The 144,179-nt window shown below is 34.6% G+C and overlaps 7 protein-coding genes and 1 pseudogene across 7 annotated transcripts in view; all 8 read right to left on the reverse strand.

Moving 5' to 3' along the window:
* Nucleotides 1–25,440: 25,440 nt before the first annotated feature.
* Nucleotides 25,441–35,772, reverse strand: LOC114741023 (putative disease resistance protein At4g11170). Its single transcript, XM_028929285.1, has 8 exons — nucleotides 35,285–35,772; nucleotides 33,096–34,206; nucleotides 32,725–32,997; nucleotides 31,991–32,641; nucleotides 31,793–31,885; nucleotides 31,153–31,702; nucleotides 27,653–28,187; nucleotides 25,441–25,483 (listed from the first exon to the last, which is right to left on the reverse strand). The coding sequence occupies exons 1-8, from the start codon at nucleotides 35,770–35,772 to the stop codon at nucleotides 25,441–25,443; spliced, it is 3,744 nt and encodes a 1,247-aa protein (XP_028785118.1).
* Nucleotides 35,773–35,813: 41 nt separating this feature from the next.
* Nucleotides 35,814–47,957, reverse strand: LOC114741025 (putative disease resistance protein At3g14460). Its single transcript, XM_028929286.1, has 6 exons — nucleotides 46,884–47,957; nucleotides 46,166–46,232; nucleotides 45,932–45,979; nucleotides 45,540–45,642; nucleotides 35,988–36,094; nucleotides 35,814–35,881 (listed from the first exon to the last, which is right to left on the reverse strand). The coding sequence occupies exons 1-6, from the start codon at nucleotides 47,955–47,957 to the stop codon at nucleotides 35,814–35,816; spliced, it is 1,467 nt and encodes a 488-aa protein (XP_028785119.1).
* Nucleotides 47,958–52,767: 4,810 nt separating this feature from the next.
* LOC114741026 (putative disease resistance RPP13-like protein 1) lies at nucleotides 52,768–54,943 on the reverse strand. Its single transcript, XM_028929287.1, has 2 exons — nucleotides 54,035–54,943; nucleotides 52,768–52,959 (listed from the first exon to the last, which is right to left on the reverse strand). The coding sequence occupies exons 1-2, from the start codon at nucleotides 54,941–54,943 to the stop codon at nucleotides 52,768–52,770; spliced, it is 1,101 nt and encodes a 366-aa protein (XP_028785120.1).
* Nucleotides 54,944–66,836: 11,893 nt separating this feature from the next.
* LOC114741027 (TMV resistance protein N-like) lies at nucleotides 66,837–73,661 on the reverse strand. Its single transcript, XM_028929288.1, has 8 exons — nucleotides 73,174–73,661; nucleotides 71,720–72,830; nucleotides 71,349–71,621; nucleotides 70,417–71,265; nucleotides 69,748–70,327; nucleotides 67,827–68,319; nucleotides 67,337–67,460; nucleotides 66,837–66,989 (listed from the first exon to the last, which is right to left on the reverse strand). Exons 1-8 carry the CDS (start codon nucleotides 73,659–73,661, stop codon nucleotides 66,837–66,839), a joined length of 4,071 nt encoding a protein of 1,356 aa, XP_028785121.1.
* Nucleotides 73,662–117,784: 44,123 nt separating this feature from the next.
* On the reverse strand, nucleotides 117,785–119,059 carry LOC114741028 (putative disease resistance protein At3g14460). Its single transcript, XM_028929289.1, has one exon. The coding sequence runs from the start codon at nucleotides 119,057–119,059 to the stop codon at nucleotides 117,785–117,787; it is 1,275 nt and encodes a 424-aa protein (XP_028785122.1).
* Nucleotides 119,060–119,158: 99 nt separating this feature from the next.
* Nucleotides 119,159–121,200, reverse strand: LOC114741029 (putative disease resistance RPP13-like protein 1). The gene is made up of 2 exons (XM_028929290.1): nucleotides 120,678–121,200; nucleotides 119,159–120,552 (listed from the first exon to the last, which is right to left on the reverse strand). Exons 1-2 carry the CDS (start codon nucleotides 121,198–121,200, stop codon nucleotides 119,159–119,161), a joined length of 1,917 nt encoding a protein of 638 aa, XP_028785123.1.
* A 21,219-nt stretch (nucleotides 121,201–142,419) lies between these two features.
* Nucleotides 142,420–142,531, reverse strand: LOC114741032 (uncharacterized; annotated as a pseudogene).
* Nucleotides 142,532–144,147: 1,616 nt separating this feature from the next.
* The window catches only part of LOC114741030 (TMV resistance protein N-like), a 6,350-nt gene continuing 6,318 nt past the window's right edge, over nucleotides 144,148–144,179 (reverse strand). The window contains exon 7 of the mRNA XM_028929291.1: nucleotides 144,148–144,154. Coding sequence (XP_028785124.1) covers nucleotides 144,148–144,154 — 7 coding nt within the window. The remainder of the gene's footprint in view (nucleotides 144,155–144,179) is intronic.

Genomic DNA, 144,179 nt, shown 5'->3' on the forward strand with positions numbered 1-144,179 from the left:
TATTAACTTGACTAATTTTTTAATATATACATAGCAGTAGTACTTTGTGTGGAAATTAATTATCTAAGCATGCAAATATCAGAAAGGTTTTGTGATGAACTCATATTTTAATATCCATCCTATCTCTCCTTCATCTTCTCTTCTTTCTCCAACTCTCTGCTTCTTGTCTCCACCGTGTTCCTTCCATTTTCTTCCTTCCACATTCAAAGTACATTTTCTTCTTCTTTTTTGGTACTTTAGCCCCATCCTTTTCCTTGTTTTTTCCTTATTATATCTTTCTTCTTCTACACTTTAGACTTTTAACGCTAAGACACGAATCCCGCTTTGATGAAGAGACTCGTAGAGATGACCGATAAAATTCAAGCGAGTATGTTCCGTTTAAAAGCTAAGAAACACATCATAACTCCATCTCTTCGCCATGATACAGCAGTCTCGCAAGTTTGTGAAGACCGAAATGAAAGTTCAACTTGTAGGGTTTGTATTAATGTAACTGTCCGTTAGTCTTGTGTAGTTTCCAACAGCAGGCTTCCACGAACGTTCGTCGCATTTTCATTTGATGGCCTGGCCCTCTGTAACGCGTATATATAAAAACAAAGTGCACAATAGTCAAAAGTAAACCCAAAAAGAAGGGGGTGGGACAAAGGTAAATCACATCATCAGATAAGATCGACAATGAAATTTTCATTTTTGTTTTCGTAAAACAGTCCCCGTTGATGGGTTCAACGGACCAGTAGAACTCGCCCCGTCTGGCAAACTCCTTTCCAGCAACGGGGAACGGGACTCAAATTGGCATCAGGGAGAACCCCGTCAAGGGAAGGAGGGGGAATTTGGTGATATGGAAACAAGAAGAAGAGAAAACAGAAATAAGCTGTGAATCATATCAGAACTCATCTTTTAATTTCCATTCTATCTCACCCTCTTCTCTCCTTTCTCCAACTCTGCTTCCTGTCTCCGCCGTGGTCTTCCATTTTTTTTCTTTCCACATTCAAAGTACATTTTCTTCTTCCTTTTTGGCATTCTAGGCCCATCCTTTTCCCTTGTTTTTTCTCCCCTTATCATATCTTCTTCTACGCTTTGCGCTTTTAACGCTAGCATCACCTTCTTTCACATGTAGCCACCCCCTCTTCCTCCATTTTCAGCTTTGGTTTTTGGACCATCGGAATTTATCAAGACCATGTTGACCATTTTTTACCAATTGAATTACATTCTCAGTTTTGCAGTCAACCAAAACGGATTGGTCACCGATTTGCTAGTTCATAAAAAATCACCTGTCCAAGTAGCCAATCCAATCTTGTTTCTATCACATTGCTATTCATGAATAAGTTTCCATTGAGTTAAAATTTACGTGGGTGTTCTTGAGGTACGTAGACCAACGCTAACGAGTAAAGCTACAAATATAGACACTCGCACACGACTTAAACATAATTATACGCATACATATGTGCACATGTTGCAGTATCATTTATTAACAATAGAGTATATTTGTCCGCTTGTATTAACACAAGTCATTTACACACACGTTCATGTGAACTTTTATGTGAACTGTCCCCAAAAAATAAACCACCATTCATACGTAAACTTGGGCAAAAACGTCAACTTTCCATGAACATTCCGAAGCACGCATGGCATAGATTAGAAGACAGATCACCTAAGTAATATATTGCATCAAAATGAATGAAAAGTTACATGCTCAACATGTTAGCAAAAGAATGCGCCGTGAGTATGAACGAGAATTGAAAAAAGTTTAGAACCAGGAGCATCTTTAATGCACAAATATCACAGCATCAAAATTTCCTGAACACAACATACCCCATTAGAAGAGAAAACAAACAATTAGACATGAGGATATATTTATATAAAATTAAGCACCGAGTTGCCTGAGATATCCAAAACTGATTGTTACCAGCAGATGAATCAGTTGATAACTGCAAATTCAATCCCTATTTGTCTTTCTTTTTCTTGGGCATGTCGGCTGATTCTTCTTGCTCAGCATGCTTAGCATGCTTTTTCCTCTTTTTCTTCTTTTCTCCCATATCCGCATCATTGTCTCCATTCAACTCACCATTCTCACTAGATTCCTTCCTTTTCTTCTTCTTTTCCTTTCCCTCGACTCCATTATCATGATCCTGAACTGCATCTGCATCCTCTTCATCCTTCTCCTTCCCTTTTTTCTTTTCTTTCTTCTTACTAGCAGAAGGCTCCTGGGTTCCATCTTCAATTTTCATTGGCTCCTGCTTAGTGTTCACATCTGCTCAACCAAGAGTAGAGTCGGCAGCAGGATTATATGTCTGCAAAATACAGTAGAGTCAGAACTTAATGAAAATAGAGCAGAACATTACACAAACATCAAATGAATAAGGTTATCAGACCTTAGCTGGTGTCAGCAATGCTCCGGCTCCCTTTTTCCTATCCTTGTCATATGCTTCAATCTTGGGCTTGCCTGTAGCAGAGCCAGTAAATCGACCTAATTCTTTGCCTTCAAGATTCCTCAGCCGTGCTTCAAGCTGTTAGAATATGCATGTCAGATAAGCCTTGAAGAGATACGAACAGAGGGAAAACTAACCAATCTTTTAACATCCTTTTCGGCCCATTTATTCCATTCCCAGTCCATATGTCTTTTTGGCCGACTCCCGAAAAAAAAAAAGGCCCTCCATCATGATTTGAAGGATATGAGTTATATAAGAGCCACAAAAAAAAAAAAAAAAAAAGAAGGGGCTATGAGAAGAATATAAAGTCTTATTTTTACAATGTATTACCAAAATTGTTAATATCATTACATGACTAGTTAAACGTGTTATCAAAGTTGTAAAAATGTCGCTTTCTGAATTTTTCAAAAAATCTGTTATTAAATGTTATATCGAACTTGTTAGTAGAGTTACGAAACTTGTTAATGGCAATATTGAAGTTGTAAAAATGCTACTTTTTGAATTTTCTAGATAACTTGTTGTTAACTGTTATACTTAACTTGTTAATTACGTTATAAAACTTGTTAACTTTTTTATTGAGATTGTACAAATTTTCAAAAAAAGTAATTACTAAAATTGTAAAAATGCAAATTTTTTTTGAATTTTTCAGAAAATCTATTATTAAATGCGATACCGTAGTTGTTAATAGAGTTACAGAACTTGTTAATGGAATTACTAAAGTCATAAAAATACTACTTTTTGAATTTTCTAAAAAACCTATTATTAATTGCTATACTGAACTTATTGATAGCGTTACAAAACTTGTTAATCGTTTTATTGAATTTGTAAAAATTTTCAAAAAAAATTGTTGCTAGTGGCAGTGGTTGTCAGATCTCTGGTGACGGGCCAGCTAGTGGGTGCATTTGATTTTTAAAAAAACAATAAAGAAAATAAAGCACAACATGGTCATTTCAGCAAATTTACAAATATCAAATTGGTCACTTATGAGTAAATTGGAATTTTACAAATTCAAATAGTTATTTTGACATTTTCAAGTTTAAGTATCATTTTTGTGTTATTTTTCCTAAATTATTCATATTATACTTGCTCCATAATTTACGAATATTAAGAAAATTAATTAAATTAATTATGTGTAATAAATAGATGTTGTATTTACTAAAATGCTCTCATTAATTATATGCATTAAAATAAAAACCTTTTAACATCTATAACTATCATGGGGACTACTTTAAATAAATAAATAAATATAAAAAATAAATTGAGATCTTATATTTAAATCAAAATGAATTTCTAAGTAGTTTTTATATCTAGGTTATTTTGTTTTTGAAAAAAGTATTAAAAACAAACACTGAGACACGTGTCGTGCCATGGAGAGAGACACGCGAAAGGCACTACGCTGCAGTATCGTCGCTTACTGTACCTTTCCATATGTTATTCCCTCCCGTTGCATCTTCGCGTGTACGGCCTTGAAGCTCGTGCACTCTCTCACTCACTGAGCTCTTGCAAACGTTACCACAGCAAATGACAATGGCAACCTTCACCTGTGACAAAAACGGAAACGGAAACGGCACCGCCGCCACAGAAGACGGCAGTGGAAACAGAAACTACTGCATTACTGATTTCGTTGACCAGGGGAGCGTGGAGAGCTCTAGGTACTTCCATGCTCGCCGGACGGAGTGTGAAATGCTTCAAGATCGTGGTTATGATGTGGCCGGCTCGGAACTCACTGCTCTCTCAATGATTTTCGTCGTGTTTTCGGTCAACAACCAAACGTTGATAGCCTCCGTATCTACGTCTCTCTCCGTTCTAATCCATAGGGCTAGAGCCGAAAAAACAGAACCCGTCACACCGCCCGTTTAGACTCAAAAATTACGAGGAACGGACTTAAAAATTTTCCTCTCAAGTAAAAAACAGGCCCTAAAAGACTAGCCATATAGGCCTGAGAGTTTAAACGGGTTGGTCCTGCAGGGTCAAGGGCCGGCCCGTTTAAACCATTTTACATTCTTGTTTTGTTTTTTTTAAATTTTGTTATATAATTATAATATCATTAATTTTTTACATTGTTAATGATATTTTAAATATTTATTTATTATTATCATTTTAAAATTAAATTTTATAGGATGGTTTGATTTATTTAGTTTTAGACAATAATTTATCCAATTAAATTTTTTAAAAAATGGGTTAATTTGGACTTTAATAATGATTTGATCTATATTATATGTATTGATATTTTTTAAATGTGTATACTTGATAAGATAGTATTTTTATACTTATATAACTTGTGATTCTATAAATATTTCTCAAACTAAAGTAAAATAATAACTAAACTGTAAAATTTAAAAGTAAAATTCTTATAAAGGAGAAAAACATGATGTTTTTGTTATGAAAAAAAAACATAATTATAAAAAAGAATAATTGATTATAGTAATGATGAAGTTTCAAAAGATTAATAAAAATGTTTGTTTATTACACATTTACACTATAGATAAAACTTTCAGATTTTGTTATTTTGTTAATAAATATTTTAAATGTTCTTTGATGTTTTATATATAATAATATTTTATATTTATGACTTAATTTTATTCATATTTATGTTTTTATTAATAATTTATTGATTTATTTTTATTTTTGTTTATAAAAATGTAAGAAATGTGAAAAATAGTATTTTTCTTTTCTTAAACTGACCGAAGACCCGCGGGTCAACCTTAAGCCTGTTGGCTTAAGAGCCGAGCTTAGCAAATTAGGGTATTTTTAAAATTTTAGCCTTGTAAGACCAGTCCTTTTAAGCCCGCCAGTCCTGTCGAGCCAATCTATATTCCTACCTCTGTATTGGGCAAGGTCTGTACTCAAATGAATAACATATTAACATTAAAATATTAACATTTCTTTGTTTCGATTACTAAAGAAAAGGATGTGGCTTTATTTTTTCCTCATGAAGAAATGCATGCATCTCTCTTTTTCTGAACTTCGAGGGGGGATCAACAACTGATGAAACTCCCTAATTACATTTTGCTTGTATAAAATAAATGGGAGTTTAGAAAAATTTTAACTGGAAATGATAGGAAAAAAATGATATTTTGATAGCCTTATTATTGTTTCAGATTTGCAATTTTTTAGGGGCAAATTGGGAAAATACAGAACCAACTTCAGAATAGCAAAATGTGAAGCTTTTAAAGAAAGTCTGAAAGCAATTGTACCAGCCAGCTATACACAAATTCAACTTGCATTGAGGGACACGTGGGTAGTTCTTCTTTGACCAAGAATTGAAGTTAAAGAATCAAGTGGGGGCCGAATGGAAATTGGACGCAAGTTAAAGAATGAAGTGGGGACCGAATGATCTAGGAATAGAATATACATATTATTAAAGAAAGGGGGGACGCATGAGGGGAATATGCATTTTTTCACTTTGCACCTTTTTCTCTCTCTCGACTTCGGATTCTCTCGCCTTCTCCGCTGCACCTCCCGTTCGCATCAGTTCAGCAATGGCAAAGCAAATCCAAAGATCTACCCAAGCCACACCTGCGGCCATGAGGAGCTGAATCTTCTTCTTCTTTTGGAGATTCAATCGAAGCCTGAGTCATGGAGCTTGAAAGGGAGTTTGCTCAGATTATTTTTCTAGAGTTGGAAACTCTTGTCTCTGTTCAGAATTTGTGATTCCCACTCTTATTAGCTGAGTTTGTGCATTTTTTATGATTGTTTAATCAGGATTTCGAATTTGCTATGTATTTAGGTGTCTAATGCTCTTTGTTTCAAAGTAGATTCAGTGGTGATTTTTGATTTGTTCAAATCGGATTCGTGACTGAGTTGATTAAAATTTAATGGATGCTGTTTAGTATTCATCTAGGAGCTCTGAATGCATTTCATCTTCTTAATCTTTGAAGGCATATTCAGATTTTTCTTCTACTCTAAACAAACTAAATCTTGATAGGCAGGGAAGGCTAGGTGACTCTCCGAAGGAATTCTTCCAATTTGTTGATTTCAATTCTGTTCTTTTGATACTCTGCTTCTAATCATTTTCCTTCTTATTCTACTCTTTAAAAGAATTTCCGAATCAACAATTTGCATAGGATAATTTTTCTTCAACTTAATTTGTTGAACACTCTGTTAACTGATTTTCAAGGAATCTTAGCTCCTCAAGAGATCGACCTAGGACTTGCACAATTACTACATATTTTCTGCAAACTAGAAATTTTGATAAGCTCCTATGACAGAGTCTATCAACAACTCTGTTCCGAAATGGCGTTTTGTTATTGTCTTCTCAACCTCAAATCACACTTCATCGTCTTTCTTTTTCTGGGGTACCACAATGCCAGTTATACATTGAAGAAGACGAAGAGTCTGAAAAGAAATCTTCCTTTAAGAAGTTAATGGGAATTGTATATAATAATTTATTTTGTTAAAAGTGATAGTCGAGGACCTGATGACCAGGTACATTTTGTTTCCATATATTGAACGAAGGGAATTTGCAAATGAATCAAAGTAATCGCATATTTCGATTTTATTTCGTGTGTATATATTTTAATGTCCGAAAATGGTCTTTTCAATCGCTTGTCTGTTTTATTTCCATCTGTTAAATGAAAGGAATTTGCAAATGAATCAAAGTAATCGCATATTTCTGTTTTATTTTGTGTGTATATATCTACTAGCCGAAAAAGGTATTTTCAATCGCTCGTCTGTTTTTGCTCTGTATGTATTTTCCGAAGCAGGGGGACGCATGATCTCGTCTTCATGGAAGAGGTGGAAGGCATAACCTTGGATTTATTCATAGATTATAATAAATCGTTGCTAATCTGTCTTGGGATTTGAGTCATATTACTAAAATCGTACAAAAAAGGGACATTGCTGTCCTCTCGTGTCGATTAAATTCTGGGAACAATTACGCACAGGTTCTGAAGGTCCCACAGAAGAGAGTTTATTCATCCAAGGTCCTACAAAATGTAAAAATTATTGACAGGTCCCAAAAGACCTCAGAGTAATATATTCTACTTGTAAAATGACATTACTGCCCTTCACATTCCAAATTCATATTTGCTCTGTCATTGTGATTTATAACCTCAGCAGCGACTATTAACAACCCAATGAGAGGGTGTTAGCAACCTAAGCAGTATCCATTAACAACTTACTTTATAGAATTATATAACCTCCACATAAGAGTAAATTATAATCAAATAGTATAATACAATAACTTTAACACTAAAATGGGAAGCTTTTTTATATCATTAAGAATTTTAACTAAACCCAATAGGATTATAGCAAAATTTTAATGTGAAGATCCATTGACAACCTAAAATTGCTTCTTTTTGTTATCCTGAGTTTTTAATATAGTGATTACAGCAAAACCTTTCGCATCTTCGAAGAAACCTAACATTTCGCCATATTTAAACGAGTTGCCTGCAATTTGCAGAGTTTTTTTATTTTTGTTGTAATTTATATTCTTTAACCTTAAATATATTTCTTTCTTTTGTACTTAGTGATGGAAAAATATTTACAGCAGGATATAGAATCAGCTTCGACATTGCTGTGAAAGTTGGGATTCAAGTAAATTTGTGCTGGAAATTCAAACTGAAAATGTACCATGACGGATCTAGGGGAGCATGCCGGGTTGCCTGCCCCCTATGCTACAGATTTTTGTAAATTTTGTTCTTTTTTTCTGGAAAAAATTATAGAAACAAAAGAGTTATCCTTTGGATCCATTACTGAAAATGTAGCAAGAACGGTAATTTGTTCGTTTAACATATCGAAAGAGAGAAATGTCCCTTACAGGTTATGCTGCTGTATATTTAACCTTTAACTGTCCTGCATTTGAGCTGTTGTCCTGAAATATTTTCAATATGTATTATACACATTTATGGTGAATCGCACATTTTAAAAAGAGATACTTATTAGATGATTGTACTTGTTTTGAGGGATAAAGAAAACTTTGCCATGCCTCATTATTTGTACTATGCATTTTTCCAGCATTATAAAATACCTTTGCGGATGAACTTCTTTGGATAGAAATTCCGAAGCTAATGTTAGTGACAGAAAAATTCCGTCGCTAATCCGTCGGAAAAATTAGTGACGGAATTTCCATCACAATTCCGTCAGAAATTAGCGACAGAATTTGTTTCCATCGTAAATTCCGTCACTAATCAACTGTTTATATATATATATATATATAGTGATGCTTTTAAGATTCTCCTTGTTATCAATGTACTTTGGCTTAATACCTTTTGTGCAGGTGCTGGTTATCTTTCTAGGAACTACTAATGTCAAAGTTGAAACTATTCGTCTTCTGTATGGCAAGATTGTGGATCAAGAAAGATTAATTGAATCGGCTCATACTGATACTGCAAAGCAAAATAACCACATATGCAAGGTCATTTGGGGTTGAGATTTTTAAAGCAAGTCACAATTCGAAATTATGCTAACCAGTTATCTTGGAGGGCGTTGTAATATTCAAATGTTGTCAAGGTTTATGTGAATTCTAATTTAATGGTGAATCTCAATGTTGGTTTCGAGGTGAGAGAGGCAAGGAGATTCTCTTTGTCCATTTTGTGCATTTCAGTAATGAACGTTTTGAGTTGGATGCTTTGCTTTCTAACGTTGTGTCATGACCCAAGAGCCAATAAATGGGCTGGAGAATATCAGTAATGGGCCGAGTAGGAGACGCAGCCAAAGAGTTAGGAAAGCCTCATGGAAGTTAAGAGAATAAATAGCATGGAGTGAGGGGAGTGAGGACAAGGAATATGACGTGACTTCTTTCTTTCTGTATCTGTGATTTCCTTTTTCTCTGTCTGGACCACACTGTGGTATTTTCTGTTATCCTCTGCTATTCTCTGACCATTCGGTTATACGTATCTTTCGGTTATCATTGTAATCCCAGAGTAACCTCTGGCCCTTTTGATTGCAATAGAGTTATTCATCTTATACAGTAAATTGTTGGTTTGTTAGCATTTGAAAGTGTGATCATAACAATTTGGTGCTCTCATTGAGAGACGACGATGGCGGAGGCTACCAGATTCAAGGACATGCAAGCTGAGTTCAAGGCGGTGTGCGAACAGATGAAACACCATGAATCAAAGATCACAGAGACGATCCAGAGTTTGAGCGACATCGTTAAGCAGCACGAGCTGAAGATAGATAAGCAAGAGACCAATAGTACGAGCAGGTTGAATCGAATCGAGGCAGCCATTGAAGCGATGGTTCAATCCCCGGATACACGGTTTGAAAAGATCGATAAGTTGGAGGCTGCTTTCACCGGAATGAGTAAGGAACTAGAGCTCCAGCAACGCAATACTGAGCGTATTAATCAACTGATGACGTCAGGTGGGTCAACGGTAGAGACGAATTCATTTGCAGGAGGGTCACACGGACAGCCATATCATTCTAGACAAATGAAGATTGATTTTCCAAAATTTGATGGGACTGATCCACAGAACTGGATATTTCGAGCAGAACAGTACTTTACGTACTATGAAATATCAGAACCACACCGTCTGGTTTTGGCAGCTATCAACATGGAGGGAGACGTCATTCCCTGGTTCCAGTTACTCCAAAAGACAAAGGTGATTTACAACTGGGCTTCATTAACTCGAGCCCTGGAAGCAGAGTTTGGGCCATCACTGATGGAGCAGCCTAGATCAAAGCTCTTCAAGCTCATGCAGACTAATTCGGTGGAGGAGTACTGCAGACAATTCATGGCTTTAGCGAATCGAACCGAGGGAGTATCTGATGATGCATTGCTGGACTGCTTCACGGGAGGACTCAAGCCCGAAACCAGGAGGGAGGTGATAGCAAGACGACCTCCAAATCTGCAGAAAGCCATTGAGATTGCGAAACTATTCGACAACCCTGAGACGACGATCGGAGCGAAGACGAGAAATGCACTAAGCCCCCAGGGGGTCAGCACCAAGACAGTGGGGCCGACGTCGAGTGGGTTTAATACAAGAAACTCTGTCCCGCCTCTGCTGCCTACGCCGACAACCAAACCACTCGGTCCTATAAAGAAGATGACCCCTGCGGAGATGATGATTCGGAGAGAAAAGGGGTTGTGCTATACGTGTGATATGAAGTTTACACCCGGGCATAGGTGCCCCAACAAGCAGTATATGATCATTGACTGCGACGAAGAAGAGGGGCACGGAGAGGGATCAGATGCATCTTTTGGAGAAAGTGGGGGAGAGGGTCAGGAGGAACCCGTCTCTATCCATCATTTATCGCTCCAAGCGTACCATGGGTCACCTGGGAAAGCCACAATCAGATTTGAGGGAAGGTTGAGGGGAGAGAGCGTGCAGATCCTTCTGGACGGGGGGAGCTCGGACAGTTTCATCCATCCCCGAATTGCGAGTCACTTGAAGCTGCCTATAGAGCCTGTCCGACATGTACGGGTGATGATAGGAGATGGAAACTCAATGAAGGGGAAAGGTATTGTGAAGAAGGTGGTGGTGTCGATACAAGGACACCAGCTCGAGTTTCCTGCTTTTGTGCTACCAATTGCAGGATCTGATATTGTGATCGGGGCTTCGTGGCTAGCAACGTTGGGGCCTCACATAGCCAACTATGCTATAGGAGACTCTTATATCAAGTTTTATAATAATGAAGACTTCATAACCTTGCGTGGCACCAACCGAAGAGTAACATATCGAGCAGAATACCATCAACTTCAGAGGATGGTTGATACCGATGCTGTGCTAGAGTGCTATTTGCTGCAAATGGAAGCTAATACGCTGGCAGGCAGGGTAAATGTTACGGAAGAGACTTTGTTACCCGACGATATGCAGCACCTTGTGAATAAGTATGAGGGGGTGTTTCATAAGCCACATGGACTACCACCTCCCAGGGGACAGGATCACCGAATAGTTTTGGCGGAAGGAACCAGCGCAGTGAAGGTAAGACCATACAGATACCCTTATAGTCAAAAGGCTGAAATAGAAAAAATGGTGAATGAATTATTAGACGAAGGATATATCCAGCCAAGCACCAGTCCGTTCTCTGCTCCGGTTATATTGGTTAAAAAGAAAGATGGTACCTGGCGTTTTTGCGTAGACTACCGCGCTCTGAATGCAGTCACTATTAAAGACTCATTTCCCATGCCGACGGTGGACGAGTTGCTTGATGAGTTAGGCGGATCAGTGTTTTATACTAAGTTGGACCTACGTTCAGGATACCATCAAGTGCTCATGTGTCCAGAGGATAGGGAGAAAACTGCTTTTAGGACCCATCAAGGATTGTACGAATGGGTTGTAATGCCATTTGGGTTGTCAAATGCCCCTGCCACATTTCAGAGCCTTATGAATTCAGTCTTTCGGCCTTTCCTACGAAAATTTGTTCTGATTTTTTTTGATGATATCTTGATTTACAGTCCATCATGGCAGCAACACTTGGAACATGTAGAACGGGTTCTGGAGACGATGGTGCTCCACCGGCTATTTGCGAAGATGTCTAAGTGCACTTTTGGGCAGACTCGAGTGGAGTATTTGGGACATATCATCACTGCCTCAGGGGTTGAAATGGACCCACAGAAGATAACTGCAATAACACGGTGGCCGATTCCTCAGGATGTGGGGCAGCTGAGAGGGTTCCTCGGTTTGACTGGATACTATAGGCGTTTTGTCAAGCAATACGCTAACATAGCATGCCCTTTGACCAAGCTTTTACAGAAAGATGGGTTTAAATGGAGTGAGGAGGCTCAGCAAGCATTCGAGCGATTACAAACAGCTTTGGTACAGGCTCCATTACTAGCATTACCGGATTTTTCAAAGCCCTTCATACTGGAAACTGATGCCTCTGGGAGGGGAATAGGTGCTGTGTTAAGTCAAGACGGACACCCGATTGCGTATTTCTCGAAGCAGATGTCACCAAGGATGCAGGCGCAATCTGCTTATGTCAGAGAATTATTCGCGGTTACTCAAGCCGTAGCCAAGTTTAGACACTACCTGATCGGTCATCATTCGTGATACGGACAGATCAGGAAAGCTTAAAACATTTGAAGGGGCAAGTGATACAAACTCCAGAGCAAGAAACTTATTTACCGAAGCTTATGGGCTATGATTTTTCAATTGAATATAAACCGGGGAAGACAAATCAGGCAGCAGATGCTCTGTCTCGAATTGCACATATGGCTTTGATTCAAATTCAGTCCTCATTGATGAAAGAAATTCGACAAGCAGCTCGTACCTCACGCCATATCCAAGACGAGATAGTGAAGTGTGAACAACACCCTGAAACAATGATCGGGTATTCGGTGAAAGATGGTTTATTACTGTGGAAGGGACGACTGGTCATACCTCATGAGTGTGCCGAACTGATTCACCGTCTCCTACTCGAATTTCATTCTTCGGTGATAGGAGGACATGCGGGTGCATTTCGAACTTTTCAAAGGCTAGCTAGGCTGTTTCATTGGTCTAACATGAGAAGGGACGTAAAGCGCTTCGTAAGACAGTGTTTAGTGTGTCAGCAAGCCAAACATGTACAAACTCATCCTGCTGGGTTACTGGCTCCATTACCCATTCCCAAGGCTGTATGGGAAGATATTGCTATGGATTTTATTGTGGCTTTACCGGTCATTAGGGGCTATTCTACCATCTATGTGGTTGTTGACAGGTTAACCAAATATGCACATTTTATTCCCTTAAAAACATCATTTACAAGTCAACATGTGGCTGATGCTTTTATTCAGAATGTGGTTCGGTTACATGGTTTCCCTCGAACCATTGTTTCAGATAGAGACCGTGTTTTTATTAGCTCTTTCTGGAGGCAGCTGTTCAAATTACAGGGAACGGAATTGCGCATGACATCAGCGTATCACCCGCAAACGGATGGGCAGTCCGAAATCCTAAATAAATGTGTAGAGATGTACTTGCGATGTTTCGTATTTGAGTGCCCACGTCTGTGGCTAGACTATCTTCCCTGGGCGGAGTATTCATATAATACTTCTTATCACACTGCTATCGGCATGACCCCCTTCAAGGCACTTTATGGACGAGATCCTCCTCACCTGTTGGCCGCGGCGCTCTCCGATGAGCTACCCACAGATCTGTATCAATTGCTTCAGTTACGAGACGGTATATTAGCCACACTGCAGCGAAACTTGCAGAAAGCTCAGGCTCAAATGAAGAAGTTTGCGGATAGAAAGAGAACTGACGTCCACTTTGACGTAGGTGACCTGGTATTTGTAAAATTACAACCGTATCGACAGCACTCCCTGGCCCTTAGGAAACACCAAAAGTTGTCCCTCAAATATTTCGGTCCCTTTGTGGTTGAACAGAAGATTGGCTCTGTCGCTTACAAATTGCGTCTCCCGGAATCGGCAAAGATACACCCTGTTTTTCACGTTTCACTACTCAAGAAATGTGAGAATGATGTCGCGACACCGTGTGTTCCTCTGCCCCTTCTCACCGAATTAGAAGGACCAATTTTACAGCCCATCGACATTGTAGAGAGCCGGAACGTGCAACGGGGAGGTGCATGGATTCAACAGATCTTAGTGCAGTGGCAAGGAGGTGACTCACCGACCTGGGAAGATCTGACCGAGTTCCAACGGTCATATCCTACATTCGACCTTGGGGACAAGGTCGCGGTCTCAGAGGGAGGCAATGTCATGACCCAAGAGCCAATAAATGGGCTGGAGAATATCAGTAATGGGCCGAGTAGGAGACGCAGCCAAAGAGTTAGGAAAGCCTCATGGAAGTTAAGAGAATAAATAGCATGGAGTGAGGGGAGTGAGGACAAGGAATATGACGTGACTTCTTTCTTTCTGTATCTGTGATTTCCTTTTTCTCTGTCTGGACCACACTGTGGTATTTTCTGTTATCCTCTGCTATTCTCTGACCATTCGGTTATACGTATCTTTCGGTTATCATTGTAATCCCAGAGTAACCTCTGGCCCTTTTGATTGCAATAGAGTTATTCATCTTATACAGTAAATTGTTGGTTTGTTAGCATTTGAAAGTGTGATCATAACACGTTGCAAGAGTGTGAAAATTTCATGCATGAAGATGAACTTGACTTTGACAAGTATGGCTACTGGCTGGAATAAATTTAAATAGATTTCCAAAGTCTTAATGTGATGTGCTATTTTGGCTACATATAGGTTTTCCCCTCGCTTTCATTTACTTAGATATTTTTTTTGAGGACAATTAGTAAACTACTTTCTGAGATCCAATGTGCAGATCCGACAAAAAATTTTGCCCCATTCATTTCTTCCAGCAATGAGTGATCACTGCAATAAGCATTTTGGTATTTTTGGAGAAAATTGAAGTATCCTCCTCAGTCTTGGAGAATTCTCCACTTGGTTGCACTTCAATGCTCGTCTGATTTTCTCAAAGGAATTTTCATTTCTCATATACATGGATTGAACAGCATTCATGCACTTAGTTAACATCCTAGGCCTTCTGTTTTATTATTCTGCTTTTGTTTTTGGTTTTTGCCTCGAACATTGTTTATCCTGATTCTAATATTTATATTCTTTTAAACAAATGATATTTTTTTATAGAGCCATGACTTGCCGGCAAATATCTCAAAGCATATATTACAACCAAAGTATTAGGTGTTGACTACAGATGGGAAGGATAGATTGCTTGAGAAGTACAAAATGGAAGTGAAGCAGGTATTATTTATATCTACCTGTGTGTGTTTTAATTAAATTGCCCGCTAGGAAGCACAAATGCGCCCTTGCTATTCGCTTGCCATCTCATAAGTTTTGTTGCTAATTTGTGATGAAAATTTTTGTCAAAAATTAGCAATGGATTAGTGATCGAAAATTTCTGTCGATAGTTAGCGACGATAAATTTTCTCGTTTATCCGTGACTAATTAGTGACAGAATTGAAATTCCATAGCTAATTCGTTTTCGTCGCTAATCCGTTGCTAATTCCGTCACTAAATTTCATCGCTAAAAGTTTTTTTTTTTTGTAGTGAATCTCCCATAGCTTCAAGAATCAAATAATATGTCTCTGAATCTTCACTTTATATATGTGTGTGTGAAATATTATATGACTGTGGAATCTATAATTTTCATTGAATTAATCATTAATGTGAAAATAGTGAGAAAGTTATTTCTAAAATTATGATTTGGTTTCTATTTAAATATTCCTTTTTATCCGATCTAACTTTTTCAAAAATGAAATTAATAACAAGTTACTTTTCTAATCTGGTTATTATAAGTTCAATTAAAAGTGAATGGGGCAAGTAGCAAGTGATATAACATCACTGAATATACGAAGGAACACACAAGACGGCGCACACATGAAAACAAACGGCATCGATGATAGTAAAGAGAGAGACGGACAGCAATTCTTGCACAATCAATGTCTGATGGCGGACGTAGTGAATTCTCCAAGTCCATTTCCGTACCACTCGTTGCGCACTCGTGGTGGGAATCTATTTCGAAGGCTCGCTCTCGCATCAATGCCGTCAACTCCATCCTGCTTCCTTCTTCGTTTGATTCTCTCATGACCTTCGCTGATTGTGACTGTGCCCTGCCCTTCCTCCCCTCCCCTCCCCTCCCCTCCCCTGATGCCTACTCCGCCATCGCTTCCGGATAAAGGTCATCAACATGCTCATCTATCTTCCAAATTGTAGACTTCAAGATGAAGGCCATCGAGCCTTGAGAATAAAATTCAGTTAACTTTGAATCATCAGAGGATAAATCAAATTCATATGGAATGGTCGTTTAAAATCAAAACCAACAATTTGCTTAGTTGTGGCAACCTCAACAACCCTTAGCTCTGTATTTTACACTTTCAAAAAATTTTGAGAATGCATAGAAGTTCTCTGTAATATTGCTTCTTCTTTTTTTCTTTTTTCTTGGTGAAATATTCTATTGAATGTTGTTGCCACATGAAAAGTTCTAATTTCTAAACGACTATTTCACATATAAACGTGTCATAATCTGTGACATACACTCGCCAAGTAGGTCCTTGCGTCCCATTTGGTGCTATAAAAGTCGAAGCAAATTAAACAGCAATTTACAAGCTTTGAATTTAGAGATTTTTCATGTGTGCCACTCAATCCTTGCATCGATCCAGTCAACAAGAAAGGCTTATTCTGGCACGAAACTTCTTGTTGGATGTAAGTATCAAGAATTGCATGAAGCTCAGATCTACTGGCTCACCATGCTTGTATAAGGTTGAACTTTGGGATTTTTGCTACAAAAGCCTTTCTTATAGCTTTAACAGGAACTCCAGCTTTCCTGCATCTTCAGAAAAAATATAATATGGTTGGAACAATGGCACTACTTCGCTTATTCTGGCACATCAACATGCTGAACTGTATATGCTTCAAAATTAAATACATCAAGATAAAAGCCATCCATGATGGGGGTGCACATACATTAACAGAATTGAGAATTTAATTTGTATGTTTGGCATCAAAAGATCCGATTTTCCCCTGCTGAGCCGAGACTATGGCAACAAATTATGCAGGCATAATGAATATGAATGAATCCAAAAGTGTAACCAGTTTAGTTCCATACTTCCAAGCAATCCTATTGAGAATAACTCCATAGTCATGTATTAGTTATCCGTTTCTCTTTGCAATGTTGTAGGACATTTCTCAATCTTAAAGGTGAATATATGATACAGAAGGAGAAGTAGACGCAGGACAGAGTAAGCTTCAGGTGTTTAATGCCTTTTATGGGGGAAAAAATCAGAAGGTTTTTGCCAATTTTTCCCGAGGGAAGAAACCTTAGGCTAAAAGAAGAGAAAATTTTGAAGGCAGTTGATCACTCACTTGATTCTCATCACATAAAAAGTGACCTCAAATGGAACGAATGCCCTGTGTTCTCACTTCAATAAAACCAACCAAAGTCTGCGACAGGAAGGGCATCATAAACTGTGGGCCTCAAACCAGCAAAACCTTGAGGTCGATTAGTTTATCAATTCATACATTTTCAAAAGCACGTGCAAGGGCATTGAAGAAAATAAGCATTGATTATAATTAATATGTCCAGAAAAATACTTCCACTTCCAACAGAAAAAAGTGCGTAAGAGGCAGAGAGGAAGTTTTTCTGTGGTGATGGATCATGATTCAATTTTCAAGCATGAATCAAAGTCTTCAATGAGGCAGAAAAAAGGGTTCTGATCTTGCCAAAACATGTAGCAGCATCTACTATCATATATTTACAATTAGTCATAAAGATCTGTATCGCATTTTCAATTATGTGATCCAAGGCGGCATGCCAAGTTGGACGCCCCCTTGGATGCCATCTAAAATCACACCATTCCGCGTTTTCTATATTCTAAAAAGTGAAAAGAAATACATACGGCATATAGCTTTTTGACATTTACGATCAAATTTTCTATATTCCTCTCGTTTTCAAGAGGCAAAGGAGAACCTCACTGATGCATCCATATAAAGATAACCATTGAACTGAAAGCAATATCACAGCGGGTGTGGGGATTTGATTTAGCATTTCTGCTCAAGGAGCAAAACAAAATGCTTATGCTCAATGAGATAGCATCATAATTAAACAAGAAAACAAAAAATGCCTTCCTGAAAGCACGTGAAATTACAGATGAGCATTTGTCATTATTAGATGAAGCTCAAAAATTCTACTAGATAATCAGATAATACTAAAGTTCTTGTCCATTCTTGTCCATTCTCTTCTTTCTTGGCCCCACTGCTATTTCAGTAATGGCCAATTTCCATAAATAAGGGAAAGCAAATGCAGAAAGTAGGCTTCAAATGTTAAACCGAACAAGCCTAATGAGATTGCAAATTGAAGATGACAATCTTGTAATGGCTATTCCCTCTTCCAACTTTTCCATATTGTCTAATATTTCAGGAGAACTTTGAAAACTTGTACACCCAAAGAGATTCAGATATTCAAGGGATGTCAGCCTGATACTAGACGACAAATTCCTCAAGTTTTTGCATTGCATGGCACTCAATTCTCTGAGTTTACCCAGGAATCCAAGTGAATCATGGATGTCAATTAAGCCGGTATAAGCATCAAGCCACAATTCTGTTAAATTAGGAACTTCCGATAAATTTGGTATTTTCATCAGGAATTTATAGTTGCTGAAACTTGTGTGACTAAAACACTCTAATTTATGCAAAACAATAAAATAGAAAAAGAAGTTAGATCAAGAAAATGAAAAGAGTGCTTAGATCTAAGAGTATATATAAGTAAACCATATTAAACGGCCAGAGCACTATATAACTATTGGACAAATCAAGATGAGAAGTTTGGTTGGATAAAAATTGGATGGCAAAAACACAAAAAGGTATCCCTTCCATTCCAACACACGAAGACTATTTGGGAGATATTTGATGCTTTTATAAAAGTTTGCATTCTTTATTTGGAAGCACTACTCTAAGCTTCTTAATCTTCATGAATGTCTCGTCACTCCATTGGATTTCCTTATCTTTGGGCAAGTCAAGAATTATGGGCCCGTTTAGTTGGAGGAAAATCTAAGTATGGATGGAAAATGACAGTTTTCAAGTGGCGGCGGTTGTTTGTCTGAAAGAGAGGTGAGAAAAGAAATTATGAAAAGACACTCATTTTTCTCTAAGGAGATGAAAATGAGTTCCCACAACTAATTTTTAGTCACCCTCGTTAAAGGTTGATTGACCTATTTGTCCCTAAAAACTTGATTATGGAATAGCTTCCCACCAAAAGCGGTGGGAACAGATTTTTAGCCACTCTCGTTAAAGGCTGCTCGACTTTACCCTTAAAAACTTGATTATGGAATGTGTCTAGTGAATGGCTGGAGAGGAATATAGAATACTATGAGATGCTTGTTAGCAACGACTTTTTCAAGCATGAGATGAAGCTTTGAGCACCACATTAGTTGCTTCTCTTTGGCCGGTAAACTTCTTCTTTTTCTCCTGTCCGAAGTGTTGTATTAGTGTCCTTTTTTTTTTAGGTGAATCTATTAGTGTCTTTTTTAATTAAACAATCAATTGAAATTTTTCATTAATGTCCAATCATTGATAGAGCTAAGCTTTCAATTACAATAATAGAACTCTCATATCAAAACTGAGAAATACAAGGAAAGTATATCGAACTCTTTTGGATGTTTGGATGGAATCAAAACCATGGTTTTAAAAGTGTTTTTACAGTATATGAGGTAAATATGTGAAACAATTTATCTCGATTTGTGAAAAAGTACTTTTTAAAAGCACTTCTCATGCTTCTCAAACACCCCCTCATGGAGATTATTCTCCTATCCAAAAACTTGGAAATTATTCAGATCTTTTTTGTGGCTGAGTGGAAATTCTGTGGTTTGAGTATATCATTTTGTTGGGCAAAAAATAAGTGCTTCAATAGAGGTGAGTGTTTGTAGTGCTCATTAAAAATTTGTTTTTGAACGTGCCAACTCTAACTCCCTAACATGTTAATGAGCCTTAGTATTAAAACTCGCATTGTGCAAACTAGCCTCAGAATATTGAGTATTCATATTTATTTATTTAAATTATAATTTATTGAATTTTTTAATAATATTATTATTTTGTAAGGTTAAAAAGCTTTTTTTTTATATATTTATATCATTTTGTCTTTTATCAATAAAAGGCATTTTTTATTTAATAATATTATATTCTTTTAATTTAGCATCCGTTAGTTTATTGTTAGTGGAACCCACAAAATCAATTTTAAGGTGTATTTTAATAACAAAGTATACATTAAGGGATGCTGGTTACATAAAGTTTAGTTGATGTAAAATATACATGAACTTTTTCTGCTGGATCTTTTCTTTCTCCCTTCCCTTTCCAGACCTTCCTTCTTCATTGCATTTGGTTGCCTCCATGGATCCTTGCCCTTCCATGCGGCTCATCGTCGCTAATCTTGCCCTCAAGATTCCCGTCACCTCCAAGCCTACTCCTTCCATTGTTATTATCATGTTAGTCATGGCATGGCTAGAGAGGCAATAGAAGACAAATTAACGATGAATCATAAAGGGTTAAAAGAAAAAGATCCACATGCCAGAAAATGATTCTAAGGGTCTCTTTGGGAGGTAAGCTCGAAGAAGTGATGGCTTCTACGATTTCTCCGTCCATACGCACAACACCTATGGCCGTTCTATGTTTGTCATATTCATTGTACGTAGTCTAACTTTGTTACATAGACATTCATCCTTCCCCATTCTTGTGTACCCTTGGGGTCAAGACCTAAGCTCTGTGATTGTGGCTGCATCTTCTTCTCGCAAAAAGAAAAAGAAGGTAAACTATTCGCCTTCGCAATTTTTGGGATGGGGGAATCATTTAAATACTAATATTATCAATTGTTGTTTGCCTAGAAAGACCTTAAGCAAGAACAGAAGACTGGGTGTTTTAGCATTACAAGCCGCATCACTATAAATTTGCGCCTAACTGAACCAAATTGGTAGCCATTTCAAAGGAGAAGATGAAATTCCCAAGGTTGATACTGTGTTTGTCTAATTAGCTTAATGACCAGTATACATCAAACCGAATCACTACAATGAAAAAAGAGATTTCACAAGAAAATGTACCAACAGAGGAAGAGGCAATGGTAGACCATATTCTTCTATCAACATCATTGTCTACCCCTGTTTCTTCATTACCATCTCCATCTGCTTCACTCACCCACATCACGACAACCACCATCGATGACCTCAACCGTTCACCTCCAGCAGCGAATGATGGGAAGAACATGAGGATTTATATTGCTGTCTGATGCTTGGGGGAGTGAGATTTTAAATTTTCAATTTAAAAATGAGGATGATTGAGACAGAGGGGGAAGATGACAGTCTTGGGAGAAGGGGAAAAGAAGAAGGGATCGGCATAAAAGCGCTGGAGAAGATTTTTTTTTTTATGTAAAAAAATGAGTAATAAATGATTAATTTAAATTTTGAATTTGAAATATTAGAAGAGTGTCTTGGACAAAAGGGGTGTTTGGATAAAAACCAAAATCATAGTTTTAAAAATGATTTTGCAGTATATAAAATAAATATGTAGAGAAGTTTATCTTTATTTACAGAAAAGTGCTATTAAAAAACACTTCTCCTAGTTTCCAAACACCCCCTAAAAACTGACACGCAATTCAAAACTCAAATTCAAACTTTAAAATATGCGTCTGCATCACGCAACTCGATCTGTGTGAGACACATGACACAAAGCCTAATAAAATTATTATGAAGCTGCATATCCCTTATGAACAGTAAAATGAGTCTAAAACCAAAAAAATAAGCCATTTAAGCTGCGGCTTCAGTGGAAAAGTATTAAAAGATATGTCTGATATAATGCAGAACTCCATTCACCAACCGTTTTTTATATTATCACGTAAGTTAGAGCCAATAACTTCCATGGCCAATGGAAGGCCACCTGAATATTGTACTGTAAGGAATAAAACATCCTCATAATAATTTTTGAATCCCCACTGACCTTTGTAAGGGCAAAGGACATTCTTTTTAATTAACTGAAGAGATTCATCAGCACTTAATTCCTTTATGACATAAACTGGCATTTACCCCGCACATCGCATGGATACATTAACTTTACTAAAATCAATAATCCTAAGCAAATTTAAAGCAACTCTGGCAAAATCCATAATTCTGAATAAATTTAAATCAATTCTAGCAAAACAAAACTACATAAAATTCATGTACAATTAGTAATATCCAAATTATCATAGAAGTGACTATATCGAACTGAACTATTCAGAATCATAAATTTTGATTCAACTCTAACAATGTTTTATGAATAGAGCCAAAATTGAAATTTATAAGAGCTGGTTGCTGATTATTAGCGTTTTGTCTTTTACCATCGAAAAGAATTAAACACCAAACAACAAAAACTCCCGCCCCCCCACCAAAAAAAAAAAAAAAGGATTCCTCGTATAATATCAATATTAACCTTCAATGAAGGTAGGTTAAAATTAGTGAGAGTATAATTAATGAGAGGCAAACTTCTGATTATAAACAACATTGGCAACAGTAAATTAAAAAAAAAAGAAGAAGAAGAGGAAAACAACAAATATAAAAATACTGATACCCAATATTCTGAATTAACTAATTTTAATGCATTCAGTAGTTTGAAATATTTTTTCAGTAACACCTAGTATCCTGAAAATTAATTAATTTAGAATACTGAATACTATTAAAAAAAATTTTAAAATACTAAATACAAATTAACCTAAATAAATAAATAAAATTAATAGAAATTATTTTAACAAAAAAGGTATCTTATCTCATCCCCAAACCTTTGGGGGATTACCACGCCGTGCTCAGAGGTTTGCTAAGCATGGCATGCAGATTCCAGCAAGAGAGGGTATACAGGGGAAAAAAAAATTGCATAATGAAAGAGAGAGAGAGAACGGTGATAAAAGAATGGGGATGGAGGGAATTTCAAAGTTCAAAACTCCTTTTTTTTTTTTTTTAATGAGAAACTGGATATCATACTATTTGAAAAGTCAAAATAGAGCATTAAAGCTATTATCCACCTTCTGGGATCTAACGGTCTGATCACTCAATCTCCACCTTCTCTAGCTACTATCATTCTTCGTGAAGTACAGGTTAATGATGATGTGAATCCTGACCAGCAGACTTTAGAGGCCGAAAGGGAGGGAATAGGCTAACTTTTTTGGCTTAATTATGTCTCCTTGTTATTTTGTTGGTTATGTATTTGCTCTTTTTCCGTGTTGAATCTCCCTGTTATTTTGATCCAATGAATTTCTCGTTGCTGGTCAAGAAAAGCTATTATCCACCTTCATCAAGATCCACCCCTTCTAAGATAGGTGGAGATTAATGAAACTCAAAACTTTTTAAAATGTGAAACTCAAAATCCATGAATAGAAATAAAAGGCCTTGCATCACCATCACCAATCACCAACGTAAAAAATAAATGCACGAAGCGCCATAGGAGTTGGCACTGTTCATAGGTCAGTTATTGTTCAAAGAACAATAAAACAGAGAAGAGCCATTATGATAAGAACATGGCTAAGCTTGGCTTTAATAGGAAAATTATTAGGAGGACTAAAAAAATTTTAATTATCAAAAAGTCCCAGTAATGAATGACCAGCCTGAACTTGTTGTCATTTCTTATTCTAAAACTTGTTATTGTTTATTTTTTACTTGTTAATAGACTTTAAGGTAATTAAATTCTTTCTTTAGGACTTGATTGTAATTCTCCATGCATTGATTTTTATTTATTATGTATATAGATTCTTTGAACTCCATGAATTATCAACAAATGTTTATCCCTTGTCATGATAATGACTCTATTATTTCTGGTTCTTAATATAAGAGATACTTAACTAATTTTAGTATATTAAAAAAATTAGTTAAGTTAGTTATTTATAATAAATATGTGTTTTTTTTCTAAAATATCCTTGCTAATAATGTGTATTAGCTAAAATTACCATTTTGATAAAATAATTAACACATGCAACTACTATAAGGACTACTTTAAAAAAGATATATTAATAGGAGAAGCAAAGTAAATTAAAATCTTATATTTAAGATCAAATTGAACATCAAACAAGCTCTTATACTACCTCCAATCCTTAATATAAGAACTTGTTTGACTTTTATTTTGGTCCTAAATATGAAACCCTAATCTACTTTTTTTTTTTTGGTAATAAGACCCTAATCTACTTTGTCTCTCATATTTATCTATTTTTTTTCAAGATAATTCTTGTAATAATAGTAGTTCTAGCTAATACACTTTATTAACAAAAATATTTTAGTAAAAAAAACATCTATTTATTATAAATAACTAAATTAACGAGTTTTCTTAATTTATTTAAATTAGTCAATTAGCTCTTATATTAAATACATGACATAATATTAAGTACCAGAAACAGTACTTCCTAAGCCAAACCACCCCCTTCTTCCGGTGAATGCCAATAATTGGTCCACGTTCTCAACATCATCAAGAATTAAAAGAATCTTCTTTGTTTGCAGCCTATTTTTTGTTATTGAAATTCCTTTGTGGAAATCACCCAATTTGTATTCCTTCTCCCTCGCCAATTTACGAAGTAATGTCTATTGAAGATGGGACAAGCCGTGCTTGTTAGAAATTAAGAAAAACATTAACCATCGAAATTATTAGCAACTGCTCCTACAGTTGTGTTGATTTGAGCGAGTGAAACTAAGATGCAATACACAAATACTCTAAAATCTATGTGAAAATGAAACTAAACTAAATGAATACAAATGTTAGTTGTGGGGTTTTTTAAGAAAGAAAAATTAAATTGCTAAGTCAAGGAAATTAACTAAGTAATAAAATAAATTAATAAAGTAAAAAAAAGGTTTTATTCAAGTATGGTGAAGGGAACAACTCATGATTTATATGGAGTTAACTTTTTTCCCCAAATCTATTAATTACATAAAAGGGAAATGAGAAAAGAGTGGAATTCACTAGTTGATACATAGGAGAAGCTCAGCACAACAACACTTAAACTATTAAACTATTAGAGAAGTCATAATGATGTAATGTTAGTCAATTAAAACCAATTACAATTAATTCAAATCAATTCTGAAATTATGCTTAGAGTCATCTAATGAAACAATTAGACAACTTGTCAACTCAATGAAACAATCAAGAAACAAAAACCCAAATTTATAATTCAAGTCACATTGATAATTAAATCATAATGAGAACTCAGTTATGAATTTAATTAACAGTAAAGGGGTTTCAAACATAAATTCTAACAAATATCAAGCACAAAATAAATTCAAATACCAATTCAATCCAATAATAAAAATGATGACAATCTAGAATTAAACTGTGGTACGTCAGTTTTTTATAGTCTTCAGCTACTTACCCAAGACTCTCACATCCGCTGCACTCCTCTCAAGTTGTTTTTCAAACTAACTCGACAAGCCATCAGAACGCCTCCTCCTCCAAACATTAAACACTTCACGGCTCGCTTGGAATGATGAATAGAAATAATGGTCACGTCCAAGGAAGAGGAATGGAAATATTGGCATACTAATGTAATAGACCCGTGAGCGGATGGAGAATCGAGATGATTGAAGGTGAATGATGAATGATCTTGTGGAGTTGCCGATTTAAGTCCGGAAAGAAGAGAATTTCCTTGGCTATTATTGGATTGTCTTTGAACTCCCAAGATTAATTCTCCAGCATAGGATTTTCTATTGTACTCTTTCTTGACCTACAAGAATTAAATCTATTAATGTAGATTATATAAATTATATTCTAATATAATATAATCCATATCAAAATTAAATATTATACATGCACCAAATTAAACTAAGATAAAAAATTACGAAACTTTTCAAAGATCAAATTTTCAGAAATATGAAAATTGATTTTGAAGAAATAGAAAAGATTAACTCCAAACCAGAAATTTAGAGACCATAAAATATTTATATTTCCACTCCAAAAATCTCAAATTTTCTGAAAATTTCCAAAATCAATCAATTAATCTAATAATGAATAAACAACCCATTTAAGCACAAAATTATCATTTTTATTAAAATTAATATCGTACGATAAAATATATAAAAAATTAAGCTTTATCAAGTGGGATTAATCTTGGCAGAGACTTCACAAGTAATTCGTTTAATATGCTCTTGTTTTTTCGTAATCCTGCCCATAAAAAATTATCCTTTATCCAAACCAAAAATATATTTATGGGCTAGTTATAGAATGAAATGGAGTGAGAAAGACAACAAAATAAACAAACAATCTTATCTTGCAGACCTCTAAATCACAAATTTACAATTATGAATAACAATTTTAAAAATATAACCCATATTCCATATTGTCTAGAAATTAAAACGTCTTCGCTTTCCTCTCTTGTATTTGTGAGCTACAAGCTCATTTCTATTATAAATAATTAAATATGCTTATTTCGTGGGCAGTATAATTTTAACTTGGATCATAGTTATTAACAAAATATCACTCCCTCATGGTGTTTTTATAAGAAAGAAATACCAAAATCACACATTTCAAAATATCAGTTAAAGTTAAGGTATGTAGTTAAACAAATCTATCTTGAAAGTCCTTGTATTTCAATGAAGGTAAGGAGTTTAGAATATTAGTTAAATAGACCTGATGGCCAAAATGCTAGTAATCAGGCCGTGATTTTAGAAATCAAGAGATACAGAATTGAAAGTCAAATAAGATACAATCAGAATCTGACCCACCTACCTAGGGGTGTTCACGGGATGGGACGGGACCGGGACAGGCCCGTCCCGGTCTCGTCCCGGTGAACAGGGACGGGACAGGGTTTTAGTCCCGTGTCTCGTCCCGTCCCGTTCCCCTCCCATTTTTTTTTAAAAAAAAATACTATAATTTTTTATATGAAATTTTTTTATGTTATAATGCTTATTTTTTGTTAGGCTTTTAAAGATAAAAACATTATAAAAAATATTATGTAGAAAGCTCAATTATATAGTATAAAAAAAGTGTAAAAACAATACTGTAAAAAAAATACGATAAAAGAAACACTATATAATGGCTTTATGAATTATTTTATTGAGGAAGGAGATATTGTTCAGATAATATTACAACTTAAGAGTTAAAAATCACTATAAAAATAATTATTATTATTAATAAGTAAATTGAATAATCTAATAATAATTATTAATAAATAATTTTTTTTAAAAAAAATAATCCCGGGACGGGACGGGACGGGACAACCCCGTCTCGCGTCCCGTCCCGTCCCGGTCACTGTCCCGTCCTGTCCCGTACTTGTCCCGTCCCGAAATTTTTTTTGTCCCGTCCCGTCCCGTCCCGAACTCACCAGAACCGGGACGGGACGACCGGGACGGGACAAATTGAACACCCCTACATCTACCTACCAAATCAGCAGACTAATTCTACAATTTAAACAGAGTTATTAAAATAATGGACTAGGGTCTCTCAGGCCCAAGACACATTAGGTTAGGTTGCTGTCAGTATTTTTTTTTCCAAATTATGCATTTGTTTATAAAAACAATAAATAAGAGATAATGAGTGAAAATTTATCACAAAGAGATAATAAGTAAAAATAAGAGTAATTTAAAAAAAAAAGAGTGAAATAATAGTACTCACACTCTCTCTCATATATATAATTCTCGTGATAACTAATATAGAGGCATATATTTAATAGGGGTGAAAATGTAAAGACAAATATAAAATTTTAGACAAAAAGTATCTCCTGCTTATATTTAGGACCACCCCATTATTCTTTGGGACAAGGATCCCAGGGAGTATATTAAATTATTCATATAATAAAGGATGAATATAAAAGCAAAAGAAAGTGCCTGTATTTTACTTATTTAAAAAAACCCAAAAATTAGATGGAAAATAACAATAAGAAAAAGAGAACACGTACCCAGGTTGATAACGCCAGCCTGATAAATCAGCTGCTTGAGACAAAGCCCTCCTCCATTTCTGTAACCTCTCATCATTTATTCCCAATCTGTTTTGCAAATTAGCAAGATCTTGTCCATAGCGCCCTGTCTGATGCCGCACCTCTGATGGATCCACATCATAAAACACTGAATATACCCGCCGATTTTCTTCTTTGAAATACTCAATAATCTGGGCAAGTTCATCCAGACAGGTGGTTGAGGCTGCATAGGTTTTGGAGAAAACTATTATGGCCATCCTAGATTCCTTGATGGCTTTGGAAAGAGATGGTTGGATTTCTTCACTTGCGGGGAGGTATTTGTCATCAATGAAGGGACGAATCCCGCTTTGACGAAGAGATTCGTAAAGATGAGCAATGAAACCAAAGCGAGTATCTGCACCTCGAAAGCTAACATACACATCAAAAGTCCACATGCGGGCGACAGAAGAGGTTTTTGCTCCTTGCACCAGCCAATCAAATGTTCCACCCATAAGGTTAGTAGTCATGGGTTCTGCTTCTGCTAGAAACCAAAGGAAATAAATTGAAAGTAAGTAAAAGTTTAAAAAAAACATTATTTTATAAAGTGCTAAATCTAAATTGTTTAAAGAGAAAATCCTACAAAAAAAAACTAAAAATTATTACATTCTAAATTAAGAATTCTTACAAAAATAAATTGTTATTTGCAAATTAAGTGTAAATAACATATGTCAAAATCTTAATTTGAGATTTAATAATTTTCATGTTATTTTTAATGGTTTTTTCTTTGTTCGAATTTAATCTAACAGACTAGAGGAAAAGTAAGGAGGAACCAGAGAGAACCGACTATTAATTAATTAATTATAATCAATTAATGTAAGTAGTAGGAAGAAGTTGACTGATTCATCCTCAATATCGCCTTGGCCAAATTAAATTAAATTTAGAATGCAGCAAGTGATACAAACCAAAGTCGTTTTCTTATTGGAGCCAAAAATTAACTAGGTCCCAAATTAACTAAAAATCAAAATTGCTATTAAAAAGGTTTTTTTTAATTTAAAAAAATACTTTCAAAATAAATTAAAAATAATTCTATTTTTTTTGGATTTTCTTTTATGAAAAAAAAATGAAAAGATAATTTGAAATTGAAATTGAAAGAAAATTAATCAAAAAGGTAGCAAATGATAAAATTTGGATTTTAAGGAGATATGAGATAATGCTTCTTGGAAAATAGAAATTGGATTATTCTTGCTCGATATGAGAGTTATTTTATTCACTAATTTAAAATCAAAACCTTTATCACTGATTAAGTCAAATAATCCTAATTAATGGATGTCTTAAAACTCTAGCTACAACCACCAATTAAAATTACCATTGAAAGGCAATTAGTATGCAATTAGGATTCGATTAATGCAATTCAGGTCTCTATGCAAGAAACACTCAACTTGAGATATTCAATAAGTACCATGCAATTATAAAACTCATTCAAACTATGAAAAAATAGTATAACCACATAGAACTTCAAATTGGATATAATTATATAAATCTCAAACTGCAAAATCTAATCCCAATCACAAAAATTCAATTCTAAACTAAGAATTACAATCAGCACCCTCAGGAAATTTAATTAAATAATAACAATTCTAACTCAGAAAATCCATTACTCAGTTAAATTAAAAGAATTGAAATAGAAAAACTCCCCTAATTAACTGTGAAGCTCAAACTCAACCTCCGTCTCCAAGAAGCTCGATGAAATTAGCTGCACATGGTTTGAGATTCTGCCAACATTAGCTCAATATGCAATTCGGCCATGGGATAAGAATAATTCGGAGCTGTGGGGTCTGGCTGAATGCAGTGAATAGGGAACCAGTCACAGAGTCACTGGCAATTTCACAGACAAGGAAGATCACTACTCACTGTCTCCCCTGCGTCTCCTTCTCTCAGCTCTGCCGCATGTGTATACATGGTGGTGAATGAAGAAGATGCGGACGGTGATGTGTCTTGCGTGTGTTGATGTATGATGGGTGTGGGTGTGGGTGGCTTGCGTGTGGTCATACATACATACATATATATATATATATATATGGGATGCTGATGAAGAAGATCAAGCCTTGCCGCCCATCTCAGTTCCGTCTTTTTCTCCATGAAGAAGACGACAACAATGATCCTCCAACCCTAAATTCAAACCTCGCAATATCTTCGAAATTTTCTATAACGAGCTCTAGCATAATGTGATGTCATACCTTTTTTCAAAAAAAAAAAAAAATCAATCAGTTGCACTAAATCATAAAAATATGATATTCTTGTCTTTTTTAGCAATATTTTTATCCAGTCACAATTAATCCAAATTAATCATAATCAATGTAATTAAGCCCAATTTAATTGATAAAAATCCCAAATAAGATATAAAAAATCAATATAAAATTAGGATTTATCACTGATACGCAAACACACACATATGGTCATATACACTTATACATACATACATATATATATATATATGTATATATAGACACACACATATATATTTGTTTTTTGGATACAACGGAAAGGAAAGGCTAGATTACTGTACGATTGAGGATTAACATCCTCAAGCGAAGTCAAGATCCCCGCTTAGATTGTCAGGTTCAAACACTCGAAAGCTTGGTGCACTATCCAGGGTGCGTTTGGCAAGAAAGTCTGCTATTATAAAAAACTGATATAAATTTGAATTTTTATGGTTTTCGTAGCACGGACGAATTTAGGATTGGATGCGCAAGGAGCAAGAATTTGGGGGGAAAAAATTCATGGGGGGCTGCAAAATGCTCAAAATATTTTTACAAGCGGGAAAAAAATTATTTTGAGAAAATCAAGAAATTGTTGGCCACAGATTCATCACTGTTTTACCATAACCGACAACTAGATCAAAATCAGGACCAACTCGTTGATAGTATCAAAATAGTAGCTGTTCTAGTGGCAAACATTAACGCTTTTTATAAACCACCTGCTTAGCTTCAAAGAATTCGTGGAAAATTACATATAAGTCCCGAATAAAAGATTTATTTATAATTGAGTCCTGTGAATGTGTTGAATACTCTCCTCAAGTCTCTGAAGACTTCATATACCCCACGCCTTTAACTAAAGTTGGCCAGAGTACACCAATCAGGGAAATAACTTATGTATTCATATTGAAAAGAATATATTACTTCCGATACTTAATATAAGACCCATTTGACTAATTTAGAGAGATTAAGAAAATTACAAATTAGTTTTTAAAGTATTTATATTTATTTATTTTTTCAAAACTAATTTAACTTACATATAAAATGATATCTAACCTAATAATATATATAAATATTTTAGATAGACCATGTAATATATATTATAATTAAGTAATTTAATAATTTTCTTAATCTCTCTCCAAATTAGTCAATCAAATCTTATATTAAGAACCGTAGGTAGTGTTACGCTAACACAAAATGCAAGAAAACCGGGGCGTACCATGATAACGTGTGGTTTTTTGGACTGACCTGCGACTTTGGTTGAATTTGAATCCTCATTCATTTCATCTTCAAGCTCTTCCTGATCTTGAGGTGGTTGTTGTACTTTTTGCCATGCGTTGCAATCGAGGTGTGTTCTCGGGTCCCTGAATCGGATATCTTCCAAGTCATTTTGTTGCTTATACACATGAACTGCCATAGAAATTTCCTTTTCCAACTTTATTTCTCCTGCATTGCTCTTGATTGAAACCTTCACATGATTCCATCTATTTGCAAGAGGGAGTTCAACCTTCTTAATTATGCTTCCCATGTCACATATGTATATATGATTGGCCAGTATAATTGATAGTGAAAGCCACTCAGAAGAAATATCTAACTTGGTGTCATTGATGTGCACTGAGAATGCACATTTGTAAGGATCAACTTGGTCATTTTCAACAAGCAACCAAAGAGCAATTTTTGGGAACCTTTCACGAATCCAAAAAGACATGGAGCTTCCTCGACTATAATAGTCAAGCCATTGAGGGAATCTTTTTCCAGGCAAAATAAAGTTTCTTTTCCCATTTCCAAAGTAGAATGCCTGCAAATTACATATAATACCGTAAAATGATAAATAAACTGTAAGTACCTAAGGAAGATGATTAAGAAAAGATTAAAGGGGGAGAGAGACCTGATTCAGTACTCTTTTCCTTGATGACTTAGACAAAGACGTGCAACCCATGGCACTGAATGTTTCCAATTTTGGGGGCATCCTATCAATTTTCTGCAATTGCACGCAATGATCCAGCAAGAGATATCTTAAACTCTCACATTCTTCTATGCATGCTGGAAGAGTTGTGAAGCTATTAAACCTTAGATCTAAATGTACAATGTCAGGAATACAAGAGAGACAGAGAGCAAGAGAGCCATTTGTTAAGTTGCAATTTGAGAAACGGAAATATTTTCTCGAAGACACGGTTGAGTTGTCTTCTTTTTCTTTTCCTTTGGTTAAAATGATTGAGCAGTCTGAGCTTGCTTCTTTTCCACCATTGCATTTCTTAAAATGCTTCATCTCTTCACAAAAACTTGTTGTTAGGTCCAATAGGTTTGGCAACGTACAAATACTAGCTGGTAATTGCTCAAGATTAGGACACGCTTCCATGTTTAAGCTTTCAAGCCCAACAAGGTTGCAGATTGAAGATGGCAATCTTGCAATTGCCGTACTCTCCAAATCAAGTGTCTTCAAATTCTTCATCTCTTCTGATATCTCCGGAAAACTTTGAAGACTTGAACAACCAAAGAGATTTAGATGTTCAAGCGCTATCAGCTTAACAATAGGGGGCAAAGTCCTCAAGCTTTTGCATCGCATAGCACTCAGCTTTTCAAGTTTATCCAAGAATCCAAGTGAATCGTGGATTTCAATTAAGTTTGTACAACCATCAAGCCGCAATTCTCTTAAATTAGGAACTCCTGACATTTTTGGTATTTGGCTCAGGGATTTACAGTTGCTAAAATTCATGCGACTTAAACTCTCCAATTTCTGCAAAATTGAAAATGGAAAAAGAAGTTAGATAAAGAAGATGAAAAAAGCGCTTTGTTTTACGAGAACATATATAAGCATACCTTATTCAAAGGTTGGAGCACTACACAACTATTGGACAAATCAAGATGGACGAGTTTTGTTGGATGAAAATCAGATGGAAAAAACTTAAAAGGGTACCCCTTCCATTCCAACACGCAGAGACTATTTGGGAGATATTTGATGCCTTCAGAAAAGCTTGCATTCTTTATGACAAGCACTTTGAGCTTCTTCATCTTCATGAATGCCTCACCATTCCAGTGGATTTCTTTATCTTTGGGTAAGTCAAGAATTATGACTTCAGTTTCATCAGTACCCTTTAAAATGAAAAACACACAATAAACACCGAATTTTAGGTATACAAAAGTCATATAAATGTAAGAATTGAACACAGTCATTTGTGTTGTGCTCGTACTGTGTTATTTTGCAGGACATCAAGAATGTCTTCATAACACCATAACCTGTTGCGTTTACCGGGCTCTTGTCGTGATTGTTGCCGAACAATTTCTTTACCCATATCTTCAATCAAGTCATGCATTGTCACACGATCTTTTTCTATCTTTATTAGAGATTTATCCGTCAACACGTTAATAGCATGTGTTGGTTCACCACCACGAAAACTCATCATCATATTCATGACGTCGTCCTTCTTCTCACCATTAAAGAAACAAGCCAAGTCAAGAAAAATTTCCTTGTCTTCTTCTTCGCTTAAAGCATCATAGCTTACTTTAAGGACTTCAAAAATATTTTTACTAGGTATTCTTTCATAAACATTTAATGCAGAAGTCCAATCATCAGGTTTTTTATCACATAAGTTAGAGCCAATCATTATCAAGGCTAATGGAAGGCCACCTGAATATTTTATGGCACGATTCAAAACATCCTTGTAATGATCTATATCCCCCGTAAGGTTTTTAAAGGCATGCCTTTCAATTAACTGAAGAGAGTCATCAGCATTTAGTACCTCGACATAATAAATTTTTTGAATTCCAAGACTTGCTAGTAATTGTTTATCCCTTGTCGTGATAATAATTCTACTTCCAAGGCCAAACCACTCACAGCTTCCAGCTAATGCCCATAATTGCTCCACTTCATCAACGTCATCAAGAATTAAAAGAATCTTCTTGTTTTGGAGCCTATTTTTTATTATTGGAATTCCTTCATTGAAATCACCCAATCTGAGTTTCTTCTCCCCCACCAATTTATAGAGTAACATCTCTTGAAGGTGGGGCAAGCCATGCTTGTTAGAAATTTCTCTAACATTAGAAAGAAAACATAAACCATCAAAATTATCAGCAACTGAATTATACACAGCCCTTGCTATTGTTGATTTACCTATTCCACCAATGCCACAAATTCCAACCATCTCCGCTTCTTCATTGGACCAAAGATTTAAAAGTGAGATTACTTCTTGCACTCGTAACCCAAGACCAACTGGATAATTGGTAACATTTAAATGAGTGCGATTAACCTTGGCAGAGACTTTGCGAGTAATCATCTTAATATGCTCCTGTTCTTTTGTAATTCTGCCCATAAAAGGTTAGCCTTTATTCAAAACAAAAACATGTTGATAGGCTAGTTATAGAATGAAATGGAATGAAAAAGAGGATAAAATGGACAAACAATTTTCCAGATGAGAAATATCTCTGTATGACTCGGAATCACAAATTTACAATTATGAATAACAATACTTTTTGCTAGGAATTATGAATAACAATTTTAAAAACACATACATATTCCATATTTTCTATTGATATTGATTATACAAATTAAAACGTTTTGATTCATGATAATCAAGATTGATCTCGAAAAAGTTTGTTACAGAGTTAGTTCCCAATTCCTAAGGAGATGCTTAAGGAAATTGAAACTCCCTAATCATTTTGTGGAAGTCAATGGGTCTTGGTGAGCACGGCAGAACTGCAAATCCCATGGAAAGGGAATAAAGCGGATTCTTTCAAATCCTCTAGAGGAGTACCCAATATCACCATATCTTTTTGTTAAAATTAAAATATACTTTTTCAGTAATATATTACATAAAAAATAAAAAAATATTATGAAAACAAATAAATAATAACATATTTAATATATCTGTTATTTTATTAATTTTTTGAATAAAAATATTAATGATTAAAAATATTTTACCACAATACGAAAATTAAATTAAAATATATAATAACATATTAAATTATATACATAAATATATTTCTATATATTTTTGTTTTTCATTCAAAATATTATATATATATATATATATATATTAGGCTACCCATGGGGGCGTTTCATATTTTCAATCTTGTTTATGGATCATTTCCTCTTTTACCCTTTTTTTTGGGTTTTCCAACCCCCTTTACAGTTTACTTATTACTAATTAATTTACACATACTCGTAAAAATAGTTTAAAATATTAATTCTGTCATAAAATTTAAGTGATTTCTGATTTTATCATCATTCACTACACTAAATTTCAACATCATATAATTACACTAAATTATCATAAAATTTTATAAAAAAATTAATAAACTTATAAAAAAAGTCTTATAATAAGAATAGAAAGAGTAAAAATTTGGATGAAAAGTAACACTAAGGAAAGAGAGGAGCAGGTACCCAGGTTGAAAATGCCAGCCTGACAAGTCAGCTGCTTGGGACAAAGCCCACCTCCACTTCTGCAACTTCTCATCGTTTCCTTCCAATCTCTTTTGTAGATCAGCCAAAGCTTGTCCGTAATTCCCTCTCTGATGTCGCACATCCGATGGATCCACATGATAAAACACTGAATATACCATCCGACTTTCTTCTTTGAAACACTCAATAATCTGGACAAGTTCATCCAGACAAAAAGTTGAGGTTGCATAATTTTGGGAGAAAATTATGATGGCTATCCTGGATTCCTTGATGGCTTCAAAAAGAGATGGTCGGATTTCTTTGCCTGCATCAAGGGATTCATCATCAATGAACGTCCGAATCCCTCTTTGACGAAGAGCCTCATAGAGATGACCGACGAAAGTCAGGCGAGTATCTTTCCCCCGAAAGCTAAGAAACACATCATAGCTCCATCTGCGGGTGACGGAAGAAGATCCTGTTCCTTGCGCCATGATACAGTAATCTAACAGATCTGTGAACTTGTAGGTTTATATTAATGTAAGTTGCCAACAGCAGGCTTCCCCGAAGGATCGTCACATATCCTTTTCATTTGGTAGCCCCCTGAAAATAATACAAAAGACGAATGCTCAATGGTCAAAAGCAAAACCAAAAAGGAGAAAGGCAAATTCATCTCATCAAATAAAATCGACAATGAATTTCAACGGACCAGTGGAACTCGGCCCTGTCTGCAGGCAAACCTCTTTTCCAGCAACGGGGAATGGGACTCGAATTGAAATCAGGGAGAACACCATGAAGGGAAGGAGAGGGAACTTGCTGAGATGCAAACACAGAAGAGAAAATAAAAATAAGCTGAATCACATCAGAGCTTCCTTGACACAACTGGTTGAGCTAAGTAGTGAAATTATTTGATTTGGTCGACGACAACTCTTTATGCTTTCGGCGCTGATCAGTGAAGCGTGACCCAAGCGACAGTCAAAAATATTTTTTTGGGGGGGGGGGTACAATTATTTCAAATTTTCTTTTTATTAATTAATTGGCAGCTTCATTTTGTTACTAGCCGGTCAAAAGGTGACAGGTGGATTACAGGGCTGTTAATAATTCATTTGTACGATGAATTTTTAAAAAAATAATTATCACTAAGTTTTAATAATAAATAATCATTTACTCTTATAAAATTTGTCATTATAACTTATTTTATTGTCATTAAGACTTAGTAATCATGATTTTTACTTGGGATTTCGTTGCAATCCTCCCTAATTCATTTGCTTATTTGCTTGTAGGACTTGCTTCCTAACATCTTTTTACTCCCTCCCTCTCATTATATTTGTATTTCACCGTAAAAAATTTAAATAGGGAAGAACACTGCATGGACATAAATAGTTGTATATTACCTCCAATCTTAAATATAAAAACTAGCATAGAAATTTTTTTTATTTTAAATATAATATTTCAATTTAGTTTGTTTTCTAAATTTATGATTTTTTTCTCCAAATTCTCCTTACACATATTAAGGATTATTCATTAATAGGTATTTTTCAATGCAAATAATTATATGGGTATTTTAGAAAAATCAATACACATTTGTTTATAAATTATTAACTTAACTAATTTTTTTTAATATTTACAGATTAGTATTACTTTGTGTGGAAATTAATTATCTAAGCATGCAAATATCAGAAAGGTTCTGTGATGAACTCATCTTTTAATTTCCAGTATATCCCTCCTTCATCTTCTCTCCTTTCTCCAACTCTCTGCTTCTTGTATCCGCCGTGTTACTTTCATTTTCTTCCTTCCACATTCAAAGTACATTTTCTTATTCTTCTTTTTTGGTATTTTAGCCCCATCATTTTCCTTCTTTTTTCCTTATTATATCTTTCTTCTTCTACACTTTAGGCTTTTAACGCTAAGACACGAATCTTGCTTTGACGAAGAGACTCGTAGAGATGACCGATGAAATTCAAGCGAGTATCTTCCCCTCGAAAGGTAAGAAACACATTATAACTCCATCTGTAGGTGACCGAAGAAGTTCCTGCTCTCTTCGCCATGATACAGTAATCTCGCAGGTTTGTGAAGACCGAAATGAAAGTTCAACTTGCAGGGTTTATATTAATGTAATCGTCCGTTACTCTTGTGTAGTTTCCAACAGCAGGCTTCCACGAACGTTCGTCGCATTTCCTTTTTCATTTGATGGCCTGGCCCTCTGTAACGCGTATGTATAAAAACAAAGCGTAGAATAGTCAAAAGCAAACCCAAAAAGAAGGGGGCGGGGGAAAGGTAAATCACATCATTAGATAAGATCGACAACGAATTTTTCATTTTTGTTTTCGTAAAACAGTCCAGCTGATGGGTTCAACGGACCAGTAGAACTCGCCCCTGTCTGGCAAACCCCTTTCCAGCAACGGAGAATGATTAAAGTAATCTCACGGGTTTGTGAAGACTGAAATGAAAGTTCAAGTTGTGGGTTTTATATTAATGTAACCATCCGTTAGTCTTGTGTAGTTGGTAATCATAGGCTTCCACGAACGTTCGTCAGATTTCCTTTTCATTCGGTGGCCCTCTGAGAAGTGCATAACAGTTAATTAAAAGCAAAACCAAAGGGAGACTTAAAATACGGTGGTCGGCTAAGGTAAACCACATCAACAGATAAGGGGGTGATGTGAATCTTACTTTCGAGAATAAAAATAAGCTGAATCACATCAGTGCTTCCTCGATACAATTGTTTGGGCTAATTAAAGTAGCGCATTAACAAACCTGAAATTATTTAATCAACTATGCGTGACACAAACGACAGTTTCTTTGGGAAACAAATTAAGGGAACCAGAACAAATATCAATACAATTATTTCAAGTTTTCTTTTTTATTATTATCTTTAATTCTTAATATAAGAGTTCACTTGACTTTTATTTTGGTCTTAAATTTAAGACTATAATCTATTTTATCTCTCATATTTATCTATTTTTTCTTAAAATAGTCATTGTGATAATAGTAGTTGTAACCAATACACTTTATTAATAAAGATATTTTGAGAAAAATAACATATATTTATTATAAATAACTAACTTAACTAGTTTTCTTAATCTACTTAATTTTGTTAACTATCTCTTATATTGAGCACTGGAGGTAGTAATTAATTAATTGGCAGCATCATTTCGTTACTTACCAGTCAATGGGGTGGATTACAGGGTGTTGATAATCCATTTGTTTATGGGACTTGCTTTTTAACATCTTTTTACTCCCTCCCACCCATTGTCTTTCACTGTAGAACATTTTAAATGGAGATGAACTCTGCTTGGATATAAAAAGTTTTATGTTTTATTTTTATGGCATTCAATTAATTATCTAAGCATACATATATCCAAACAGTTCTGTGATGAAATCATCTTTTAATTTCCCTTCTATCTCACACTCATCTTCTTCCTTTTTCTTCCTTCCACGTTCAAAGTACATTTTCTCCTTATTCTTCTTCTTTGGTATTCTATGCCCATCCTTTTCCTTGTTCTTGTCCTTATTATATGTTTCCTTCTACGTTTTTACGTTTTTAGGTTTTTAACTCTAAGCGCATCATCTTCTTTCACATGTAGCTATTTCCTCTTCCTCCATTCTAACCTTTGTTTGTTGGACCATCGGAATTGATCAAGACCATGTTGACCAGTTTTACCCAACTCATTGCATTCTTAGTTTTGCAGGCTTTCCAAATCGGACTGGCAACCGATTTGCTAGTTCATTAGAAATCACCAGTCCAAGTAGTAAGTCTCGATTGAATTAGAGTTTCCTTGAGCGTTCTTGAGGTGTCCAGACCAAACCAAACGACCAAAGCTAGAAAAATAGACCCTCGTACACGACATAACACACATATATGTAATGTATACGGTGTATATATTATATATAAGTCCACTTGTATTAATAATAATACATGTCATATACAAACACACATTTTGTATTATGCTGATACATGCAAACATGTATATTAACAACATCATGTGCAGTGATTATGAAAAGAAATAGAAAAATCTAGAAGTTTAGAACCAGTAGCATCTTTATATAATGCACAAATATCACAGCATCAAAATTTCCTCAAATACAAACGTACCCCAATAGAAGAGGGAAAAAAAAAAACAATTAGATATGTGGATATGCATATATCCATTTGGAGTATGCTATCTCTAATCCTTAATATAAAAGCTCATTTAACTTTTAATTTTGTTCTAAATATGAGGCCCAGGCCACTTTATCTCTCATATTTATCTTTTTTTTTCAAAGTAGTACTTGTAGTAGTTGTATATATTAAATGTTCAATCAAATAATAGTTTTAGCTAATACATGATTTGTAAGGGTATTTTAGAAAAAGACAACACCTAATTATTACAAATAACTAATTTAATATACTTCTTTAATTTACTCAAACTAGTCAACTAGCTCTTATATCAAGGATTAGAAGTAGTATTCAATTAACTATTAGATACTGTTTGGTATGAAAGAAATGGAGGGGAGGAGATGGGAAGGAAAATTTTAATGAGCCTTATTTGGAAAATTGGAAAAGTGGGGTTTTGAAATTTTAATAAAGAGAAGAAATAATATAAAAGAGTAATAAAAATTAATTAAAAACTTTTAACCTCACTTTTTCAATTTTTTTAATTCGAGCTTATTAAAAATTTTTCTCCCCTCCCCTCCTCTCATTTTCGCTCATACCAAACGGACTTAAGCCGAGTAATTTCTATAAACAATTACTGAAGGCTCACGTGTATATATAAAGAAAAGTCCATTGTATTTATTATTTTGGCCGACAACAATTTTTTTATGCTTTTTTCGCTGATCAACTGCTTGTGACACATACAAACAACATTTTCTTTGAGAGACAAAGGAAACAAGAACGAATATCAATACAATTATTTCAACTTTTTCTTTGGCTTATTTATCCGTCTTCTTCCATTTAGTTTCTTCCATCCGCGTTCAATGTACACTTTCCTGCTCCTTTTCTTATTATAGTCCTCCAGTCCTTAATATAAAACGTATTTAACTAATTTGATTAAATTAAGAAAGTTAGGTAAGTTAGGTAAGTTAGTTAACTATAATAAATATGACATGTTTTTCCTAAAATATCTTAATCATCTTTATATATCCTTCCTCTCTCTCATACTTGATTATGGTTGAGAGAGTATCAATAGGGGTGATTTAAGAAAAATTGATAAATATAAGAAATAGGTCTTATATAACTAAAATCAACTTCACAATTAGATCATATATTAAGGACTGGAGGAGTATCTCTTTTTCTTCTTCGCTATAGGTTTTTAATAAACGCTCAGCATCACCTTCTTTCACATGTAGCTTCTTCCTCTCCCTTCGTTTTCAGCTTTGTTTTTTTGGACCATCGACCATGCATGTTTACCAGTTGGGAGCTGCCTGACAAATCAAAGATGCATGGTAAATGAGCCCATACTTAGGAGTCGTAGCCTAGTCTTCGGGGCCCCAAAGAGAGCCATTAAAAATGAAAAGCACACAATAAAGATCAAATTTCAGGTATACAGAGGTCACATAAAGGTAAGAATTGAATAGAGAGCCAAGTATGTTGTGTTCTTAACCTGTTATTTTGCCAGAGGTGGCATGTGTTCGTAACGCCATAAGCTGTTGCGTTTACCAAGCTATTTCATTGATTGTTGCAAAACAATTTCTTTATTCATATCTTCAATCAAGGCAGGCATTGTCACGTGACCTTTTTTTATCTTTATTACAGATTTGTTCATCAATACTTCTGTTAGATTATACGTTTTGATGATAATAAAATTAAAGAACATTTTGTTTCAAAAGAATTTGAAAAGTATTTTTAAAGTGACTTATATGTAGCTCGAATCATCTACTCTTAACTCAAGTTAGTTTTCTTGTCTTCAAAGGTGACATCTTAATTTTTATTTATAGGATTTAATTGACTTTAGTATTTAATTTTAGAAAGTATATAGAATTCTAGAGAAGCTTATTAACTAATTGTTGGCAAGAGAGATAGAGAGAGAAGTTTAATTAATTGATGGATTTGATGTTATAGATAATTGGAAGTAGAGAAATAGTGGAATAAGATATAAAATGATAAGAAAAGAAATGACAAGTGGTCCTAGATCAACAGTGTGGGCACCTTGAGTCCTTTGAAACCTGTCATTGCATAGTTTAATACTCCTCCGGTCCTTAACATAGGACCCAATTCTTGAGTTGGTTTTGGTCATAAATATAAGACCCATTTCTCATATTTGTCAATTTTCTCTAAATTACCCCTATGTATACTCCCTCAACCATAATCAAATGGAAGAAGGAGAGGGGTATTAAGAAAGATGATTATGGTATTTTAGGAAAAATATGTCATAATTAACTAACTTATCTAACTTCCTTAATCTAATCAAATTAGTTAAATGGGTCTTATATTAAGGATAGGAGGAGTATTTCCTTTGCATTACGATGTCTTATGTTACTATGAGAACCAAATTCATTAGGACAAATCTGAACAAATTAGGTACTGCTAAGTTCTGAATGGAATGATCCTTATCTTGTCACGTGGCCCTTTCTATAGTTGTCCATGATTTTAAGAATGCTCATAAAAGGATAGCTGTTAATAGATAGAAGTGCTCTATAATTATAAGTGTGAAAACCATGAATTTCTTGAAAAAATATTCAAATACAGTTATACATTTTAAAATCAATTATGACCCCAAAATAAAACACCCTTGAATATGACAAAATCAATTATGAATTTAAAATTAGGGGTGTCTAGTCTGATATCCATCTCAAACCCAATCATTTCATTATGAGACGAGACTATTCTCAAGACATTTCATCTTAGTCTTATAACTTTCTCCTTTTATTTATTTATTTTTTTTCGCGTACAATATTTCTGCGGCTCTATTCTTGATGATGGGCATGAGTAACCTGATTCATCCCACGAATATAGACGCCGAGAAGTATACCTATTAGATAAGTTGATACGACTAACGAGGAAAATAACAAAAAATTTACAAACAGATATATGACATTATGTGGTTTCTTGACTCAAAAAACATGAAAAATAAGCAAACGAGAATATAGTTTCAAGTATCCGAAATTTTGAGAGCTTGTAGTGCATAAAATAATATCCTAAACGCCATCTTAGTAGTGACAATTAGAGTAAGAAGGAATATGACTAAATTTTTATCACTAAAAGCCTGTATATTGAACATATTGCAGATCCTCCACTAAGTTATTATACATCCCCGGTTTTGTAGACTCTCCTGCTAAGGCGAATCTTCTTTCTCAGTATTACCAAGACCCATTGTGCTAGCTCGTACAAAAATTTCACCCATAAATGCACTGAGTACTATAGCGTTGCAGGATAGTGTCAATTGAGATCAAGCTTTTTTTTTTTCCAGCAAGCACAGGTTTTTTCCTTCTTGAGGCAATCATATTTAAAGCATTATTGAGTACTACCTCCGGTCCTAATTATAAGACCCAGTTAACTTATTTGAGGAGATTAAGAAATAAGTTAAATTAGTTATTTGTAATAAATAAGTATTGTCATTCCTAAAATATCCTTGCTAATTAAGTATATTGGCTAGAACTATCATTATTAGAAGGATTATCTTGGAAAAAAATACATAAATATGAGAGACAAAATGGATTGGGGTCTTATAATTAAGACCAAACAAAAAGTCAAACGGGGTCTTATAATAAGGACCGGAGGTAGTATTAAATATGAACATTTCTCCTAATAGATGTTTGAACTTTTTGGTTTTGAGTTCACAATTATTTTTGCTGTACATGAGTAGAGGTGGTAAAACGCACTGCTCAACTCATATTATCAACTTTATGTTGCGATGTTTAGATACTTTTTAAGCAAACATAATTTTCAAATTCATGCATATAATTCGTTGGTTTTTCCATGTAACAGGTTAAGTCATGTTTTTGATGATTGAAAGCACATTGATAAAAATAAAAAAGAGATGAGAGCAACTGAAACTTTACAGTTTAAAATTATAATTGATGTGATTCATCAAAAAATATATATAATTGATGTGACATGAAAAGTTTTTTCTTAGTTGAACGAACGAATGGGGAAAAATAAAAATTTATTAAATGACTATAACATGCAAAAGGACCAATTTAAAATAAAAAATAATTTATAATTATCTGATAGAAAATAAAATAATAAAATAATCCATTTTGAATGCCAACTAATGAAACAAAAATAAACAATCACCTTTATTTACAAATAAAAAAAATAAAAGGTACGAGGAAAACACATAAAAACAATTAAGAAAATATTTGATAAAATAATAATTTTTTAAAAAATATTTGTAATCACCGATAATACAAATGTAATTATTTAAATTTTTTCTAATAAAAAAATGTGCAGACAATCATTTAAATCAGAACAATTTTTTAAATAGGCATACAGAATAAAAAGCCACCTTATTATAGGAGAAGCCAAGGAAGGAATAAGCTTTGCCGTGGATTATATTTTTCGGTAAACATAGCAAATGATTAATGAATACGTAACAGAGCATGCCGCAAAAGACCATTTATTCTCAATTAATTCACCAGTTGTTTGGTTCTTGTTTCAAAATGACCAACAAGTATAAATCCCAGCTGGTTCTGAAGGAGCAGAATCAATTCTGATACTTTTAGAGGACAGAGTACAACAATTTACAATCTCTTAATGATCTACCACAAGAATTTTCACGTGTGCCTAACTTAGTGAGCGTTATAGGGGAAGTTGATGCAACACAGAGCATGGAATGGAGGAAAAAGAGATAGTAAACATGTTGCTGTTTTTTTCATTACCAAAATCTTACCATAAGGCTGACGTTAAAAATTCAATTGAAGTATCGAACAACAATCATCAGATTGCACAAAAGGCACACTGTGCATCACATAGTGCGTATGCTACAGACTCCATGATTCTCCATCCTTCAGGGCCTATTATTGGACCTCACAATGCCCAATTTCTCAGCATCAGTACAAGTAGTACTAAAAGGAAAGGCGGGACTACTACATTTGTTGGCCGTTGCAGCATGGAGCATAATTCTGCTCTGATTACAAGTAGCATTGTTCTTCAACATTTCCAACTGCTAGAAAATTAGCAGATGAAGAGATGATTTAGTACCACAGCGTAGAACTTGAAAGCCAGGAATGAAGATTTTCAGTTCAATAAATTACATAATGAAGCCTCTTGTTTGAGAATATATAGTGTCAAGAATTACATGAAGATTTTTGGTTCCAGATAAAGGTTTTCTCATCCAAATTGAAGACGTCAAGATGAAGGCCATCCAGAATTGAGAATCAAACCATGGAAATATTGATTTTCCCCGCTGAACGGAGACTAATAAAACAAATGCAGACATGATGAAAATGAATGAATCCCAATAGCCCAGCGTGAGGAATTGTGAGAAGTAACGAAATTCTTTACAGGAATCAGTCATATAGAATAATGTAATTTAGCTTAGTTTCATACTTTCATATATTACCATTGGGAAAAACTTCATAGGCACATATCGGTTAAATATTGGGTTTATAATTTCTACAAAGTCTATTTGTATTGGATTTGAAGACACTATGATAAAAGCCACCCAAGCTCAAGAATCAAGTTAAAAATTTTTGCATGTTGGCAGACAAATATAGGGTCTTCACCATTGAGCTGTGACTTTTTCCGCAAATGCAAACCGAATGAAAAATGAGCGGATCCTAAAAGCTCAGATATCAGTTTTAGCATGACTACATTTCATGAAGAAATACGGAAAGCAATAGAATTTTTTTCAGGAAAGATTCATATAGAACTATATAATCCTTTTAGTTTCACGCTTTTGGGCCATACTGCTGGGAATTACTTTATTGGCATACATTGGTTATCCATTTCTTTTTGCGATGTTGTGGAACATACATAACTGTTAAAGAAACCAAGCCACAGAAGGAGAGAAAAAGCACTATGGGACCTTTGGTCACGAGCAACTAATTCACAAACTTCATATTTTGAGCGCCATAAGCCAGTTTTTCACCTGTTCCAACATTGATTGACAAGCTACGGGGTTTTACCTCAGATTCAAACATAACCAGAAAGAAAGAAAGAAAGAAAATTAAATTAAAAGAAGTAAATGTAGGACATCGTAAGATAGAAGGATTTAGTCGCAGCTATAATTAAATTAAAAGGTTTATCAGCCAAGCTTCATTTGAAAAAACAGCTTGGAGGCTAGAAGAGGACAAACTTTTGAAGGCAATTGATCATTCATTTAATTGATATCACAAAAACCTTGATTTGTGCCAAGTGATATCATCTTCCTTCAGAGATAGAATGAATGCCACAGTGCAATATGACCAACCAAATTCTAAACAGGATGGGGACCATAAACTACCTGCAATCAGCAAAACATCAAGGTCAATTAATTCATCACTTTCACACATTTTCAAAAGCCAGTGCAAGGAATAGAAGAAAATATGCAAAATTTCCCACGCCCAACAGATTACCAAACAAAAACAAAACGCAAAGAGGAAAATTTTCCATGGTGATTGATCATGATTCAATCCTCAAGCATGATTAAGAGTGAAATTTCAGTATGTTAGACAACTGTGTTTATTCCCTATTCATTTTAGCCCTGTACTGTGTTAGTCAGGTTTTAATTCTCATTTAGCAAATTCATATACTTGCAATAGTCACAATATCCTTATCAGAGATTGGAAGCTTTTTATTCTCTGACAAATGAAAACAAAAACCATAGCTTTCCAGTATTTACTGTCAAATTCTTCAAACTACAAATAATTTTATCTCAGTAATCAGAACTCAAGAAAAGTAAAACCAAACGGAGAAGAATTTTATTTTCAAGAAAGGAATATTCTTACAGAACAATAATGAGCAAGAACACAGAGGAGCAATCGCACCCGTCAGATGGAAAATGATGGGTCCTCCTTTCTTGCTCTCATGTTGAAGAGCTGAAGAAGGACCAAACTGAAGTAGATAACCACCAAGTAAGAGCAATATCGTTCATCTGTACTTTGGACAACTTTCCTATAGAAATGCCATCAGATGCTGATCAAGACGAAGACAATGGCTAATATTAATAACAGAAGTTATTGCAGAGGGCTAAGAGAGAATATTATACGTGAGTGGATGGTGGAAGCTTCAAGCATGTGGTTCTGCGCATAAGATTTTAGGTGAGGATGAGATCAGAGCCATTATATTTGGCTTAGCATTTCCGCACAAGGAGAAAAATAAAAGAATGAGATCGCATCATAATTAATCATGTAAACAAATTGGGGGGGGGGGGGGAAGGATGCCTTTACAAGGAAAAAAGTGAAAACTTAATAAATGAAACTGGATAATAGTATAATGTGAAAGAAGTACCTATAAGGGCTTTAGAAGCATACAGACCTCCTGGAACGAAGTTTTAGCTAATACAAAGCCAAGGGATGTGCGAAATTTTATGCCACTCTTGTCCATTCTTTTGGTACCGTTGTCTCAAAAATGCACAATTCCCATTAATTGGGAAAGGGACCTCGATAAACTTTCCTCTGGCAAGGATTGGAGATTTGGGCAATTATAGAATTGTAAGCATTGAAGAGATGTGAGAGAGAGAAAGCTACTGCTATTTAGTTTGACCAGATCTGAACATCCTTCAAATCTTAGAACTTTGAGATTGGGTGGCAGCAATCCCTCTTCTGGGAAAGACTCCACATTTTCAAAATTTTCACCAATAGAGAACTTTTGAAGAGAATGAAGTCTACTCAAGCCCCAGTTCATGCGGGAAGCAAAGAGTTTGGAACAATTATGGATTGAAATTTGGACAAGGCTCAGAGGCAATCCTTCCTGAGGAACTAATTGCAGCTGTGGGCAGCAAAACAGTGATAGAGAATGGACATAAGGAAGAAGTGTACGCATGTCTTCATGAAGTGACTTCAAATGGGTCAAGCCAGAAAGATGGATGGATTCAAGTTTAGGAGTAGAGAATGCTTTGGTAGGGAATGATTCAAGCTCCAAATCTCCACATTGTTCAATCTGTAGCTTTTCTAAACATGGCAGGTGTGGAGGAAGTGACTTTCTTAACCTGGGACAATATCGTATAACAATCTCTTTAAGGCAGGGGAAGCATTCACCTTCAAAATGCATCCATTCTTCCCATTCCATCATTTCAGCAATAAACAAATTTACAAGAGATGGGAATGGAGCCCATGACAAATTATTATTCCCATAAAAGTTTAACCCAATCTTCTTTATTCCCTCTAATTTAGCAATATGAACCGACCTGAGAGAGGGTAGTTGCCCAAGTGATGGCAAACAAAAACAATATTTACATGCCCGCAACACAAGAGATACTAAATTAGGCAAATAAGGATCATCAAACCAATCTGCAAATCTTGTGCCGCCATAGTTTCTAATAGTGAGCTCTTTCAAGTTCACATGAGGTTGGAGACCTTCCAAGGTGAACCTTTCATTCTGTGAATCCTCATTGTTTCCATTCCACTGCAGTCCCAGTTTATATAAGTGCTTCTTATCCTTCATACAGGCCTCCCTAGCAACTATTGGATCATTGACATTTTCTAATTTTGAGACCTCAAGACTACCTCGAAGATAAATGAGTTTCCCTAACTCCTTCAAATTAGACCCATTGTGCCTTCCCACATAAAAACCAGTCAAGATTTGAAGATGTTTTAACCTTCCCATGTTGTTTGGCATCTCCCTTATACTACTCCAACTTATATCAAGATGACAAAGATTTATAAGGTTGTGCAAATGTTGAATAATGCTTCACGTGCATGTAGCTGATTTATTTTATTATTATTTTATCAGTTGAATAAGTCAAGTTAGTTTCCAATATTCCCGCATGTAATCTGGTTTCATATCCCCCACTTTCCCACTTTCATTGTTTTAATTATTATATTCAGTTTTTGTCATGGAGTGGACTCCAAGTCATTGTAGGCCTATATATAGGCTTCTATATTCATCAATAAATTGTAGTATTTTCAGCGCCTCTTTCTTCCTTCCAACAATCGTGGTACCAGAGCCTTGGAGTGGTCAATCTTGAGAGTGAGCAACGCAGCATCTCTTTCCTGCAGTGACGATTTTCTTTATTCCCGTGAGGTAGCGAACAGTGAGTGAGTGAAATTATATTCCCGTGAGCAAGAGTGAAATAGCCTTCCGTGAGAGAGCGACAGAGAGAGAAAAATTGAAATCGCACTGCAGCTTTTATTTTTTTCTTTCTCTTCATCTTTCTTCAAACCAACTGGGCGTCTTCTGCTTGAGCAACTCTGAATAACGTGACAATGACGATGGCAGCAAACAATATCTCTACAACATCTAATGGAGTTTCTACAAACTCCCAACCATTGATTCCTATTTTCAACGGGGACAAGTATGAGTTTTGGTCGATTAGAATGAAGACCCTCTTTCGATCTCAAGATTTATGGGACTTAGTTGAGGATGGTTTTTCAGAGTCAGAAACAGACCAGCAACGTTTGAAGGAAAATAGAAAGCGAGATGCAAAAGCTTTATTTTTCCTTCAACAAGCCATGCACGACAATCTCTTTTCCAGAATCGCATCTGCAACGACGGCTAAAGAGGCATGGCAGATTTTAAAGACTGAGTTTCAGGGCTCTGATAAGGTAATCTCTGTAAAACTCCAATCACTTCGTCGGGAATTTGAGAATCTTCAAATGCAAAAGAGTGAGTTTGTACAAGATTACTTATCTAGAGCTAGTTCTGTGGTTAATAAGATGAGGTCTTATGGTGAAAAAATTGCTGATGAAATAATTGTTGCAAAGATTCTGCGCACTCTTACTCCTCGTTTTAATTTTATTGTTGCTGCAATTGAGGAGGCACATGATATGTCTACGTATTCTTTTGATGAATTAACGAGTTCCTTGCAAGCTCATGAGGACAGGATGAATCAATTTCAAGAGAAAAATGAAGAGCAGGCTTTTCAGGTGAAGGGGGAGTTTGCAGGGAGAGGAAACAGTAGAGGTGGTTTTAGTGGAAGAGGTAGAGGCAGAGGCCGCGGTCAATCGAATGAGCCAAAGCAACAATCTGGAGCTTCTCATAAAAGCTCTATTCAATGTCATTGGTGTAAGAAACTTGGGCATAAGGAGGTAGACTGTTGGGTAAAGCAGAGAGGTGAAAAAAAACATGCTGACTTTGCAGAGACAGAGGGAGAGACCTTGTTTATGGCACATTTCCCAAACACTCAATCTTCAAAAGATATATGGTTTATTGACAGCGGGTGCTCCAATCATATGACTAGCTCACGTTCACTGTTTGAAGAGCTAGATGAATCACACAAATCTGATGTTCGACTTGGTGATGATAAGCAAGTTCAAGTCGGAGGTAGAGGTATGATTGCTATTCATAATGACCATGGTAAAAAGAAGTTGTTGAATGATGTTTTGCTTGTGCCTAGTTTGGTTAATAATTTATTAAGTGTGGGACAAATGATGGAAAATGGCTTTAGAGTCACATTTGATGATTTTTGTTGTGATGTTTTTGATAAGAAGTCTGGTCAAACAATTGCAAAAGTTCCCATGACTAAAAATAGAATGTTTCCGCTTGACATTTCTTCTGTTGAAAAAAGAGTTTTGGCTGTTAAAGAAGTTAGTAGTTTTGATTTGTGGCATTTACGATATGGTCATTTGCATCTTAATGGGTTGCAATTGTTGAGTAAAAAGGATATGGTCTTTGGGCTGCCAAATATTGATGCTATTGATTTTTGTGAAGGCTGTGTTTTGGGAAAACAGAGTAAAAAGTCCTTTCCTGTAGGGAAGTCTTGGAGGGCTTCTCAATGTCTTGAATTGATACATGCAGATTTATGTGGGCCAATGAATACTGAGTCTTTGAATGGCAGTCGGTATTTTCTGTTGTTTATTGATGATTATAGCAGAATGTGCTGGGTCTATTTCTTGAAATTAAAATCTGAAGCATTTGAAAATTTCAAGAAATTTAAAGTTCTTGTAGAGAAGCAAAGTGACTATTGCATAAAGGTTTTGCGTACTGATAGAGGAGGAGAATTTTGTTCTAATGAATTTGCTAGCTTTTGTGAAGAAAATGGTATTCACAGGGAGCTCACTTCACCACATACGTCAGAGCAAAATGGCATTGCAGAACGGAAGAATCGAACTGTGGTTGAAATGGCTAGAAGCATGATGAAAGCCAGAGAGCTTCCAAAGAAGCAGTAGCTACAGCAGTGTATCTGCTTAATCTTTCTCCTACAAAAGCAGTCCCTAACATGACACCTTATGAAGCATGGAGAGGTGTAAAGCCTCGAGTAAGCCACTTAAAAGTTTTTGGTTGTATAGCCTATGCTTTGGTAAAATCATCTCGTCAAAAACTTGATGAAAAATCTGAAAAATGCATTTTTGTTGGTTATTGCCTGCAATCCAAAGCTTATAGGCTGTAGAATCCAGTTAGTGGCAAGATAATTATTAGTAGGGATGTTGTTTTTAATGAAGAAGTTAGTTGGAATTGGAGTAGCAAGGTAAATGACAAATCTGTTTCTGTTCCAATAAGTTTTGAAGCAGGAAACTCTGAACCAAATCAAACAGGTTTAGAGTTATCTACATCAGGTGGTAGTAGCTCACAAACACCACAGTCATCACCTTCTAGTGCTGATAGAATTACATCTTCACCAGCAAGTTCATTCACTAGCTCCTCAAGTGAAACTCCTCCTAGAAAGGTTCGATCTTTGATTGACATTTATGAATCGTGTAATTATGCTCTCTTTGTCTCAGATCCTGAGTCTTATGTGGATGCTGAAAAAGAGCAAGTTTGGAGAAATGCAATGATCGAAGAGATGAATTGTATCAAGAAAAATGATACATGGGAGCTAGTTGATCTTCCTGAAGGCAAGAAGCCAATTGGGCTTAAATGGGTTTTTCGAACAAAGTATAATGCTGGTAATAGTGTGCAAAAACACAAAGCACGGTTAGTAGTAAAAGGTTATGCTCAACAACAGGGTATTGATTTCAATGAAACCTTCTCTCCTGTAGCTCGTTTTGAAACAGTGAGACTTTTTCTATCTTTTGCTGCTCAACTTAAATGGCCTGTGTTTCAATTTGATGTTAAATCTGCTTTCCTGAATGGTGAATTGAAAGAGGAAGTGTATGTTTCCCAACCTGAAGGTTTTGTTGTTAGTGGTCAAGAAAGTAAGGTTTATAAGCTGAAAAAGGCTTTGTATGGCCTTAAACAAGCCCCACGTGCATGGTATCATAAAATTGACTCCTATTTTCGTGAAAACGGATTTAAAAGGAGTGATAATGAACCCACTCTTTACTTGAAACAGCATGGTGAGTCTGATTTTATAGTGGTATGCCTCTATGTTGATGATATGATTTATATGGGATCTTCTAAGAAAGTGATTGTTGATTTTAAGTCAAGTATGATGCAGAAGTTTGAGATGTCAGATTTGGGATTATTGCATTATTTTCTTGGTTTAGAAGTGAAGCAAAGTGTTGATGGTATTTTTATTTCTCAAAGAAAATATGCTCTAGATCTGCTTAAACGATGTCATATGTTGGGTTGTAAAACGGCACGTTCTCCTATGAATGTGAATGAAAAATTGAGAGCTGAAGATGGTATTAAACCTGCGAATGAAAGGTGATATAGGATTATGGTAGGTGGCTTGAATTATTTATGTAATACAAGACCTGACATTGCACATTCTGTGAGTCTTGTTTCCAGGTTCATGCATCATCCCACAAAACACCATCTTGGAACTGTAAAGAGGATCATGCGTTATGTTGCAGGCACTATTGATTTTGGAATTTGGTACTCTAAGGTATCAAGTTTCAAACTGTTTGGCTTTTCTGATAGTGATTGGGTAGGTTCAATTGATGATAGAAGGAGCACTTCTGGGTATGTCTTTACCCTTGGCTCAGGTGTTATATCATGGAGCTCAAAGAAGCAAGATACTGTAGCTCTATCTTCATCTGAAGCAGAATATGCAGCAATAACTTCAGCAGCTTGTCAAGCTGTATGGCTTAGAAGATTATTGGCAGATTTTCTTCAACCGCAACAAGATGCAACAGAGATTTATTGTGACAACAAATCAGCCATTGCGATGACAAAGAATGCAGCTTTTCATGGCAGAATGAAGCACATTGACATCCGGCACCACTTCATTCGTGATCTTGTAGCAGATGGTGTTATTGCATTGAAGTATTGTGGAACAAAAGAGCAAGTTGCAGATATAATGACCAAGTCACTTTCAATTGGAAAAGTTGAAGATTTCAGAATGCAAATGGGTGTCTGCAGCTTTGAAGCAAGGGGGAGTGTTGAATAATGCTTCACGTGCATGTAGCTGATTTATTTTATTATTATTTTATCAGTTGAATAAGTCAAGTTAGTTTCCAATATTCCCGCATGTAATCTGGTTTCATATCCCCCACTTTCCCACTTTCATTGTTTTAATTATTATATTCAGTTTTTGTCATGGAGTGGACTCCAAGTCATTGTAGGCCTATATATAGGCTTCTATATTCATCAATAAATTGTAGTATTTTCAGCGCCTCTTTCTTCCTTCCAACAGCAAATCTGGTGGCAACTCAACCAAAGATTGACACGCCTGCAGTTTCAATGTTTGCAAATTAGGCAGTTTACAGAGTGAATTGGGTAACTTGCTGATCTTAGTTTTAGAAAGGTCTAGATAATGCAGATTCACCAACTTGTCCAAATCCGGAGGTAACTCAACAAGCTGAATGCATCCACACAATTTCAAAGTTTGCAAATTGTACATTTTACAAACTGAATCTGGTACTTTATCAAATCCGGTGTCAGAAAAGTCTAAATAACGGAGGTGCTTGGAGTTGTTCATGCCAACACTTAATTTAGTAATAGCTTTAATGCTTCTCAAACTCAAAATTCTCAAGTGCTTAAATTTGGATAATATTTCACCCTCATCCTTACCCTCCTTAATGGAGAATGGTACTCGTTTTAATGACACAAAACATCGTAATTGTTTACACTCATGAAAGGGCTCTAGTAATATTTCACTGCTATCACGTGAAGCTGAGTATGAACAGTAGCGAACATTTTTATGAATGTTTCGCACATTACCATCCTCAATCCTTAAACAAAACTATCCAGATGTTGATTTTGCAAGATCATTTACAAGATCATGCATGATATACGCATTATGCGTTGTTGACTTTTGGAGAAATGACCTTGATTCCAGTTCAGCCAAGAATTGACTTCCCATTTCTTCCACATTTTTATTTCCTTGATGGCAATGCAACAAATCTTCGGCCATCCACATGAGGATTAGAGAGTCCTTCTCAATTGGATAGTCTTTTAGAAATATAGAACAAAATGCAAAACACCGTTTTAAATAAGAAGGAAGGTAATGGTAGCTTAATCTTAAAGCTGGCATTATATCGCTCTCATCATCTGACAACTGCCATATCTCACAATTAAGGATTTCATTCCATTGTTTCTCTGATGATTTCGTGTGCAAGAGGCCACCCAATGTTTTTATAGCTAAAGGCAACCCTTTGCACTTTTGGACAATCTTTTTACCTATTGATTCAAGATCTGTCCTCATGCTGTCATCCTTATAACGGAAAAATTTTCATATAAAGATGCTCAAGCGAGATGTTATGTTACAAGCATCCGTCGGCGGGAAATGCATATTCTGCAAATAATTTCCAACCATCTTCTTCATTTTATAAGGCCAAGCGGCACACTCTACTAGAGCAGACAACTAATGCTACTTTTTCACTACGTGTTGTAACAATGATCTTACTTCCTAATATCCCATAGAAAAAAGGAACTTGCAAAGATTCCCAATCAGATTGTCGCTCATTCCAAATATCATCAAGAACTAGCAAAAATTTCCACCCCACCAATTTCTCCTTCAATTTCAGCTGAAGCTGATTTAGGTCTTCATATCCAGTTCCGAAACATCCGAGTGCGGAAAGTATTGTTTTTGTGATTCTAACAACATCAAATTCTTCTGAAATACATACCCAAGCTTTGAGTTGAAACTGATCCTCTATCCTTACATCGTTGTACACTAGCTGAGTAAGAGCGGTCTTACCCAGTCCACCCATACCCACTACAGAAATCACAGATAGTGGGTTCATACTCAGATCCTCATCAAGTAAATGGTCAATTATTTTTTCTCTGTCACTATCTCTACTATATATACTGGACTCACCAACCACCAAAGATGTAGTTGGCAGTCTGGCGGATAGTTTAACACCAACTCCAGCTTCACTACCACTACCAGAGCCTTTCTTCAATCCCAGCGCATCCTTTTGTTTTGCAAGGAACTCCAGTTCATCAAGCACTTCCTGGATTCTTTCTTCGATGTGTTTTTCAAATTGATTAGCAAAAGAAGTAAAGATGCCTCGCACCTTTCTGGTAGCAGATTGATTCTCAGTTTCGATCTTCAGCCTGGTTCCCTCAGTAGCAATCTCATCTAAGAGGTCATCCGCGACATACACCGCATGTTTGAGCTCGTGAAGCCACTTGTTCACATTTGGGCTTGTGTACTGCCTTGCTTCTGCATCATCAAGCACTTGATTCACAGAAATGAGGGTGATGTGAAGCTTCTTGAGCACGCTATCCTTGAGGTTTCTTGATCGGAAGTAGTGGGTGATGTCAGAAGAAGCCAGCCTTTGAAAAGCAACTTGAAGAGCAGCAAAGAGAAATGCTCCACCCCCAAGCTCAGCAGCCATGGTTTCTTTCTTGTATACGATCAGAGGAGAGGATGTGGAGTGAGAGACAAATTCTCATTTCTTGTAATAACGAGTGCACAGCGAAGTCAACAAAAATTTATTGATTTGGTGGGGACGACATTGATGGGTTGGCATATAAGCAGTATCAGCTTTCAAAACAAGTACACAAATAAATGTCAAAGACTGACCTAAATATTTCAGTCATTTAAGATGGCAAAAAAAAAAAAAAAGATTACAAAATTAAATTTCGGGAAAATAACCAGTACTAAATCTCAGAAACTGTCGTCCATAGCTCCATCGGCAAGCGGGCAGCAGTTGTTATTAAAATTAAGATTCAGCCATTAAAGTTGTTATCAAAAGGATGCAAAATAACATATATGTTAACCGAATTCATATAATTCATAACTTTTGTATAGGTATTGAGTACATTTTATTAATTATTAACAATTTTTATTTAATAAGTAACAAGATTACTCTTTCAACTTTTTCACAACTTTTATCTGGGTATTAACTAGTTGGCCCAGAAAAAAAAAAGAAAAAAGAAAAACATAAGTATTAGCTGTATTTCATTAGTTATTAATAACTTTCGTTTAACAAGTAACAAGTTGTTCTAAACCAAAGTTACTTAATGGAAGAGTAACATTGTTATTTGCTAAATAAAAATTATTAATAACAAATGAAATGCAGTTAACACCTATGCAAAGATTGTGAAATGAAAGAGTGGCATTGTTATTTGCTAAATAAAAATTATTAATTGTTAATAAAATATAGCTAATATCTATATAAAAGCTGCGAATAACATATACTCAAAGTTAAATAGTTAGCATATATATTATTTTGCATTATTTTAATAACAAATATATTTGTAGCTTAATGGTTATCTTTAATTTCAACACTACAAGAAATTGCTGAAGTAGCAGCGGAACATTTCTAGCGGTTCAACAAAACCGCTAGAAATTCCAAATATTCCTAGCGGTTCCTATAAAAACCGCTGCAAAATACAGACGGTTTGACCATTACCCGCACATTTCTAGCGGTTACCACCTAACCGCTAGAAAATTAGAGCTAGAAAATTCCCCGGGCTTTGGCGGGAACTTGGCGCCAAATTTGTAGCGTTTACTTTCTAGCGGTTCAGGCTAATAAACCGCTAGACACCGAAAAATTCTAGCGGTTGATGCATGAAGCGCTAGAAATTTTTTTCATTCCCCGAGGAGTTTAGAAATTTCTAGCGGTTCGGTCCAAACCGCTAGCAATTTCTAGCGGTTCGGCCAAGAACCACTAGAAATTGTTAGCGGTTCGGCCAAGAACCGCCAGAATTTTTAGCGGTTCGGCCAAGAACCGCCAGAATTTTTAGTGGTTCTTGGCCGAACCGCTAGAAATTGCTAGCGGTTTGGACCGAACCGCTAGCCAATTCCCGAGGCACATGTGACCGTTGGGAATTTCTAGCGGTTCGGCTCAAAACCGCTAGAAATTTCTAGCGGTTTTGTGCCTAACCGCTAGAAAGCCTCGGTCTATATATACCCCCCCACACTCTCACTTCTTCAATCGTTCTGAAAGCGAAGCTCTGCTGAATTTTCTTCACAAACATATTCGAGTTCTGATTCAGTTGCAGATCCTTATTTTCAGGTAAAAATAGTACTTTATTGATAAATAATTTTTATTTTATGTTTTATTTTATTTATTTTATTATGTTATAGCTTATAAATAATTTTTCTTTTTATTTCATTTATAAATAATTACTATTTGTTGTTATTAGGATGCCTCGTCGACACGGGAAAGACCCAGTTGATCCTGAGAGAGCTGGACCCAGTGAGGTTCATCATGATGCTGGTGAGCCATTCCCCAGCATTCATGACTACGATCTGAGCGAGGAGGATATCCTCAGTTTTATGGAGCAGGATGGTGTTGAGCGGACTGAGGAGGCTCATTTTACTGGGGATGAGCAACCCCATGCTGATGCTGCTGACGAGGAGGAGGAGGAGGAGGAGGAGGAGGATCAGGGGAATGAGTATCCCCAGGCTGCACAGCGTCCTGCTCCGAGACGTCAGGCTGGTTATGAGGTGGAATTTGTCGGTAAGTATTTATTTAACTTTTTAAAGTTTTGATCAGTATTTAATTTATATAGAAATTGTATTAATTTATTGATATATAATTTATTTCTTAATTAAATTTTGCAGACACTGAGGGGAACAGGTCCTATCGGAGGCTGACAGCCAGAGAGCTGTCTATGATGACGGGCGGACGAGTGGTTATGCCGCTCAATGAGTTGGGCCAACTGACGAAGAAAGGTGGCCAGTTGTACAACAAGTACGTGCGCCTCCTTGGTCAGCAGTGGACGCTGTTCCCCATCTACGTGCAGGACTGGAAGAAGATCACCTCAGACAAGAAGCAGCAAGGCTGGGAAATGATGAAGGTAATATAAAATTGTTATTTATAATTTTTTTTAATTTAAATAAATGATTATATATTTTGTTTTCAAATAATTTAATTGTTTGATTATAATTTTTTATTTATTTAATTTGTTTGTTATTTATAATATTTTTAAAAGTAGTTAAATGAATATATATTTTTTATTTAAATTATTTAAAAGTAGTTAAATGAAAATAATTTGTTATTGATTTCTTTAATTTATTACTTATAATAATTTTAAATTTAGTTGAGTAAAAATATTTTTTCATTTAAATTACTTAATTGTTTAATTATTATTTGTTTTTGATTAATTTATATTTTATTTATAATATTGTTAAATTAGTTAAAAACTAATTATTTGTTTTTGATTATTGAAATTGCTTAATTATTTGTTTATAATTTGTTATTTAGTTAATTTATTATTTTAATCATAGAGTAAATTTATTCTGGGGGAGGAGTTGAGGGCTGACACGATCAAGAGGCTTGGGATGGCATGGAAGAACAGGAGGGCCGACCTGTGGAGGGAGAAGAAAGGTGACGGGACGAGGCCCCTCCATGAGATACTGGCAGATGTACCTGGTGGAGTCTCGGACCAAGACTGGTCCACTTACGTCTATTTTAGGATGACGGCTGACCAGATGGTATGATAATATTGTATTAATTATAATTTCTTTATTTTTTATCCGACTTGACTCATTTAATTTAATTTTTTTACATTTTGCTTCAGGCTCTTTCTAGGAGAAATGCTAGGAGCGTCAGGCATCAGACGATACGTCATAGGGCTGGATCCAGGAGCTTTGCGATCACTTATGACGAGATTGTGAGTACTTGAAATAAATTTATTAAATATGTAGATGTATTTAATTTGTAACTAATTATTTCTTTGATTTCATTTACAGAGGGAAAAGACGCAGCAGGAGCAGGGATACACGCCCACTTATGGCGAGATGTGGTCGATGGTGTATAGACCCTGAGACGGGCGTGCGTCGGATGAGGTTGAGGAGATAGCGGTAAGTAATAAATTAAATATTAATATAATATCACAGTGTAGATATCATTATATTATAATTAACTTCTTTATATTAATTTTGGTAGGCACGGATGACTCAGGTCGATTCCGAGTTGCGTGAGTCTCAGGGGTCTGCCTTGGATCCTACCGCCTCACTTTTAGCGGGTCGTGGCCGGCTACAGCACCCTGGTCGAGTTACCGGGCTTGGACTTGGACCTACACCGACTAGGTTGCCCCGCTCAAGTGGCGCTGGCCCTTCATATACTGCTGGGAGCTCTCATGCGAGTGCGAAGCGGCCGGGTTCCTCATCCTCAGAGGAATTGCGAGAGGAGCTCAGACAAGAGTTCGAGGCCAGAATCGTGGAGCGTGATCGTCAGTTCCAGGAGCGTGATCGTCAGCTCCAGACGCAGCTTGACCAGCTCTTGGCAGCTGCTACGGCTCTGCGTCATGTGGTGGTCAGTATAGCTCCAAACATCTCGGTTCCTGACATCCCCGACCTACACATGCCACCAGTCCCGCCCCTACCCCCCCATCCGCCAGTCCAGTCCCAGCAGGTTGAGCGGCCTGCCCACCCCCAGCCGGAGGATTCAGCAGAGGATGATCACGATGATGCTGCTTCTGCCCCCCACCCATGATTTGCTTTCATTGTATGAGATTTTATTAGAATCTTGATTTTACGGTTTTATATACTATTTAGATATTTATCTAAATTTTATATTTATTTGTTTCCTTTATTGATTTATTTCTATAATTTTATTTATGTCAAGTACTAATTAATATTGGAATATTTATTTATTTATTACAACATCAACATTACAATTTATTAAACACGTTAAACATGTTAATTAATCAAAATAATTCTATAATCATTTATTAATTTAATAAATATTTATTTTCGTAATGTTATTAATTTATTGTGCGGTATTTCTATTTAATATTTAAAAATAATAGCGTTTGTAGCGGTTCAAAAACCGTTAGAAAATTCAACTGGATTTTAACCATATTTTGTAGCGGTTTTATTGTGAACCGCTAGAAAATTTGCTAATTTTCTAGCGGTTCACAGGAACCGCTAGAAAATTAGCAAATTTTACCTAATTTTCTAGCGGTTTTATAACCGCTAGAAAATTCAAAACCGATGGAGAGAAAATTCCCGTTAAACCGCTAGAAATTTATCGGTTTGTAACCGATATTTAGAATTTCTAGCGGTTAATAACCGCTGGAAATTGAAAATTTCCGTTAAAACCGCTACAAATTTGTAGCGGTTTTGTAACCGCTACAAAAAAATGACCGTTCCTCCAGCCTCCTTTATAAGCTGAAGCACTTCAACTGAATTCCATTTTAACTTCTCTTTGAGCTCTGTGTCATATTTTCACGAAATTTGAGCATTATTAGTCATGGATAGGTCGTGGATCAACTTGCACCGGTCGACTCCGCAATACTTGGCTGGTCTAAACTATTTCTTGGATTTTGCTTTCGCCAATGCTGCCGTAAATGGTAAGATTCAGTGTCCCTGTCCTAAATGTAATTTCAAAAAGTGGCATCCCAAAGATATTGTTAGGGAACATTTAATCTTTAAGCCTTTTCCGCGAGAGTACGTATTTTGGCAACTACATGGGGAACGGCTAGATATGGGTGCTGAGTCAGTGCCAGTAGTTTCACGGATGGGAGTTCGAGTGGATGAAGCCGATGCCGTGAATGATGCTGTGCGTGATGCTTTTGGTGTTCACGAAAGCTCGAATCCCAACGAAGATGAAGTAGAGGGACCTCAACCGGAGTTTCTAAGAAACGAAACTGCTCGGGAATTTTTTGACCTCATGACCGAAGCTGACAAGCCTCTTTATTCTGGGTGTACAAAGTATTCGAAGTTGTCATTCTTGGTGAGGCTGTATCACATCAAATGCTTGTGCGGTATGACTGACAAGGCGATGTCTATGTTGCTGGAATTACTGGGAGATGCTTTCCCCCAAGCTGAATTCCCTCCGTCTTTTTACGAAGCAAAAAAGATTATTAACAAGCTTGGCTTGAACTATAAGAAGATAGATGCATGCCCAAACGACTGTATGCTATACTGGGGAGATGATGCCAACAAAGAGATTTGTACGAGATGCAAGACGTCACGCTATAAGTCGGTACGGAAGGGCAAGAAGCAAAAGAAGAAACCGGCCAAAATTCTCAGGTACAAATTATTACAGCGTGTTACTTGTTCCGTCTCTAAAATATTCGATATTTGAAATTCTTAAAACAATTGATTATGTCATCAATTTTCTTAAATTGAGTCAATATTTAGTACTTAAATATTCGGTATTTTAAATTTTTAATATATTATTTTCTTAGATACTTTCCTTTGAAACCACGGTTGCAAAGAATGTATATGTCATCAAAAATGGCTCAGCACATGAGGTGGCACGCGACTGAGGAAAACCTAGATGGTAGGTTAAGGCACCCACGAGACTCGGAGGCGTGGAAAGCGTTTGATGCGAAATTTCCAGACTTTGCCAATGATCCTAGAAATGTACGTCTTGCATTGGCAACCGATGGTTTTAATCCCTTCGGAAACATGAGCACAAGTTACAGTATCTGGCCGGTGGTGTTAATTCCATACAATCTACCACCTTGGATGTGCATGAAGCAGAGCTCCTTTTTGCTTTCCATGATCATTCCTGGCAAGAAAGCACCAGGAAATGATATTGACGTATACCTGCAACCGTTGATACACGAATTGCTCGACCTATGGACGAATGGTGTTGAGGCATATGACTCACATGACAAGCAACTATTCAATCTCCGTGCAGCCTTGATGTGGACAATAAGTGATTTTCCCGGTTTGGGAACTTTGTCTGGCTGGAATGTGCATACTGGGTTGGCCTGTCCTGAGTGCAATTTTGATTCTGTGCCATGTCGCCTTCCACACAGTCGCAAGTGGTGCTTCATAGGACATCGACGGTTCCTTGATTCCAAGCACAGACTTAGATTGCAACGGATTCGCTTCGATGGGAAACAGGAGAAGAGAGATCCTCCTGTTACTTTGTCTGGTATGGATATTTTGCGGCAGTTAGAAGATGTTCATATCGAGTTTGGTAAGAGTGTGGATCCCGAACGATTGGGACGACGATCTCGTGGGACATCTGATACGCAACCTATGCAATGGCGGAAGAGAAGCATATTTTTCACTCTTCCTTATTGGGAATCTAATTTGCTACGACACAGTTTGGATGTTATGCACATTGAAAAAAATGTGTGCGATAATGTGCTATATACGTTGCTCAATGAAGCTGGAAAGTCCAAAGACCATCTCGCAGCTAGAAAAGATTTACGGGCCTGGGGAATTCGTGAAGAGGCTTGGCCTGATGAAAACGACAAGTTTCAGCCAGCTAAATTCACCTTGACAAAGCAGAACAAGGATATCTTCCTCTCGACGTTGAAGAACATAAAAGTACCAGATGGATATTCTAGCAACATCTCAAGGTGTATCGATCTGCAGGCTCGAAAGGTTACTGGGTTGAAAAGTCATGACTCTCATGTTCTTATGCAACAGTTACTTCCATTGGCCTTGAAAAACACACTTCCTTCTGATGTATCGGTGGTTTTGGTAGAATTATGTTCATTTTTCAAGAAGTTGTGTGCGAAGGTCTTGGTAGCGGAAGAGCTTGATCAGCTGCAAAATAAAATTATTCTACACTTTGTCACTTGGAGATGATATTTCCTCCATCATTCTTTACTGTTATGGTTCACTTGACTGTCCACCTTGTTCGAGAAGCAAAGGTTGCTGGCCCAGTTCACTATCGATGGATGTACCCTATAGAGAGGTACTAGATTATCTTTTATTCCCGCCTCTTTAAATTTCACATTGTTCTTTCATTTACTCGTAATTATTAATGCAATTTTAACTTACAGGTACTTGGGAAAATTAAAATCATATGTTAGGAATAAGGCATGGCCTGAGGGGTCAATAGCAGAAGGTTATTCCGGAGATGAGGTCCTAACTTTCTGTTCGAGGTACTTTGATGACATGGAGACATCTTTTAACCGCCCGCGTCGCGTAGATGATTCTCCTCCCGGTCCTTCCACGTCAACTTTATTTCCTCCTGTTGGGAAACCAGTTGGAGGATATGAATTCTTCAGACTCACTCCTACAGAGAAACTCCAGGCACACAGACACGTTTTGATAAATTGCAGCCAAGTTGAACCCTTCATGCAGTAAGTATATATATCATATAAGCTCACTAGCTTTTACACTTTATATTTGTTTCTTACTGACTCTTCTAACAAATTACACTTTACTATAGTGAGTTTAGGAGTTATCTCAGGCGTCAGCTACGGGGCCGTGCGCGTTCTGCTGACATTGATAAAAGAGTCCACAAAGAGTTTCCCAGTTGGTTTACACGTCGAATACGTAATGACAACAGCCCATACACAGATGAATTCAAGCTCTTTCTCTCGGTCCGTTAGACCATGCACGAAGGTTTACCGCGTACAATGTCAACGGCTTCAAGTTCTGTACGGTTGGACGTGATCAGGGATTGCTCACACAAAACTCTGGAGTTTGCGGGACATTCGGAACGAGATGTTATGCTAGCAGTAGTGATGGCGATATGCGCTTTGGAGGCGTCACTTACTATGGAAAGCTAATTGACATTATTGAGTTGAGTTACCAGCTTTTCACCGTGACACTGTTCAAATGCTCCTGGGCAAATACGACAACTTCACGGGGACTCGCTACTGACCATTTGGGCATCACCTCAGTCAATTTCTCTAGACTTATTCATACGGGGGCATCTGAAGATGATGAGCCATATATCCTTGCTTCTGAGGCACACCAAATTTACTATGTCGAGGACGAGAAACATAAAGACTGGAATATGGTCGTTCACCTCAAGCCACGGGATCTTTACGATATGGGTGATGGTGACATTATTTACGACAGTGAACCCTTCCAACCCTCGAATTTTGAAGACTTCTTTCCTCAAGGAGATGATAATTTGCCACTTATCAGGTACACGTCTTTTCTTAAATTATTTAAATAATTAACTACTAATTACTAATTTTTTCCAAATACAACATAAATTTAACAAATTTTTTTAAAATGTGTCCTTTCAGGCCGGATGATGATGGAGAGTAGCAGCATCCAAAATAAATTATTTAACAAATTTTTCGTCCATAAATACATATGTATAAATTAAAATTCGTAAAATTTTTTTAAAAATAAAAAAATTTTCATTTGTAGCGAGCTACAAATTTTTCCACGAAATTGTAATTTGTAGCGGTTATTAATCGCTACAAATGTATTTTCACGAAATTGTAATTTGTAGCGGTTATTAACCGCTACAAAATACATACCTGTAAATTAAAATTCGTTCAGATTTTAAAAATAAAAAATACTAAATTTCTAGCGGTTAATAACCGCTACATATATAACCGCTACTAATTACTAGCGCTTATATATACGCTAGAAAATGAATAACAGCTACAAAATGCAATAAAACGCTACAAAAACACCGCTACAAATGTGTCGCTGATCTCTATAAATACCATATCTTCTCTACATTCATTTATTCCATCTCTTTTCCTTCCTCTCCTATTCTTCTTCATAATTCTCTCTTTTTTTCTTACTATCTCATATTGTGGTTTTTTTTCTCTTTACTCTATGGTAAGTGAATTTTATTTTATAATTCATTGTATCTTTTATTTGAAATTTACTAACATATTTATTTCTCCTTTCCTTTCAGATTTTTCTTCTCCACATTTGTCATGCCCTCCTCAACTGATTCAAATACTCATCAACCTAATACTATAGGTTCAATATTCCAAAATATATCATCTTCAATTCAACTATCTTATTAAATATTCAATTAAATTATCTTATTAAATTAAATTCACTTCTTTTGACACATTCATAATTTAATTACATATTTTTTATTACAAAATTTGAATATATAAAATGTAACATATAACTAATTATACAAATTAACAAAAATTCTTCAAAATAATTTATTTAATGGTTTTTAAAATTATAATATGAAAAACCATAAATTTTTTTTTCTGGCACGGTAAACATTTCTAGCGGTTCCGAACCGCTAGAAATATTTCGTCAAATTTAAATTTTGCGCCAAAATTTCTAGCGGTTCAAACCGCTAGAAAAGTTTTTCCCGCCATTCCTAAAATTCAATTGGCGGGAAAATTTAATTTCCCAAAAATTTCTAGCGGTTCTATAACCGCTAGTAATTTTCGCGCGCTACTGAAATTATTTAATTCCCGGCAAAATGAATTTCGTTTAGCAGGTTCCTAGCGGTTACAAAACCGCTAGAAATGTTCTCCGGGAAAAGTTTCTAGCGGTTTTATAACCGCTAGAACTTTTTCCCGGAAAAATTTCTAGCGGTTTTGTAACCGCTAGGAATGTGTCTCCTTCAGATATTTTCTAGCGGTTCGGAACCGCTAGAAATTTTCTATCGTTTTGACCATGATGTGTAGCGGTTGCGATAACCGCTAGAAATTTTTTCTTACACCTGTTTTTCTAGCGGTTTCCTTAACCACTACAAATTTTATTTGTTGCGGTTAAAACCGCTAGAAATGTAACACTCTAACCGCTAGAATTAACATATTTTTTTGTAGTGCAAGATACCCAAGTGGTAGTGGAATCAAATTCCACCTTTATTGGGTTTAAACAAAAAAAAGAAACAAGAAAAAAAAAACCTCTTCCCAGCCCCGGAGCTTTGACATTGGCAGCTTAATGGCGAGAGGTTTGATATAAATGGCGGCATTCTGCCTTTTAACTTAAATTTTAAAATGCCACTTCGTGATTTGTTGCCCCATTGTTTATGTACTCATTTTGAGATTTAGCAATTTTAAGATTTTTCACGAGTTATTTTCATATAATTTACTTGGAGAAATTAGATATTAACATGTTAAATCACGTAAGCGAATTCTTTCGTCAACATTTTCAACGATATAGAGTAACATTGTTATGATTGTAAATTTTTGGGACAAATTAAGAAAAATTTACACATTAACCCATATCATATTCAATATAGAAAATTTTATGAAACTCATAAATGAAGGTATTGATTAATTGTTTTTAAAAAGGCTTCAAATTTATTTATCACATAAAATAAGTTTCATAAATATGATCAAAACGCAATGTGTAAAACCTTACCAGTAGTGGCCAATTGATGAAGAAACTCGCTATTTCATGTATATATTTTGATTTCATTTTGGGAGCTTGGTAACCCCTCACAATGATTTGAAAAAAATACTCATATAAGTCCAAATAAAACTATTTTTACATACTTTACTAGGTTTTAGTAACACTATTTGTACATGAAAACACATTTTATAGAAATTTTTTATTTGAAATTTAATAATTTCAAGCTTCTTTTGATAAATTTTTTTTATTAATTTTTTTTTATTCGAGTTCAATATGAGTCCACACATCCCCGTTTTCATGTCCGAGCTAACCAGAAACTAGTCAGTGGGATCACAACATCACCTGCTTGTAAATCACGATTTTTATAACATTGATCAAGTGTTATTTTGTACTTGTAGAAAAAGAATTATTTTATATAATTAAATTTAACTTTGTAATGCTATTTGAAACTCTGAATTTCCTCCTGTATATTCCGACCTAACAGTTTCAAAGCAAAGATGTTGGAAGAGTAGAAAAGTGACAGACATAGGCTGACACCCCACAAAACAAATGCCCAGCTTGGTTGGGTAAACTTTAAATAAAATGACATACCATTCCAATAAAAAAACATATACCATGCATATGCCTTGAAACTTATTTAAAATGAGTTTTCAACAGTGATTTACAGTATACGGTGGAAGCACATAAAAAAAATTGTTTCAACTTATGCTAAACATGCTTACAAGTGTTTATATAATGGGCGGAATCAACTTTAATAGTCCAAAGCAGGCATGGCATAGATTAGAAATTGAGTAGGCGATCAGCATTTTAAAGAGATAGATCACCTCAGTAATCTATTGCATCAACATTAATGAAAAGTTACATGCTCAACATGTTAGCAAAATAAAGCGCCGTGAGTATGAAAGAGAATTGAAAAAAGTTTAGAACCAGCAGCATCTTTAATGCACAAATATCACAGCATCAAAATTTTCTGAAATACAACATACCCCATTAGAAGAGAAACAAACAATTAGACATGGGGATATATTTATAAAAAGTTAAGCACCGAGTTGCCTGAGATATCCAAAACTGATTGTTACCAGCAGATGAATTAGCTGATAACTGCAAATTCAATACCTATTGATCCTCCACTTTCTTCTTTTTTTCTTTCTTTTTTAGGCATTTCGGCCGATTCTTCTTCCTCGGCAAGCTTTTTCCTCTTTTTGCTTCTTTTCTCCCGCATCATCTGCATCATTGTCTCCGTTCAACTCACCATTCTCACTAGATTCCTTCCTTTTCTTCTTCTTTTCCTTTCCCTCGACTCTATTACCATGATCCTGAACTGCATCTGCATCCTATTCATTCTTCTCCTTCCCTTTCTTCTTCTCTTTCTTTTCTTTCTTCTTACTAACAGAAGGCTCCTGGGTTCCATCTTCAATTTTCATTGGCTCCTCTTCAGTGTTCACATCTGCTCGACGAAGAGTAGAGTCAGCAGCAGGATTATATGTCTGCAAAATACAGTAGAGTCAGCACTTAATGAAAATAGAGCAGAACATTACACGGAAAAGAATCTTCTTGTTTCAGAGCCTGTTTTTCATTGTTGAAATTCCTTCATGGAAATTACCCAATTTGAGTTCCTTCTCCCTCACCAATTTATAGACTAATGTCTCTTGAAGGTGGGACAACCCATGCTTGTTAGAAATTTCTCTAACATTGAAAGAAAACAGAAACCATCAAAATTATCAGCAATTGAGTTATACACAGCTCTTGCAATTGTTGATTTACCTACCCCTCCAATGCCACCAATTCCAATCATCAGCGGGTTTCAGTTGGACCCAAGATATGGACGTGAAACTATGTCTTTCCCCGGAAACTCAAGGGTAACTGAATAATCAGCAACTCCTAAAAGAGTGGGATTAATTGTCTTGGCAGAGACTTCACGAGTAATCGTTTTAATATGCTCTTGTTCTTTAGTAATCCTGCCCATAAAAGTTTATCCTTTGTTCAAACCAAAAATATATTGGTGGGCCAATTATAGAATGAAATGGAATGAGAATGAGGATAAAATAAACAAAAAAATTTTCAGATACACAAATCCACAATTATGAATAATAAGTTTAAATATATAAAACATGGTTCCATATAGTCTAGAAATTAAAACGTTTTCGCCTTCCTTCCTCGTAGTCGTAAGACACAAGCTCATTTCTAATATAAATAATTAAAAATAAGCATATTTTGTAAGGAGCACAATTTTAACTTGGGTTACAGTTATAAGAAAATATATTACTTACTATAAAAATCTAAAAAATTGGATGAAAAATAACAATAAGAAAAAGAGGGCATACCCAAGCTGAAAATGCCAGCCTGACAAGTCAGCTGCCTGAGTCAAAGGCCACCTCCACTTCTGTAACCTCTCAACCTTTATTCCCGGTCTGTTCTGCAGATTAGCCAAAGCTTGTCCGTAACTCCATGTCTGATGTCGCGCATCTGAGGGATCCACATGATAAAATACTGGACACACCAACCAACTTTCTTCTTTGAAACACTCAATTATCTGGACAAGTTCATCCAGACAGAAGGCTGAGGTTGTATAGTTTTTGGAGAAAACTATGATGGCTATCCTGGATGCCTTGATGGCTTCGAAAAGAGACGGTCGGATTTCTTTGCCTGCATAGAGGGATTCATCATCAATGAAGGTACGAATCCTGCGAGTATCTTCCTCTCTAGAGCAAAGAAACACATCATAACTCCATCTGTGGGTGACAGAAGGAGATCCCACTCCTTGCGCCAGCCAATCAAATGCTCCACCCACAAGCTCAGTAGCCATGGGTTCTGCTTCTGCTAGAAACCAAAGGAAATAAATTGAAAGTAAGTTAAATTTGATTTTTGTTTTTGACCTTGAAGTTAAATTTGATTTGGACCATATAAAACTATTTTATAAAGTGCTAAATCTAAATTGTTTAAGGAGAAAATCCTTAAAAAAACTGAAAATAATTAAATTCTAGATCAAGAATTCTTAAAACAATAAAATGTCATTTGCAAATCAAGCCTAGATAACATATCAAAATATAAAAATCTTAATTTGACATTGCATAATTTTCCGGTTATGTTTTATGGGATTTTTCTTTGTTCAAATTTAATCTAACAGACCAGAGGAAAAGTGAAGAGGAGCTAGAGAGAACCCGACTATTAATTAATTAATTGAAATCAATTAATGTTGGCAGTAGGAAGAAGTTGACTGATACCCAAACACACACATATGGTCATACATTCTTTTATATATATATATATATATATATATATAGGCACACACGGACACACACATATATTTGTTTTTTGGATCCAACGGAAAGGAAAGGCAAGACTACTATACGATTGAGGATTTACATCATCAACCCAAGCCAAGATCCCCGCTCAGACTGTCAGGTTCAAACACTCGAAAGCTTGGTGCACCACGCGTTTGGTAAGAAAGTCTGCTATTATGAAAAATTGACACAAATTTGAATTTTTATGGTTTTCCTAACATGGACGAATTTAGGATTGGACACGTAAGGAGCAAGAATTTGGGGAAAAAAATGCATGGGGGGCTGCAAAATGCTCAAAATATTTTTACAAGTGAAAAAAATTATTTTTGAGAAAATTAAGAAATTGTTGGCCACAGATTCGTCACTGTTTTACCATAACCGACAACTAGTTCAAAATCTGGACCAACACGTTGATAATGTCAAAATAGCAGCTGTCCTAGTGGCAAACATTAACGCTTTTTTATAAACCACCTGTTTAGCTTCAAAGAATTTATGAAAAATTACATATAAGTCCTGAAGAAAAGATTTATCTATAAGTGAGTCCTGTAAATTTGTTGAATACTCTTCTCAAGTCTCTGGAGACTTCATATACCCTGCGCCTTCAACTAAAGTTGGCCAGAGCACACTAGTCATGGAAAATAACTTACGTATTTATATTGAAAAGAATATGTTACTTTTGGTCCTTAATATAAGACTTAATTGACTAATTTAGAGAGATTAAAAAATTCCTAAATTACTTTAAAGTATTTATATTTATTTTCTTAAACTAATTTAACTTACTTATAAATTCATATATAACCTAATGATATACATAAGTATTTTAAAGAGATCATGTAATATATATTATAATTAAGTAATTTAATAATTTTCTTAATCTCTCAAAAATTAGTTAACTGGGTCTTATATTAAAAATTAGAAGTAGTATTGCGCTAACACAAAATGCCAGAAAAGTGGGGCATACCTTGATAACGCGTGATTTTTTGGACTGACTCTGCGACTTTTGTTGAATTTGGATCCTCATTCATTTCATCTTCAAGTTCTTCCCAATCTCGAGGCGATTGTTGTGCTTTTTGCCATGAGTTGCAATCAAGGTATATTCTCGGGTCCCTGAATCGAATATCTGCAAAGTCATTTTGTTGCCTGTATGCATGAACTGCCATAAAAATTTCCTTGTCCATTATTACTTCTTGTGTATGGCTCTTAATTGAAACCTTTACTTGATTCCATCTATCTGCATGACGAAGTTGAACCTTCTTAATTATGCTTTCCATGTCACATATGTATATATGATTACCCAGTATAGTTGACAGTAAAAGCCACTCTGAAGAAATATCTAACTTGGTGTCATTAATGTGCACTGAGAATATACATCTATAAGGATAAACTTGGTCATTTTCAACAAGAAACCAAAGAGCAACTTTTGGGAACTTATGACGAATCCAAAAAGACACGGAGCTTCCTCGACTATAATAGTCAAGCCATTGAGGGATTCTTTTTCCTGGCAAAACAAAGTTTCTTTTCCCGTTTCCAAAGTAGAATGCCTGCAAATTACATATAATACCGTAAAATGATAAATAAACTATAAGTACCCAAGGAAGATGATTAAGAAAAGATTAAAGGGGAGATAGACCTGATCCAATACTCTTTTTCTGGATGACTGAGACAAAGACGTGCAACCTATGGCGCTGAATGTTTCCAATTTTGGTGGCATCCTAATAATTTTCTGCAATTGCGTGCAATGATCCAGCAAGAGATATCTTAAATTCTCACATTCTTCTATGCATGCTGGAAGAGTTGTGAAGCTATTAAACCTTAGATCTAAATGTACAATGTCAGGAACACAAGAGAGACAGAGAGCAAGAGAGTCGTTTGTTAAGTTGCAATTTGAGAAACCGAAATGTTTTCTCAAAGACACGGTTGAGTTGTCTTCTTTTTCTTTTCCTTTGGTCAAAATGATTGAGCAGTCTGAGCTTGCTTTATTTCCACCATTGCATTTCTCGAAATCCTTTATCTCTTCACAAAAATTTGTTGTTAGGTCCAATAGGTTTGGCAACATACAAATACTAGCTGGTAATTGCTTAAGATTAGGACACGCTTCCATGTTTAAGCTTTCAAGTCCAACGAGGTTGCAAATTGAAGATGGCAAACTCTCAATGGCCGTACTCTCCAAATCAAGTGTCTTCAACTTCTCCATCTTGTCTGATATCTCAGGAAAACTTTTAAGGCTCGAGCAGCCAAAGAGATTTAGATGTTCAAGGGATGTTAGCTTAATACGAGGGGGTAAAGTCTTCAAGTTTTTGCATCGCATAGCACTCAATCTTTTGAGTTTACCCAAGAATCCAAGGGAATCATGGATTTTAGTTAAGTTTATACAACCATCAAGCCACAATTCTGTTAAATTAGGGACTTCTGACAAGTCTTGTATTTCGGTCAAGACTTTACAGTTGCTAATATTCACGCGACTTAAACTCTGTAATTTCTGCAAAATTGAAAATGGAAAAAGAAGTTAGATAAAGAAAATAAAAAAAGCGCTTAGTTTTAAGAGTACGTATATAAGCATACCTTATCAAAAAGTTGAGGCACTACACAACTATTGGACAAATCAAGATGGACAAGTTTTGTTGGATGAAAATTAGATGGCAAAAACTCAAAAGGGTACCCCTTCCATTCCAACACACACAGACTATTTGGGAGATATTTGATGCCTTCAGAAAAGCTTGCATTCTTTATGACAAGCACTTTGAGCTTCTCCATCTTCTCGAATGCCCTGCCATTCCATTGGATTTCTTTATCTTTGGGTAAATCAAGAATTATGACTTCAATTTCATCAGTGCCCTTTAAAATGAAAAGCACACAATAAATACCAAATTTTAAGTATACAAAAGTCATATAAATGTAAGAATTAAACAGTGTCATTTGTGTTGTGTTCGCACCGTGTTATTTTGCAAGACATCAATAATGTCTTCATAACACCACAACCTGTTGTGTTTCCCAGGCTCATTTCGTGATTGTTGCCGAACAATTTCTTTACCCATATCTTCAATCAAGTCATGCATTATCACACGATCTTTTTTAATCTTGATTAGAGATTTATCCATCAACACATTAATGGCATGTGTTGGTTCAACACCACGAAATCTCATCATCATATTTATGATGTCTCCCAACTTCTCACCATTAAAAAAACAGGCCAAGTCAAGAAAAATTTCCTTATGTTCTTCTCTGCTTAAAGCATTATAGCTTAATTTAAGGACCTCAAAAACATCTTTATCAAGTATAGCTTCATAATCATTTAATGCAGAACTCCATACATCAACTTCTTTACCACATAAATTAGAGCCAATCACTTCCAAGGCTAATGGAAGGCCACATGAATATTTTATGGCACGATTCAGAACATCCTTGTAATGATCTAAATCCCCCGTAAGCCCTTTAAAGCCATGCCTTTTAATTAACTGAAGAGATTCATCAGCACTTAACCCCTTGACATCATAAATTCTTTGGATTCCCTGACTTGCTAGCAACTGTTTATCCCTTGTCGTGATAATGATTCTACTTCCCAGGCCAAACCATTCACAGCTTCCAGCTAATGCTCGTAATTGCTCCACTTTGTCAACATCATCAAGGATTAAAAGAATCTTCTTGTTTTGGAGCCTATTCTTTATTATTGAAATTCCTTTATAGAAATTACCCAATTTGAGTTCCTTCTCTCCCACCAATTCACAAAGTAATGTCTCTTGAAGATGTGACAAGCCATGCTTGTAAGAAATTTCTCTAACATTAGAAAGAAAACACAAACCATCAAAATTATCAGCAACTGAGTTATACACAGCTCTTGCAATTGTTGATTTGCCTATCCCACCAATGCCACAAATTCCAATCATCAGTGGGTTTTTGTTAGATCCAAGATCCAGAAGTGAAATTACTTCTTTCCCTCGAAACTCAAGGCCAACTGGATATTCTGTAACTTCTAAAAGACTGAGATTGATCTTGGCAGAGACTTCATGAGTAATCGTTTTAATATGCTCTTGTTCTTTTGTAATCCTGTCCATAAAAATTTATCCTTTATTCAAACCAAAAATATATTGATGGGCCAATTATAGATGAAATAAACAAACAAATTTTCAGATCCACAAATCCACAATTATGAATAGTAAGTTTAAAAATATAAAACATGGTTCCATATCATCTAGAAATTAAAACGTTTTCGCCTTCCTTCCTTGTAGTTGCAAGACACCAGCTCATTTTTAATATAAATAATTAAAAATAAGCATATTTTGTAGGGAGTGCAATTTTAACTTGGGTTACAGTTATAGGAAAATATATTACTCACTATAAAAATCTTAAAAATTGGACGGAAAATACCAACAAGAAAAAGAGGGGATACCCTGGTTGGAAATGCCAGCCTGAAAAGTCAGCTACCTGAGACAAAGCCCACCTCCACTTCTGCAACCTCTCATCCTTTATTCCCGGTTTGTTCTGCAGATTAGCCAAAGCTTGTCCGTAACTCCCTGTCTGATGTCGCACATCTGAGGGATTCACATGATAAAACACTGGATACACCAGCCGACTTTCTTCTTTGAAGCACTCAACAATCTGGACAAGTTCATCCAGACAGAAGGTTGAGGTTGCATAGTTTTTGGAGAAAATTATGATGGCTATCCTGGATTCCTTGATGGCTCTGAAAAGAGACGATCGGATTTCTTCGCCTGCAACGAGGTATTCATCATCAGTGAAGGTACGAATCTCTCTTTGACGAAAAGACTCGCAGAGATGACCCAAAAAATTCAAGCGAATATCTTCCCCTCGAAAGCTAACAAATACATCATAACTCCATCTGTGGGTGACAGAAGAAGATCCCGCTCCTTGCGCCATGATACAGTAATCTCAGAGGTCTGTGAACTTGTAGGTTTATATTAATGTAAGTTGCCAACAGCAGGCTTCCCCGAAGGATCGTCACATTTCCTTTTCATTTGGTGGCCCTCTGAAAATAACAGAAAGACGAGCGCTCAATGGTCAAAAGCAAAACCAAAAAGGGGAAAGGCCAATTTATCTCATCAGATCAAATCAACAATGAATTTCAACGGACCAGTGGAACTGGGCCCTGTCTGGCAAACCTCTTTTCCAGAAACGGGGAGTGGGACTCGAATTGAAATCAGGGAGAACACCATGAAGGGAAGGAGAGGGAACTTGGTGAGATGCAAACACAGAAGAGAAAATAAAAATAAGCTAAATCACATCAGAGCTTCCTTGATACAATTGGTTGAGCTAAAGTAATGAAATTATTTGATTTGGTCGACAAGAACTCTTTATGCTTTCGGTGCTGATCAGTCACGCGTGAACCAAGCGACAGTTCCTTTAGGAAACAAAGCAGAAAAGAGCACATATCAGTACAATTATTTCGTGGGTGCACATGGGGGAAAAAAGAATCAGTACAATTATTCTCAAATTTTCTTTTTATTAATTAATTGGGAGCTTCATTTTGTTACTAGCTGGTCAACAGGTGACGGTAGATTACAGGCTGTTAATAATTCATTTGTACGATGATTTTTTTAAAAATAATGATCATTATCAGTAAATTCTCATAATAAGTTGTGATTTACTCTTATAAATAAAATTTGCCATGACAAGTTGTTTTATTGTCACCAATATTCTTACTTGGCACTTTATTAGACTCCTCCTTAATTCATTTTTCATTTGCTTATTTGCTTGTTGGACTTGCTTCCTGACATCTTTTTACTCCCTCCCTCTCATTATATTTGTATCCACCGTAAAAAATTTAAATAGGGATGAACACTGCGTGCACATAAATAGTTGTATATTATCTCTAATCTTAAATATAAAAACTAGCATAGAAATTTTCTTTGGTCTTAAACATAATTATTTTAATTTAGTTTGTTTTCTAAATTTATAATTTTTTTCTCCAAATTCTCCTTACACATATTAAGGATTATTCATTAAAAGGTATTTTTCAATGCAAATAATTATATGGGTATTTTAAAAAATTAATATATATTTTTTATAAATTATTAACTTGACTAATTTTTTTAATATTTACAAATTAGTAGTAGTTTGTGTGGAAATTAATTATTTAAGACACGAATCCTGCTTTTACGAAGAGACTCGCATAGATGACCGACGAAATTTAAGTGAGTATCTTACCCTCGAAAGCTAAGAAACACATCATAACTCTATATGTAGGTGACTGAAGAAGATCGTGCTCTCTTCGCCATGATACAGTAATCTCACAAGTTTGTGAAGACCGAAATGAAAGTTCAACTTGTAGGGTTTATATTAATGTAACCGTCCGTTAGTCTTGTGTAGTTTCCAACAGCAGGCTTCCACGAACGGTAGTCGCATTTCCTCTTTCGTTTGATGGCCTGGCCCTTTGTAACGCGCATATAAAAAAACAAAGTGCACAATAGTCAAGAGCAAACCAAAATAGGGGGGTGGGGAAAAGGTAAATCATATCATCAGATAAGATCGCCAATAAATTTTTCATTTTTGTTTTCTTAAAAAAGTCCCGTTGATGGGCTCAACTGACCAGTAGAACTCGTCCCCGTCTGGCAAACCCCTTTCCAGCAACAGGGAATGGGACTCAAATTAGCATCAGGGAGAACCCTGTGAAGGGAAGGAGAAGGAACTTGGTGATATGGAAACACAAAAAAGAGAAAACAGAAATAAGCTGTGAATCATATCAGAACTCATCTTTTAATTTCCATTCTATCTCACCCTCATCTTGTCCCCCTTCGCCAACTCTCTGCTTCTTGTCTCCGCCGTGGTCTTCCATTTTTTATCTTCCACATTCAAAGTACATTTTCTTTTGGGCATTCTAGGCCCATCCTTTTCCCTTGTTTTTTTTCTCCCCTTATTATATCTTACTTCTTCTACGCTTTGGGCTTTTAACGCTAAGCATCACCTTCTTTCACATGTAGCTATCTCCTCTTCCTCCATTTTCAGCTTTGGTTTTTGGACCATCGGAATTTATCAAGACCATGTTGACCATTTTTTACCAATTGAATTACATTCTCAGTTTTGCAGTCAACCAAATCGGATTGGTCACCGATTTGCTAGTTCATCAAAAATCACCAGTCCTAGTAGCCAGTCCGATCTTGTTTCTATCTCATTGCTATTCAGGAATAAGCCTCCACTGAGTTAAAATTCACGTGAGCGTTCTTGAGGTAGGTAGACCAACCCCAACGAGTAAAGCTAGAAACATAGACCCTCGTACACGACATAAATATAATTATACACATACATGTGTGCACACGTTGTAATATCATTTCTTAACACCAGGGTATATTTGTCCGCTTGTATTAATGCAAGTTATATACACACGCGTTCATGTAAACTTTTAATTGAACTCTGTCCAAAAATTAAACCTTCATACATATATTTGTAAACTTGAGCAAAGTCAACTTTCCATGAACATTCCGAAGCACGCATGGCATAGATTAGAAGACAGATCACCTCAGTAATCTATTGCATCAACGTGAATGAAAAGTTACATGCTCAACATGTTAGCAAAATAATGCGCCGAGATTATGAAAGAGAATTGAAAAAGCTTAAGTTTAGAACCAGCAGCATCTTTAATGCACAAATATCACAGCATCAAAATTTCCTCAAATACACAGCACACCCCATTAGAAGAGAAAACAAGCAATTAGACATGAGGGTATATTAATATAGATTTAAGCGCCGAGTAGCCTGAGATATGCAAAACTGATTGTCACCAGCAACATGAATTAGCTGATAACAACAAATTCAATCCCTATTGATCCTCTACTTTCTTCTTTTTCTTTTTCTTTTTCTTGGGCATTTCGGCTGATTCTTCTTCCTTAGCATGCTTTTTCCTCTTTTTCTTCTTTTCTCCCACATTCGCGTCATTGTCTCCATTCAACTCACCATTCTCACTAGATTCCTTCCTTTTCTTCTTCTTTTCCTTTCCCTCAACTCCATTATCATGATCCTGAACTGCATCTGCATCCTCTTCGTCCTTCTCCAATGTACAGATCCGATAAGAAATTCTGCCCCATTCATTTCTTCCAGCAATGAGTTATCGTTGCAATAAGCATTTTGGTGTTCTCGGAGAAGTTTAAAGTATCTTCCTTAGTCTTGGAGAATTCTCCATTTGGTTGCACTTCAATGCTCGTCTGATTTTCTCAAAGGAATTTTCATTTCTCTTATACATGGATTGAACAGCATTCATGCACTTAGTTAACATCCCAGGCCTTCTGATTTATTATTCTGCTTTTGTTTTTTTTTTTTTGTCTCGAATATTGTTTATCCTGATTCTAATATTTATATTCTTTTAAACAAATGATATTGTTTATAGATCCATGACTTGCTGGTGAATATCTCAAAGCATATATTACAACCTAAGTATGAGGTGTTGACTACAGATGAGAAGGATAGATTGCTTGAGAAGTACAAAATGGAAGCGAGGCAGGTATTATTTATATCTACCCGTGTATGTTTTAATTAAATTGCCCGCTAGGAAGCACCAATGTGCCCTTGCTATTCGCTTGCAATATCAGAAGTTCCATTACTATGTTAATCTCCAAAATGTACAAACGTGAAGCGGCAGTAAGGTTGGAACTTTTGAGGGAGTAAATATTCAATTAGACATTGAACTTACATACACTTCAATAATTTTGGCTCATAGAACAAGGAGTCCTCTGTCTGATAATTCAATAAATTGCCTTGCTGCATAGGAAAAAGTATACAATTAAGAATGAGTAAAGTAACAGCTAGTTTAGTGAATAATCGCTCGGCTGATGAATCAAGGCAATGTAGTTCTGCAGTTCTTCTTCTAGATATACATAATTGCTTGGCTGATGATAAAGGCAATATAGTTCTACATTACATGGAATATAGTTCTTCTTCTTTAAGAACTAAGTGAGACCTGCGAATTGCATAGAATCTAAAGAATCAGACACTGTTCATAACATGTGAAGAGTGTGACTCTATTGATTTTATGTTTTATCTTAGTGCATTAGTCAGATTATTTTTCTTTGACATCCCTATGCAAGTGGAGTAATTTATGACCTTATTTAACTTAGAATTTTGGTTGTATATATCAGATCCCATGCTTGCTACAAACTGATGGGATGGCAAGTTACTATACGCTGGAGAAAGGATAAGTGGTCAAGATCAGCCACACTGTTGGGCGACTTCGCTCCTTTGAAACTTATCACTGTGTAGTTTAATAATTCCATTGCATTATGATGTCTTATGCAGCTATGAGAATCTGATTTAGGAGAAATCAAAACAAAATAGGTACTGCTAAGTTTTGAGTTTCAAAACACAATAATCATCTTACGGAATTATCCTTGGCTTGTCACCTAACAATTTGTATATCCATAATTTTAAGAATGCCCATCCCAACCCAACTTCATTATTTTTCTTTAGAAAAAAATGACAGGACAAATGGATTGGGGTGTCTGCAGCCATCCCATGCCCACTCCTATCCATAAAATGTCAGACACCTCTGTTCTATACAAGTTAAAATTAAGGGTAAATACTCACGACGATTCGAAAATAGTCATAACATGTCACTGCTGTTAAATTGTTAAATTAAGTAATGTTAACCATTTACGGTTTAGGACATAAGATCAAATGTAGCAGACTAGTATCTTTTTTTGGCACTCCTTCATTGTTCAAACCAAATCTCTCATCTTTCTTCAGCTCTTTCTCTATTTGTGTGTGTCATCGCTACGTCGATCCAAATTTATCATATCCCCGAAGGGACTTTTAATTTCTTCAGCTTTTTCATGTCTTCTTCAACCTTAGCGAAGCTCAAAACTCAGCTTCTTAAGCCTACATAGTGATTCTGCATCAATTGTCCCACTCAGATCCAAGCTTTCTAACCTGATTTTTCCAATGTTGGCACCTTCAAAATCACATTTAAGATCCTTTAACTTCATCATCATGCACGGATGTGATGAGAAAGCCCTGCAGCAAACGATAACTGTCTCTAAGCCATTCAGCCTGTTTGGGTCAGCAATTAGATTCAGAATAAGTAGCTATTAAAACCTTAAGTACATTTGGGCTTTTAGCTTGGTGTTTGGAGAAGATTTTTGCCCATCAAACTTATGGTCAAAAGTTGGTTTCAATCCTACATTTTTAAAAAGCTTCTCCTTCTTACTTATGACTTACGTAGAATCATATTTTTGATGAACTTTTATAAGTTGGTGGGTCCATTTATTATTCTCTCTCGTCTCTTCTCTCTCATTTGTTTTGTGTTTCTCTCTCCCTCTCTCTCCTGGCAATGCAAGCTTGCGTAGACAATACATATGCATTAATAATTTTAAATTTTTAAAAATTATGTTTCACTTCATATTTACAACAAAAATTTGATATTTACAATATTTTAAAATATACTACTTCCGGTCCTAATTATAATATCTCAATTAGCATCGGAGGTAGTATTTTAGTCATTAAGTTTTATTTTTTCATATTAAAATAATTTAAATTCATTACATTATGTAAATTCTTTTTTTTTTGCCTTTTTTTGTTATTTAATAAAACTTATACCCATTTGATAATTAAACAAACTAAACTTACTTTTATTCAATCATAATCCAAACTATCTTTTACATAATCTAGCTTTTGTAAAATCTAATCCAAACACAATTCACATGACCTAATTTAAACTTGGGAGTGTTTGGGAATGTATAAAAGTGCCTTTAAAAAGTATTTTTTCGCAAAACGAGACAAATTACTCTACGTATTTTTCGTTTACTATAAAAATATTTTTAAAACCATGTTTTGGTTTTCATTCAAATACTTCATTTTATCTAATCCAACTTTTTTAAAAGTCAAATTAATAATAAATTATTTTTTTTAATAGCTAATCAAACGGGCCCATTTATAAGTTCACTGAAAAGTGAAAAAGACAAGCAGCAAGTGATATAACATCACTGAATATACGAAGGAACACACAAGACGGCACACACCTGGAAACAAACGGCATCGATGATAGCAAAGAGAGAGACGGACAGCCATTCCTGCACAATCAATGTCTGATGGCCGACGTAATGGATCCTCCAAGTCCATTTCCGTACCACTAGTCGTGCGCTCATGGTGGGAATCTATTTTGAAGGCTCGCTCTCGCATCAATGCCCTCACCTCCATCCTGCCTCGTTCTTCGTTTGATTCTCTCATGACCCTCGCCGATTACGACTGTGCCCTGCCCTTCCTCTCCTCTCCTCCCCGATGCCTACTCTGCCATCGCTTCCGGATGAAGGCCATCAACATGCTCATCTATCTTCCAAATTGCGGACATCAAGATGAAGGCCATCAAGCCTTGAGAATAAAATTCAGTTAACTATGAATCATCAGAGGATAAATCAAATTCATATGGAATGGTTGTTTAAAATCAAAACCAACAATTTGCTTAGTTGCGGCAACCTCAACAACCCTGGGCTCGACATTTTGCACTTCTAAAAAATTTTGAGAATGCACAGAAGTTCTCTGTAATATTGATTCTTTTTTTCTTGGTGAAATATTCTATTGAAAGTTGTTACCACATGAAAAGTTCTTATTTCTAACGACTATTGCACATATAAACGTGTCATAATCTGTGAAATACACCCACCAAATAGGTCCTTGCGTCCCATTAGGTGCTATAAAAGTCGAAGCAAATTAAACGGCAATTTACAAGCTTTGAATTTAGGGATTTTTCATGTGTGCCACTCAATCCTTGCATGGATCCAGTCAACAAGAAAGGCTTATTCTGGCACCAAACTTCTTGTTGGATGTAAGTATCAAGAATTGCATGAAGCTCAGATCTACTGGCTCACCACGCTTGTATGAGGTTGAACGTTGGGATTTTTGCTACAAGAGCCTTTCTTATAGCTTTAACAGGAACTCCAGCTTTCCTGCATCTTCAGAAAAAATATAACATGGTTGGAACAATGGCACTGCTTCGCTTATTCTGGCACATCAACATGCTCAACTGTATATGCTTCAAAATTAAATAGATCAAGATAAAGCCATCCATGATGGTGGTGAACATTATTAGAATTGAGAATTTAATTAGTATGTTTGGCATCAAAAGATCCGATTTTCCCCTGCTGAGCCGAGACTATGGCAACAAATTATGCAGGCATAATGAATATGAATGAATCCAAAAGTGTAACCAGTTTTGTTCCATACTTCCAAGCGATCCTATTGAGAATAACTCCATAGTCGTGTATTAGTTATCCGTTTCTCTTTGCAATGTTGTAGGACATTTCTCAATCTTAAAGGTGAATATATGATACAGAAGGAGAAGTAGACGCAGGACAGAGTAGGCTTCAGATGTTTAATGCCTTTTATGGGGGAAAAAATCAGAAGGTTTGCCAATTTTTCCCGAGGGAAGAAACCTTAGGCTAAAAGAAGAGAAAATTTTGAAGGCAGTTGATCATTCACTTGATTCTCATCACATAAAAAGTGACCTCAAATGGAATGAATGCCCTGTGTTCTCACTTCAATAAACCAACCAAAGTCTGCGACAGGAAGGGCATCATAAACTGCGGGCCTCAAACCAGCAAAACCTTGAGGCCGATTAGTTTATCAATTCACACATTTTCAAAAGCACGTGCAAGGGCATGAAGAAAATAAGCATTAATTATAATTAATATGTCCAGAAAAATACTTCCACTTCCAACAGAAAAAAGTGCATAGAGGCAGAGAGGAAGTTTTTCTGTGGTGATGGATCATGATTCAATTTTCAAGCATGAATCAAAGTCTTCAATGAGGCAGAAAAAAGTTCTGATCTTGCCAAAACATGTAGCAGCATCTACTATCATATATTTACAATTAGTCATCAAGATCTGTATCGCATTTTCAATTATGTGATCCTCGGTGGCATGCCAAGTTGGATGCCACCTTGGATGCCATCTAAAATCACACCATTCCGCGTTTTCTATATTCTAACAAGTGAAAAGAAATACATACGGCATATCGCTTTTTGACACTTACGATCAAATTTTCTATATTCCTCTCGTTTTCAAGAGCCAAAGGAGAACTTCACTGATGCATCCATATAAAGATAGCCATTGAACTGAAAGCAATATCACAGCGGGTGTGGGGATTTGATTTAGCATTTCTGCCCAAGGAGCAAAACAAAATGCTTTTGCTCAATGAGATAGCATCATAATTAAACAAGTAAACAAAAATGCCTTCCTGAAGGCACACGAAAATTACAGATGAGCATCATGAGCATTTGTCATTATCAGATGAAACTCAAAAAGTCTACTAGATAATCAGATAATACTAAAGTTCTTGTCCATTCTCTTCTTTCTTGGCCTCACTACTATTTCAGTAACGCCAATTTCCATAAAGAAGGGAAGCAAATGCAGAAAGTAGGCTTCAAATGTTAAACCAGCAAGCCTAATGAGATTGCAAATTGAAGATGACAATCTTGTAATGCTGTTCCCTTTTCCAACTTTTCCATATATAGTCTAATATTTCAGGAAAACTTAGAAAACTTGTACAGCCAAAGATATTCAGATATTCAAGGGATGGTAGCCTAACACCAGGCGGCAAATTCCTCAGTTTTTGCCTCAAGTTTTTTTTTTTTTTGCATGGCATTCAATCTCTGAGTTTACCCAAGAATCCAAGTGAATCATGGATGGCAATTAAGCTGGTATGAGCATCAAGCCACAATTCTGTTAAATTAGGAACTTCCGATAAATTTGGTATTTTCATTAGGAATTTACAGTTGCTGAAATTTGTGCGACTAAAACTCTCTAATATATGCAAAACAAAAAAATAGAAAAAGCAGTTAGATCAAGAAAATGAAGAGTGCTTAGTTCTAACAACTATTGGACAAATCAAGATGGACAAGTTGGGTTGGATGAAAATTGGATGGCAAAAACTCATAAAGGTACCCCTTCCATTCCAACACACTGAGACTATTTGGGAGATATTTGATGCCTTTAGAAAAGCTTGCATTCTTTATTTAGAAGCACTACTCTAAGCTTCTTCATCTTCATGAATGCCTGGTCACTCCATTGGATTTCCTTATCTGGGCAAGTCAAGAATTATGGGCCCGTTTAGTTGGAGGAAAATCTAAGTACTGATGGAAAATGACAGTTTTCAAGTGGCAGCGGTTGTTTGTCTGAGAGAGGTAAGAAAAGAAAATTCTCACAAGACACTCATTTTCTCTAAAGGGATGAAAATGGGTTCCCACAACTAAGTTTTAGTCACCCTCGTTAAAGGCTGACTGACCTATTTGTCCCTAAAAACTTGATCATGGGATAGATTCCCACCAAAAGAGGTGGGAACAGATTTTTAGTCACCCTCGTTAGAGGCTGCTTGACTTAGTTACCCTTAAAAACTTGATTATGGAATGTGTCTGGTGACTGGCTGGAGAGGAATATAGAATACTATGAGATGCTTGTTAGCAACGACTTTCTCAAGCATGAGATGAAGCTTTGAGCACCACATTAGTTGCTTTTCTTTGGCTGGTAAACTTCTTTTTCTCCGGTATGAAGTGTTGTATTAGTGTCTCTTTTTTTTTTTTTGGGTGAATCTATTAGTGTCTTTTTTAATTAAACAATCACTTGAAATTGTTCATTAATGTCCAATCATTGATAAAGCTAAGCTTTCAATTACAATGATAGAACTCTCATATCAAAACTGATAAATAGAAGGAAAGTATATCCAACTCTTTTGATCATGGAGACTATTCTCCTATCCGAAAAATTGGAAATTATTCAGTCTTTTTTGTGGCTGAGTGGAAATTCTGTGGTTTGAGTATATCATTTTGTTGGGCAAAAAATAAGTGCTTCAATAGAGGTGATCGTTTGTCTTGCTCATTAAATTTTTTTTTTTTTGAACGTGCCAACTCTAACCCCCTAACATGTTAATGAGCCTTAGTATTAAAATTCGCATTGTGCAAACTAGCCCCAGAATATTGAATATTCATCTTTATTTATATATTTAAATTATAATTTATTGAATTTTTTAATAATATTATTATTTTGTAAGCTTAAAAAGCTTTTTTTTATATTTATATCATTTTGTCTTTTGTCAATAAAAGGCATTTTTTATTTAACAATATTATATTCTTTCATTAAGAGTAATATGGTAAAATAGCTCTATTTTTCAGCTTATGTTCATTCAACCAAACGTAATATTTTTCATCAGCCTACTTTTACTTCCAGTTCATGCCAAATAGGCTCTCATTCAAAAATTTTCATTGTCTTCCTTTCAATTATTTTCTTTTCCTTTTCATTCCAATCAATTTTTTGAACTCGATGGGCCCTGTAATTTCATCTCATTAGTACCCTTTAAAAATGAAAAGCACACAATAAATGCTAAATTCTATGTATACAAAAGTCATACAAATGTAAGAATTAAATACGGGCTAAGGTGTAATTTTAACGACGAAGTTTACCCCAAGGAATACTGGGTATCATAAAATTTACTTGGATGCAAAAATATACATGAAGTTGTCAAAAGAGAGTATCTAACACCATGCCATTAACATCCGTTAGTTTATCGTCAGTAGAACCCACAAAGTCAGTTTTAAGATGTATTTTTAATGACTAAGTATGCATTAAAGGACACTAGGTACCATAAATTTTAGTTCCATGCAAAAGCACATCAACTTTCTCTCTCGCTGGATCTCTTCTTTCTCCCTTCACTTTCGAGACCGACCTTCTTCATTGCATTTGGTTGCCTCCATGGATCATCGCCCTTCCGTGCGGCTCATCGTCGCTAATCTTGCCCTCAAGATTCCCATCACCTCCAAGCCTGCTCCTTCCATTGTTATTATCATGTTAGTCATAGCATGGCTAGAGAGACAATAGCAGGCAAATTAACGATGAATCATAAAGGGTTAAAAGAAAAAGATCTACACGGCAAACTTGGTACTGGAAAAAGATTCTAAGGGTCTCTTTGAGAGGTAAGCTTGAAGAAGTGATGGCTTCTACGATTTCTTCGCCGATACGCACAACATCTATGGCCGTTCTATGTTTCCCATATTCTCGAAGTGAACATTTCATTGTAGGTAGTCTAACTTTGTTACATAGACCTTCATCCTTCCCCATTCTCGTGTACCCTTCAGGTTGAGACCTAAGCTCTGTGATTGTGGCAGCATCTTCTTCTCGCAAAAAGAAAAAGAAGGTAAAGTATTCACCTTCGTAATTTTTGGGATGGGGCAATCATTTAAATACTAATATTATCAATTGTTGTCTGCTTAGAAAGACCTTAAGCAAGAACAGAAGACTGGGTATTTTAGCATTACAAGCCACATCACTATAAATTTGTGCCTAGCTGAACCAAATTGGTAGCCATTTCAAAAGAGAAGATGAACTTCCCAAGATTGATACTGTGTTTGTCTAATTAGCTTAATGACTAGTATACATCGAACCGAATCACTACAATGAAAAAAGATATTTCACAAGAAAATGTAACAACAGAGGAAGAGGCAATGGTAGACCATATTCTTCTATCAACATCATTGTCTACCCCTGTTTCTTTATTACCATCTCCATCTGCTTCACTCACCCACATCACAACAACCACCATCAATGACCTCAACCGTTCACCTCCAGCAGCGAATGATGGGAAGAAAATGAGGATTTTTATTGCTGTCTGATGCTTGGGGGAGGAAGATTTTAAATTTTCAATTTAAAAATGAGGATGATTGAGACACAGGGGGAAGATGATAGTCTTGGGAGGAGGGGAAAAGAAGGGATCGGCATAAAAGTGCTGAAAAAGCTGGAGAAGAATTTTTTTTTAATGTAAAAAAATGAGTAATAAATAATTAATTTAAAATTTGAATTTGAAATATTAGAAGAGTGCCTTGCACTAAGGAGGTGTTTGGATAGAAACTAAATCATGGTTTCAAAAATAATTTTGTGGTATATGAAATAAATATATAAAGAAGTTTATTTTGATTTACGAAAAAATACTTTTAAAAAACACTTCTCCTAATTCCCAAACACCTTTTAAAAAATGACACGCAATTCAAAACTCAAATTCAAACTTTAAAATATGTGTCTGCATCACGTAACTCGATCCATGTAAGGCACATGACACAAAGCCTAATAAAATTGCTATGAAGCTGCAAATTCCTTATAAACAGTAAAATGAGTCTAAAGTCAAAAAATAAGTCATTTAAATTGTGGCTTCAGTGGAAAAGTATTAAAAGATAGAGAAAATGACAACAAAATACCACCTGAATTTTAAAAAGACAAATAAGGCACTTGAATAAGTAAAATGACATATAGGGGACTGGGTACCAATCTGGAATTCAGATTTTTGGCCAAAAGACTGAAATGCCCTGTCTGAAAGTGAGAGAAAGTAGAGAGGAAGACGCTGATGAAATACGGGAAGAAGGAAAGAAGAATGTTGGAAATGCTATTATCTTACTCCTCTGCATCACCATTCTGTAGAGATTGTTGATTTGGTGGGTTTTGGTTGTGGGAAAGAGGATTTGTAGTAAGAAAGGGAGTGAACTTGTGGGAAAGAAGTTGATGGCGGGATTTGGATTATTCATTTTTGTGGCTGCTTCATGGTGAAATAGGAACATGATTATTGCATTTGAGGGTTTATATTTAGTATTCGGTGAATGATGAAGCAGAAATCAGAAAACAATGGCATGCAATTACGTAATGTAACTGTTGTCATATGCTTGCTGGTTTTTGGTAAATCCCATTACGTGAATGGTAAATTTTATTATACATGTAGTTAATTATGAAAGTTAATACATTGCCCTGTCTGAAAGAACTTGTACTCCCTGAGATTGTCATCGTTGAAGAGGTCGTTGAAGTAACATCAACTGTAATACACAAGTAGGAAGCTTAAATATTATTCTTCATAGAGCATTTTCGATGGGTTCCCACAGCTTAAAATGTTATTGCCTAGCATTCCTCTTTTTGGTTCTGTCTCTGTTCTTCGCATAAAACCATTTTCAGAGAATGTGAAGCTGTTTGGTTTTCTAGTATTATTAAACCATTTGTCCTGAATTTTACAAAACATATAGTGATTTACAACTTTTGTAGTGAAAGTGACTACTTTGTTAATGGGTTTTGCAACCTGTTTTCAGGAGATAAATAACTTGTTTGTAAAAACTAATAAAATTCCACGCTAAATTTGACAAAACGTATAGTGGGATTTACAACTTCCGTAGTAAAAATGACCACTTATTCAATGGGTTTTGCAACTTGTTTTCAGGCGATGGGCAACTTGTTTCTAAAAACTAATAAAATTTCATATTAAATTTAACAAAACACATAGTGAGATTTACAACTTTCATAGTGAAAATGATCACTTCTTCAATGGGTTTTGTAACATGTTTTCAAGGGATTGACAACTTGTTTCTAAAAACCAGTAAAATTCCATGCTGAATTTTACAAAACATATAGTGATATTTACAACTTTTGTAGTGAAAATTACCACTTCTTAAATGGGTTTTGCAATCTCTTTTCAGGAGATGAACAACTTGTTTCTAAAAATCAATAAAATTTCACGCTGAATTTTACAAAACACACAGTGAGATTTACAATTTTTATAGTGAAAATCACCACTTCTTAAATGGCTTTTGCAACCAGTTTTCAGAGGATGGGCAACTTGTTTCTAAAAGCCAATAAAATTTCAACATATACTGGGATTTATAACTTTTGTAGTAAAAGTGACCACTTTGTTAATAGGTTTTGCAACATATTTTTGGAGGATGAGTAACTTACTTTTCACCACCAATAACATTTCACACTGAATTTTACAAAACACATAATGTGATTCACAACTTTTATAGTGAAAGTGACTACTTCTTCAATGGGTTTTGTAAACCTGATTTCACCGGAAAGGCAACTTATAAGCATAAATAAATCATTCAGTAAACGTGCACCTGAAATACGTCACAATAAACATTGAACTATTAACTTTCATAATTAACTACATGTATAATAAAATTTACTATTCACGTAATGGGATTTACCAAAAACCAACAGGCATATGACAGCAGTTACATTACGTAATTGTTTGCCATTGTTTTCTGATTTCTGCTTCATCATTCACCGAATACTAAATATAAACCCTCAAATGCAATAATCCTGTTCCTATTTCACCATGAAGCAGCCACAAAAATGAAAAATCTAAATCCCGCCATCAACTTCTTTCCCACAAGTTCACTCCCTCTCTTACTACAAATCCTCTTTCCCACAACCAAAACCCACCAAATCAACAATCTCTACAGAATGGTGATGCGGAGGAGTAAGATAATAGCATTTCCAACATTCTTCTTTCCTTCTTCCCGTATTTCATCAACGTCTTCCTCTCTCCTTTCTCTCACTTTCAGACAGGGCATTTCAGTCTTTTGGCCAAAAATCTGAATTCCAGATTGGTACCCAATCCCCTATATGTTATTTTGCTTATTCAGGTGCCTTATTTGTCTTTTTGAAATTCAAGTGGTATTTTGTTGTCATTTTTCCTAAAAGATATGCAATGCAAAACTCCATTCACCAGCTGTTTCTTATCATGTAAGTTAGAGCCAATAACTTCCATGGCCAATGGAAGGCCACTTGAATATTGTACTGCAAGGAATAAAACATCCTCATAATAATTTTTGAATCCCCACTGAGCTTTGTAAGGGTAAAGGACTTTTTTTTTTTTAATTAACTGAGGAGATTCGTCAGCACTTAATTCCTTTATGACATAAACTCGCATTTACCCCGCACATCCCATGGATACATTAACTTTACTAAAATCAATAATCCTAAGCAAATTGAAAGCAACTCTGGCAAAATCCATAATTCTGAATAAATTCAAATCAATTCTAGCAAAACAAAATTACATAAAATTCATGTACAATTAGTAATATCCAAATTGTCATAGAGGTGACTATATCGAACTGAACTATTCAGAATCATAAATTTTGATTCAACTCTAACCATGTTTTATGAATAGAGCCAAAATTGAAATTTATAAGAGCTGGTTGCTGATTATTAGCGTTTTGTCTTTTACCATCGAAAAGAATTAAACACCAAACAACAAAAACTCCCGCCCCCCCCCCCCCCAAAAAAAAAAGGATTCCTCGTATAATATCAATATGAACCTTCAATGAAGTTAGGTTAAAATTAGTGAGAGTATAATTAATGAGAGACAAACTTGTGACTATAGACAACATTGGCAACGATAAATTAAAAAAAAAAAAGAGGAAAACAACAAATATAAAGATTACTGATACCCAATATTCTGAATTAACTAATTTTAATGCATTTAGTAGTTTGAAATATTTTTTCAGTAACACCTAGTATCCTGAAAAATTAATTAATTTAGAATACTGAATAATATTAAAAAAATATTTTAAAATACTAAATACAAATTAACCTAAATAAATAAATAAAATTAATAGAAATTATTTTAACAAAAAAGGTATCTCATCTCATCCCCAAACGTTTGGGGGATTAGCACGCCGTGCTCAGAGGTTTGCTAAGCATGGCATGCAGATTCCAGCAAGAGAGGGTATACAGGGGGAAAAAAATTGCATAATGAAAGAGAGAGAGAGAAAACGGTGATAAAAGAATGGGGATGGAGGGAATTTCAAAATTCAAAAATCTTTTTTTTTTTTTAATGAGAAACTGGATATCATACTATTTGAAAAGTCAAAATAGAGCATTATAGCTATTATCCACCTTCTGGGACCTAACGGTCTGATCATTCAATCTCTACCTTCTCTAGCTACTATCATTCTTCGTGAAGTACAGGTTAATGATGACGTGAATCCTGACCAGCAGACTTTAGAGGCCGAAAGGGAGGGAATAGGCTAACTTTTTTGGCTTAGTTATGTCTCCTTGTTATTGTTGGTTATGTATCTACTCTTTTTACGTGTTGAATCTCCCTGTTATTTTGATTCAATGAATTTCTCGTTGCTGGTCAAAAAAAGCTATTGTCCACCTTCATCAAGATCCCACCCCTTCTAAGATAAGTGGAGATTAATGAAACTCAAACTTTTTAAAATGTGAAACTCAAAATCCATGAATAGAAATAAAAGGCCTTGCATCACCATCACCAATCACCAACATAAAAAATAAATGCACGAAGCGCCATAGGAGTTGGCACTGTTCATAGGTCAGTTATTGTTCAAAGAAGGAAAACCATATTGGAGGTATTTATACTTTTTTTCAATTTTCAATTTGGTACCTATGTGTTTTTTGTTCTTAACTAAATCTTTAATTTTGTTCTATTAACATCATTAATCTTTATGTAGAGACTAAAAATATCAATAGAACAAAGTTATAAGAGCTAATGTTGCTAAAAAGATAAAATTAAATGTTTAATTAAAGAGAAAAAAACATATAGGTACCAAATTAAAAATTGAGAGAAAGTATAGGTACCTTTAATATGGTTTTCCCTTCAAAGAACAATAAAACAGAGAAGAGCCATTATGATAAGAACACGGCTAAGCTTGGTTTTAATAGGAAAATTATTAGGAGGACTAAAAAAATTTAATTACCAAAAAGTCCCAGTAATGAGTGACCAGCCTGAATTTATTGTCATTTCCTATTCTAAAACTTGTTATTGTTTATTTTTTACTTGTTAATAGACTTTATGGTAATTAAATTCTTTTTTTAGGACTTGATTGTAATTCTCCATACATTGATTTTTATTTATTATGCATATAGATTCTTTGAACTCCATGAATTGTCAACAAATGTTTATCCCTTGTCATGATAATGACTCTATTATCTCTGATTCTTAATATAAGAGATACTTAACTAATTTTAGTATATTAAAAAATTTAGTTAAGTTAGTTATTTGTATAAATATGTATTAAATACCCTTGTTAATAATGTGTATTAGATAAAATTACCATTTTGATGAAACAATTAACACATACAATTACTATAAGGACTACTTTAAAAAAGATATATTAATATGAGAGGCAAAGTAAATTTAAATATTATATTTAGGATCAAATTGAACATCAAACAAGCTCTTGTACTACCTCCTGTCCTTAATATAAGAGTTTGTTTGACTTTTATTTTGGTCCTAAATATGAGACCCTAAGACCCTAATCTACTTTGTCTCTCATATTTATCTATTTTTTTAAGATAATTGTTGTAATAATAGTAGTTCTAGCTAATACACTTTATTAACAAAAATATTTTAGTAAAGATAATACCTATTTATTATAAATAATTAAATTAACGGGTTTTCTTAATTTATTTAAATTAGTCAACTAGCTCTTATATTAAGTACATGACATAATATTAAGTACCAGAAACAGTACTTCGTAAGCCAAACCACCCACTTCTTCCGGTGAATGCCAATAATTGGTCCACGTTCTCAACATCATCAAGAATTAAAAGAATCTTCTTTGTTTGGAGCCTATTTTTTGTTATTGAAATTCCTTCGTGGAAATCACGCAATTTGTATTCCTTCTCCCTCACCAATTTACGAAGTGATGTCTATTGAAGATGGGACAAGCCGTGCTTGTTAGAAATTAAGAAAAACATTAACCATCGAAATTATTAGCAACTGCTCCTACAGTTGTGTTGATTTAAACGAGTGAAACTAAGATGCAATACACAAATACTCTAAAATCTATGTGAAAATGAAACTAAACTAAATGAATACAAATGTTAGTTGTGGGGTTTTTTAAGAAAGAAAAATTAAATTGAAGGAAATTAACTAAGTAATAAAATAAATTAATAAAGTAAAAAAAAGGTTTTATTCAAGTATGGTGAAGGGAACAACTCATGATTTATATGGAGTTAACTTTTTTGGCCCAAATCTATTAATTACATCAAAGGGAAATGAGAAAAGAGTGGAATTCCCTAGTTGATACATAGGAGAAGCTCAACACAACAACACTTAAACTATTAAACTATTAAAGAAGTCATAATGATGTAATGTTAGTCAATTAAAACCAATTACAATTAATTCCAATCAATTCTGAAATTATGCTTAGAGTCATCTAATGAAACAATTAGACAACTTGTCAACTCAATGAAACAATCAAGAAACAAAAACCCAAATTTATAATTCAAGTCACATTGATAATCCAAATTTATAATTCAAGTCACATTAATAATTAAATCATAATGAAAACTCAGTTATGAATTTAATTAACAGTAAAGGGGTTTCAAACATAAATTCTAACAAATATCAAGCACAAAATAAATTCAAATACCAATTCAATCCAATAATAAAAATGATGACAATCTAGAATTAAACTGTGGTACGTCAGTTTTTTGTAGTCTTCAACTACTTACCCAAGACTCTAACGTCTGCTGCACTCCTCTCAAGTTGTTTTTCAAACTAACTCAACAAGCCATCAGAACGCCTCCTCCTCCAAACATTAAACACTTCACGGCTCGCTTGGAATGATGAATAGAAATAATGGTCACGTCCAAGGAAGAGGAATGGAAATATTGGCATGCTAATGTAAGAGAGAATGGCGGGTCCCGTGAGTGGATGGAGGATCGAGATGATTGATGGTGAATGGTGAATGGTGAATGGTGAATGATCTTGTGGGGTTGCCGATTTGAGTCCGGAAAGAAGAGAATTTCCTTGGCTATTATTGGATTGTCTTTGAACTCCCAAGATTAATTCTCCAGCATAGGATTTTCTATTGTACTTTTTCTTGACCTACAAGAATTAAATCTATTAATGTAGATTATATTCATTATATTCTAATATAATATAATCCATATCAAAATTAAATATTATATATGCACCAAATTAAAATAAGATAAAAACTTACGAAACTTTTCAAACATCAAATTTTCAGAAATATGAAAATTGATTTTGAAGAAATAGAAAAGATTAACTCCAAACCAGAAATTTAGAGACCGTAAAATATTTATATTTTCACTCCAAAAATCTCAAATTTTATGAAAATTTCCAAAATCAATCAATTAATTTAATAATGCATAAACAACCCATTTAAGCACAAAATTATCATTTTTATTAAAATTAATGTCGTACGATAAAATATATAAAAAAATTAAGCTTTATCAAGTGGGATTAATCTTGGCAGAGACTTCACAAGTAATTCGTTTAATATGCTCTTGTTTTTTCGTAATCCTGCCCATAAATTATCCTTTATCCAAACCAAAAATATATTGATGGGCTAGTTATAGAATGAAATGGAGTGAGAAAGACAACAAAATAAACAAACAATTTTATCTTGCAGACCTCTAAATCACAAATTTACAATTATGAATAACAATTTTAAAAATATAACCCATATTCCATATTGTCTAGAAATTAAAACGTCTTCGCTTTCCTCTCTTGTATTTGTAAGACACAAGCTCATTTCTATTATAAATAATTAAATATGCTTATTTCGTGGGCAGTATAATTTTAACTTGGATCATAGTTATTAAAAAAATATTACTCCCTCATGTTGTTTTTATAAGAAAGAAATACCAAAATCACACATTTCAAAATATCAGTTAAAGTTAAGGTATGTAGTTAAACAAATCTATCTTGAAAGTCCTTGTATTTCAATGAAGGTAAGGAGTTTAGAATATTAGTTAAATAGACCTGATGGCCAAAATTCTAGCAATCAGGCCGTGATTTTAGAAATCAAGAGATACAGAATTGAAAGTCAAATAAAATACAATCAGAATCTGACCCACCTACCTACCAAATCAGCAGACTAATTCTACAATTTAAACAGAGTTATTGAAATAATGGACTAGGGTTTCTCAGGCCCAAGGCACATTAGGTTAGGTTGCTGTCAGTAGTTTTTTTTTTCTCCAAATTATGCATTTGTTTAAAAAAACAATAAATAAGAGATCATGAGTGAAAATTTATCACAAAGAGATAATAAGTAAAAATAAGAGTAATTTAAAAAAAAAAGAGAGTGAAATAATAGTACTTACACTGTCTCTCATATATATAATTCTCGTGATAACTAATATAGAGGCATATATTTAATAGGGGTGAAAATGTAAAGACCAATTTAAAATTTTAGACAAAAAGTATCTCCTGCTTATATCTAGGACCACCCCATTATTTTTTGGGACGAGGATCCAAGGGAGTATATTAAATTATTCATGAATATAAAAGCAAAAGAAAGTACCTGTATTTTACTTATTTAAAAAAAACCCAAAAATTAGATGGAAAATAACAATAAGAAAAAGAGAAGACGTACCCAGGTTGATAACGCCAGCCTGATAAGTCAGCTGCTTGAGACAAAGCCCTCCTCCATTTCTGTAACCTCTCATCATTTATTCCCAATCTGTTTTGCAAGTTAGCAAGATCTTGTCCATAGCGCCCTGTCTGATGTCGCACCTCTGATGGATCCACATCATAAAACACTGAATATACCCGCCAATTTTCTTCTTTGAAATACTCAATAATCTGGGCAAGTTCATCCAGACAGAAGGTTGAGGCTGCATAGGTTTTGGAGAAAACTATTATGGCCATCCTAGATTCCTTGATGGCTTTGGAAAGAGATGGTTGGATTTCTTCACTTGCGGGGAGGTATTCGTCATCAATGAAGGGACGAATCCCGCTTTGATGAAGAGATTCGTAAAGATGAGCAATGAAACCAAAGCGAGTATCTGCACCTCGAAAGCTAACATACACATCAAAAGTCCACATGCGGGCGACAGAAGAGGTTTTTGCTCCTTGCACCAGCCAATCAAATGTTGCACCCATAAGCTTAGTAGTCATGGGTTCTGCTTCTGCTAGAAACCAAAGGAAATAAACTGAAAGTAAGTAAAAGTAAAAAAAAAGGGAGAATTAGAGAGAAGGACCAATAAAGAGGGATATTTATGAAAAAGGATCATAAAAATCAAAATTATTTAAAAGGACCAAATATTTAAATATAAATTTAAAAATACCATATTGTCCCTATTCAAACCTCCTATATTTTCTCCTACATCTTATCTTTAAAACTAATACAAATTAATAAAATTTACTAAATTAAACTTGATTTCTTTCAAAATTTACAATTTACGTAAAAATCAAGTAAAAAAATATGCAAAGATTTTTCAGTCAAGTGAAAATTAAAATTTATTTTCTTTGTAAAAAATAAAATTTTCTTTTTAAAACCATCACAAAGTTTAATTAAAAATAAGAGTTACAAATTTTTTATTAAAATTTAAATTTTTATATAATTTATTATTTTATATATAATTTTAAAAAAATTTAAAGAAAATTTGTATAATTTTTTTTTTATTTTACAAGAAATTTATATTAGATTTAGAAATAAAAAAAATTCCTGTAATACCCAGAAGTTTAAAGAATTCAGGTAATCTTTTATAATTTTATGCAAAATATGTAACCACGATTGCTTTTATTGGAATACTTAATCCTAATCCAAAAAATATCGTCAACACAAAATTTCAATAAATCCTATAATAAATTACAATATAAACAAATAATAATAACGTTTTTCTTATTTTTTTATGGGAAAATGATGCTTTTTTAATATCTTAATCCACTAATTACTAAAATATTAGGTAGAAATTTTAACATATTTAAAATTAGTTTATTTTACAAAAAAAATTAGTCCAGTGAAATACAATTTCTTTTATATTTTTTATTTTTTATATCTTATATTTTATTCATATTGATATATCATATAATTAGGTGGCTTTTGTTAAATAGTTTTGGGGGGTCTTATAAAATTATAAAAATTATCTGAATTCTTTAAATTTCTTATCAGAATTTGTTATTTTAAATCAGATATAAAATTCTCATAAAAAAAGTTAATTAGACAAATTTTTTATTTTTTAAAATTGTGTATATAATAAATATATAACAATATAAATTTTAATAAAATTATATACTTTTATTTTCAATTTAAATTACTTTGAAAATAAAATTTTAATTTTTATAAAGAAAATAAAAATTTAATGTTCACATCAGTGAACAATATTTGTAAATTTTTTAATTAATTTTTGAGAAGGTTGTAAACGTTAAGAGAAATAAGGTTTAATTTAGTGAAATTTATTAATTTGTATTAGTTTTAAAAATAAAATGTAGAAAGGTATATAGGAAAAATATGAGGTTTGGATAGGGACAATATGGTATTTTTACATTTATATTGGAATATTTGGTACTTGTAAATAATTTTAATTTTTATGATCCTTTCTCATAAATATCACTCCCTATTGGTCCTTCTTTCTAATTCTCCCTAAAAAAAACATATTATTTTATAAAGTGCTAAATATAAATTGTTTAAAGAGAAAACCCTACAAAAAAAAAACTAAAAATTATTACATTCTAAATTAAGAATTCTTACAAAAATAAATTGTTATTTGCAAATTAAGCGTAAATAACATATGTCAAAATCTTAATTTGAGATTTAATAATTTTCATGTTATTTTTTATGGTTTTTTCTTTGTTCGAATTTCTTTGCTCGAATTTAATCCAACAGACCAGAGGAAAAGTAAGGAGGAACTAGAGAGAACCGACTATTAATTAATTAATTATAATCAATTAATGTCAGTAGTAGGAAGAAGTTGACTGATACCCAAACACACACATATGGTCATATACACTTATATATATATATATATATATATATATATAGACACACATATATATATTTTTTGGATACAACGGAAAGGAAAGGCAAGATTACTGTACGATTGAGGATTAACATCCTCAAGCGAAGTGAAGATCCCCGCTTAGATTGTCAGGCAAACACTCGAAAGCTTGGTGCACTATCCAGGGTGCGTTTGGCAAGAAAGTCTGCTATTATAAAAAAATTGATATAAATTTGAATTTTTATGGTTTTCCTGGCACGGACGAATTTAGGATTGGATACGCAAAGAGCAAGAATTTGTGGGGAAAAAATTCATGGGGGGCTGCAAAATGCTCAAAATATTTTTACAAGCGGGAAAAAAATTATTTTGAGAAAATCAAGAAATTGTTGGCCACAGATTCATCACTGTTTTACCATAACCGACAACTAGATCAAAATCAGGACCAACTCGTTGATAGTATCAAAATAGTAGCTGTTCTAGTGGCAAACATTAACGCTTTTTATAAACCACCTGCTTAGCTTCAAAGAATTCGTGGAAAATTACATATAAGTCCCGAATAAAAGATTTATTTATAATTGAGTCCTGTGAATGTGTTGAATACTCTCCTCAAGTCTCTGAAGACTTCATATACCCCACGCCTTTAACTAAAGTTGGCCAGAGTACACCAATCAGGGAAATAACTTATGTATTCATATTGAAAAGAATATATTACTTCCGATACTTAATATAAGACCCATTTGACTAATTTAGAGAGATTAAGAAAATTACAAATTAGTTTTTAAAGTATTTATATTTATTTATTTTTTCAAAACTAATTTAACTTACATATAAAATGATATCTAACCTAATAATATATATAAATATTTTAGATAGACCATGTAATATATATTATAATTAAGTAATTTAATAATTTTCTTAATCTCTCTCCAAATTAGTCAATCAAATCTTATATTAAGAACCGTAGGTAGTGTTACGCTAACACAAAATGCAAGAAAACCGGGGCGTACCATGATAACGTGTGGTTTTTTGGACTGACCTGCGACTTTGGTTGAATTTGAATCCTCATTCATTTCATCTTCAAGCTCTTCCTGATCTTGAGGTGGTTGTTGTACTTTTTGCCATGCGTTGCAATCGAGGTGTGTTCTCGGGTCCCTGAATCGGATATCTTCCAAGTCATTTTGTTGCTTATACACATGAACTGCCATAGAAATTTCCTTTTCCAACTTTATTTCTCCTGCATTGCTCTTGATTGAAACCTTCACATGATTCCATCTATTTGCAAGAGGGAGTTCAACCTTCTTAATTATGCTTCCCATGTCACATATGTATATATGATTGGCCAGTATAATTGATAGTGAAAGCCACTCAGAAGAAATATCTAACTTGGTGTCATTGATGTGCACTGAGAATGCACATTTGTAAGGATCAACTTGGTCATTTTCAACAAGCAACCAAAGAGCAATTTTTGGGAACCTTTCACGAATCCAAAAAGACATGGAGCTTCCTCGACTATAATAGTCAAGCCATTGAGGGAATCTTTTTCCAGGCAAAATAAAGTTTCTTTTCCCATTTCCAAAGTAGAATGCCTGCAAATTACATATAATACCGTAAAATGATAAATAAACTGTAAGTACCTAAGGAAGATGATTAAGAAAAGATTAAGGGGGAGAGAGACCTGATTCAGTACTCTTTTCCTTGATGACTTAGACAAAGACGTGCAACCCATGGCACTGAATGTTTCCAATTTTGGGGGCATCCTATCAATTTTCTGCAATTGCACGCAATGATCCAGCAAGAGATATCTTAAACTCTCACATTCTTCTATGCATGCTGGAAGAGTTGTGAAGCTATTAAACCTTAGATCTAAATGTACAATGTCAGGAATACAAGAGAGACAGAGAGCAAGAGAGCCATTTGTTAAGTTGCAATTTGAGAAACGGAAATATTTTCTCGAAGACACGGTTGAGTTGTCTTCTTTTTCTTTTCCTTTGGTTAAAATGATTGAGCAGTCTGAGCTTGCTTCTTTTCCACCATTGCATTTCTTAAAATGCTTCATCTCTTCACAAAAACTTGTTGTTAGGTCCAATAGGTTTGGCAACGTACAAATACTAGCTGGTAATTGCTCAAGATTAGGACACGCTTCCATGTTTAAGCTTTCAAGCCCAACAAGGTTGCAGATTGAAGATGGCAATCTTGCAATTGCCGTACTCTCCAAATCAAGTGTCTTCAAATTCTTCATCTCTTCTGATATCTCCGGAAAACTTTGAAGACTTGAACAACCAAAGAGATTTAGATGTTCAAGCGCTATCAGCTTAACAATAGGGGGCAAAGTCCTCAAGCTTTTGCATCGCATAGCACTCAGCTTTTCAAGTTTATCCAAGAATCCAAGTGAATCGTGGATTTCAATTAAGTTTGTACAACCATCAAGCCGCAATTCTCTTAAATTAGGAACTCCTGACATTTTTGGTATTTGGCTCAGGGATTTACAGTTGCTAAAATTCATGCGACTTAAACTCTCCAATTTCTGCAAAATTGAAAATGGAAAAAGAAGTTAGATAAAGAAGATGAAAAAAGCGCTTTGTTTTACGAGAACATATATAAGCATACCTTATTCAAAGGTTGGAGCACTACACAACTATTGGACAAATCAAGATGGACGAGTTTTGTTGGATGAAAATCAGATGGAAAAAACTTAAAAGGGTACCCCTTCCATTCCAACACGCAGAGACTATTTGGGAGATATTTGATGCCTTCAGAAAAGCTTGCATTCTTTATGACAAGCACTTTGAGCTTCTTCATCTTCATGAATGCCTCACCATTCCAGTGGATTTCTTTATCTTTGGGTAAGTCAAGAATTATGACTTCAGTTTCATCAGTACCCTTTAAAATGAAAAACACACAATAAACACCGAATTTTAGGTATACAAAAGTCATATAAATGTAAGAATTGAACACAGTCATTTGTGTTGTGCTCGTACTGTGTTATTTTGCAGGACATCAAGAATGTCTTCATAACACCATAACCTGTTGCGTTTACCGGGCTCTTGTCGTGATTGTTGCCGAACAATTTCTTTACCCATATCTTCAATCAAGTCATGCATTGTCACACGATCTTTTTCTATCTTTATTAGAGATTTATCCGTCAACACGTTAATAGCATGTGTTGGTTCACCACCACGAAAACTCATCATCATATTCATGACGTCGTCCTTCTTCTCACCATTAAAGAAACAAGCCAAGTCAAGAAAAATTTCCTTGTCTTCTTCTTCGCTTAAAGCATCATAGCTTACTTTAAGGACTTCAAAAATATTTTTACTAGGTATTCTTTCATAAACATTTAATGCAGAAGTCCAATCATCAGGTTTTTTATCACATAAGTTAGAGCCAATCATTATCAAGGCTAATGGAAGGCCACCTGAATATTTTATGGCACGATTCAAAACATCCTTGTAATGATCTATATCCCCCGTAAGGTTTTTAAAGGCATGCCTTTCAATTAACTGAAGAGAGTCATCAGCATTTAGTACCTCGACATAATAAATTTTTTGAATTCCAAGACTTGCTAGTAATTGTTTATCCCTTGTCGTGATAATAATTCTACTTCCAAGGCCAAACCACTCACAGCTTCCAGCTAATGCCCATAATTGCTCCACTTCATCAACGTCATCAAGAATTAAAAGAATCTTCTTGTTTTGGAGCCTATTTTTTATTATTGGAATTCCTTCATTGAAATCACCCAATCTGAGTTTCTTCTCCCCCACCAATTTATAGAGTAACATCTCTTGAAGGTGGGGCAAGCCATGCTTGTTAGAAATTTCTCTAACATTAGAAAGAAAACATAAACCATCAAAATTATCAGCAACTGAATTATACACAGCCCTTGCTATTGTTGATTTACCTATTCCACCAATGCCACAAATTCCAACCATCTCCGCTTCTTCATTGGACCAAAGATTTAAAAGTGAGATTACTTCTTGCACTCGTAACCCAAGACCAACTGGATAATTGGTAACATTTAAATGAGTGCGATTAACCTTGGCAGAGACTTTGCGAGTAATCATCTTAATATGCTCCTGTTCTTTTGTAATTCTGCCCATAAAAGGTTAGCCTTTATTCAAAACAAAAACATGTTGATAGGCTAGTTATAGAATGAAATGGAATGAAAAAGAGGATAAAATGGACAAACAATTTTCCAGATGAGAAATATCTCTGTATGACTCGGAATCACAAATTTACAATTATGAATAACAATACTTTTTGCTAGGAATTATGAATAACAATTTTAAAAACACATACATATTCCATATTTTCTATTGATATTGATTATACAAATTAAAACGTTTTGATTCATGATAATCAAGATTGATCTCGAAAAAGTTTGTTACAGAGTTAGTTCCCAATTCCTAAGGAGATGCTTAAGGAAATTGAAACTCCCTAATCATTTTGTGGAAGTCAATGGGTCTTGGTGAGCACGGCAGAACTGCAAATCCCATGGAAAGGGAATAAAGCGGATTCTTTCAAATCCTCTAGAGGAGTACCCAATATCACCATATCTTTTTGTTAAAATTAAAATATACTTTTTCAGTAATATATTACATAAAAAATAAAAAAAATATTATGAAAACAAATAAATAATAACATATTTAATATATCTGTTATTTTATTAATTTTTTGAATAAAAATATTAATTATTAAAAATATTTTACCACAATACGAAAATTAAATTAAAATATATAATAACATATTAAATTATATACATAAATATATTTCTATATATTTTTGTTTTTCATTCAAAATATTATATATATATATATATATATTAGGCTACCCATGGGGGCGTTTCATATTTTCAATCTTGTTTATGGATCATTTCCTCTTTTACCCTTTTTTTTGGGTTTTCCAACCCCCTTTACAGTTTACTTATTACTAATTAATTTACACATACTCGTAAAAATAGTTTAAAATATTAATTCTGTCATAAAATTTAAGTGATTTCTGATTTTATCATCATTCACTACACTAAATTTCAACATCATATAATTACACTAAATTATCATAAAATTTTATAAAAAAATTAATAAACTTATAAAAAAAGTCTTATAATAAGAATAGAAAGAGTAAAAATTTGGATGAAAAGTAACACTAAGGAAAGAGAGGAGCAGGTACCCAGGTTGAAAATGCCAGCCTGACAAGTCAGCTGCTTGGGACAAAGCCCACCTCCACTACACAACTATTGGACAAATCAAGATGGACGAGTTCTGGTGGATGAAAATTAGATGGCAAGGACTTAAAAGGGTACCCCTTCCATTCCAATACGCAGAGACTATTTGGAAGATATTTGATGCTTTTAGAAAATCTTGCATTCTTTATGACAAGCACTTTGAGCTTCTTCATCTTTGCGAATGCCTTGCCATTCCATTGGATTTCTTTATCTTTGGGTAAGTCAAGAATTATGACTTCAATTTCATCCGTGCCCTTTAAAATGAAAAGCACACATTAAATGCCAAATTTTAGGCATAAAAAGTCATATAAATGTAAGAATTAAATAAAGAGGCATATATGTTGTGCTCTAACCGTGTTATTTTGCAAGACACGAAGAATGTCTTCATAACGCCATAACCTGTTACGTTTACCGGGCTCTTTCGGTGATTGTCGGCGAACAATTTCTTTACCCATATCTTCAATCAAGTCATGCATTGTCACACGATCTTTTTCTATCTTTATTAGAGATTTATCAATCAACACATTAATAGCATGTGTTGGTTCGCCACCACGAAAACTCATCAACATATTCATGACGTCTTCCTTCTTCTCACCATTAAAGAAACAAGCCAAGTCAAGAAAAATTTCCTTATCTTCTTCTTCGCTTAAAGCATCATAGCTTACTTTAAGCACTTCAAAAATATTTTTACTAGGTATTCCTTCATAAACATTTAATGCAGAAGTCCAATCATCAGCTTTTTTATCACATAAGTTAGAGCCAATCATTATCAAGGCTAATGGAAGGCCACCTGAATATTTTATGGCACGGTTCAAAACATCCTTGTAATGATATAAATCCCCCCTAAGCTCTTTAAAGGCATGCCTTTCAATTAATTGAAGGGAGTCATCAGCATTTAATACCTCGACATAATAAATTTTTTGAATTCCATGACTTGCTAGTAACTGTTTATCCCTTGTCGTGATAATGATTCTACTTCCAAGGCCAAACCACTCACAGCTTCCAGCTAATGCTCGTAATTGCTTCACTTCATCAACATCGTCAAGAATTAAAAGAATCTTCTTGTTTTGGAGCCTATTTTTTATTATTGAAATTCCTTCATGAAAATCACCCAATTTAAGTTCCTTCTCCCTCACCAATTTATAGAGTAATATCTCTTGAAGGTGAGACAAGCCATGCTTGTTAGAAACTTCTCTAACATTTGAAAGAAAACATAAACCATCAAAATTATCAGCAATTGCGTTATACACAGCTCTGGCAATTGTTGATTTACCTACCCCTCCAATGCCACAAATGCCAATCATCAGTGGGTTTTTGTTGGACCCAAGATCTAGAAGTGAGATTACTTCTTTGCCCCGAAACTCCAGGCCAACTGGATAATCTGCAACTTCTAAAAGAGTGCGATTAATCTTGGCAGAGACTTCACGATTAATCATTTTAATATGCTCCTGTTCTTTTGTAATCCTGCCCATAAAAGCTTATCCCTTATTCAAGCCAATTATAGCACGAAATGGAATGAAAATGAATATAACATAAACAAGCTTTAAGATGAGAAATATCTTGTCTGTGCCTCTAAATCATAAATTTACAATTATGAATAAGAATTTTAAAAACATAACACATATTCCATATTGTCTAGAAGTTAAAACGTTTTCGCCTTCCTCCCGTAGTGGTAAGACACAGGCCCATTTCTAATATATATATGATTAAATATGCTTATTCTGTCAGAGCATAATTTTAACTTGGGTCACAGTTATAAGAAAATATATTATATTCGTATAATATAGGATCAGTATAAAATAAAAAGAAAGTGAGTGTATTTTACTTACAATAAAAATCTAAAAGTTCGATGGAAAATAACCCAAAAAAAAAAAAGGGGTACCCTGGTTGAAAATGCCAGCCTGACAAGTCAGCTGCTTGAGTCAAAGCCCACGTCCACTTCTGCAGCTCCTCATGCTTTCCCTCCAATCTGTTCTGCAGATCAGCCAAAGCTTGTCCGTAACTCCCTCTCTGATGTCGCACATCTGATGGATCCACGTGATAAAACACTGAATAAACTAGGCGACTTTCTTCTTTGAAACACTCAATAATCTGAACAAGTTCATCCAGACAGAAGGTTGAGGTTGCATAGTTTTTGGAGAAAACTATGATGGCTATCCTGGATTCCTTGATGGCTTCAAAAAGAGACAGTCGGATTTTTTTGCCTGCATCAAGGGATTCATCATCAATGAAGGCATGAATCCCACTTTGACGAAGAGACTCATAGAGATGACCGACGAAATTCACGCGAGTATCTTCCCCTCGAAAGCTAAGAAACACATCATAACTCCATCTGCGGGTGACGGAAGAAGATCCTGCTCCTTGGGCCATGATACAGTAATCTCACAGATCTGTGAACTTGTAGGCTTATATTAATGTAAGTTGCCAACAGCAGGCTTCCCCGAAGGATCGTCACATATCCTTTTCATTTGGTGGCGATCTGAAAATAATATAAAGACGAGTGCTCAATGGTCAAAAGCAAAACCAAAAAGGAGAAAGGCAAATTCATCTCATCAGATAAAATCGACAATGAATTTCAACGGACCAGTGGAACTTGGCCCTGTCTGCAGGCAAACCTCTTTTCCAGCAATGGGGAATGGGGCTCGTATTGAAATCAGCGAGAACACCATGAAGGGAAGGAGAGGGAACTTGGTGATATGCAAACACAGAAGAGAGAATAAAAATAAGCTGAATCACATCAGATCAGAGCTTCCTTGATACAATTGTTTGAGCTAAAGTAGCGAAATTATTTGATTTGGTCGACGACTTCAAATTTTCTTTTTATTAATTAATTGGTAGCTTCATTTTGTTACTAGCCGGTCAAAAGGTGACATGTGGATTACAGGCTGTTAATAATTCATTTGTACGATGAATTTTTACAAAAATAATTATCACTAAGTTTTAATAATAAATCATCATTTACTCTTATAAAATTTGTCATTATAACTTAGGGAAAATTCCAGAAAAAGCCCTTGGAATATAACAAATCTCAGATTGGGTCCTTAAATTTCGAAAATGACAGAATGGGTCATTGACTCAATCTGTCATTTGTGAAATTCAAGCGAATTGACATTTTTGCCCCTGAGCAAAAGTGAGTAGTTATTCTCTAAACAAATCTAGGTAACGCTTACACTGTTCTAGTGATTACAAGATTCGTTGTAGTTAATAATAAGGTACCTGACAATAATAAGATACCTGACTATGAAAAAATGAGTAATTATTCTCTACACAAATCTAGGTAATGCTTATATTGTTCTAGTGATTATAGAATTAGTTGTAGTTAATAACAAGACATCTAACTATGAAAAAGTGAGTAGTTATTCGCTACACGAATCTAGGTAACACCTAAACTCTTATAGTGATTCCTTGAATCATTGTAGTGAATGAATAAATGAGGGCAAAATTGACAATTCGCCTGAATTTTACAAATGACAGATTGGGTCTATAACCCATTCTGTCATTTTCGAAATTTAAGGACCCAATCTGGCATTTCTCATATTCCAAGGACCTTGTTTGGGATTTTCCCTATAACTTATTTTATTGTCATTAAGACTTAGTAATCATGATTTTTACTTGGGATTTCGTTGCACTCCTCCCTAATTCATTTGCTTATTTGCTTGCAGGACTTGCTTCCTAACATCTTTTTACTCCCTCCCTCTCATTATATTTGTATTTCACCGTAAAAAATTTAAATAGGGATGACTGCATGGACATAAATAGTTGTATATTACCTCCAACCTTAAATATAAAAACTAGTATAGAAAATTTTTTGGGGAAATTGCAAATAAAGACCCCCAATATATAAAATGGCAATCAGGGACCCTGAATTTGAGAAATTGCTCACAAGGATCTGGTCCCAATTTGCAATTATGAAATCATGGCCAAATTACCAAAATACCCCTCTTTAATTTTTTTTTAAAAAAGAACACCACTGCCTCGCCGGAATCTGGCCGCCGGCGCCGGAGCTCCGGCCGCCGAAGCTCCGCCACCCTGGCTGCCAGCCGTTGGAGCTCTGATGCCGGCGGCCGGATTCCGGCCATTGCCGGCGGCCTTCCTTTGTTTTTTTTTTGAAACTGTTTTTTTTTTTAAATTGGGGGGAAGTGAGGTTGGGGGGATTTGATCCCCCAACCTAATACTTCCCAAAATTAAGAATGACCATCGAGCCAACAAATTTTTGCTAACATTATGACACAAAAAGAAAATATAAGTTAACTCATTTACTTTTGTTCCAGGTGATAACAACAATACATTTATAAATAACAAGTTCTGATTGTAAAATAACACGTCTGGAATGAAAATTTAACAATATGTTTTTTTTATAACAACAAATTTTCTTACAGGTGATAACAACAATACATTTGAAAATAACAAGTTCTGATTATAAAATAACAAGTCTGGGATTAAAATTTAACAACACGTTTTTTTATAACAACACATTCTGTTTCAGGTGATAACAACAATACATTTGGAAATAACAAGTTCTTATTATAAAATAACAAGTTCTGATTATAAAATAACTAGTTTGGAATTAAAATTTAACAGCACCCTTTTTTTTTTATATAACAACACATTTTATTCCAAGTGATAACAACAATACATTTGAAAATAACAAGTTCTGATTATAAAATAAGAAATCTAGAATTAAAATTTAACAACACGTTTTTTATAATAAACATATTGTTACCGGATTCTGTTGAGGCAGTGGTGTTCTTTTTTTAAAAAAAAAAAATTAAAGAGGGGTATTTTGGTAATTTGGCTATGATTTCATAATTGCAAATTGGGACCGGGTCCTTGTGAGCAATTTCTCAAATTCAAGGTCCCTGATTGTCATTTTATATATTGGGGGGTCTTTATTTGCAATTTCCTCAATTTTTTTATTTGAAATATAATATTTCAATTTAGTTTGTTTTCTAAATTTATAATTTTTTTCTCCAAATTCTCCTTACACATATTAAGGATTATTCATTAATAGGTATTTTTCAATGCAAATAATTATATGGGTATTTTAGAAAAATCAATACACATTTTTTTATAAATTATTAACTTAACTAATTTTTTTCTCATATTTGCAGCTTAGTATTACTTTGTGTGGAAATTAATTATCTAAGCATGCAAATATCAGAAAGGTTCTGTGATGAACTCATCTTTTAATTTCCAGTATATCCCTCCTTCATCTTGTCTCCTTTCTCCACCTCTCTGCTTCTTGTATCCGCCGTGTTGCTTTCATTTTCTTCCTTCCACATTCAAAGTACATTTTCTTATTCTTCTTTTTTGGTATTTTAGCCCCATCATTTTCCTTCTTTTTTCCTTATTATATCTTTCTTCTTCTACACTTTAGGCTTTTAACGCTAAGACACGAATCCTGCTTTGACGAAGAGACTCGTAGAGATGACTGATGAAATTCAAGCGAGTATCTTCCCCTCGAAAGCTAAGAAACACATTATAACTCCATCTGTAGGTGACCGAAGAAGATCCTACTCTCTTCGCCATGATACAGTAATCTCGCAGGTTTGTGAAGACCGAAATGAAAGTTCAACTTGCATGGTTTATATTAATGTAATCGTCCGTTACTCTTGTGTAGTTTCCAACAGCAGGCTTCCACGAACGTTCGTCGCATTTCCTTTTTCATTTGATGGCCTGGCCCTCTGTAATGTGTATGTATAACAACAAAGCGCACAATAGTTAAAAGCAAACCCAAAAAGAAGGGGGTGGGGGAAAGGTAAAGCACATCATTAGATGTTGGATTTTGGGCTTGGATCCACCCTTGATGGGCCGGATTGTTTGACCGGGTATAAAAAAAATATACCAGTCAAATATCCAGGTGATATTGTGATATGTTTGACTTGATCAAACACCTTGAATCATATCCAATCGGTTACGATATAAATCTAATTAATTTATATTGTGTAGATTAAATATAGGGTTAAGGTGCAATTTTAACAAAAAAGTTTACCGTAAGGAGCACTGGGCACCATAAAATTTATTTGGGTGCAAAAATATACATGAAGTTGTCAAAAGGGAGCATCTGGCACCATGCCATTAACGTCTGTTAGTTTACCGTTAGAGGGGCCCAGAAAGTCACTTTTAAGGTGCATTTTTAACAACAAAGTTTGCATCAAGGGGCATTAGGCACCATGAAATTTACTTGGGTGTAAAAATATAAATGAACTTTGTAAAAGGAAAAAAATAACAAAATTCTTCAAGTTCCATAAATATCCATTAATTTTATTCTTTTCGGTCTCACCAAATGCCATATTTTCTCTCTATAAATTTCCACTTCCAAGCCGATCCATCTTTCTCTCATCATAGTCAACACACACCCACACACTCTCTATCATGTTGTTTTCTGAGCCTCCAAGCCTTTTATATGTATTTAAACAAAACACATCTTTCCCTTCTAGGATATGAGGTTTATTACTTGCATCCAAGTACTACCTCCAGTCCTTACTATAGGATGCAATGGACTAATTTGAGGAGATTAAAATAAATAAATAAATTACTTTAAATATTATATTATTTATTTATTTGACGCAATAGCATATAGTACATGATCTCTCTAAATATTTATATACATCATTAAATTATATATTAGTTTACAAGCCAAGAAAATTAATTTGGAGAAAAACAATAAATATAATATTTTTAAAGTAATTTATTTATTTATTTTTAATCTCCTCAAATTAGTCCATTGCATCCTATATTAAGGACTGGAGGTAGTACTTGGATGCAAGCAATAATCCTCATATCCTAGAAGGGAAAGATGTGTTTTGCTTAAATACATATAAAAGGCTTGGAGGCTCAGAAAACAACATGACAGAGAGTGTGTGGGTGTGTGTTGACTATGATGAGAGAAAGATGGATCGGCTTGGAAGTGGAAATTTATAGAGAGAAAATATAGCATTTGGTGAGACCGAAAAGAATAAAATTAATGGATGTTTATGGAACTTGAAGAATTTTGTTATTTTTTTCCTTTTACAAAGTTCATTTATATTTTTACACCCAAGTAAATTTCATGGTGCCTAATGCCCCTTGATGCAAACTTTGTTGTTAAAAATGTACCTTAAAACTGACTTTCTAGGCCCCTCTAACGGTAAATTGACAAACGTTAACGGCATGGTGCCAGATGCTCCCTTTTGACAACTTCATGTATATTTTTGCACCCAAATAAACTTTATGGTGCCCAGTGCTTCTTACAATAAACTTTTTTGTTAAAATTGCACCTTAACCCTTAAATATATATATTAAGTATATATATTTAGAATTAATTGTGATTGATTCTGGATTTGAATTCAAATATTATGATATTATGAGATAAGGATATATCTATATATCCTATCTCAGATTTTATCTGATGGGTTCAGTGGATATTTTAGCTACCCAAAATAGCCCTGACAAAAGCTATAAATAGAGGCTTCCCCCCATCAATTCAAATCACTCCAGTGGTAGAGCTTTCCTACTATATATATATATATATCTCTTATTTTCTTTCTTGTAAAGAGGTGCTCTACTGTACACTTAAAAGCTTAGACTTTTTTAGTATAGCTTAAGCGTGAGCTAAGAAGATCCGACCGACCTAACCCGAGATCTGACTCGGTACGTTTTCGATCCATTGTCTTGTTATTCTAACATTAGATAAGATCGACAACGAATTCTTCATTTTTGTTTTCGTAAAACAGTCCCGTTGATGGGTTCAACGGACCAGTAGAACTCGCCCCTGTCTGGCAAACCCCTCTCCAGCAACGGAGAATGATTAAAGTAATCTTACTGGTTTGTGAAGACTGAAATGAAAGTTCAACTTGTGGGTTTTATATTAATGTAACCATCCGTTAGTCTTGTGTAGTTGGTAATAATAGGCTTCCACGAACGTTCGTCAGATTTCCTTTTCATTCGGTGGCCCTCTGAGAAGTGCACAATAGTTAATTAAAAGCAAAACCAAAAGGAGACTTAAAATACGGTGGTCGGCTAAGGTAAACCACATCATCAGATAAGGGGGTGATGTGAATCTTACTTTCGAGAATAAAAATAAGCTGAATCACATCAGTGCTTCCTCGATACAATTGGTTGGGCTAATTAAAGTAGCGCATTAACAAACCTGAAATTATTTAATCAACTACGCGTGACACAAACGACAGTTTCTCTGGGAACCAGAACAAATATCAATACAATTATTTCAAGTTTTCTTTTTTGTTATTATCTCCAATTCTTAATATAAGAATTCGCTTGACTTTTATTTTGGTATTAAATTTAAGACTATAATCTATTTTATCTCTTATATTCATCTATTTTTTCTCAAAATAGTCATTGTGATAATAATAGTTGTAGCCAATACACTTAATTAATAAAGATATTTTAAGAAAAATAACACATATTTATTATAAATAACTAATTTAACTAGTTTTCTTAATCTACTTAATTTTGGTAACTATCTCTTACATTGAGGACTGGAGGTAGTAATTAATTAAATTGGTAGCATCATTTCGTTCCTTACCAGTCAATGGGGTGGATTACAGGGTGTTGATAATCCCTTTGTTTATGGGACTTGCTTTTTAACATCTTTTTACTCCCTCCCACCCGTTGTCTTTCACCGTAAAACATTTTAAATGGAGATGAACTCTGCTTGGATATAAAAAGTTTTATGTTTTATTTTTATGGCATGCAATTAATTATCTAAGCATACATATATCCAAACAGTTCTGTGATGAACTCATCTTTTAATTTCCCTTCTATCTCACACTCATCTTCTTCCTTCCACGTTCAAAGTACATTTTCTCCTTATTCTTCTTCTTTGGTATTCTATGCCCATCCTTTTCCTTGTTCTTGTCCTTATTATATGTTTTCTTCTACGTTTTTAGGTTTTTAACGCTAAGCGCATCATCTTGTTTCACATGTAGCTATCTCCTCTTCCTCCATTTCTAACCTTTGTTTTTTGGACCATCGGAATTGATCAAGACCATGTTGACCAGTTTTACCCAACTCATTGCATTCTTAGTTTTGCAGGCTTCCCAAATCGGATTGGCAACCGATTTGCTAGTTCATTAGAAATCACCAGTCCAAGTAGTGAGTCTCGATTGAATTAGAGTTTACTTGAGTGTTCTTGAGGTGTCCAGACCAAACCAAACGACCAAAGCTAGAAAAATAGACCCTCGTACACGACATAACACACATATATGTAATGTATACGGTGTATATATTATATATAAGTCCTCTTGTATTAATAATAATACATGTCATATACAAACACACATTTTGTATTATGCTGATACATGCAAACATGTCTCTTAACAACATCATGTGCAGTGATTATGGAAAGAAATAGAAAAATCTAGAAGTTTAGAACCAGTAGCATCTTTATATAATGCACAAATATCACAGCATCAAATTTTCCTCAAATGCAACACGTACCCCAATAGAGGAGGGGGGGGGGGGAACAACTAGACATGTGGATATGCATATATTCATTTGGAGTATGCTATCTTCGATCCTTAATATAAAAAGCTCATTTAAATTTTAATTTTATTCTAAATATAAGGCTCAGGTCACTTTATCTCTCATATTTATCTTTTTTTTTTCAAAGTAATTCTTATAATAGTTGATTGTAAAGTATTTTAGAAAAGATAAAACCTAATAATTACAAATAACTAACTTAACATATTTCTTTAATCTACTCAAACTAGTCAACTAGTTTTATATTAAAAATTAAAATAGTATTCAATTAACTATTAGATACTGTTTGGTATGAAAGAAATGGAGGGGAGGAGATGGGAAGGAAAATTTAATGAGCTCTATTTGAAAAATTGAAAAAGCGGGGTTTTGAAATTTTAATAAAGAGAAGAAATAATATAAAAGAGAATAAAAATTAATTAAAAACTTTTAACCTCATTTTTTTAATTTTTTTAATTTGAGCTTATTAAAATTTTTCCTCCCCTCCCTCCTCTCATTTCCCTCCTACCAAACGGACTTAAGCTGAGTAATTTCTATAAACAATTACTGAAGGGTCATATGTATATATAAAGACAAGTCCATTGTATTATTATTTTGGCCGATAACAATTTTTTATGCTTTTTTCGCTGATCAACTGCTCGTGACACATACAAACATCATTTTCTTTGAGAGACAAGGAAACAAGAACGAATATCAATACAATTATTTCAACTTTTTCTCTGGCTTATTTATTCGTCTTCTTCCATCTAGTTTCTTCCATCCGCGTTCAATGTACACTTTCCTGTCCTTTTCTTATTATAGTCCTCCCATCCTAATATAAAACATATTTAATTAATTTGATTAAATTAAGAAAGTTAGGTAAGTTAGCTAACTATAATAATATGACATGTTTTTTCTATAATATCTTAATCATCTTTATTATATCCTCCCTTTCTCTCATACTTGATTATGGTTGAGAGAGTATCAATAAGGGTGATTTAAGAAAAATTGATGGATATAAGAAATAGGTCTTATATAACCAAAATCAACTCCACAATTAGATCATATATTAAGGATTGGAGGAGTATCTTTTTTTCTTTTTCGCTATAGGTTTTTAATTAACGCTTAGCATCACCTTCTTTCACATGTAGCTTCTTCCTCTCCCTTCGTTTTCAGCTTTGTTTTTTTGGACCATCGACCATGCATGTTTACCAGTTGGGAGCTGCCTGACAAATCAAAGATGCATGGTAAATGAGCCCATACTTAGGAGTCGTAGCCTAGTCTTCGGGGCCCCAAAGAGAGCCATTAAAAATGAAAAGCACACAATAAAGATCAAATTTCAGCTATACAGAGGTCATATAAAGGTAAGAATTGAATAAAGAGCCAAGGATGTTGTGTTCTTAACGTGTTATTTTGCCAGAGATGGCATGTGTTCGTAACGCCATAAGCTGTTGCGTTTACCAAGATATTTCATTGATTGTTGCAAAACAATTTCTTTATTCATATCTTCAATCAAGGCAGGCATTGTCACGTGATCTTTGTTTATCTTTATTACAGATTTGTTCATCAATACTTCTGTTAGATTATACGTTTTGATGATAATAAAATTAAAGAACATTTTGTTTCAAAAGAATTTGAAAAGTATTTTTAAAGTGACTTATATGTAGCTCGAATCATCTTCTCTTAACTCAAGTTAGTTTTCTTGTCTTCAAAATTTTAAAATATGTGACATCTTAATTTTTATTTATAGGATTTAAGTGACTTTAGTGTTTAATTTTAGAAAGTACATAGAATTCTAGAGAAGCTTATTAACTAATTGTTGGCAAGAGAGATAGAGAGAGAAGTTTAAATAATTGATGGATTTGATGTTATAGATAATTGGAAGTAGAGAAATAGTGGAATAAGATATAAAATGATAAGAAAAGAAATGACAAGTGGTCCTAGATCAACAGTGTGGGCACCTTGAGTCCTTTGAAACCTGTCATTGCATAGTTTAATACTCCTCCGGTCCTTAACATAGGACCCAATTCTTGAGTTGGTTTTGGTCATAAATATAAGACCCATTTCTCATATTTGTCAATTTTCTCTAAATTACCCCTATGTATACTCCCTCAACCATAATCAAATGGAAGAAGGAGAGGGGTATTAAGAAAGATGATTATGGTATTTTAGGAAAAATATGTCATAATTAACTAACTTATCTAACTTCCTTAATCTAATCAAATTAGTTAAATGGGTCTTATATTAAGGATAGGAGGAGTATTTCCTTTGCATTACGATGTCTTATGTTACTATGAGAACCAAATTCATTAGGACAAATCTGAACAAATTAGGTACTGCTAAGTTCTGAATGGAATGATCCTTATCTTGTCACGTGGCCCTTTCTATAGTTGTCCATGATTTTAAGAATGCTCATAAAAGGATAGCTGTTAATAGATAGAAGTGCTCTATAATTATAAGTGTGAAAACCATGAATTTCTTGAAAAAATATTCAAATACAGTTATACATTTTAAAATCAATTATGACCCCAAATAAAACACCCTTGAATATGACAATATCAATTATGAATTTAAAATTAGGGGTGTCTAGTCTGATATCCATCTCAAACCGAATCATTTCAATATGAGACGAGACTATTCTCAAGACATTTCATCTTAGTCTTATAACTTTCTCCTTTTATTTATTTATTTTTTTCGTGTACAATATTTCTGCGGCTCTATTCTTGATGATGGGCATGAGTAACCTGATTCATCCCACGAATATAGACGCCGAGAAGTATACCTATTAGATAAGTTGATACGACTAACGAGGAAAATAACAAAAATTTTACAAACAGATCTATGACATTATGTGGTTTCTTGACTCAAAAAACATGAAAAATAAGCAAACGAGAATATAGTTTCAGGTATCCGAAATTTTGAGAGCTTGTAGTGCAAAAAATAATATCCTAAACGCCATCTTAGTAGTGACAATTAGAGTAAGAAGGAATATGACTAAATTTTTATCACTAAAAGCCTGTATATTGAACATATGGCAGATCCTCCACTAAGTTATTATACATCCCCGGTTTTGTAGACTCTCCTGCTAAGGCGAATCTTCTTTCTCAGTATTACCAAGATCCATTGCGCTAGCTCGTAGAAAAATTTCGCTCATAAATACACCAAGTATAGGGTTGCAGGATGGTGGCAATTGAGATCTAGTTTTCTTTTAGCAAGCACAGGTTTTTTCCTTCTTGAGGCAATCATATTTAAAGCATTATTGAGTATTGAATATGAACATTTCTCCTAATAGATGTTTGAACTTTTTGGTTTTGAGTTCATAATTATTTTTGCTGTATATGAGTAGAGGTGATAAAACGCACTGCCCAACTCATATTATCAACGTTATGTTGCGATGTTTAGATACTTTTTAAGCAAACATAATTTTCAAATTCATGCATATAATTCGTTGGTTTTTCCATGTAACAGTTTAAGTCATGTTTTTGATGATTGAAAGCACATTGATAAAAATAAAAAAGAGATGAGAGCAACTGAAACTTTACAGTTTAAAATTATAATTGATGTGATTCATCAAAAAAAAAAATGATTGATGTGACATGAAATGTTTTTTCTTAGTTGAACGAACGAATGGGGAAAAATAAAAAGAAAATAAAATAATAAAATAATCCATTTTGAATGCCAACTAATGAAATAACAATAAACAATCACCTTTATTTACAAATAAAAAAAATAAAAGGTACGAGGAAAACACATAAAAACAATTAAGAAAAATATTTGATAAAATAATAATTTTGTAAAAAATATTTGTAATCACCGATAATGCAAATGTAATTATTTAATTTTTTAATAAAAAAATGTGCAAACAATCATTTAAATCAAAAAAATTTTTTAAAGAGGCATACAAAATAAAAAGCCACCTTATTATAGGAGAAGCTAAGGAAGGAATAAGCTTTGCCGTGGATTATATTTTTCGGTAAACATAACAAATGATTAATGAACACGTAACAGAGCATGCCGCAAAAGACCATTTATTCTCAATTAATTCACCAGTTGTTTGGTTCTTGTTTCAAACTGACCAGCAATTATAAATCCCAGCTGGTTCTGAAGTAGCAGAATCAATTCTGATACTTTTAGAGGAGGGAGTACAACAATTTACAATCTCTTAATGATCTACCACAAGAATTTTCACGTGTGCCTAACTTAGTGAGCGTTATAGGGGAAGTTGATGCAAAAAAGTATGGAGGAGGAAAAAGAGAAAGTGGAGAACATGTTGCTGTTCTTTTCATTACCAAAATCTTACCATAAGGCTGACGTTAAAAATTCAATTGAAGTATCGAACAATAATCATCATATTGCACAAAAGGCACACTGTGCATCACATAGTGCGTATGCTACAGACTCCATGATTCTCCATCCTTCAGGGCCTATTATTGGACCTCACAATGCCCAATTTCTCAGCATCAGTACAAGTAGTACTAAAAGGAAAGGCGTGACTACTACATTTGTTGGCCGTTGCAGCATGGAGCATAATTCTGCTCTGATTACAAGTAGCATTGTTCTTCAACATTTCCAACTGCTAGAAAATTAGCAGATTAAGAGATGATTTAGTACCACAGCGTTGAACTTGAAAGCCAGGAATGAAGATTTTCAGTTCAATAAATTACATAATGAAGCCTGTTGTTTGAGAATATATAGTGTCAAGAATTACATGAAGATTTTTGGTTCCAGATAAAGGTTTTCTCATCCAAATTGAAGACGTCAAGATGAAGGCCATCCAGAATTGAGAATCAAACCATGGAAATATTGATTTTCCCCGCTGAACGGAGACTAATAAAACAAATGCAGACATGATGAAAATGAATGAATCCCAATAGCCCAGCGTGAGGAATTGTAAAAAGTAACGAAATTCTTTACAGGAATCAGTCATATAGAATAATGTAATTTAGCTTACTTTCATATTTTCATACATTACCATTGGGAAAAACTTCATAGGCACGTATCGGTTAAATATTGGGTTTTTAATTTCTACAAAATTTATTTGTAATGGATTTGGAGACATTAAGATAAAAGCCACCCAAGCTCAAGAATCAAGTTAAAAAATTTTGTATGTTGGCAGACAAATACAGGGTCTTCACCATTGAACAGTGACTTTTTCCGTAAATGCAGACCTCATGAAAAATGAACGAATCCTAAAAGCCCAGATATCAGTTTTAGCAGGACGACATTTCATGAAGAAATTACGGAAAGCAATAGAACTTTTTTCAGGAAAGATTCATATAGAACAATATAATCATTTTAGTTTCACGCTTTTGGGCCATACTACTGAGAATTACTTTTTTGGCATACATTGGTTATCCATTTCTTTTCGCAATGTTGTGGAATATATACCACTGTTAAAGAAACCAAGCCACAGGAGACAAAAAGCACTATAGGACCTCTGATCACGAGCAACTAATTCACAAATTTCAATATTTTGAGTGCCATGAGCCAGTTTTTCACCTGTTCCAACATTGATTGACCAGCTATGTGGTTTTACCTCAGATTCAAACACAAAAATAAGATAAAATAAAATAGAAGTAAACGTATGATATAAAAGAAGTAGGGTTTAATCGCAGCTATAATTAAATTAAAAGGTTTATCAGCTAAGCTTCATTTGAAGAAACAGACTGGAGGCTAGAAGAAGAGAAACTTTTGAAGGTAATTGATCATTTATTTAATTGATATCACAAAAACCTTGATTTGTGCCATATGATATCATCCTCCTTCACAGATAGAATGAATGCCAGAGTGCAATATGACCAACCAAATTCTAAACAGGATGGGGACCATAAGCTACCTGCAATAAGCAAAACATCAAGGTCAATTAATTCATCACTTTCACACATTTTCAAAAGCCAGTGCAAGGAATGAAAGAAAATATGCAAAATTTCCCACACCCTCCAACAGATTACCAAACAAAAAGAAAAATCAAAGAGGAAAATTTTCTATGGTGATTGATCATGATTCAATCCGCAGGCATGATTGAAGGTGAAATTTCAATATGTTAGGCAACTGTGTTTATTCCCTATTCATTTTAGCCCTGTACTGTGTTAGTCAGGTTTTAATTCTCATTTAGCAAATTCATATACTTGCAATAGTCACAATATCCTTATCACAGATTGGAAGCTTTTTATTCTCTGATAAATGAAAACAAAAACCATAGGTTTCCAGTATTTACTATCAAATTCTTCAAACTAGAAATAATTTTATCTCAGAAATCAGAACTCAAGAAAAGTAAACCAAACGGAGAAAAATTTCATTTTCAAGAAAGGAATACTCTTACAGAACAATAATGAGAAAGAGCACAGAGGAGTAATCGCACCCCTCTGATGGAAAATGATGGGTCCTCCTTTCTTGCTCTCATGTTGAAGAGCTGAAGAAGGACCAAACTGAAGTAGATAACCACCAAGTAAGAGCAATATTGTTCATCTGTACTTTTGACAACTTTTCTACAGAAATGCCATCAGATGCTGAGGAAGACGAAGACAATGACTAAGATTAACAACACAAGGTGCTGCAGAGGGCTAAGAGAGAATATTATACGTGAGTGGATGGTGGAAGCTTCAAGCATGTGGTTCTGCGCACAAGATTTTAGGTGAGGATGAGATCAGATCCATTATATTTGGCTTAGCATTTCTGCACAAGGAGAAAAATAAAAGAATGAGATCGCATCATAATTAATCACGTAAACAAACTAGGGGGAAAAAAAAAGGATGCCTTTACATGAAAAAAAGTGAAAACTTAATAAATGAAACTGGATAATAGTATAATGTAAAAGAAGTATCTATAAGGGCTTTAGAAGCACAGAGAACTCCTGGAACGAAGTTTTAGCTAATACAAAGCCAAGGGATGTGCGAAATTTTATGCCACTCTTGTCCATTCTTTTGGTACCGTTGTCTCAAAAATGGACAATTCCCATTAATAAATAAATGGGAAAGCGACCTCGATAAACTTTCCTCTGGCAAGCATTGGAGATTTAGGCATTGAAGAGATGTGAGAGGGAGAAAGCCACTGCTATTTAGTTTGACCAAATCTGAACATCCTTCAAATCTAAGAACTTTGAGATTGGGTGGCAGCAATCCCTCTTCTGGGAAAGACTCCACATTTTCAAAACTTCCACCAATAGAGAACTTTTGGAGAGAATGAAGTCTACTCAAGCCCCAGTTGATGCGAGAAGCAAAAAGTTTGGGACAATTATGGATTGAAATTTGGACAATGCTCAGAGGCAATCCTTTCAGAGGAACTAAGTGCAGCTGTGGGCAGCAAAACAGTGATAGAGAATGGACATAAGGAAGAAGTGTACGCATGTCTTCATGAAGTGACTTCAGATGGGTCAAGCCAGAAAGATGGATGGATTCAAGTTTAGGAGTAGAGAATGCTTTGGTAGGGAATGATTCAAGCTCCAAATCTCCACATTGTTCAATCTCTAGCTTTTCTAAACATGGCAGGTGTGGAGGAAGTGACTTTCTTAACCTGGGACAATATCGTAGAACAATCTCTTTAAGGCAGGGGAAGCATTCACCTTCAAAATGCATCCATTCTTCCCATTCCATCATTTCAGCAATAAACAAATTTACAAGAGATGGGAATGGAGCCCATGACAAATTATTATTCCCATAAAACTCTAACCCAATCTCCTTTATTCCCTCTAATTTAGAAATATCAACCGACCTGAGAGAGGGTAGTTGCCCAAGTGACGCCAAACAAAAACAATATTTACATGCCCGCAACACAAGAGATACTAAATTAGGCAAATAAGGAGCATCAAACCAATCTGGAAATCTTGTGCCACCATAGTTTCTAATAGTGAGCTCTTTCAAGTTCACATGAGGCTGGAGACCTTCCAAGGTGAACCTTTCATTCTGTGAATCCTCATTGTTTCCACTCCATTGCAGTCCCAATTTATATAAGTACTTCTTATCCTTCATACAGGCCTCCCTAGCAACTATTGGATCATTGACATTTTCTAATTTTGAAACCTCAAGACTGCCTCGAAGATAAATGAGTTTCCCTAACTCCTTCAAATTAGACCAATTGTGTCTTCCCACATAAAAACCAGTCAATATTTGAAGATGTTTTAACCTTCCCATGTTGTTTGGCATCTCCCTTATACTACTCCAACTTATATCAAGGTGACAAAGATTGATAAGGTTGTGCAAATCCGGTGGCAACTCAACCAAAGATTGACACGCCTGCAATTTCTATGTTTGCAAATTAGGCAGTTTACAGAGTGAATCGGGTAACTTGCTGATCATAGTTTTAGAAAGGTCTAGATAATGCAGATTCACCAACTTGTCCAATTCCAGAGGTAACTCAACAAGCTGAATGCACCCACACAATTTCAAAGTTTGCAAATTGTACATTTTACAAATTGAATCTGGTACTTGATCAAATCTGGTGTCAGAAAGGTCTAAATAACGGAGGTGCTTGGAGTTGTTCATGCCAACACTTAATTTAGTAATAGTTTTAATGCTTCTCAAACTCAAAATTCTCAAGTGCTTAAATTTGGATAATATTTTACCCTCATCCTTACCCTCCTTAATGGAGAATGGTACTCGTTTTAATGACACAAAACATCGTAATTGTTTACACTCATGAAAAGGCTCTAGTAATATTTCACTGCTATCACGTGAAGCTGAGTATGAACAGTAGCGAACATTTTTATGAATGTTTCGCACATTACCATCCTCAATCCTTAAACAAAACTGTCCAGATGTTGATTTTGCAAAATCATTTACAAGATCATGCATGATATACGCATTATGCGTTGTTGACTTTTGGAGAAATGACCTTGATTCCAGTTCAGCCAAGATTTGAATTCCCATTTCTTCCACATTTTTATTTCCTTGATGGCAATGCAACAAATCTTCGGCCATCCACATGAGGATTAGAGAGTCCTTCTCAATTGGATAGTCTTTTAGAAATATAGAACAAAATGCAAAACACCGCTTTAAATAAGAAGGAAGGTAATGGTAGCTTAATCTTAAAGCTGGCATTATATCGCTCTCATCATCTGACAACTGCCATATCTCACAATTAAGGATTTCATTCCATTGTTTCTCTGATGATTTCGTGTGCAAGAGGCCACCCAATGTTTTTATAGCTAAAGGCAACCCTTTGCACTTTTGGACAATCATTTTACCTATTGATTCAAGATCTGTCCTCATGCTGTCATCCTTATTTCTAAATGCATATTCTGCAAATAATTTCCAACCATCTTCTTCATTTAATAAGGCCAAGCGGTATACTCTACTAGAGCAGACAACTAGTGCTACTTTTTCACTACGTGTTTTAACAATGATCTTACTTCCTGATGTCCCATAGAAAAAAGGAACTTGCAAAGCTTCCCAATCAGATTGGCGCTCATTCCAAATATCATCAAGAACTAGCAAAAATTTCCTCCCCACCAATTTCTCCTTCAATTTCAGCTGAAGCTGATTTAGGTCTTCATATCCAGTTACGAAACATTCAAATGCGGAAAGTATTGTTTTTGTGATTCTAACAACATCAAATTCTTCTGAAATACATACCCAAGCTTTGAGTTGAAACTGATCCTCTATCCTTACATTATTGTACACTAGCTGAGTAAGAGGGTCTAACCCAGTCCACCCATACCCACAACAGAAATCACAGATAGTGGGTTCATACTCAGATCCTCATCAAGTAAAAGCTCAATTATTTTTTCTCTGTCACTATCTCTACCATATATACTGGACTCACCAACAACCAAAGATGCAGTTGGCAGTCTGGCGGATAGTTTAACACCAACTCCAGCTTCACTATCACTACCAGAGCCTTTCTTCAATCCCAGCGCATCCTTTTGTTTTGCAAGGAACTCCAGTTCATCAAGCACTTTCTGGATTCTTTCTTCGATGTGTTTTTCAAACTGATTAACAAAAGAAGTAAAGATGCCTCGTACATTACTGGTAGCAGATTGACTCTCAGTTTTGATCTTCAGCCTGGTTGCCTCAGTAGCAATCTCATCTAAGAGGTCATCCGCGACATACACCGCATGCCTGAGCTCGTGAAGCCACTTGTTCACATTTGGGTTTGTGTACTGCCTTGCTTCTGCACCATCAAGCACTTGATTCACAGAAATGAGGGTGATGTGAAGCTTCTTGAGCACGCTATCCTTGAGGTTTCTTGGTCGGAAGTAGTGAGTGACGTCAGAAGAAGCCAGCCTTTGAAAAGCGACTTGAAGAGCAGCAGAGAGAAATGCTCCACCCACAAGCTCAGCAGCCATGGTTTCTTGTATACGATCAGAGGAGAGGATGTGGAGTGAGAGACAAATTCTCATTTCTTGTAATAACCACTGTACAGCGAAGTCAACAAAAATTTATTGATTTGGTTGGGCATGATATTGATGGGTTGACATATAAGCATTGTCATCTATCAAAACAAGTACACAAATAAATTTCAAAGATTGACCTAAATATGTCAATCGTATATTAGTTATTAAAATAAAATAAGATTACAAAATTAAATTTAGTGAAAATGACTAGTACTAAATCTCAGAAACCATAGTCCATGGCTCCATCGGTAAGCGGGCTGTAGTTGTTATTAAAATTAAGATTCAGCCATTAAAGTTGTTATCAAAAGGATGCAAAATAACATATATATTAACTAATTTGAATTCATATAATTGGCACATTTTGTATAGGTACTAAGTACATTTTATTAATTATTAACGATTTTCATTTAGTAAGTAACAAGATTACTCTTTCAACTTATTCACAACTTTTATTTAGATATTAATTGGTTGGTCAAATAAAACAAATAAGTGTTGACTGTATTTTATTAGTTTAATAACTTTTGTTCAACAAGTAATAAATTGTTCTAAACAGAAGTTACTAGATGGGAGAGTAATATTGTTATTTGTTACATAAAAATTGTTAATAACTAATGAAATGCAATTAACACCTATGCAAAAATTGTGAATGAAATGAAAGGGTAACATTATTATTTGCTAAATAAAAGTTATTAATAGTTAATAAAATATAATTAATATCTGTGCAAAAGCTGCGAATAACATATGCTCAAAGTTAAGTAGTTAGCATATATATTATTTTGCATTATTTTAATAACAAAAATATTTGTACTTTAATGGTTATCTTTAATTTCAAAATACCCAAGTGGTAGTGGAATCAAATTCCACCTTCATTGGTTAAAAAATAAAAAACAAAAAGCCCTCTTCCCATTCCCGGAGCTTTGACATTGGCAGCTTATCGGCAACGGCGGCATTCTGTCTTTTCACTTAAATTTTAAAATGCCACTTGGTGATTTGTTTGGAAAAATTAGATATTAACATGTTAAATCACACAAGTGAACTCTTTCGTCAACATTTTCAACAATATAGAGTAACATTGTTATGATTGTGAATTTCTGGGATAAATTTGTGCCTAAAAATTTTTTTGAATGCCTAACACTCCTGAATAAAAATTTTTAAGACAAAGTTACATATTAACCCATATCCTATTCAATATAGAAATTTTTATGAAGCTCATATATGAAGGTATTGATTAATTATTAAAAAAGCTTCGAATTTATTTATCACATAAAATAAGTTTAATAAATGTGATCAAAACTCAAAATAAAATTTTATAATATAATTCAAAATAAATATGATTTTCCAACAAATATTTTAGAACATACTAATAATTCAATGTAAATAACACAAAATAACATAATTTAAACTTGCTAAATTATTGTATTGAACAAATGAATCGTACAACAGCAAAAGAACATCTCATTATAATGTCAACGAAATAAAAAAAATTCCATTATAGGAGACCCCTTGTATTCTTTTTTTTTTTTAAACAATAGAAATGACCCGATGTATTTTACACATCCCAAAATGAACCGCATGGATAATGATTCCGTGCGCTTGCTTTAATTACCGTCACTAGATTTTAATTTCGACGTTGATAATTTAGATAGTTTAACTCAAAAATAAAATTTTATTAGATGCGTATGAAATAAAATAAAAAAATTGAATTTTTTTTAAAATTACCCCTGATTATTATAATAAGTAATATAATAATTACAAATCGAATGTCAGCAAAAGAATTCCTAAAAATAAAATTAAAAAAGACAAGATATTATAAAAGAAAGATAGAAAGAAAGCTAAAATATCATAGTGCCAAGCCAAACAGCATACTAAAGAATTTGGAAAAATCACTGAAGTGATGACTTAAAATGACGAAAGGACCCGTAAAACCTTACCAGTAGTGGCCAATTGATGAAGAAATTCGCTAATTCATTGTATATATTTTGATTTGATTTTGGAGCTTGGTAACCCCTTACAATGATTTGAAAAAAAAAAAAAAAACCTCTCATAAGTCCAAATAAAACTATTTTTACATGCTTACACTGTAATAGGTTTTAGCAACACTGTACTTGTAAATAAAAACATATTTTGTAGAAATTTTTTATTTGAAATTTAATAATTTTATGCTTCTTTTCATAAAATTTTTATTTTTATTTTATTTGATTCAAGTTCAATATGAGTCCATGCACCCCCGTTTTCATGTCCGAGTTAACCAGAAACTAGTCAGTGGGATCACAATACCACCTGCTTGTGAATCACGATTTTTATAACAATGATCAAGTGTTATTTTGTACTTGTAGAAAGAGAATTATTTTATATAATTAAATTTAAATTTGTAATGCTATTTGAAACTCCAGCTTGTCCAGTCTTTACTCTGAATTTCCTCTTGTATATTCCGACCTAACAGTTTCAAAGCAAAGATGTTGGAAGGGTAGAAAAGTGACACACATACGCTGACACCCCTCAAAACAAATGCCCAGCTTGGTTGGGTAAACTTTAAATAAAAAGACATACCATTCCAATCAAAAAACATATACCATGCATATATCTGAAAGCTTATTTGAAATGATTTATAAATAAATTTTTAACCATGAATTACAATGTACGATGTAACTATGTAAAAAAACTTGCCTCAACTTATACAAAACATGCTTATAAGTATTTATATAAGGGGGCAGAAGCAGGCATGGCATAGATTGGAAATTGAGTAGGCGATCAACATTTTAAAGAGATAGATCACCTCAGTAATCTATTGCATTCACATGAATGAAAAGTTACATGCTCAATAAGTTAGCAAAATCATGTGCCGTGATTATGAAAGAAAAAATTGAAAAATCTGGAAGTTTAGAACCAGCAGCATCTTTAACATGCACAAATATCACAGCATCAAAATTTCCTGAAATACAACATACTCCATGAGAAGAGAAAACAAACAATTAGACATGAGGATATATTTGCATAAAATTAAGCACCAAGTTGCCTGAGATATCCAAAACTGATTGTTACCAGCAGATGAATTAGCTGATAACGACAAATTCAATCCCTATTGATCCTCCACTTTCTTCTTTTTGTTTTTCTTTTTCTTGGCCATTTCGGCTGATTCTTCTTGCTCAGCATGCTTTTTCCTCTTTTTCTTCTTTTCTCCCCGATCCGCATCATTGCCTCCATTCAATTCACCATTCTCACTAGATTCCTTCCTTTTCTTCTTCTTTTCGTTTCCCTCAACTCCAGTATCATGGTCCTAAGCTGCATCTGCATCCTCTTCATTCTTCTCCTTCCCTTTCCTCTTCCCATTCTTTTCTTTCTTCTTACTGACAGAAAGCTCCTGGGTTCCATCTTCAATTTTCACTGGTTCCTCTTCAGTGTTCACATCAGCATTTACTCCCTTGATAACATAAATTCTTTGAATTCCACAACTTGCTAGCAACTGTTTATCCCTTGTCGTGATAATGATTCTACTTCCAAGGCCAAACCACTCACATTTTCCAGCTAATGCTCGTAATTGCTCCACTTTGTCAACATCATCAAGAATTAAAAGAATCTTCTTGTTTTGGAGCCTATTCTTTATTATTGGAATTCCCTCATAGACATCACCCAATTTGAGTTCCTTCTCCCTCACCAATTTAAGAAGTAATGTCTCTTGAAGATGTGACAAGCCATGCTTGTTAGAAATTTCTCTAACCGTTGAAAGAAAACATAAACCATCAAAATTATCAGCAATTGAGTTATACACTTATACACAGCTCTTGCAATTGTCGATTTACCTACCCCTCCAATGCCACAAATTCCAATCATCAGCGGGTTTTTGTCGGACTCAAGATCTAGAAGTGAGATTACTTCTTTTCTCCGAGACTCAAGGGCAACTGGATAATCGGCAACTTCGAAAAGAGTGCGATTAATCTTGGCAGAGACATCACGAGTAATCGTTTTAATAAGCTTTTGTTCTTCAATAATCCTGCCCATAAAAATTTATCCTTTGTTCAAACCAAAAATATATTGGTGGGCCAATTATAGAATGAAATGGAATGAGAATGAGGATAAAATAAACAAACAATTTTTGAGATACACAAATCCACAATTACGAATAATAAGTTTAAAGATATAAAACATGGTTCCATGTCGTCGAGAAATTAAAACATTTTCGCCTTCCTTCCCTGTAGTTGTAAGACACAAGCTCATTTCTAATATAAATAATTAAAAATAAGCATATTTTGTAAGGAGCACATTTTTAACTTGGGTTACAGTTAATAGAAAATATATTACTTACTATAAAAATCTAAAAAATTGGATGGAAAATAACAATAAGAAAAAGAGGGGATACCCAGGTTGAAAATGCCAGCTTGACAAGTCAGCTGCCTGAGTCAAAGTCCACCTCCAGTTCTGCAACCTCTCATCGTTTATTCCCAATCTGTTCTGCAGATCAGCCAAAGCCTGTCCGTAACTCCCTGTCTGATGTCGCACATGTGAGGGATTCACATGATAAAACACTGGATACACCAACCGACTTTCTTCTTTGAAACACTCAACAATCTGGACAAGTTCATCCAGACAGAAAGCTGAGGTTGCATAGTTTTTGGAGAAAACTATGATGGCTATCCTGGATTCCTTGATGGGTTCGAAAAGAGACCGTTGGATGTCTTTGCCGGCAATGAGGGATTCATAATCACTGAAGACACGAATCCCACTTCGACGAAAAGACTCGTGGAGATGACTGACAAAATTCAAGCAAGTATCTGCCGCTTGAAAGCTAAAAAACACATCATATCTCCATCTATAGGTGACAGAAGAAGATCCTGCTCCTTGCGCCGGCCAATCAATGCTCCACCCACAGGCTCAGCAGCCATGGGTTCTGCTTCTGCTAGAAACCAAAGGAAATAAATTGAAAGGAAGTTAAATTTGAATTTATTTTTTTTACCTTGAAGTCAAATTTGATTTGGACAATATAAAACTACAAAAGAAAAAATATAACATATTGTTTTATAAAGTGCTAAATCTAAATTGTTTGAGGAGAACATCCTAAAAAAATTGAAAATTATTAAATTCTAAATCAAGAATTCTTGGAAAAATAAAATGTAATTTGCAAATCAAGCCTAGATAACATGTCAAATATAAAAATCTTAATTTGACACTTAATATTTAGGTAATTTTTTATGGGATTTTTCTTTGTTCAAATTTAATCTAATAGACCAGGAAAAAAGTGAGGACGAACTTGAGAGAATCCGACTATTAATTGATTAATTATAATCAATTAAAGTTGGCAGTAGGAAGAAGTTGACTGATACCCAAACACACACATATGGTCATAAACCCATACGTATATACACACACACAGACACACAGACGCGCACATATATATTTGTTTTTTGGATACAACGGAAAGGAAAGGCAAGACTACTATACGATTAAGGATTTACATCCTCAAGTGAAGTCAAGATCCCCGTTCAGTTCATCGGGTTCAAACACTCGAAAGCTTGATGCACTATCCAGGGTGCGTTTGGCAAGAAAGTCTTCTATTATAAAAAAATTGACACAAATTTGAATTTTTATGGTTTCCTAACACGGACGAATTTAGGACTGGATACGTAAGCAGCAAGAATTTGCGGGGGGGGAATGCATGGGGGGCTGCAAAATGCTCAAAATATTTTTACAAGTGAAAAAAAAAAATATTTTGAGAAAATTAAGAAATCATTGGCCACAGCACTGTTTTACCATAACCGACAACTAGTTCAAAATCTGGACCAACTCGTTGATAGTATCAAAATGGTAGCTATTCTAGTGGCAAACATTAACGCTTTTTTATAACCCACCTGCTTAGCTTCAAAGAATTTGTGGAAAATTACGTATAAGTCCTGAATAAAATATTCATTTATAATTGAGTCCTGTGAATGTGTTGAATACTCTTCTCAAGTCTCTGGAGAATTCATATACCCCACGCCCTTAACTAAGTTGGCCAGAGCACACAAGTCATGGAAAATAACTTACGTATTCATATTGAAAAGAATATATTACTCCGGTCTTAATATAAAACCAGTTGACTAATTTGAGAGATTAAAAAATTACTAAATTATTTAAAGTATTTATATTTATTTTTTTGAACTAATTTAATTCACTTTAAAATTGATATATAACCTAATGATTACATAAGTATTTTAGAAAAATCATGTAATATATATTATAATTAAGTAATTTAATAATTTTTTTAATCTCTCCGAATTAGTCAATTAGGTCTTATGTTAAAAATCAGAAGTAGTATTGTGCTAACGCAAAATGCAAGAAAAGTGGGCCCTACCTTGATAATCTGTGATTTTTTGGACTGACTCTGCGACTTTTGTTGAATTTGAATCCTCATTCATTTCATCCTCAAGTTCTTCCAATCTCGAGGTGATTGTTGTACTTTTTGCCATAAGTTGCAATCGAGGGGTGTTCTCGGGTCCCTGAATCGGATATCTTCCAAGTCATTTTGTTGCCCGTACACATGAATAGCCATAGAAATTTCCTTTTCCAATTGTATTTCTCGTGCATTGCCTTGATTGAAACCCTCACATGATTCCATCTATTTGCAAGAGGGAGTTCAACTTCTTAATTATGCTTTCCATATCACATATGTATATATGATTAGGCACTATAGTTGACAGTAAAAGCCACTCTGAAGAAATATCTAACGTGGTGTCATTAATGTGCACTGAGAATATACATCTGTAAGGATAAACTTGGTCATTTTCAACAAGAACCAAAGAGCAACTTTTGGGAACTTATCACGAATCCAAAAAGACATGGAGCTTCCTCGACTATAATAGTCAAGCCATTGAGGGATTCTTTTTCCTGGCAAAACAAAGTTTCTTTTCCATTTCCAAGGTAGAATGAATGCCTGCAAATTACATATAACACCGTAAAATGATAAATAAACTGTAACTACCCAAGGAAGATCATTAAGAAAAGATTAAAGGGAGATAGACCTGATCCAATACTCTTTTTCTGGATAACTGAGACAAAGACGTGCAACCTATGGCGCTGAATGTTTCCAATTTTGGTGGCATCCTAATAATTTTCTGCAATTGCACGCAATGATCCAGCAAGAGATATCTTAATTCTCACATTCTTCTATGCATGCTGGAAGAGTTGTGAAGCTATTAAACCTTAGATCTAAATGTACAATGTCAGGAACACAAGAGAGACAGAGAGCAAGAGAGTCATTTGTTAAGTTGCAATTTGAGAAACGAAATGTTTTCTCAAGACACGGTTGAGTTGTCTTCTTTTTCTTTTCCTTTGGTCAAAATGATTGACAGTCTGAGCTTGCTTCTTTTCCACCATTGCATTTCTTGAAATCCTTTATCTTTCACAAAAATTTGTTGTTAGGTCCAATAGGTTTGGCAACATACAAATACTAGCTGGTAATTGCTTAAGACAGGACACGCTTCCATGTTTAAGCTTTCAAGTCCAACGAGGTTGCAAATTGAAGATGGCAAACTCTCAATGGCCGTACTCTCCAAATCAAGTGTCTTCAACTTCTCCATCTTGTCTGATATCTCAGGAAAACTTTTAAGGCTTGAACAGCCAAAGAGATTTAGATGTTCAAGGGATGTTAGCTTAATAGGAGGGGGTAAAGTCCTCAAGTTTTTGCATCGCATAGCACTCAATATTTTGAGTTTATCCAAGAATCCAAGTGAATCATGGATTTCAATTAAGTTTATACAACCATCAAGCCGCAATTCTGTTAATTAGGGACTCTTGACAAGTTAAAATTCATGCGACTTAAACTCTCTAATTTCTGCAAAATTGAAAATGGAAAAAGAAGTTAGATAAAGAAAATAAAAAAGCGCTGAGTTTAAGAGTACGTATATAAGCATACCTTATCAAAAAGTTGACGCACTACACAACTATTGGACAAATCAAGATGGACAAGTTTTGTTGGATGAAAATTAGATGGCAAAAACTCAAAAGGGTACCCCTTCCATTCCAACACACAGAGACTATTTGGGAGATATTTGATGCCTTCAGAAAAGCTTGCACTCTTTATGACAAGCACTTTGAGCTTCTTCATCTTCTTGAATGCCTTGCCATTCCATTGGATTTCTTTATCTTTGTGTAAGTCAAGAATTATGACTTCAATTTCATCAGTGCCCTTTAAAATGAAAAGCACACAATAAATGCCAAATTTTAAGTACACAAAAGTCATATAAATGTAAGAATTAAACAGAGTCATTTGTGTTGTGTTCGCACCGTGTTATTTTGCAAGACATCAAGAATGTGTCTTCATAACACCATAACCTGTTGCGTTTCCCAGGCTCGTTTCGTGATTGTTGCCGAACAATTTCTTTACCCATATCTTCAATCAAGTCATGCATTATCACACGATCTTCTTTAATCTTTATTAGAGATTTATCCGTCAACACATTAATGGCATGTGTTGGTTCAACACCACGAAAACTCATCATCATATTTATGACGTCTCCCAACTTCTCACCATTAAAGAAACAGGCCAAGTCAAGAAAAATTTCCTTATGCTGTTCTCTGCTTAAAGCATCATAGCTTAATTTAAGGACTTTAAAACGTCTTTATCAGGTATTCTTTCATATTCATCTAATGCAGAAGTCCATTCATCAACTCTTTTATCACACAAGTTAGAGCCAATATTTCCAAGGCTAATGGAAGGCCACATGAATATTTTATGGCACGATTCAGAACATCCTTGTAATGATCTAAATCCCCCGTAAGCCCTTTTAAAGCCATGCCTTTTAATTAACTGAAGAGATTCATCAGCACTTAACCCCTTGACATCATAAATTCTTTGGATTCCCTGACTTGCTAGCACTGTTTATCCCTTGTCGTGATAATGATTCTACTTCCCAGGCCAAACCATCACAGCTTCCAGCTAATGCTCGTAATTGCTCCACTTTGTCAACATCATCAAGAATTAAAAGAATCTTCTTGTTTTGGAGCCTATTTTTTATTATTGGAATTCCTTCATTGAAATCACCCAATCTGAGTTCCTTCTCCCCCACCAATTTACGAGTAACATCTCTTGAAGGTGGGGCAAGCCATGCTTGTTAGAAATTTCTCTAACATTAGAAAGAAAACATAAACCATCAAAACTATCAGCAACTGAATTATACACAGCCCTTGCAATTGTTGATTTACCTATTCCACCAATGCCACAAATTCCAACCATCTCCGCTTCTTCTTCATTGGACCAAAGATTTAAAAGTGAGATTTCTTCTTGCACTCGTAACCCAAGACCAACTGGATAATTGGTAACATTTAAATGAGTGTGATTAATCTCGGCAGAGACTTTGCGAGTAATCATCTTAATATGCTCCTGTTCTTTTGTAATTCTGCCCATAAAAGGTTAGCCTTTTTCAAACAAAAACATGTTGATAGGCTAGTTATAGAATGAAATGGAATGAGAAAGAGGATAAAATGGACAAACAATTTTCCAGATGAGAAATATCTCTGTATGACTCTCGGAATCACAAATTTACAATTATGAATAACAATATTTTTTGCTAGGAATTATGAATAACAATTTTAAAAACACATACATATTCCATATTTTCTATTGATATTGATTATACAAATTAAAACGTTTTGATTCATGACAATCAAGATTGATCTCGAAAAAGCTTGTTACAGAGTTAGTTCCCATTCCTAAGGAGATGCTTAAGGAAATTGAAACTCCCTAATCATTTGTGGAAGTCAATGGGTCTTGGTGAGCACGGCAGAACTGCAAATCCCATGGAAAGGGAATAAAGCGGATTCTTTCAAATCCTCTAGAGGAGTACCCAATATCACCATATCTTTTTGTTAAATTAAAATATACTTTTTCAGTAATATATACATAAAAATAAAAAAAAATATTATGAAAACAAATAAATAATAACATATAATATATCTGTTATTTATTAATTTTTTAATAAAATATTAATTATTAAAAATATTTTACTACAATACGAAAATTAAATTAAAAATATATAATAAAAAATTAAATTATATACATAAATATTTTAAATATATTTGTATTTTTCATTCAAAATATTATATATATATATATATATATATATTAGGCTACCCATAAGGGCGTTTCATATTTTCAATCTTGTTTATGGATCATTTCCTCTTTTACCTTTTTTTTTTTTTTGGGTTTTCGAACCTCTTTTACTTATTACTAATTAATTTACACGTACTCGTAAAAAATAGTTAAAAATATTAAATTTGTCAAAATAAAATTTAAGTGATTTCTAATTTTATTGTTATTCACTACATTAAATTTCAACATCATACAATTACACTAAATTATCACAAAATTTTATAAAAAAGATTAATAAATTTATAAAAAAAGTCTTATAATAAAAAAAGAAGCAATAAAAATTTGGATGAAAAATAAAACTAAGGAAAGAGGAGCAATACCCAGCTTGAAAATGCCAGCCTGACAAGTCAGCTGCTTGGGACAAAGCCCACCTCCACTTCTGCAACTTCTCATCGTTTCCTTCCAATCTCTTTTGTAGATCAGCCAAAGCTTGTCCGTAATTCCCTCTCTGATGTCGCACATCCGATGGATTCACATGATAAAACACTGAATATACCAGTCGACTTTCTTCTTTGAAACACTCAATAATCTGGACAAGTTCATCCAGACAGAAGGTTGAGGTTGCGTAGTTTTGTGAGAAAATTATAATGGCTAACCTGGACTCCTTGATGGCTTCAAAAAGAGATGGTCGGATTTCTTTCCCTGCATCAAGGGATTCATCATCAATGAAGGTCCGAATCCCTTTTTGACGAAGAGCCTCATAGAGATGACCGACGAAAGTCAGGCGAGTATCTTCTCCCCGAAAGCTTAAAAACACATCATAACTCCATCGGTGGGTGACGGAAGAAGATCCTGCTCCTTGCGCCATAACTCCAACGGCAGGCTTCCCCGAAGGATCGTCGCGTTTCCTTTTCATTTGGTGGCGCTCTGAAAATAATATAAAGACGAGTGCTCAATGGTCAAAAGCAAAACCAAAAAGGGAAAAGGCAAATTCACCTCATCAGATAAAATCGACAATGAATTTCAACGGACCAGTGGAACTCGGCCCTGTCTGGCCAACCTCTTTTCTAGCAACGGGGAATGGGACTCGAATTGAAATCAGGGAGAACACCAGGAAGGGAAGGAGAGGGAACTTGGTGAGATGCAAACACAGAAGAGAAAATAAAAATAAGCTGAATCACATCAGAGCTTCCTTGATACAACTGGATGAGGTAAGTAGTGAAACTATTTGACTTGGTCGACGGCAACTCTCTATGCTTTCGGTGCTGATCAGTCAAGCGTGACCCAAACGACACTTGCTTTAGGAAACAGAGCAGAAAAGAACAAATATCAGTACAATTATTTCGTTGGCGCACAAGGGGGGAAAAAGAATTAGTACAATTATTTCAAATTTTCTTTTCTTTTTAATTAATTGGTAGCTTCATTTTGTTACTAGCCGGTCAAAGGGTGACAGGTGTATTACAGGCTGTTAATAATTCATTTGTACGAACTTTTAAAAAAAGTTTTAATAATAAATTATCATTTACTGAATTACTCTTAAAAAGTTGTCACTATACTCTTCCGATCCTTAATATAAAATATATTTAACTAATTTAATTATATTAAAAAAGTTTAGTGAGTTAATTAATTATAAAAAATATAATATATTGTCATAAAACATCATAATCATCTAATTTTAATATTCTCTCTTCTCTTTCTATTTGATTATGGTTGAGGGAGTATCAATAGGGGTAATTTAAAAAAAATTAATAAATATAATAAATAGGTCTTATATTAAGTATCAAAATTAATTAAATAATTAGGTCTTATACTGAGGACCGGAGGAGTAACTTATTTTATTGTCACTAAGACTTAGTAATCATGATTTTACTTGAGACTTCATTACAATCCTCCCTAATTCATTTGCTTATTTGCTTGTAGGACTTGCTTCCTAGCATCTTTTATACCCTCTCCTCATTATATTTGTATTTCACCGTAAAAAATTTAAATATGATGAAGATTGCGTGGACATAAATAGTTGTATATTACCTCCACTCTTAAATATAAAAACAGTATAGAAATTTTTTTATCTTAAATATAATATTTCAATTTAGTTTGTTTTCTAAATTTATAATTTTTTGGAAAAATCACAATTAAAGATCTTGGAATTTGAAAAACACAGATAGAGACCTGTGATAATTTCACTATGGCTTTCGACAATAATAATATATCATGAAGTTGTCAAAACTCATAGTAAAGTTGTCACGGATCCTTATCCGTGTTTTTCAATTTTTAGAAACTTTTTTTTGCTATTTCTCCTTATTTTTTTCTCCAAATTCTCCTTACACATATTATGGATTATTCATTAAGAGGTATTTTTCAATGCAAATAATTATATGAGTATTTTAGAAAAATCAATACAGATTTTTTTATAAATTATTAACTTAACTAATTTTTTTTAATATTGCAAATTAGTAGTACCTTGTGTGGAAATTAATTATCTAAGCATGCAAATATCAGAAAGGTTCTGTGATGAACTCGTCTTTTAATTTCCATCCTATCTCTCCTTCATCTTCTCTCCTTTCTCCAACTCTCTATTTCTTGTCTCCGCCGTGCTACTTTCATTTTCTTCCTTCCACATTCAAAATACATTTTCTTCTTCTTCTTTTTTGGTATTTTAGCCCTATCCTTTTCCTTGTTTTTTCCTTATTATATCTTTCTTCTTCTACATTTTAGGCTTTTAACGCTAAGACACGAATCCCGCTTTGATGAAGATGACTAATGAAATTCAAGCAAGTATCTTTCCCTCGAAGGTTAGGAAACACATCATAACTACATCTGTAGGTGACTGAAGAAGATCCTACTCTCTTCGCCACGATACAGTAGTCTCGCAAGTTTGTGAAGACCGAAATGAAAGTTCAACTTGTAGGGTTTATATTAATGTAACCGTCCGTTAGTCTTGCATAGTTTCCAAGAGCAGGCTTCCATGAACGTTCGTCGCATTCCTTTTCATTTAATGACCTGGCCCTCTGTAACGCGTATATATAAAAAACAAAGTGCACAATAGTCAAGCAAACCCAACAGACGGGGCTGGGAAGGGTCAATCACATCATCAGATAAGATTGACAATGAATTTTTCATTTTTGTTTTCTTTGAACTGTCCCGTTGATGGGTTAAAATTTAGGAACTAGTCTCCATTGAGTTAAAATTTACGTGAGTGTTCTTGAGCTACGTGGACCAACCCCAACGAGTAAAGCTAGAACATAGACCCTCGTACACGACATAAATATAATTATACATATGTGCGCACGTTGTAGTATCATTCTTATCGACAGGGCATATTTGTCCGCTTGTATTAATACAAGTCATGCACACACGCGCGTTCATTTAAACGTTCAAGTGAACTCTGCCCAAAAAAATAAACCATCACACATTTGTAAACTTGGGCAAAGTCAACTTTCCATGAACATTCCGAAGCACGCATGGCATAGATTAGAAGACAGATCACCTCAGTAATCTATTGCATCAACATGAATGAGAAGTTACATGCTCAACATGTCAGCAAAATAATGCGCCGTGATCATGAAAGAGAATTGAAAAAGCTTGAGTTTAGAACCAGCAGCATCTTTAATGCACAAATATCACAGCATCAAAATTTCCTCAAATATAGCATACCCCACTAGAAGAGAAAACAAGCACTTAGACATGAGGGTATACTTACATAGATTTAAGCACCGAGTAGCCTGAGATATGCAAAACTGATTGTTACCAGCAGCATGAATTAGCTGATAACAAATTCAATCCCTATTGATCCTCTACTTTCTTCCTTTTGTTTTTCTTTTTCTTGGGCATTTCCGCTGATTCTTCTTGCTCAGCATGCTTTTTCCTCTTTTTCTTCTTTTCTCCCACATCCGCATCATTGTCTCCGTTCGACTCACCATTCTCACTAGATTCCTTCCTTTTCTTCTTCTTTTCCTTTCCCTCGACTCCATTGTCATGATTCTGAACTGCATCTGCATCCTCTTCATTCTTCTCCTTCCCTTTCTTCTTCTCTTTCTTTTCTTTCTTCTTACTAGCAGAAGGCTCCTGGGTTCCATCTTCAATTTTCATTGGCTCCTGTTCAGTGTTCACATCTGCTCGACCGAGAGTAGAGTCAGCAGCAGGATTATATGTCTGCAAAATACAGTGGAGTCAGCACTCAATGAAAATAGAGCAGAACATTGCACAAACATTACATAAAAATCGGACCTTGGCTGGTGTCAGCAATGCTCCGGCTCCCTTCTTCCTACCCTTGTCATATGTTTCAATCTTGGGCTTCCCTGTAGCAGAGCCAGCAAATCGACCTAATTCTTTGCCTTCAAGATTCCTGAGCCGTGCTTCAAGATGTTAGAATATGAATGTCAGATAAGTCTTGAAGATATACGAACAGAGGGAAAACTACCAATCTTTTAACATCCTTTTCGGCCCATTCTCAGTCCATATCTCTTTTTGGCCCACTCCGGGAAAAAAAACCCCCTCTATCATGATTTGAAGGATGAGTTATTCAAGCAAAGCCAGAAGGAGCTATGAGAAGAATATGAAGTCTTATTTTTACAATGCATACATTTAGTTTTTTTTCCCTAGAGTAGGACAAAATAATACTACCTCCTATCCTTAATATAAAAGCTAATTTGACTTTTAATTTAATCCTTAATATGAAACCCCAATCCACTATATCTCCAACATTTATCCATTTTTTTCAAGTAATAAACAGTTTCATATTTTAATGAGTTAGTATCAATTTATAATTCAAACATACATGATAAAGAATTTTAGAATATTTATTTACTACAAGTAACTAGCTTAATTTATCTTCTCAAATTAGTTAACTAGTTCTCGTATTAAAGATAGAAGGTAATATCAAAGAAAAAAAAAATTTTAAGATCCACAGTAAGTTAAAGTATAAATAGAATTGTAAAAGAGCTTAAGGATAATGACACTGCTGATATGTAGAGAAAAACCATGTAGTAAAGATGAAATTTAAAAGGTTAATACAAATTCTGCTGTTTTAAATTTACTCTCATTTTGGTTTTTATCTCTTAAATTACAAACTAGAGGTTGTGATTTCTTTTATTTCTTTTCATTTAAAACATTGGTTCATATAATCTAATAAAAAAACTTGAATTATTTTGCCCCTTAAGGGACCAAAACCTATGATTTAAAACTTCAAAGACAAAAACCAAAATGAAGAAAAACTTGAAAGCTTAAAAAGTATATTAAACCAATCTCAAACTCATATATAAAGATATCTATGTAAATAGGAATGCGGATGAAATATTCTGAACACAACTGGACAATTATTATAACCTAAAATGTAAGGATGTGGACCTTAATTAAAACCGGTTATGAGTGGGATACTAATAAACACCAAGTAAACTCCTGTGAGAATCCCCACCTAAGACGTTGATTAAAAAAAAAGAACCCCCACCAAAAATTATGATGAGATTAAGAAATGAAAATTCTTCCAACTAATTAGCTGAGAAATAAGAATATTAGAAATTTCATCATGCGGGATCATGGACCTCATAATCAAAGAACATAGCACAGTATAATAATTTTAATTATTTTTTTAAAAATTAATCTTTTGATCCTTTAATTTTTAATTCATTTATAGTAATTCTTTTTCTTTAAACTTTAAACTGGACTTTGATTTTTAGTATCTAATCTTTTTACTTTTTATATTATTATCCTTTTTATTTAATATTGAACCATTCTTAAATAATGAATAACGATGACTCTAATATGAAATAACACATCAATATTTATTAAAATCATAATTGTTATAAATTTCTGAATATGTTATCTTTAATTTTTAACAAGATTTATAATTAATATGATAATCACTTTAAAATTCTTGTTGAATACTGTGAAAGGTATCGACAAACTTTAACTTACTAATAATTATCAATTACCATTGTAAACAAAATTTTGGATTTATATATTACTTAAAAATAATTCTCTTAAAAATAAAAAAGGAATCCCAATAGAAAACGCCATTGTCCCCTTGACAGGTAAATTATTTATATTATATTAGCTCCCGTAATTTATGAATAATAACAAAATTAGTTAAGTTAATTAGATATAATAAATAGATGTTGCATTTATTGAAATACTCTCATTAATTACATGCATTAAAATAAAAACCTTTTAACATCTATAACCATCATGGGATTACTTTAAAAAAATAAATAAATATAAAAAATAAATTAAGATATTATATTTAAATCAAATTGAATTTCTAATTAGTTTTTATATCTAGGTTATTTTGTTTTTGAAAAAAGTATTAAAAACAAACGCTGAGACACGTGTCGTGCCGTGGAGAGACTCACGGGAAAGACACTACGCTGCAGTATCGTCGCTTACGGTACCTTTCCATGCATTGTTCCCTCCCTTTGCATCTCGGCATGTACGACCCTCAAGCTTGCGCACTCGCTCACTCACTGAGCTCTGGCAAACGTTACCACAGCGAGAGACAATGGCGACCTTCACCTGCGACTAAAACGGAAACGGAAACGGCACCGCCGCCACAGAAGACGGCAGTGGAAACAGAAACCGCTGCATTACTGATTTCGTTGACCAAGGGAGCGTGGAGATCTCTAGGTACTTCTATGCTCGCCGGACGGTGTGTGAAATGCTTCGAGACAGTGATTATGATGTGCCCTGCTCGGAACTCACCCGCTCTCTCGATGATTTCCGTCGTGGCGATATTTTTTCCTTATGAAGAAATGCATGCATCTCTCTTTTTTCTCAACTTCGAAAGGCGAAAAAAAAAAGGAGGAAAACCATTAACTACTCTGTTTGGAAATGACGTTTTGTTATTGTTTTCTCAGCTTCAAATCACACTTCATCGTCTTTCTTTTTTTGGGTTACCACAGTGCCAGTTATACATTGAAGATGATGAAGAGTCTGAAAAGAAATCTTCCTTCAAGGAGTTAACGGGAATTGCATATAATGGTTTATATCGTTAAAAGTGATAGTCGAGAACCTGATGACCTGGCACATTTTTGTTTCCGTATATTGAATGAAAGGAATTTGCAAATGAATCAAAGTAATCGCATATTTCTGTTTTATTTTGTGTATATATATTTAATAGCCGAAAAAGGTGTTTTCAATCGCTTGTCTGTTTTTGCGCTGTAAGTATTTTCTGAAGCAGGGGAACGCATGATCTCGTCTTCATGGAAGAAGTGGAAGGAAAAACATTGGATTTGTTCATAGATTATAATAAAGCGTTGCTAATTTATTGTGGCCGGAATTTGAGTCATATTACTAAAATCGCATAAAAAAGGGACCTTCTTGTCTTCTTGTGTCTATTAAATTCTGCCAATTACTGTGTCCGCCGCCATCCTGCTGGAAGTTTACATTCATAAAATTGATTCTTTTTGTGATCCTGAGTTTTTAACATACTGATTATAGCAAAACCTTTCACAACTTCGAGGAAACCTAAAATTTCGCCATATTTAAACGAGTTGCCCACGATTTGCAGAGTTTTCTTTTTTTGGTGACTTATATTCTTTAACCTTAAATATATTTCTTTCTTTTGTATTTAGTGATGTTAGAATCAGCCTCGAAATTCCTGTGAAAGTTGGGATTTAAGTAAATTTGTGCTGGAAATTCAAACTGCGCTGGAAAAATATGAAATCCATAGATTAGGACTGAAAATGTACAGTGACGAATCTAGGGGAGCATGCAGGGGTGCCTCCCCCTCCCCCCATGTTACAGATTTATTTGTAAATTTTGTTCTTTTTTTTCTGAAAAAAAAATGATAAAACTAATTTTGCTACCCCCCCAATATTTAAAAAAAAAAAAAAGAGTTATCCTCCGGATCCATTACTGAAAATGTAGCCAGAACGGTAATTTGGTCGCCTAATATATATCGAAAGAGAGAAATGTACCTTACAGGTTATGCTGCCATATATTTAACCTTTAACTATCCTGCATTTGAGCTGTTTTCCTGAAATATTTTCAATATGTATTATACACATATATGGTGAATCGCACATTTTAAAAAGAGATATTTATTAGATGATTGTACTTGTTTTGAGGGATAAAGAAAAGGGAAAATTGGTAAAAAATCTCTAGTTGAAAATTTAATTAGTTAAAAGGACCTGATTTTGAGTAAGTGCAACCATGATCCGTGAGTGCAACATATCTTTTGCTGTGTGCAACATGTCTTAATGATGTGTGACAGTTATCAATACAGAAATCATTTGCACACAATGGGAGATATGTTGCACACAGCGGAAGGTATATTACACTCATTTATCATACTTGTATGTGCTCAAATTCAGGTCTTTTTAACAAATTAAATTTTCAAACGGGGATTTGTTTCTAAAGAAAACTTTGCCATGCCTCATTATTTGTACTCGATATTTTTCCGGCATTATAAAATTCCTTTGCAGATGAACTTCTTTGGTAATTTTATTTTCTGGTAAAAACTTTATCTAAATATCTAATTGCATAAAATTGACATGCCTTTAAGATTCTCTTTGTTATCGATGTACTTTGGCTTAATACCTTTTGTGCATGTGCTTGTTATCTTTCTGGGAACTACTGACGTCAAAGTTGAAACTATTCGTCTTCTGTATGGTGAGATTATGGATCAAGAAAGATTGAGTCGGCTCATACTGATTCTGCAAAGCAAAATGACCGCCGATCTAGGAAAAGAACTGCAAAAATGGCCATTTAGGGTTGAGACTTTTAAAGTCACAAATTCCAAATTATGTTAACTAGTTTTTTTGAAGGGTGTTGTAATATTCAAATGTTGTCAAGGTTTCTGTGAATTCTAATTTAATGGTGGATCTCAATGTTGGTTTCAAGGTGAGAGAGGCAAGAAGACTCTATCCATTTTGTGCATTTCAGTAATGAACGTTTTGAGTTGGATGCTTTGCTTTCTAGCGTTGCAAAAGTGTGAAAATTTCAGGCGTGAAGATTAACTTAACTTTGAGAAGTGTGGCTACTGGCTACAATAAATTTATATTTCTTTTGAGGACAATTAATAAACTACTTTCTGAGATCCAATGTACAGATCCGATAAGAAATTCTGCCCCATTCATTTCTTCCAGCAATGAGTTATCATTGCAATAAGCATTTTGGTGTTCTTGGAGAATTCTCCACTTGGTTGCACTTCAATGCTCGTCTGATTTTCTCAAAGGAATTTTCATTTCTCAAAGCAATAAGCACGATGCGCCTTGCTATTTGCTTGCTATATCGTACGTTCCATTACTATATTAATCTGCGAAATGTATAAACGCAAAGTGGCAGTAAGGTTGAAATTTTTAAGGGAATAAATATTTAATTAAACATTGAACTTACATAAACTTCAGTAATATTGGCTCATAGAAAGGAGTCCTCTGTATGATAATTCAATAAATTGGCTTGCTGCAGAGGAAAAAGTAATACAAGGATGAGTAAACTAACAGCTAGTTTAGTGAAAACACAAATCATCGTTTGGCCGATGAATAAAGGCAATATAGTTCTGCAATTCTTCTTAAATATTATACATAATTGCTTGGCTGATGATAAAAGCAATGTAGTTCTGCATTACCTGGAATATAGTTCTTCTTCTTCTTTGAGAACAAAGTGAGACCTGTGAATTGCACGGAATCTAAAGAATGAGACACCGCTCACAACATGTGAACAATGTGACTCTATTGATTTCATGTTTTATTTTAGTACATTAGTCAGATTATTTTTCTCTGACATCCCTATACAAGTGGAGTAATTTTATGACCTCATTTAACTTAGAATTTTGATTGTATATATCAGCTCGCATGCTTGCTAGAAACTGATAGGATGGCACGTTACTATGGGCTGGAGAAAGGACAAGTGGTCAAGATCAGCCACAGCCACACTGTTGGGCTCCTTGAGTCCTTTGAAACCTATCGTTGTGTAGTTTAATATTTTCATTGCATTGTGACGTCTTATGGAACCATGAGAATCTGATTTAGGAGAAATCAAAACAGAATAGGTACTGCTAAGTTCTGGGTTTCAAAATACAATCATCATCTTACGGAATGATCCTTGGCTTGTCACCTGGCAATTTGCATGTCCATAATTTTAAGAATGCATCTTAAAACAATAGATGTTAATAGATAGAAGCGCTCTGTAATTTCTAGTGTGAAAACCAAGGTTTTCTTGAAGAAAATATTCAGATTACCTTGTACACGTTAAAATCAGTTATGAATCCAAAACCAAACACCTCTACGAATGCCAAAATCAATTAAATTATCCATCCCAGCTGGCCTATCTTGGTCCCAATCACTTTAGGACCAAAGGAACCCGTCTTGAGTTGGACTTGGACGAGATAGTCCTAAGGTCGGGACTAGAAGGAGACCAAGTTGGAAAGAGATCGGGTGGGATATGACTCTTACCCTTGGTCCGGTTTGATACGAAGCATTAAAAATGAAAGATAAGGATTATGATTGTAATTGAAAAAAAAAATTATTAGAAAAATATTTAGCTTGAGTAATTACTTGTTACATAGGATTAGACAAATCCATGGAGATGTGATTGGGAAATACTACATTTCTTGGTGGTATTCTCCAATCTCACATATATGAGTTTATCTAGTTTCATGTAATAAGTAATTAATCATGTTAAACACTCTTCTAATAGATTTTTTTCAATCTCAATTCCATATGTATCCCTAATTTTCAATGCTTTGTACATAAGTCCCTGTCCCATAACTCACCCCTTGTATTTATTTATTTGCTTTTTTTTTCTTTGCCAACGTATTTATTTATTTTCTTCATGTTAGTGTTCTTCACTCCTTAAATTCCGTCCCTCATCACTCATCAGGTACATTTAATTTAAGCATTTGCCATCTATAACTTGAATAGACTTTTTCAGCCTTGATGTTCCCAAACAAGATTTCTGCGGCTCTGTTCTGGATGATCGGCGTACAATCTGATTCATCGCACAAATATAGATACCGAAAAGTATACCTATTAGACAAGTCGATATGGCTAACACGGAAAATAAAAGAAATTTCACTGTGCTGACCATTAGAAAGAACATTCTGATTAGAAATACTGAAGTAAAGGCAGATATGGCAGAATAATATCTTTTCCCGGGACTCCTCCTTCGTTCAAACCAAATCTCTCTTTTTTCTTCAGCGTTTTCTCGATTTGTGCGTGTCATCCTTGCGCAGGGGCCATGCTAGTCCTCTATGGATTGTTCCAATTTTATCGATGTCCCTGAAGGGACTTTTAATTTCTTCAGCTTTTTCATGTCTCCTTCAACCTCAGCTAAGCTCAAAACCCACAGCTTCTTAACCCTACACGATGATTTTGCATCAATTGTCCCACTCAGATTCCAATTTTCTAACCTGATTTCTTCAGTGTTGGTACCTTGAGAATCGCACTTAACACCCTTCAACTACATCATCATGCACGGATGTGGTGAGAAAGCCCTACAGCAAACCATTACTGTCTTTAATACCCGTTATAAGTTCACTGAAAAGTGAAAAAGCAAGCACCAAGTGGTATAACATCACTGAATATACGGAGGAACACACAAGACGGCACACACCTGAAAACAGATGGGAAAGGTCGACCTTGGGAAGCAACGAACGCCAGCAGGAATTAGACGAAATGCAGACATAAAGAAAGGTCCAGATTTGGGAATCACCTCCTTCATGGCCACCGTAGTCATTCCCGAAAAGAAGAAAGGCGGCACTAACACTGCCCATTCCAACAACCTCTTTACAGAAATTCCTAACGATTCCACTTCAACCGATTTCTTGTTTTCTTCATCTGGCTGGCACTCAACCTCTTGCCCTGTTCCTACACAGTCAATGTCTGATGGCGGAAGTAATGAATCCTCCAAGTCCATTTCCGTACCACTGGTCGTGCACTCACGGTGGGAATCCGTTTCGAAGTCTCGCTCTCGCATCCATGCCCTCGCCTCCATCCTGCCTTCTTTTTCCGTTGATTCTCTCATGACCCTCGCTGATTCCGACTGCCCTGCCCTTTCTCTCCTCTCCTCTCTCATGACCCTCTCGGATTCCAACTGCCCTGCCCTTTCTCTCCTCTCCTCCCTCGATGCCTACTCCGCTATCGCTTCCGGTTAAAGACCATCTCCGAAACTGAATCCCACAACATGGCGATGATGGCCAGCGATGCTTGAGAATAAAATTCAGTTAATTTTGAATCATCAGAGTATAAATCAAATTCATATGGAATGGTTGTTTAAAATCAAAACCAACTATTTGCTTAGTCGTGGCAACCTCAACAACCCTACGCTCTACATTTTACAATTGCCAAAAATTAATTTTGAGAATGCGCAAAAGTTCTCTATAATATGGATTTTTTTTTTGGGTGGTGAAGTATTATAGAAAAAATGACAACAAAATACTACATAAAAATAAAAAAGACAAAACAGGCATCCAAATAATCCTATCCCTTTTTCTTCTTCCTCTTAATTACCCTCGGCTTTTCCACCAATGAAAAAACTAGGGTTTTTTTTTAAAATTAATGATAATAAAATTTTATTTTATTTTATCTTTTAGAATTACAATTTTTTTATTTTTTTAAATATAATATGTTACAAAGTGCATGCATTTCAGTCATTAAAAATCCAAAACACTGCATGGAAAATAACAATAAGAAAAAAAGAAGACGTACCAAAGCGACGCACGAATCGAAGCCTGCGTGACTCCTTAGCTTCTTCACGCAACCAAAGCCAACGATGATAAATCTCATCCGATATTCTGCGCAAATTAGGAAGAGCTCGTCCGTGACGAGCTGTCTGAGGTGGCAACTCTGATGGATCCACATAATAAAACATTGAAGATAGCCGCCGACTTTCTTTTTCAAAATACTTCATAATCTGGACAATTTCATCCACACAGATG

Source organism: Neltuma alba, unplaced genomic scaffold, assembly GCF_004799145.2.
Source record: "Neltuma alba isolate B1F8T4 unplaced genomic scaffold, ASM479914v2 tig00003240_pilon, whole genome shotgun sequence".
NCBI classification, from domain to species: Eukaryota; Viridiplantae; Streptophyta; class Magnoliopsida; order Fabales; family Fabaceae; genus Neltuma; species Neltuma alba.

Bases quoted from the DNA above. Each gene is read 5' to 3' on its own strand.
- LOC114741028 (XM_028929289.1), bottom strand. From the start codon at position 119,059: ATGCCAAACAACATGGGAAGGTTAAAACATCTTCAAATATTGACTGGT.
- LOC114741025 (XM_028929286.1), bottom strand. From the start codon at position 47,957: ATGCCAAACAACATGGGAAGGTTAAAACATCTTCAAATCTTGACTGGT. The intron at 45,980-46,165 runs GTGCGATTGCTC...TTCATTTGTCAG, and splicing joins CATCATTTTCCATCTGACGG to AGAATAAAAAGCTTCCAATC. The intron at 36,095-45,539 runs GTTTTTGTGATA...TTTGCATCTCAG, and splicing joins ATCACTTGGCACAAATCAAG to CAAGTTCCCTCTCCTTCCCT.
- LOC114741027 (XM_028929288.1), bottom strand. From the start codon at position 73,661: ATGGCGCAAGGAGCGGGATCTTCTTCTGTCACCCACAGATGGAGTTAT. The intron at 72,831-73,173 runs GTATCCCCTCTT...TTTTATGGACAG, and splicing joins GGCTGGCATTTCCAACCAGG to GATTACAAAAGAACAAGAGC. The intron at 70,328-70,416 runs GTCTATCTCCCC...TGTAATTTGCAG, and splicing joins GAAAAAGAGTATTGGATCAG to GCATTCTACTTTGGAAACGG.
- LOC114741026 (XM_028929287.1), bottom strand. From the start codon at position 54,943: ATGGCTGCTGAGCTTGGGGGTGGAGCATTTCTCTTTGCTGCTCTTCAA. The intron at 52,960-54,034 runs GTTCCTTTTTTC...GGATGCATTCAG, and splicing joins CTGATTGGGAATCTTTGCAA to CTTGTTGAGTTACCTCCGGA.
- LOC114741029 (XM_028929290.1), bottom strand. From the start codon at position 121,200: ATGGCTGCTGAGCTTGTGGGTGGAGCATTTCTCTCTGCTGCTCTTCAA. The intron at 120,553-120,677 runs GTGAGTCCAGTA...GGACTGGGTTAG, and splicing joins AACTGCATCTTTGGTTGTTG to ACCCTCTTACTCAGCTAGTG.
- LOC114741023 (XM_028929285.1), bottom strand. From the start codon at position 35,772: ATGGCGCAAGGAACAGGATCTTCTTCCGTCACCCGCAGATGGAGCTAT. The intron at 32,998-33,095 runs GTACGAGCACAA...TTCATTTTAAAG, and splicing joins ATGTCCTGCAAAATAACACA to GGTACTGATGAAACTGAAGT. The intron at 25,484-27,652 runs GTACGTGTTCTC...TAATTCTTGTAG, and splicing joins GGCTGGCGTTATCAACCTGG to GTCAAGAAAGAGTACAATAG.